The sequence below is a fragment of the Diachasmimorpha longicaudata genome, chromosome 4, assembly GCF_034640455.1.
Source record: "Diachasmimorpha longicaudata isolate KC_UGA_2023 chromosome 4, iyDiaLong2, whole genome shotgun sequence".
NCBI lineage: Eukaryota > Metazoa > Arthropoda > Insecta > Hymenoptera > Braconidae > Diachasmimorpha > Diachasmimorpha longicaudata.
In genome coordinates, this window is record NC_087228.1 from 3822846 (window position 1) to 3967024 (window position 144179).

General features: G+C 38.2%; 9 protein-coding genes, 2 long non-coding RNA genes and 1 pseudogene across 19 annotated transcripts; 6 read left to right on the top strand and 6 right to left on the bottom strand.

Annotated features, from left to right (window-relative positions):
- Positions 1-7393: 7393 nt before the first annotated feature.
- Positions 7394-36305, bottom strand: LOC135161581 (uncharacterized). 2 transcript variants are annotated; one of them, XR_010298826.1, is made up of 3 exons: positions 36291-36305; positions 7648-8207; positions 7394-7568 (listed from the first exon to the last, which is right to left on the bottom strand). It is a non-coding gene; the product is annotated as an uncharacterized LOC135161581 (long non-coding RNA). The 2 variants fall into 2 exon arrangements; XR_010298825.1 differs by lacking the exon at positions 36291-36305 and adding an exon at positions 27686-27700.
- Positions 19594-21376, bottom strand: LOC135161403 (uncharacterized; annotated as a pseudogene).
- Positions 33526-35109, top strand: LOC135161206 (uncharacterized). The gene is made up of 3 exons (XM_064118578.1): positions 33526-33756; positions 33832-34463; positions 34692-35109. The coding sequence occupies exons 2-3, from the start codon at positions 34072-34074 to the stop codon at positions 34711-34713; spliced, it is 414 nt and encodes a 137-aa protein (XP_063974648.1). The 5' UTR covers positions 33526-33756; positions 33832-34071; the 3' UTR covers positions 34714-35109.
- On the bottom strand, positions 34505-35958 carry LOC135161207 (uncharacterized). The gene is made up of 3 exons (XR_010298720.1): positions 35858-35958; positions 35165-35782; positions 34505-34850 (listed from the first exon to the last, which is right to left on the bottom strand). It is a non-coding gene; the product is annotated as an uncharacterized LOC135161207 (long non-coding RNA).
- Positions 36306-38772: 2467 nt separating the features above from the next.
- On the top strand, positions 38773-47493 carry LOC135161973 (zinc finger protein 865). 3 transcript variants are annotated; one of them, XM_064120017.1, is made up of 6 exons: positions 39121-39259; positions 39326-39504; positions 39582-39740; positions 43048-43289; positions 44605-45168; positions 45806-47493. In XM_064120017.1, exons 3-6 carry the CDS (start codon positions 39642-39644, stop codon positions 46074-46076), a joined length of 1176 nt encoding a protein of 391 aa, XP_063976087.1. In that variant the 5' UTR covers positions 39121-39259; positions 39326-39504; positions 39582-39641; the 3' UTR covers positions 46077-47493. The 3 variants fall into 3 exon arrangements, with proteins under 3 accessions (XP_063976085.1, XP_063976086.1, XP_063976087.1); XM_064120015.1 differs by lacking the exon at positions 39326-39504 and having other exon boundaries at positions 38773-39259; positions 39567-39740; XM_064120016.1 differs by lacking the exon at positions 39326-39504 and having other exon boundaries at positions 38774-39259.
- Positions 47257-50043, bottom strand: LOC135161974 (uncharacterized). Of its 2 annotated transcripts, none has more exons than XM_064120018.1 (3): positions 49616-50043; positions 49283-49540; positions 47257-48891 (listed from the first exon to the last, which is right to left on the bottom strand). In XM_064120018.1, the coding sequence occupies exons 1-3, from the start codon at positions 49691-49693 to the stop codon at positions 48343-48345; spliced, it is 885 nt and encodes a 294-aa protein (XP_063976088.1). In that variant the 5' UTR covers positions 49694-50043; the 3' UTR covers positions 47257-48342. The 2 variants fall into 2 exon arrangements, with proteins under 2 accessions (XP_063976088.1, XP_063976089.1); XM_064120019.1 differs by having other exon boundaries at positions 49301-49540; positions 49616-50013.
- A 1820-nt stretch (positions 50044-51863) lies between these two features.
- On the top strand, positions 51864-55794 carry LOC135161203 (uncharacterized). The gene is made up of 3 exons (XM_064118568.1): positions 51864-52210; positions 52874-52979; positions 53189-55794. Exons 1-3 carry the CDS (start codon positions 52199-52201, stop codon positions 53950-53952), a joined length of 882 nt encoding a protein of 293 aa, XP_063974638.1. The 5' UTR covers positions 51864-52198; the 3' UTR covers positions 53953-55794.
- Positions 55795-56343: 549 nt separating this feature from the next.
- Positions 56344-61078, top strand: LOC135161202 (DNA translocase FtsK-like). 2 transcript variants are annotated; one of them, XM_064118567.1, is made up of 7 exons: positions 56344-56499; positions 57712-57838; positions 58027-58226; positions 58263-58654; positions 58842-59150; positions 59245-59469; positions 59744-61078. In XM_064118567.1, exons 1-7 carry the CDS (start codon positions 56485-56487, stop codon positions 60450-60452), a joined length of 1977 nt encoding a protein of 658 aa, XP_063974637.1. In that variant the 5' UTR covers positions 56344-56484; the 3' UTR covers positions 60453-61078. The 2 variants fall into 2 exon arrangements, with proteins under 2 accessions (XP_063974637.1, XP_063974636.1); XM_064118566.1 differs by having other exon boundaries at positions 58027-58654.
- Positions 61079-62135: 1057 nt separating this feature from the next.
- On the top strand, positions 62136-64487 carry LOC135161341 (activating signal cointegrator 1 complex subunit 2 homolog). Its single transcript, XM_064118822.1, has 3 exons — positions 62136-62294; positions 62518-62572; positions 62754-64487. Exons 1-3 carry the CDS (start codon positions 62283-62285, stop codon positions 63116-63118), a joined length of 432 nt encoding a protein of 143 aa, XP_063974892.1. The 5' UTR covers positions 62136-62282; the 3' UTR covers positions 63119-64487.
- An 8959-nt stretch (positions 64488-73446) lies between these two features.
- On the bottom strand, positions 73447-83377 carry LOC135161211 (nuclear receptor subfamily 2 group E member 1). The gene is made up of 4 exons (XM_064118588.1): positions 82770-83377; positions 78108-78344; positions 77778-77995; positions 73447-77477 (listed from the first exon to the last, which is right to left on the bottom strand). Exons 1-4 carry the CDS (start codon positions 82843-82845, stop codon positions 76782-76784), a joined length of 1227 nt encoding a protein of 408 aa, XP_063974658.1. The 5' UTR covers positions 82846-83377; the 3' UTR covers positions 73447-76781.
- A 19704-nt stretch (positions 83378-103081) lies between these two features.
- LOC135161164 (uncharacterized) lies at positions 103082-135415 on the bottom strand. Of its 4 annotated transcripts, none has more exons than XM_064118478.1 (2): positions 134932-135415; positions 103082-106364 (listed from the first exon to the last, which is right to left on the bottom strand). In XM_064118478.1, exons 1-2 carry the CDS (start codon positions 134986-134988, stop codon positions 104610-104612), a joined length of 1812 nt encoding a protein of 603 aa, XP_063974548.1. In that variant the 5' UTR covers positions 134989-135415; the 3' UTR covers positions 103082-104609. The 4 variants fall into 4 exon arrangements, with proteins under 4 accessions (XP_063974548.1, XP_063974551.1, XP_063974549.1 ...); XM_064118481.1 differs by lacking the exon at positions 134932-135415 and adding an exon at positions 115865-115965; XM_064118479.1 differs by lacking the exon at positions 134932-135415 and adding an exon at positions 113654-113949.
- Positions 114868-118307, top strand: LOC135161166 (odorant receptor 46a-like). The gene is made up of 5 exons (XM_064118482.1): positions 114868-115525; positions 115705-116097; positions 116651-116855; positions 117846-118001; positions 118087-118307. The coding sequence occupies exons 1-5, from the start codon at positions 115134-115136 to the stop codon at positions 118123-118125; spliced, it is 1185 nt and encodes a 394-aa protein (XP_063974552.1). The 5' UTR covers positions 114868-115133; the 3' UTR covers positions 118126-118307.
- Positions 135416-144179: the final 8764 nt, after the last annotated feature.

The following is a 144179-nucleotide window of genomic DNA, read 5'->3' on the forward strand; positions in this document are numbered from 1 at the left end:
AAATGAGACAGTATCACAATTTTATCAGAGACTCGAGGAATATTCATCACGAATTTTAGCTGCTATTCATGCCAATAATGATGAAGAGGACGACACCTTCCGAGGTCGCATTGCAATGACAAATGACATGACTAGAAATCGGTTTATTTACCACACACACACCGCGATCTCACAAATGCTACGATACCGAGAATTTCGCTCAATGAATGAAGCACTCACTGCAGCACTGGCAGAGGAGAAAGCTTTAAGACCTAAAAATCCTTATCAAAATCAACAAAACTGCACTATCTGTCGCCGAACAGATCATTCTTTTCATGACTGTCCTCACAAAAATCGACAAACGACAAATTTCCCGCGACCGCGACCGGTTAATTTCTTCAATTCTAATGGTCGAAATTCTACTCAGTTCAGAGCTCCCCCTTCCAACCCAATGAATAATCAAATGAGAAAAGTTCAATCAAACATTCACCAGATTAACATACAATGCAACTATTGCAAAAAATTCGGACACGTAATTTCAGAATGTAGGAAACGAATGTGGGTCAATAACCAAAAACAAAATTCGAGCAACTCACGACCCTCTCTCAATTCCAATCACCAAAATCCTAGAAACTACGATCCTTCGAATCATCGATCGCCTAATCAAAATAATCATAGTACTCCTATCAATTACCAAAATCAAGTGCCACAAGAGCTAAATACATTTCAAAATCACGCAATGACTCAAGGACCATCGAATAATGTAAATCACATTCCCCATCATTCAAACGATATCCATCAAATGACACGCGAGTTCAATAATTTTCTACAAATGAATATTCCCGTAAACTCGAACAATTTAACATACGTATTATTTAAATGCCCAGAGGCAAAATCCGAGAACAAAACCCTTAAACTCTTGCTAGATACGGGCGCAGCAATTTCTCTTCTCAAAACATCAGCATTGCACAAGTTCACTGTCACAGATCCTGAAGTTATCATTCTCAATGGAATTACGCCAAATGCTCCCATCGCGACTATCGGCGGAACAAATCTCCAATTACAATATGGCAAAAAGACCCTCCATTCTAAATTTCATTTACTTGATGCCTCCACTAATATTCCTTTCGATGGATTATTAGGTTTCGATTTCTTTAACGAACACAAATGTAAAATCGATTACGAAAATTCCAACCTCAAAATCGCAACAATCACAAAATCGATCCCTTTATTTAAAAATGTCCCTCAACCTAAAAATAAATGCATGATCACAATCGGGGCGAGATCTGAAATGATCGCAAGGATCAGTATTATCAATCCTGAAGGATTACAAGAAGGGATTATTCCCTCTCAAAAAATCGTAAATGATCCCCATCTTATGATCCCCAATACAATCGTTAGTATCAAGGATAATGAAGCTCTCATTACAATCATCAACACTTCCGACGAGCTAAAAACTATTAAAACCCCACAATTCTCTGTCGGAAAATTATCAGAACAAATGACCATTTTCAAACTTGCTCCAGAACAGAGTGAAAATTCCCCGCAGAATCGAATCAAAGTCTTAAAAGAAAATCTACGATTAGATCACCTAAATTCCGAAGAAAGAAAATCTATTGAGGAAATGTGTATGGAATTCAATGATGTATTTCATTTGCCAACCGATTTATTAACAAAAACTACTGCCACGACTCATTCTATTAAAACGATCAGCGAAGACCCGATTTTTGTAAAAACTTATCGCTACCCAGAGATCCACAAAGAAGAAGTTTCCAAGCAAATAAATCAAATGTTAGAACAAGGAATTATCCAGCATTCAATAAGCCCATGGTCAAGTCCTCTCTGGATAGTGCCCAAGAAATTAGACGCATCGAAAGAAAAGAAATGGCGTGTCGTGATTGATTATCGGCAATTAAATGAAAAAACGGTCGGTGACGCGTACCCTCTACCTAATATCGAAGACATACTCGACCAATTAGGACATTCTACTTATTTTACGACTCTCGATTTGGCCAGTGGCTATCACCAAATTCCCTTAAATCCACAAGATGCAGAAAAAACTGCTTTTTCTACCCCTGACGGTCATTATCAATTCACGCGCATGCCCTTTGGCCTAAAAACAGCACCTGCTACTTTTCAGCGTATGATGAACAATGTTTTAATAGGATTAAATAATATTCAGTGTTTTGTTTACCTCGACGATGTAGTCATCTATGGCTCATCACTCGCAGACCATAATTCTAAATTACAAAATGTGTTTTCAAGATTGCGTGACAATAACTTGAAGCTTCAACCAGACAAGTGCGAGTTTCTCAGGTTATCGTGCGAATATCTCGGACATATTATTTCAAACGAAGGTGTGAGAGCTAACCCAAAAAAAATCGAATCAATTAATAACATTCCACGCCCCAAGACCGTCAAACACATTAAAATCTTTCTAGGAATGATTGGATACTACAGGAAATTTATTCAAGATTTTTCTACAATTGCAAAACCTCTCACATTGCTCTTGAGAAACGACGTACCCTTCATATGGTCAGAAAATCAAGAAGAATCATTCATTACTCTCAAGAGAATGATCACGGAAAATCCCATTTTGCAATATCCCAATTTCTCGGAACCCTTCATCGTTACCTGCGATGCTTCTAACGTCGGAATCGGTGGCGTATTGTCCCAAATCAAAGACGGTAAAGATTTACCTGTCTGTTATTATTCAAGGACCCTCAAATCTACTGAAGAAAATTATTCGACAACTGAAAAAGAGTGTCTCGCGATCGTGGATTGTATTGAAAATTTTCGGCCCTATCTCTTCGGTCGTAAATTTACCGTTTATTCAGATCATCGCGCATTGCAGTGGTTATTTAATCACAAAAAACCCTCATCTAAACTAGTTCGATGGAGACTCGGTCTCAATGAGTATGATTACGAAATCAAGTATAAACCGGGCAGAGTAAATTCAAATGCCGATGGCCTTTCCCGACTTTTTCCCGAAAACGAAATCCCAGAAAAATCAAGTGCCGTTCAGATTAATCACACTTCTAAATCCGAGTTCACTTACAAGGACTTTATCAAATTTCACTACACAAATCAAGATGTCATCGAATTTCCCAAAAACAATAACGCTTTAACTCAAATCAAAGACCCAATTGTCCTCCTTTGGTCTCAAGACCTTGATGAGAGTAACCAATACGCGGACTACGTCGCGAACAATTTTGACACAAGAGAATTGAAACCGGGCATCAACGAAATCAACAAACTCAAAAGTCACGATCAAACGTTTTATTTATTGTATGCGAAAAACTTCCATCATGACAAACTCAAGTACGGGGATATTTTCGAAACTTTACAAAACCTCCGGAAGTCAATCGGTAACAAACCATTTGTTTTTATCCCTCCAGTCAAAAGCCCTCATATTCAAGCACAGCTTCTGAATGAAATGTTAAGATTCATTTTTCCAAGATCAGAAATCAAATTATTTAATGTAAACAAAATTACCCCTAAAACCAAAGAAGAAATTAAAATCATTCTCGAGGAGAATCACTCCAGTAAATTAGCCGGGCATTATGGCTTTAACAAAACTTATGCTAAGGTTAAAGAGCGCTATTATTGGACGACAATGAAGAATGACATCAGAAAATTTGTAAAGTTATGTCATTCTTGCCAGTTGAATAAAACGAATTTCAATCCCACAAAACAACCGATGACAATTACCACAACATCAGAAAGACCATTCCAACGCCTAGCTATCGACATCGTAGGTCCCTTGCCTCTCTCTCAATCGGGTAATAAATTTATCCTCACTGCACAAGATGATTTGACGAAATATTCCTTTGCCCATGCAATACCCAATCATGAGGCTAAAACAGTTTCTGAAATTCTTATCCAAATAATTACTAAATTCGGTATTCCCAAGACAATCCTTACAGACCAAGGCCCTGATTTCATGTCAAATCTCATCAAAGAGCTGACCAACTTATTCAAAACGAAACACTTAACTACCACTCCTTATCACCCTCAAACTAACGGCGCGTTAGAAAGATCTCACCTCACACTTAAAGATTATCTCAAACATTACATAAAACCCAATCAAACCGACTGGGATGAATATCTCCCATTCGCCATGTTCGCGTACAATACGTCAATCCATAAATCGACAAATTTCACCCCTTATGAGTTATTATTCGGATGTAAAGCCTATCTCCCTTCTTCAATTGCTCAAGAACCCGAATTCCATTATTCTTATGATGACTATATTAGATCACTACAATCGAGACTTAATATTTCCTTTAAAATCGCACGTGAGAATCTTATCAATGCCAAGGAGAAAAGCAAAGAGTCCTATGATCGCAACCAACACCCTCAACAATTCAAGGTTAACGACCTTGTGTGCATCCGCGATCAACAAGGCAAAATTGGATTAAGCAAAAAATTGTCGAAACAATTCAAAGGACCCTTTAAAATCATTAAAATTCATAACAATCACACAGTGGACGTAAAAGTAGGTAAAAAAATAATTAGATATCATACTAATCTCCTGAAACGATACTTTTCAGATGATTCCGAAGATCTTATCACTCCTTCTTCTCCCTCTACTCCTAGTTAATTGCACCTTACCACCAAATTCGCCCTTTAAATGGCTCAAATGCTATATTCTTCAATGAAAAAGGAACCGCACAGATCTCCAACTCTAGACTAACACTCGTAACTGAAATCGATTATACACATCTGAATCAAGCTCGACAAACATTAATACAAAACTGTGCATCTACACAAACCCTCTGCAAAACATTATTAAAAGATTTATCCCAAATAAATCATGTCAATTTTCATTGCGAACGCAGCCTAAAAATAATTAGCGAAGAAATTAATAAAATTGAAAGGAAGAACGAAATCTTACAACAATTGACCGTAACTTCATCAAAACGAAAACGTCGTGGACTCAACAATGGAGTATCCCACGTATTCAATTGGTTTTTCGGCATACCAGATGCTGATGATGCCAGTTATTACAATGATAATATTGAGCTATTGTTCCATAATGACCATGAGATGCAAAACTTGATGAAATCACAAATTCAGATTATCACGAACACCATCAAAAATTTCAATGACTCTTTTAACCTTATCCGAAATCAAGAAACTGCAATGAATGATAATTTAAGAAAAATCAATGAATTTTCGACCCAAACTAATTTTAGACTCTCTATTTTCAATTTAGAAACGGTAATAAATGACCAAATCTCTAGACTTTTTGCTCTGTGTTCAATAATTTCAAGGGAATACACTCGATTTATAGATATTATCAATCTTGCTATGCACAATATAATCCCACCAACAATTATCACCCCTAAAATTTTCCATGAACAACTAAATAAATACGAAGATCAATTTGAATTCTTTATAAAACCAGACCTTCAAAATATTGCACTTTTTTATAATATCACGGATATTCAAGTTTCAATGGCAAAAAGTAAGGTAACCTTCACCTTACACGTTCCAGTAGTTACCAAGTCTATTTTCAACATTTATCGATTAATCGTATTGCCGATTTTGAACGAATCGCTCCCCAATTTTACATATATCCTCCCAAAATCGAAGTACCTCCTTATGTCTCAATCCAATTCCCAATTCCTGAACCTCCAATCTCTTTCGGAATGTAAACAACATCTCAGTAAGAAGTACATCTGCTATGGACAACACATCATCGAGACCTCTGATCAACCCAACTGCGAAGTCCAACTGCTACTCTCTCACATCAACCGTCTTCCGAGTTCCTGTACCACTAGAACTGCCAAGGCAACCGCTGAATCCTGGAATTATTTGGAAGCTAACCAATGGATCTATATCCTCCAGAAGCCCATCACCTTAACACTGATCTGTGATCAAAAACCGCAGAGTCACATCGAGGACATTATGTTACAAAAATCCGGAATCCTTCAACTTAGTGACAAATGTAAAGGCTACACCAACGCCTATATTCTGGAGACCAGCAGTAATGACGAGAAAAACACAACTCCTATAGTCAACCTCGAAATCTTCCAAACCCTGGATTGCGAAGAAAATAAGGAAGATCATCCAGTTCCACTAAACCTGAAACCAATGAAACTCTTCAATATGGATTCCAATGACATCAAAGTAACCAACAGGAAGCTGAATGAGATCAATAAAATTTTATCAACGAAGATGAACCAATCTCCAACGAGCAGACCAACGTCATCTTGGCTCACGATCATCCTGAGTTTTACCGGCTTCGTGTTCTTCATCATCACCAGTTGCTGTTGTTATCGATGCTGCAACTGCTCTAAACTCATCAAACTATTCTACCGCAATATAAGGGATTCACGAACGGAATCTAGCGTGCCCGTCATCAAAAACTTCATCAATTGTAATATTGATTCTGACGTCCACCTAGAACCTCTACTACCATCATCAGAAGTCATCGTTCACCATGGTAGATCCCTACCATCCACCACGGAACGATCCCTGACAATTACAGACGAATCGGACAACGAACCTGCACTCCAGTTGAGACGTTCCAACCGCATCAGATCACGAAGAAGCACAACTCCCTTATAAGATAAAAAAAAAAATTTTTACCATATGTATTTTAATTTTCTTTTAAAATTGTATTGATTACTAGACTAGGAAAACTCAATCAATGAGATTTATGTCATTCAAGTATTTCAACTTCCATATATTTCTTCTATGATTGGAAATAGTATTTCCAATCTTAAGTGGGGAGGTGTTGTATACCCCAGTATTTTAATCTTTTTCCATAGAATAATTTTATTATACTTTATTCCTATATATATATTTTACTATGTTTTTTGTAGGTACACTATTCAAATATTGTCCGTAGTTTAATAACCTCCGAACCGTCCATCGTGGCTCTCACCCCAATAAACCCATTCCAGCAATTTCTAATATATTTCCCCCTATTAAGATAATCCCAGGGAAAAACCCCAAATTGAGAATCGTTCTAGCAAACCTTTTCCTACACAACCAAACACTATCTCCCCTCCACTTTTCCTAATTTCCTCAGGTAAATAAAACCGAGGAGTTCCTTAGATTTTAGTTAGTTCTAATTTTCGGATTGTAGCCGAATACTTCGGAAGCGACGTTACATTCAGAGTAACACGTACCTTTAGCTCCGTGAATAAAAATCAGTTTTTACTTTTAAAATCTGTGTACATAATTTATTCTACGGGAATCCAACAGAGCTCGAGAGGATTCATAGTTGATGAATTTTGCTGAAGATCTTTCCCAGTAGTAAACTAGATGAGAATTTTTCTTTATTTAAAAGATAAGACTTGAATAAATTTTCTAATCATTATATTTTTTTATTGGAAAACAAATAAATATTCATCATTGATAGAATAACTTTGGTAAGTGATATTTTTTTTAACATGCTTAGCAACTCATTGTACTTTTTAAAATATAATAAATAAACTAATCCAACCAGTTCAACGAATTCTACATCTGATGTCATTTGGATGTTTGGCTGCTGGTTGTCGTACAACCACCACTTTCCAGTCACTAAACAAAAGGCCACGTATCGGTCATGAAATGCACTGATGACCCCAGCAATTCTGCAACAATTTTGAATAATTGTACATTAGAAACCAAAGAAATAATATTTGAATGTAATTGATGTAAAGTAATACTCACTGATACTGATCGCCCATGTCAATCATTTTAAATACATTCCCCAGCAAACACTTAGTTGATCGCTTCAAATGAATGAATAGATGAAAATTGGGTTGTCTCTACATTGCATCTGCTGCTACAAAGAGGTCGGCGACATTGTACCTTTTTTAAAACTTTATGAAACTCCAGAGGTAAAAGTAACTTGTTTGATGTGATCAATGGTTTAGGAATATTCGGCTCCAAGATCGAAATGGGTTGGATAGAGCTCCCACAAGTAAAATCATACTTTTTCCATTGGCTCGGTTCATTAAAAAGACAATTCCTCCAAACATCGGCTGGTGTACCACATACTTCGATTTCTAATATTGGAATGTCATTCCACATTTTCTCAGTAGAATAACATACGTCAGTGTCACGAAGAGATAACAATATTTGCGCCCTGCTCCTGTAGATGAGATCGTGAGTTTGATTGGAAAGAAGTTGTTTCGGAGTAGTTTTTCGCCATGCCTCAAAATGCAAACCGTCAGCTGTTGGATACAATATGGCGACCTCCCTACTCCACCGCCGCTGAGCTCAGTAACCTCAAAATGATTTTTAAACAATAATTCATAATTAGTGTTCTGTAGGGGATTGATGATCATCTATCAATCATCTGCAAACGATTCTCAATCGTTTGAGCGGTCATTCAACATTCTAGGGCTAAATTAAAAAAAAAAAGATGATAACTTCCGTAGAAATATTTCATTTTTTTGAAAAATTCATTTTAAAAAAACGATGATCGATCAAACAATAATTCTTATCTATCATAGACCTGCAAAGGACCTTCAAACGATTGGGCATGAGCGGGATAATTGATTAGAATAATAAGTTGATAACTTCTCGGAGCTGAGTATTTGAGTTATTGTTTCAAGATGAAATTTCAATGCCGTTGGAAAGTTTTGAAATAAAATCCAAAATAAAACCATAAGGACAAACAATGAACAGGGGATGAATAAATTGACTGTCGTGAGAAAAACCGTTGGACGAAAACATAAATCTCAAGTTGTTGAGTTTTCATCTAATTTATTACCCTCAAAACTCTGGATAAAGGGCGTTTTTTGTAAAACTGAAACTTGAAGACAAAAAGTCAAGTCAACGGTCACGGTCCCAAGTCATGAAATTTGAGCACTGCTTATTTTAAAGGTTTTCTGGGTTACATCTTCAACACATGTGGGATCCATTGTTCATTGTTTGTTGTACAAGGAGAAATCTAAAACCTTCCAAGAGGAGGACTTGCGTGCGCCACTTTTGGGGACTGGTGGGGGTTACTGGACCCAACCCTTAGAAGTTTAAGTTGAGATTAGTCAGTATTAATACAAATTTCCTGCTAGCAGCTTCCCTCCAGTAGCCTGTTCAATTAGTTTTCAAGAGCTTAATTAGGATCAGTTATGAGAATAACTGTTGTATAAGGATCCAATTTACGGTTAGTTTTTACCAAATAAAAGTGTTAGTGTGCTCCTCTAAGCAGTTGTGTTATTGATTTATTATTGAATTACCCAACAATTCAATTACCCTCAACCTGGAGAAACAGACTTCGATGGAGTCCTCATTAGAGGTTTAGCGGCTAACGAACCCACATTCGAAGATTGGCACTAAAAACTACTCACCTGGTGCCACCGTTCTCCTAGTTACCTAGGGAGGACTTAACAATTGGTGACAGCGGTGGGATAGCCGCATCCATCGAATCTTGAATTTGAATTTGGAAATTCTGGAAATTTTCGTGACAACGGTGCTGAGCCAAGCAGAGTTCCGGTGATCGCAGTCAAAGGGTCCAAGGGCAGTTGCAGCCAAGCAGTTTCCACTGACAAGACAACGCAGTTTCATCCGGCCGAATTCCTTGTGGTGTGGGGTGAAAATTGAAAGAGGGCAATAAGTGAAATTAAAGTGAAATTAGAGTGGAAATGTGAAACATTGGATTATTAATAATACTTGGAAAATTGTAAGTCTAGATATAAGTGTGGGATTTCTATTACGGGTAAAAAGTATTGGTAGTAAAAAACTCACGAAACACTTTCTACCTAGATATATTTAATATTTTAACTACAAAGCTTCTAAAATCTACTACTCTCGTTTGACCGATCCTCACTCTAGAGGATCTCTCAATCAAACTATGACCCCGTTCTCTCGAAGGTCACTCTCAACTCTTAACTCTACTCTAACTACTCTATACTCTGCTCTAGGTTCTACTCTAACAACTCTCTCTACCAACTACCTACTACTCACTAACTACTGCTCTTAAGAAAAATACCCTTGGCACCCCCGATTCCGCCAACCAGGCCTCTTCCCCCACCACCGTTATGGGTCCCTGTTTGCCATTTTACGTCTATGGGAAATTCCCCAAACGTGGCGGAGTGGGCCAGCTGCTAATGGCCTAGGCGCCATTAGTGAGAGTGCGCGGGTTCTACCTTAATAAACTAATAAAACTAGGTCCAAAAATCTCCGATACTACATAAGTATTGTTATTGAGGGTGGATAAGTCAGAGTATTGCCCAGGTTTTCTGCGGTTTTACTGGGTAGTAGCGAGATACACTGATGATAGGCCGCAGCCTCGTCCATACCTTGTAAAAGAGAGCACAAACTAATTCAAATTTAAATTATCAAAGTAGTTTAGTAAGGAGAGAAGCATTTATTCCTAATTTTAACATATTTATTTTACTGAAGAAAGTTTAATATTAAAAGGTAAAATGCCGCCTGTCAGACAAACTACTAGGGCAAATACAAGAAGGGAGGAATCTGTACGAACGGGAAACGTTAGAGATCTATCACATTTAGCGAGTGATGTTTCAAGTAATGACACAAATAATGCGTTACAATCAGAATCAGTATCAGGGAATCGAGTGAGTACGAGCAGCCAAGAGTCTCTGATGTCCATGTCCATTAAAGATATTTCAAGTTTAATTCCAAATTTCAATGGAGACAATATCCCAGTAAACAATTTTATCGATTTGTGCAAACAAGCAGTTTCGCTTGCATCACCGACCTACCACTTATCTCATACAATTTATTAAATCAAAGATTTCCGGTAGAGCCAGCAAATATAATGCAAATCAAACTACTTTGACTCTTGACAGTATTTTTGCTAATCTTAAAGAAGCATTTGCACCTCGCCAGACGCTTTCTCAATGGCAGGGCAACTGGCAATTATTCATCAAAAACCGAAGGAAGAAATTATTGATTATGTGGCGAGAATAAATGTTGTTATTCAGGGAATTACCGAGTTAATTCAAGAGAAATACCCAATTGAACTTTCAGCCTGGCTTTTAGCAACAACTCAAGAGGGAGCTCGTGATAGTTTTATTCGCGGGTTAAGGGGTGAGTTGAGTTCACAAGTTTCAAATGAAAGACCGATAAATTTCGAGGCAGCAGTTAAAATCGCGATTGAAAAGCAAAACGAGATTGAACAACGTAATGATATTTTCAAGCACGAGCAAAATAAAAATTTAAACAATACAGAAAGCCAAGACAATCGTCCCTCTTTGCACTATTTACGAAATCATCAAAATGGTCATTATAAAAACCACGGACTAGACAATCCACATGATAGATTACACAGATCAGCCAGAGTAAATGTTACACAGACCCAGAGTTTCGATAATAATAAAATAAAAAATCAAACAATTTGTTATGCTAGTGGGAAAATAGGTCATATGATGAACCAATGTCACAGTCAGTATAAACCGGGTCATTGTGTTAATTGCAAAGTAACTGGGCACTCTACACGCAATTGTCGTTATAATAACCCTAACAATTTCAATAGACAAAACTCTCAGTCAAATACTCGAAACTCTCTCAAATCGGCATCGATTAATACCAATCAAGCTGAGCAGATGACTCTCCCTTGTGTCACTTTCACAAGTGATGATTTAGTAAACATGAAAAATTGACTCCTTGTCGACTCTGGGGCTGATATTAATTTATTGAAAGAACATGCATTAAAACCGGGTATCAAAATTAATCGAGATAAGCGCTTTTCATTAAGAGGTATTACCCCAGGGTCAGATGAGACAATTGGCGAAGCTCGAATCACGTTTGATTCTGTAACATGCACATTTCAAATTATTCGTGCAGATTTCCCCATTAAATACGACGGCATATTAGGTGCGCAGTTCCTACGGAACGAAAGAGCAACGCTCTGTTTTTCGGACAGCAGTTTGCAAATAAATAATAAGGGAGTTAAAATTCCGCTAATGCAAACTAGAGTAATAGTTCCTGCTCGTTGCAAAAAAAAAGGTGGGAATTAAAGTTCTAAATACAGATATAAAACAAGGATATTTACCACGATTAAATTTGGGAGAAAATCTTTATGGGGGAGAGGCTTTAGTAACCAATAATAAAGGGGTTATGTGGGTTTATGTAATTAATTGCAATGACGAAGAACGAGAACTCAATATTTCTGCTCAGTATATAGAAGAAATTGAAAATTATTCGGAAAAACCAATCAAAACCTGTTATAAAATTGAAGCAGAATCTGTCGAAGAAAAAATGAAAAGACTTGGTGATAATCTCCATTTGGAAAATCTAAATTCCAACGAAAAAGAAAGTATTCTTAGAATTTTTGCGAAATTCCCTTATCAAGTCCAGCTTCCAGGTGATCGATTACAGGGTACTAATGTAATGACTCATAAAATTTCAACTACAGGTGACATTCCTATTTCAACGAAACAATATAGGTTCCCTCAAATTCATAAAGAAGAAATCCAGAAGCAAATTAAGGATTTACTCGCGTCAGACATAATTGAACCCTCTTCTTCTCCCTACAATTCCCTGATCTGGATAGTTCCGAAAAAAGCAGACTCCGCGGCTAATAAACGGTGGCGAATGGGCATAGATTTTCGGAATCTTAATGAAAAAACCGGCTCAGATGCTTATCCTCTTCCCAATATTATCGATATTCTGGACCAGTTGGGAGGTTCAAAATATTTTTCCGTGCTCGATCTTTCCTCTGGTTTCCATCAAATCCCCATGGATGAGAAAGATAAATTCAAAACCGCTTTTTCCACTCCCAATGGACATTATCATTACACCAGGATGCCTTTTGGTCTCAAGAATGCACCAGCGACGTTCCAACGTTTGATGGACCAGGTACTCACTGGACTCCAGGGTGCGGACCTTTTCGTATATCTTGATGACATTGTCATCTATGCATCATCATTGGAGGATCATGAGAGAAAACTCATGAGGTTGTTGGGAAGACTTCGTACAAGTCGGTTGACTTTGCAGATCGACAAATGTCGATTTCTGCAGACGAGTGTCACATATTTAGGTCACATCGTGAGTGTTAAAGGGGTGATCCCCGATTCCTCCAAAGTAAAATCAGATCAAGAGTTCCCAGTTCCCAAAACGTCAAACAACATCAAGCAATTTCTTGCTCTTATCGGTTATTACCGACGTTTTATTCCCAATCTTGCCAGGATGTCTCGCCCATTGACACAACTATTAAAAATGAATCAACCTTTCATTTGAAGTACTGAATGTCAAAACGCTTTTGAACATTTGAGAGATGTCTTGTGTAAACAACCTATACTGCAATTCCCTGATTTTAGAAGAATTTTCATCGTCACAACAGACGCTTCCTTTTATGCTCTTGGAGCAGTTCTCAGCCAGGGTGAGATTGGTAAAGATCTACCCATTTCCTATGCATCAAAATTATTGAAACCACCTGAACTCGGTTATTCTGTTATTGCGAAGGAGTTGTATGCAATAGTCTTTGCTGTGAAGCATTTTCGCCCCTATTTATACGGAACAAAATTTCAACTTGCGACGGATCATCGACCTCTCGTGTGGGCGCATAAAATAAAAGATCCTCAATCACGGCTGCTTCGCTGGGTATTATCATTGAGAGAGTATCAATATGAAGTAATTTATAAGCCAGGACGACTGAACGCTAATGCTGATGCGCTGTCGCGAAATCCTGTCGAGTTATCAGAGTTACCAGCAGCAAATTTCAGGTTTACTAAAAGCCTATATGCTGAAAAAGAACCAGTAGACTTCCTGGGGATGTACTCAAAAGATAGGAACATTTTAGAACAATTCAAGGAAAATGATAAACAGTTCATTGAGACTGCTGAACGGTTGTTCGCTGAGCGTAGTGAACAATTTGAAAAAAATAGACAGTTCATTGAGCGTAATGAACGGTTGCCCACTGAGCGTAGTGGACAATTACAAAAACAAACTCAGGAGTTCATTGAGCATAATGACCCAACTCCTGATGCTGGAGTGAGCCTAAATGCAAGAAAATGCGCTAACTTACAGGAAGGTTTCACTACAGAATCAGAAAAAGAAGGGAGCGAGACTTGTACTTTGGGTCAGAGGGCCCCTATAGAACAGGAAGATGTTGGCCGAACGGACACATTACTGTCTGTGGGGGATACTGCTGACCCACTGGAGACTCTCCCTTCAATAAGAATAGGGTTTGAAATTTTTCCGGGCCCGGAGGCGTGGAGCGACATGCCAAACCAAAATTTCAGTAGAAAGACGTGCATGCACGAACCTTTAGAATTTCAAAAAATATTAGAAAAACAGAGAGAAGCACTAACACTAGGGGCATCCCAGGGAAGTCAAACCAATCAGAATCTATTAAAATTATTACCAAAACAGAACAGAGAAAATGGTGCCAGCGAAGGTAGCCGTGTTTGTGAAAAATGTTCAAGTTTCCACATGGAAAATACTAATTGGATTTTCCATTCAAATTCAGATGAATCACCTCCTAATGTTCAAGTTTTAGATGAGGAATTTCCAGATGATATCAGTGATTATGATGATCAAGTTAGTTCAGACAAAGGCGAATTGAATGTCCCCAACGCACCACTAAAATTTAAACACGGAAAACGAGCTAAACAACGCGTCTCCTTGAATGTTTCTAGTGAAACTAGGGATGGAATTTTTATGAGAAAGGATAATATCGCCACTTTTATCTCCGCAGATTTTAAAATGAGAACCCCTGTATTCCAAGAATTTCTAGTTAGAAACTATATCAGAGAAGATGATTTTCCTAAAGATAAGCCTGAAATCAGTGAAGTTGTTATCTTTAAACATGGAAATTTTCATATTTTCCTTGTAGTTATTAAAGATTCAGCTGAAGAAAAGACGATTTTGACAAATATAAATTCTTGTATTTCAAAATTGAAAGAGACCATGGATTATTTTGATGTAAAAACCGTGAGGATCGCAACAGCTGGAGGCGGACTTGATAAACTCCCTTGGGGGAACATTAAAATGTATTTAGAGAAAACATTTTCCCAAGGTTATCATGTAACCCTTTGTCTTAGTCAAACAGAAATTCCCGGACTAGATAAACGAGAAAATATTAGGAGTGTGAATAAGTCTTTCCCGTTTTTTTCAAATTTTGAGCCTTTATTGTGAAAAAATGGTTACAAATGAATTATTGAAAGTATTGGACATCGTCTTCTTGCGTTTGACACGAATCTTCATCAAGCAAAGTCACCAATTCTTGATCTTCAAAGATTTGCGGCCGCCCGGAACGCTCCTTGTCTTCCACGTCGAAATCACCACTTTTGAAGCGTCGAAACCATCCGCGAACACTTGAATCATCGACACAACCTTCTCCATAAGCTTCCTGAAGCAATCGATGCGCCTCGGCAGCAGATTTCTTCAAATTGAACCAATAAAGTGAAACTTCCCGCAAATGACGTCGACTCGGCTCAAATTTCGACAGTTTCACGATATCAAAAATTTATGATGCCCAAAAATTTCAACTAATGTGTTAGTGTGGAATTGTTGACAGATGAATAAGCTTTGATTATGACATATGTAACCATTGAATACTCGCACAATATTGGTGGCGGCATCTCTTACAAAAAACGGGAAAGACTTATTCACGCACCTAATATTATTAAAGAAATGCACGAGTCTGCAGTGGGTGGACACAAGGGTGTTGTAAAAACGTATGATAGAATTCGGCGTATGTATTTTTGGGACAACATGAAATCACAAATTCAGAACTTGATTAAACATTGTGTAATTTGCCAGAAAAATAAATTAGTTAGAGTTAAGACTAGACAACCAATGATAGTAACCGATACCCCGCAGTCAGCATTTGAAAAGGTAGCACTAGATATCGTCGGTCCATTACCTATTACCACTTCCGGCAATAGATATGTTTTCACCATTCAAGACAACTTAACAAAATATTCGTTAGCTGTCCCACTAGCTGAAACTAAAGCCATTGACATGGCCAAAGCTTTTACAGAAAATTTTATTTATATTTTTGGTTGCCCTGAAGCAATCTTAACCGATCAAGGTTTTAACTTTGTTGGGGAAGTAATGAAACATCTAGCAAAATTATTCAAAATTCAACAGTTAAAAACAACAGCTTTCCATCCCCAACAAATGGCTCTCTCGAAAGAAGTCATTTGGTTCTAGTCGAACATTTAAAGAATTTTATTAACAATGAAAGAAATTGGGACAGCTGGTTAAAGTATGCAATGTTTTCATACAATACCTCAGTTCATGAATCGACACATTTTACACCGCATGAATTAATCTTTGGTAGATTAGCCCGTATTCCTCCAAACTTTGTCAAAGAAAGTACTGTACCAGTATATACAGATTATTTAGGCGATTTAGTAGATAAGCTACGAGAAACACAAGCGTGCGCAATTGATAATGTCGATTTAGCGAAATTCAAATCCAAACAATACTATGACAGAGCTGTAAATGAGAAACATTTTCAATTGGGTGATTGGGTATTCTTAATCAATGACGCAAAAACTAATAAATTAGAGCCTCATTATCTAGGCCCTTATGAAGTACAAAAGATTACGAATAAAGAAAATGCGGTGATAAAACTCAGCGACTATCGTACAAAAACAGTACATATTAATAAGTTAAAACCCGCATTTTTATCAAAGAAACCATCAAAAACATAGAACCATAAGAATATAAATAATTGGTCACATAAATATTCAAATGTGAACTTAACTGTAAATTAGCTCAAATAGTTCATAATTATATGAATCCTTCATGGAATTTATTTGAAAAATTAGACTCTTGTTGAGTCTAATTTTTATTATATGAGGGAAGGTGTGTGTAATATCCCGACATCAACTCTGGAGATGGCGCTATAGATCGTCCGATTAAGTCCGCAAAATTTCAATCCGGTTTAAATAATTTAAATTATAAGACGTAATTTAGAGTCGAGAATTGAGGGAGAAAATACAATGAACAAGGGAAAACAATAAATTCTTAGTGAAAATAAGCTGTTGATGGGATTTTAGACTTGAGTGTTTGGGTCTGGGATTTGTTAGAATATTTTATGGGTTTCCAAATTCTTGTGGAGTAAACATTTTTTTCTAGATGTTAAATTTGAGGGGTGGATTTATTTGACAGGTTGAGTCCCTCACTCGACACGATCTCAAGTTCTGTTTATATCAGCAGTTTTACGGGGTCATGTGCGCAACACGTGTGGTGCCCTTTGTTCATTGTATTCGGGTGAGTCCCTCCAGGACGAAAGTCAGCGACGCAAAATACTCCCCTTTTCTCCTTTTCACTTCTCCGTTTTTCTTTTCCCTTTTCTCAGGGCCTAGTTTGCGTGCGCAACTTTTAGATTAGTGGGGGTTGTTAGACCCAACCCTTGGAAGCTTAAGTTTAGGATAAGTCAGTCCCTGATCAAGCCTTCTGCTTGCTGTTTCTCTCTTCAATTTGATTAGTCACAAGGATTGAGTTTATTTTAGTTCATTTGCATTTTGAATTTAATAAAAATAAAGTGTGTTCAGTGCTCCCTAAATCATCAGTGTCTACCTTATTTCATTTATCCTACCCCACATAAATAATCCTCAATTATTAAATTAAATCTGATGGAGTGCTCATCAGAGCTTTGGCGGTCAACGTTCCCACACTCAAAACTGGCGCTAAATGCCTGAATTGGCGCTAGAGTTCCCCCTAGTTACATAGCTGGAACGATTGGGACGTAACATGTGATGTCCTAGGGATGTAAGAGACAAAAATGTGGACCCAGCGCCCATGTACAGCTTACCTTTTTGTCTCGACAGTTGGATCCCTGCACACCGGTGCCCTCAACGTTTGAAAATTCTCTCTACTGTTCATCATTTGTACAATTGAACAAGTACAAACGGAGCCCCCCCGTAAAAGGAGGCAGGAACGTTTCCCAGCTGAAGCCCGGATGGGCAATCCAACAAAGTCCAATGCAAATGACAACTGAGAACTCCTCAATGCCAATGTTACTTGGGATGAGGTTTTATTTAATCTTTGATGGAGAAAACACTAAGTGCTTCGTGAGAGCACGTAAACTAGTCATTCCCTTAATAAAATTACAAAAACTCTGTAACTCTAAAACTCTATGATTTTAGCTAGATCTGATCTCTAAAAAGAGGGAGCTCCGTTCGTACTTGCACAACTGTACAAATGGTCAACTGAGGTCCGGGTAGAGTTGGCTACTCATTAATGAAAATTAATTATTTAATTTAGCCAGGTCGTTTGACAGTCGTTAGCCGGTGATTGACAGACTACTTTTATCATTTGCCGGATTAAATTAATTCTTTAATGGGTTCTTGAAATATTGGGAGCCAAAAACACGGAAGTTGGCTCCCAAAAAAAAAAATTCGACGAATTAAGTTCGACAATAGCTCAATCGATAGGAAATCGTTTACCGGTGATTGACAGGTGATTGCCAGACTCCAACAAACGAATCCTACAAAATTGAAAAAAACTATTTGGGGACATAAAAATGGCGTTGAATCGGGATTGCCCCGGAGTGGGGGAAATCGCATCATGATAACCACCATCTTATTTCTTGTGGAGTGCAGCCAGGTGGATTTTCCTTTTGGAGGACTACCGAAGCATTTTCCGGAATTAATTCATTAACGTATGTGAAATTTGCATGGATACAAACCGATTCTGTGGATTGAGCTGTTACTGACGGCGTACTCCTGCCAGTGGAATGTTCTGTGATCCAAAGTGAAAATGTTGTGCCTGGAAATGAGTATGCCACAAGGTTATTCTCTCTATTTCTCATAATTAATACATGTAGTTTCATTAATGCCAGTATTCTAATGCAGGTCAGTGGAAAAAGCGAACGAGTTACGACAAAATAACCTGCAAGTACGTGGCATCGAGAAATTTCCATGTTTCAAGCGGGGGAATTGGTAGCTGTAATCGAGATGGGGGATGACCGAATTATCCACGTTCTCCAAACGTCCAGTTTTGATTGTATTCTAAAAGCATTGTTCTGTATCGCAACGAATGAGGCTAATTACGCGGCGCTCATTAAGAATCCACATAGCGTCCCTATTCTGGAGTTTATCATTATGCTTCTTGAAGATAGAAATATAGAGGAGGCTTACAGAACAAGGGTACTGATGTTGGACCCAGCGCCACATGTACAGCCCAGCTTTTTGTCTCGACAGTTGAATCCCTGCACAGTGGTGCTCTCACCGTTTGAAAATTCTCTGTACAGTTGAACATTTGTACAGTTGAGAAAGTACAAACGGAGTCCCCCCGCCAACTGATCCAGAAAAATGCCCTCAATTAATATTTAATTTTGTTGAAAAATTCATTTCTCCCCCCTAATGAAGATTAAGGGATGAAACTCGTAGCCTTCCATTGAGAATTTTACTCTCAATAGATAGCCCAAGTTTCATTTCTTAAGTTTCATTTTAAGGGGGTCAAATGAATTTTCAAACCGCGGGGGGCAAAGTGCCCGCGCTGAGCCCGTGATTTTTCAAAAATTAATTTCTCACCCCCTAATGAAGATTAAGGGATGAACCCAGCGGCATTCGATTGAGAATGTTATTGCCATTAGACAGTTAAAGTTTCATTCCTTAATTTTCATTTGAAGGGGCTCAAATTAATTTTCAAACCGCCGGAGAAACTTTGCCGATTCAGTTTCTCTGTGGGCGAAGTGCCCGCGGTGAACCCGTGATTTAAAAAAAATAAATTTCTCACCTCCTAGTGAAGATTAAGGGATGAAACCAGCGGCATTCGATTGAGAATCTTATTCTCAATGGATACTCCAAGTTTCATTCCTTAATTTTCATTTCAAGAGGGTGAAATTCATTTTCAACGAAGATCGATTGGAACTTAAATGGCCATCGGTTTCAGCTCTTATGTTGCTGATGGCATTACGAAACCCTGAATTTTGTGGTCACTGTTCTAGTATTACCGGAATGCATATACATTTTAATCATTTTGTCGATTGTTTAGCCGAGTATGTCAATAGCGATAGAGATAACAAAGAATATTGCCATATGACTTTCGATGTCAGATTGCCATAAATACGCGAAAAGTACGCATTAATATACTCGTTTTCAGGGAGCACCACGAGAAGGCAATCAACATCACTCCCCATCTGTAGCTAACGATAAAAGATATTAGTTTTTGACTCACAACTTGGAAATGCTGAATCAATCTCTAAATGATTATAAGAAATCTCGTTGAAGATATCGATATAATCAAATTTCGATTAATTGATGACATCAGTGGTGATACATGCATAGACGAAACGGATATGTGATACGGAAAAATTCATATCGACTTACAATTTTTCATCCGCCCTGGGTGAATGCAGTAGTTACAAGATTAATATATATACCCGACTCCCAATTCCTAACGATCTATTGGCCTGTCACCTTTTGTAGCTTTTTGTTGCGACCAAAGCGTTTGATGCCACTCTTCAATGCTTCTCGATTCTTAAATCTAGTTCTGTTATAAATTTTAACTCTTATCATGAATTCCGTAACTGTTATACGATGGCTACAGCACAGATGATTCTGATCAAACCAGTCTGGGGCAGTCAGTTGAAGGGATTTAATTATATCTCCAGCAATGCTTTTAAGTACCGATGTTGATGCCCAGTGCTTCTTCCAAATGTTATCAAAGGCTCGCAGTTACATCTGGACGATCTTCGTAAAACGATCAGTAGGACGAGTGAGTTTGGTAACGGTGGAGCATCTTCGTCAACGTTTTCGTACTCGCGGAATTCGATGTACAGCTCACTTTCACAGCGAGCGTCCATAGGTGACTTAGTCATATCTACCTTGCATGACTGACACTTCCCCACAGTTTTAAAGGCTATATAGCCGGCGAAGAAGGCGACTGCATTCACTTCATAAAATGACATTGGCTCTTCAGCTGTGTCCTTTCCGTCTCGATTATGTTCCAAGGTGAAAATGATTTCGGCAGCCTCAGAGATTCCCTCCCAATTCTCATCTTTATCCTCATCGTTCATTTCACGTGAATGGTTCGTAGATACTGATGGATCAGAAAAGGCTGTTGAAATACACGTGAGCTTCGGCGCTACAAGAAACTCGTTACCTTCGCATGAAACATTTTCTTTTTCTCCAATGTTGACATCGTTCATGGCCAAAACATGCCTTGTGGAGAGTCGTATCATTCGCGCTCTTGGATTTTGGCAATTACCGTTTCGAGCACGAAGAAGTCCAAACCAATGTTGCGTCCCATCTTGATTGCCTCGTGCAGTTGCGAACTTGAAGTTTGGATATTCCTGGGACACTGAGTTGTAGACTCCTAGGAGAGCATTGCCAGTTAGTTGCAAACCGTAAAAACTAGGCAGAATTGTAAAACCTCTCTTCTGAGGCATCCTCCACGTTTTGGACCATTGAATCATGTCCCGAGTGAGTTCTTCTATTTGGGGATTATCCGGAGACAATGGTCTTCTATTGGGATTTCGATCGATCATGCCCATCGAGTTACATGCATCAATAATGTTATTCATTTTTCCCACAAATTGAGCTGTAGCCTCCCACGTGCTTGATGCGAAGTTGTGTCCCGCTGCAGTCTTCATCGAATAACCCCACAACCGAATTGCTCAAGCGTATCTAGCTCCGAAGATTTGAAACGCTCGTTTGACATTCATTGACTGAAAATTATTGGGAGCCATATGAATATCAGAAATATGATTTAGGAGATTGGATGTCCCCAAAGTTTTGTGGAACTCATATGACCGCACGAAGTCATTCCAGCCGACAATCTTGGTTTCATCCTTCCAAATTCCTCCGTGATTCCTCAATGCAGTCACAATCCTCTTGATTAGATGTGGAAAATCAAATGAAACGAAATAACTCTCTTCGTTAATGACAACCGACGCTTTGTCGATATTCACCTGCAGAATTTCAGAATAAAGCTTTTGATTCGAAGGTCTTTGATCGCACACGATCAGTTGTACTTGTACATCTGACTCTTTTAATCGGTGAAGGCATTGCAAAAGTAAGCCACTAAGCCACAAGAAGGCGTGTAAAAGTAAGCCACAGTTTGGCGCCATTTATCCTCACAGTTCAGGCTGGTCAGACTAAAGAAGAATACATTGTGTGCCCTTTGATCCCGTCGGAATTGTTTCGCTAAATCCTGTTCCTCCGGGGTATAAGGAGTATTTGGTTTATGAAATTGCAACCTCACCATTGTTTCCGCTGTTGGAGGCAGCAGCGGATCATGAGATGCCAATAAATCATCAATTCTGACGTTAGCTACAGCTTGCGAAATTTTCCTATCCGTTTGACGCGCATGATATTGCATATTTTTTATTTTTAGGGCACGTTCTTCACTTTTGGTGGTCAAAGCATGGTTTTCCTCCCTTTGCCTCCTATTAGCAATCCTCAACTGCTGTACTTCTCTCCTCAACTGCTCATTTTCTCTAACCAAATCGACAGACGCAGTATTGGAATGCATGGATTTATCCTTCTCCGGGTAGTTCGTCGATAAAACGAAGGGACATTCAGAATCCATCGTATGTACCTCGGGTTCAGTGTTATTCATTGATGTCCCGTCTATCTTCATTGGGGACTGTTCATATCTGCAGTTGGAGATTGGTACTGCATTCCACTTCAACCCCTGCTTATTTACATTGAGGAATGAGTTGTCAGCAAAATGCCGCCTGCAAATCCCATATTGTAAAATCGACTTCTTCTTCAAATCTCGCAACTTCATATTACCTGCATTACAATTGATACAACCATTAGAAAAATGCCGCGATTATTGTATGTTCGGTAAAGAATGTTAAAACGTTTAATATGCATCAAAATTCGGGATTTAGCCTCGCCTGAAAGTGAAAGCTGCCTATTCTCGGTTTTATATCGCTAGATCGTACGGATCCAGTCGTCCAGTGAAGAGTTCAGCCTCCTAGTCTAGCCTCCTATTTCTATTCTATTTTTTGTTGAAATTATTAAGGTAAATTATGGGCGTCGTAAACAATCGTGAAACGGCTAATCGCAACGGCTCTCGAGTAGATTAAGATGTTTAAAAAGCAAATAAATATAGCAAGGAATATATTTACCGAGGTTATTCCCGTTCGATTTGTTTAGCACAACTTTTCCGATCCACCAATTGCAATAAGCATCAACAATCTGACAGTCAAGAGTCTACTTCTAATTATTCCCCAGTTGTAAGCTCAATTTGTTTATTGTCATCATTGCACTGAGCTCGTTCTGAGGATTTAGGGATATCCCCTAAATCCTCAAAATAGGCCCGTCAGCGTTTTCAAATCGTTAATGTATCCTGAAATATTTGATCGCATCTTAATTTTAAAATGAAGAATTGAAAAATCTTTAAAATAAAGATTATTTTCTGGTTGACTCACAAACTTCAAAATTGATCACCTTCCACATTTTCACTAACGAAAGCATGGAATTCATATGTTATAAAAACATTTATAAATGTAGGGACTAAGAATTTCTTTCTTTTTATTTATGTTTACGTGTTTTTTATAAGAGAGTGTTTGTTCTCATTGTGTTTTAGTTCTAGGTAGAATAGCTAAAGGTTTTGAGAGAGTCTGGTTTAGTTTTTTTTGTAAGAATGTCTGTTTAGAAATTTTAAGTGTCGGATATCGACGAATGTTTGGGTCACCCAATGTGGAACGCATTAAAGCGTAAACAGGGTCAGGAGTGCAGGAGTGTGGTCCTGAGTGTGAATGCACTCATTGTTTAGGACAATGATTGCCTTAGTTTTATAAGTGAGACCTTTGTATCATTAGTTTTAAGAGAGGGACATAAAGGACAGAAACAACTGGACTTTTTGGAAGGAAGATCGGTGGAGTTTCAGTTTGTCGCGAGATATCGAAGGAGTGACACCGAGCACATCGCAAACTCATTTTTACGTTACTTTTATATTTTTGATGTGAAACATCTATAGGCGCACCCCTAAACTGAATCGTTGGCCTGGCGATACTTGCCGTGGCGAGCATTCGCCAGGCTATACTAAGGTATGCCTATCTATATTCTGTGTAGTAGAGTGTACGGTGTGGCTTCTCACTCAGTTCGACGTTGTTGTTTACTACGGTACACATAACCTGCGTTTTATTTAATTTTTCATTTTAATTTTTGACAATGAAATATGTGTGACAGTGATAACTCAGAAGATCAAAGTGATCAACCTTGTGCAAAGAAAGTGAAACTACACTATGGTATACTACCAAGTCATCAGTAAGTAGATCGTATTTTTCAAGTCTCCATAAATGTAATTATTATATTTTTATATTTAATTAATTATATTCATATTAATCATATTAATAATTTATATAAATTATATTAATATTGTCTTCAATTAAGGATTCTTTTATTATTCATGAAGGAATTAATATAGAAAAATTTATTAATAAAATTTATACTTGCAAATCTTTAGTCATATATTGCAATAATTAACTAAGATTTGAGTTCATGAGTATATTGAAGCCACACTTAAATTTTTTTTTTTTGTGTATTTCAATATCATATTGTTTTAAATATTTCAGTTCCCAACAATCATCAGAAGGATCACAAAATATTATTATTGAAACTAGACGTCACCCTGATCAGTTAAACACAAGGCATACTATCAATGTTGTGTCAGACTTTATTAATCGAATAGTACCAGACTATTTTAAACTATTGCATCTATTGGAAATGTGTGTTCTTCACATGTTAAACTACAAGACGGAAGTGAATTAATTATGATTGTAATATACATTTCACCTAATAACAAAATGGATCATCTCATTTCATTTTTACATGAAAGGTTATTTCCTTATAGTCAAACAGGTTCAATAATTCTTAAAGCGAATAAACATAAACTACCATTATTTCTAGCTGCATATTTCAGTGTAAATTTTGCAAGAGCTGAATCAATGCCATTAATGACATTTCTTCAAAAAGAATTTCAATGGCAAATCAATAACGATCCAAAAGAATCTACTACCAAATATGGAACAACAATAGATGCTGTATTTGTGAGATATCTTGATGGTGTTTCATCCAATACTTTTGTAACGTACTTTAGTTATCATCGACCAATCGTCACAGTAATACCGGCAGAGGAAAAATCGAATATAACTATTATTGAAGCCACAGATGAAAATATTTAAATTGTGGCAACTTGATACTAATATCGAATTTTTATATCATGTAAATAAATGTTTATTAAATAAAGTTACCATTTACTGTAAGAATCTCGTAATACTTCATTTTTTCATTAGGCTATATTTAATTCCTGTAATAATATTATCTTTTATGCATATTACTTGTACACACACGATGTTTCACATCTGCCAGGCGTCCCATGACGGCTCATTTTTTTTTTCTGTATACGTTCTTAATAAAGATAATTGTTATTTTATAATCATTAAAATACTCTACCCTTTGATCCTACATAAATACAAATACGATCAGGATCCGTAATAATTATTAAAAATCCGCAATAAAATATAACAACCTGAGTTTTGAATCCACTCAGAGCGTCGTTTATCGTGGGAAGGAAATCTGAACAATTTTCCGGCTTCACGGTCCCTCGATGTAATATCACAACCCTTGTACACACACACTTTACGAGCTAAAATTTTATTTGCCATTTCGCAAACGAAAAAAAAGGAACTCACAATCAGAAACGCTTTGTAATATTTAAGAGGCTCTGAAATAGAGGGAAGGTGTAGCCCTGCCGAAAGACAGTTCTCAACTGATTTAAAAATTGTTAAAAACATTCAAACCTCGATGGGTTTTGTTTATAGTTCAATCTCGTCACTTCTCTCTATATTACCTCTCTTTTTGAGGCCCACTGATGTCGAGTCGCCAATGTTTTCAAAAACAAGACAAAACACGAGCCCTTCTAGGAATCGACTGGTCATTCCAGGTTTTATTCCCGTAAGAATAATTTAAATAAAAAATTTATATGGTCATTATTGAAACGGCAAAATAGAAAATTGAGTTTTCAAATTTTTCCGTTGAATTATTATCAACAAAAAAATTTTCACGTAGATATAGTCCGGCGGCGAGAGGGCTAGCGGTAGGCACTCAAAAAGAAAACATTCCTCTCCTCGAAAGAAAATTAAGGGATGAAACCGATGTCATTCGATTGGCCATTTAATTTCCAATCGATCGTCGTTGGTTTCGTCCCTTCACCTCCATTAGGGGTTGGATATGGATTTTTTTTTAATTTGCTGCTCCTAGCGGAGAGAAACCTAATGGAGTTAGTTTCTTCGGGGCTTAAAAAAAATCATTTTATCCTTTCGAAATGATAAAGATTAAGGGATGAAATTGGAGTCATTCAATCAGAATGGAATTCTCAATCGAATGCCGCTGGTTTCATCCCTTAATCTTTATTAGGGGGTGAGAAATTTTTTTTTTTTAATCACGGGTTCACCGCGGGCACTTCTCCCACAGAGAAACTGAATCGGCTGAGTTTCCCCGGCGGTTTGAAAATTCATTTGAGCCCCTTCAAATGAAAATTAAGCAATTAAACTTGGAGTCTCCATTGAGAATAAGATTCTCAATCGAATACCGCTGATTTCATCCCTTAATCTTCATTAGGGGGTGAGAAATTAATTTTTTTTTAATCACGGGCTCAGCGCGGGCACTTTGCTCCCCGCGGTTTGAAACTTCATTTGACCCCCTTAAAATGAAAATTAAGAAATGAAACTTGGGCTGTCTATTGAGAGTAAAATTCTCAATGGAAGGCTACGAGTTTCATCCCTTAATCTTCATTAGGGGGGGAGAAATGAATTTTTGAACAAAATTAAATATTAAGTGAGGGCATTTTTCTGGATCAGTTGGCGTGCACCTATGAAACTGAAAATCCCTCAGTTTCGTTGGGATCACAGCGCGTTGGCCCTGCCCACTCATTCCCCCACTCACGGGCTTTCTCCCACTCTAGTCATTATTGACGCTCTCGTACGCTCCCTGTTTTACTTACAGGGACGTTAACGGAATTAGTTCCTGCGCCACCGCTACGCAATATTGCGGTTGAAGGGGGGGGCTCCGTTTGTACTTGTTCAATTGTACGAATGATGAACAGTAGAGAGAATTTTCAAATGTTGGGAGCACCGGTGTGCAGGGATCCAACTGTCGAGACAAAAAGGTAAGCTGTACATGTGCGCTGGGTCCACATGTCAGCCACATTTTTGTCTCGACAGTTGGATCCCTGCACACCGGGGCTCTCAACATTTGAAAAATCCCCCTACTGTTCATCATTCGTACAATTGAACAAGTACAAACGGAGCTCCCCCGGTTGAAGCCTTTCCATAAGCGCTGGCGATCTTCCCTATAATCTCTGGTACAGTTGATCATTTGTACAGTTGAACAAGTACAAACGGAGCCCCCCCGCCAATTGTGAAAAAATTCCCTCCATCCGGGACTTAATATTATTTATTACGTTGATTTCTATGGACCAGCAATAGCCAGCAAACAATTTCCCGACTATTGGTGGTGAGAAAATTTCAAAAGTGTATAGCGGGGGGGTCAACAGATTTTTTTTTGGTACAAATTTTTATAATTAAATTTAAAAAAAAGTAATCACCAGCAAACATTTTTTATCAACCATCAATCACCAGCATACGACTATGAATCGGAGAAAAATCGGAAAAGTGGGAAAATTCATACATGGGCGGCTAGCTGGACGGAGCTCATTTGTACAGGGGGGGGGGGCGCCGTTCGTACTTGTTCAACTGTACAGAGCATTTTCAAACGGTGAGAGCACCACTGTGCAGGGATTCCACTATCGAGAGAAAAAACTAGGCATAGCCACAAAGAGGATAGACCAAAGTAGAGGCCAGCCCACTGAAACTCACCTAAAACCCATAAGGATTTGCTGCCCCGTTATTGTCACCGATCCAGATGGCGCAGGATGTTATATGCTTTATCCCCTCCCTGCGATTTTCATCCCCACTCCTCGATTTCTATGGCAAATCCTGATATTGAATGTGCGTTCAAATTGTGTTTTTCTTTCTGTGGTTTTTGCGAAAAAAAAAATGTCATCTTGCGCGGTTCAAGGATGCAAATCGGGTTATAAAACGAATCCCGAAAGAGTACATTTTTTTATGATTACGAAAAAAAGATTAGCAGAGTGGAAAATTGCATTAAATCGTGATGATTTGAGTGTTGGGAGTGCTGTGTGTGAAAAACATTTTCAAACTCAGGAAATAGATTGGACAGAGAGAGATGCTATAATTAGAAATGGACAAGTTTTCGGCAAGGTATGTTTACACATTTTTTGTTCATGAAAAATAATGTCATATTCGGGTAAAAAAGATTTGTATATATGTCTTAGACAATTTTAAAAGTTCCACGGCTGAAAAAAGGAGTAGTTCCGTCCATTTTTTCCTGGACCGAGGACTGGAATTCTCTTGATTTGAAATGCCAGGTAAAAAACCCAGATCAAGAGAATCTAGTTGCGAGCCATCACAGGGGTGTAAATCACAAAGGGGAGCTCATTAACGAAGGACTGGGTTCTCATAATTTATTTGCACGCCCCGACAATTTTTATAATATTTTAAATGTCAACAAATTATCGTTTTTACTTTATTTTTTCTGCCAACGTGCACAAAAATCCTGGCGCGTATTCAAATCTTCAAACTCCCAAGCGAGATCGAGCATATAGCCATCAGCGCCACCTAGGACGTGACAATATCTGGGCAGCTATCGAGCAGGAGTTGCAGTGGGCTGGTAGAGCAGAGACCATGGGGGAGATCAGCAGGGCCAGTCCGGGGAGATCAACCACGAAATGTCCTAGCGGTAGCGCCGGAACTAATTTTGCAGGCACGTTTGTTGGTAAGGTACCGAACGTTACGCCTGCAAAACCGGAGCAGAGGGAAAAGTCGGTAACCCGGATAGTGTGGGGTGGGGGAATACAAGGAAATAGGGGAAATTAAACGGCTGGGCAAGCGTTCTGAATATCCGAACGGCGTTGAGCGAAGCTTTTTCCTCATTAGGGGGGGAGGAGGGATTAATTTTCAGAAATGCAGCTTAACGCGCATCAGTTCTCGGCGACGGCAAGCGAGGATTCCCAATAGACCCCCACGTTTCAAAAATTCATTTCTCCCCTTCTACTTGAGATGAAGAAATGAAACCAACGTCATTCAATTGGTCATTAAATTGTGCATTAATGACGGTAGTTTTGCTTCTTAATCCGAGTTAAGAAGGAGGGAATATTTTTGAAAAAGGTAGCTTGACGCACATCAGTTTTCGGCGGCGTCAAGCGAGAATATCAAATAACTCCCCACGATACAAAAATTGATTTCTCCCCCCCTAATTGTGTGCGGGGTAGTAACCGTAATGATCAACTCAAAGGAAAAATAGAGTCTTTCAGTTTGATCCTTCCCTACGGTTGTAAGTCGCAGGTATACACCTTGGTGCGGCAACACTGTCTCCTGCACTACTACTCACCAAAAGTAATTCCCAAGCAGCGATGTTGTTGGTTATGTAAAGGGAAGAAATAATCTCAATCACATAATTTGATGTTCACAAATAATTAGAAAATCTTTAATTATTAGATTAGATTATTTATTCCCTTCACATAAACAAGAACATCGCTGCTGGCGAATTACTTTTGGTGAGTAGTAGTGCAGGAGACAGTGTTGCCGCACCAAGGTGTATACCTGCGACTTATAACCGTAGGGAAGGATCAAACTGGAAGACTCTATTTTTCCTTTGAATTGATCATTACGGTTGCTACTCCGCACACAACTAGAGGGGGAGAAATTAATTTTTGAATCGTGGGGGGTTATTGCGTATTCTCGCTTGCCGCCGCCGAGAACTAACTAATGCGCGTCAAGCTGCCTTTTTCAAAATTAATCCCTCCCCTCCTCATTCGGATTAAGAAACGAAACCATCGTCATTCATCCGAGATTTCATGAGCAATCAAATGCCATTGGTTTCATCGCTTGATCTCACTTAGAGCGGGCAATATTCATTTTTAAAAATTAAAAAATTAGAGCGGGCAATCCATTTTAAAAAATTTACAAATTGATATTGTCCGCTCTAATTGACATCAACGGATGAAACCAACGTCATTCGATTGCTCATTAAATTGTTCATTAATGATGAGCGGTTCGATTCTTAATCCGAATGAGGAGGGGAGGGATTAATTTTGAAAAAGGCAGCTTGACGCGCATTAGTTAGTTCTCGGCGGCGGCAAGCGAGAATACGCAATAACCCCCCACGATTCAAAAATTAATTTCTCCCCCTCTAGTTGTGTGCGGAGTAGCAACCGTAATGATCAATTCAAAGGAAAAATAGAGTCTTCCAGTTTGATCCTTCCCTACGGTTATAAGTCGCAGGTATACACCTTGGTGCGGCAACACTGTCTCCTGCACTACTACTCACCAAAAGTAATTCGCCAGCAGCGATGTTCTTGTTTATGTGAAGGGAATAAATAATCTAATCTAATAATTAAAGATTTTCTAATTATTTGTGAACATCAAATTATGTGATTGAGACTATTTCTTCCCTTTACATAACCAACAACATCGCTGCTTGGGAATTACTTTTGGTGAGTAGTAGTGCAGGAGACAGTGTTGCCGCACCAAGGTGTATACCTGCGACTTACAACCATAGGGAAGGATCAAAGTGGAAGACTCTATTTTTCCTTTGAGTTGATCATTACGGTTACTACCCCGCACACAACTAGGGGGGGTGAAATTAATTTTTGTATCGTGGGAAGTTATTTGATATTCTCGCTTGACGCCGCCTAGAACTGATGCGCGTCAAGCTGCATTTTTGAAAATTAATCCCCTCCCCATAATTCGGATTAAGAAACGAAACCACCATCATTAATGAAGAATTTAATGAGCAATTGAATGACGTTGGTTTCATTTCTTCATCTCAAGTAGAAGGGGAGAAATGAATTTTTGAATCGTGGGAGTCTATTGGGAATTCTCGCTTGCCGTCGCCGGGAACTGATGCGCGTTAAGTTGCATTTCTAAAAATTAATAATAATTAATCCCTGATAATTAATCCCCCCACCCCCCTAATGAGGGAAAAGCTTCGCTCAACGCCGTTCGGATATTCAGATATTCAGCCGTCATAGTTCAGTTCGGATATTCAGCCGTTTAATTTCCCCTATTTCCTTGTATTCCCCCACCCCACACTATCCGGGTTACCGACTTTTCCCTCTGCTCCGGTTTTGCAGGCGTAACGTTCGGTACCTTACCAACAAACGTGCCTGCAAAATTAGTTCCGGCGCTACCGCTAGGACATTTCGTGGTTGATCTCCTAGGACTGGCCCTGCTGATCTCCCCTATGGTCTCTGGGTAGAGGCTCAGTTCTGGGGGTTTGAGTGACGCCAGTTTCTCGACGTTACCGACGTGATTTCACCCCCGAGGAGACGGGGCGCCACGAGTCCTACTGGGGTATCTGCATATCGGCCAAGCGGGGGGCTCCGTTTGTACTTATTCAACTGTACAAATGATCAACTGTAGACAGAAATTTCAGACGGTGAGAGCACCGGTGTGCAGGAATCCAACTGTCGAGACAAAAATGTGGCTGTACATGTGGACCCAGCGCCACATGTACAGCTTACCTTTTTGTCTCGACAGTTGGATCCCTGCACACCGGTGCTCTCAACGTCTGAAAATTCTCTCTACTGTTCATCATTTGTACATTTGTAAAAGTACAAACGGAGCCCCCCCCTCTTTGCATAGCCATGTGATGTCCTGGGGGTAAATAAAATAGATGGCGCTATTGATCGGCCATTTTAATCCGCGAGTATTTGAGTTATTGTTTCAAGATAAAATTTCAATGCCGTTGGAAAATTAAGGACAAACAATGAACAGGGGATGAATAAATTGACTGTCGTGAGAAAAACCGTTGGACGAAAACATAAATCTCAAGTTGTTGAGTTTTAATCTAATTTATTACCCTCAAAACTCTGGATAAAGGGCGTTCTTTGTAAAACTGAAACTTGAAGACAAAAAGTCAAGTCAACGGTTACGGTCCCAAGTCATGAAATTTGAGCACTGCTTATTTTAAAGGTTTTCTGTGTTAGATCTTCGACACATGTGGGATCTATTGTTCATTGTTTGTTGTACAAGGAGAAATCTAAAACCTTCCAAGAGGAGGACTTGCGTGCGCCACTTTTGGGGACTGGTGGGGGTTACTGGACCCAACCCTTAGAAGGTTAAGTTGAGATAAGTTCGTATTAATACAATTTTCCTGCTAGCAGCTTCTCTCCATTAGCCTGTTCAATTAGTTTTCAAGAGCTTAATTAGGATCAGTTATTAGAATAACTTTTGTATAAGGATCCAATTTACGGTTAGTTTTTACCAAATAAAAGTGTTAGTGTGCTCTTCTAAGCAGTTGTGTTATTGATTTATTATTGAATTACCCAACAATTCAATTACCCTCAACCTGGAGAAACAGACTTCGATGGAGTCCTCATTAGAGGTTTAGCGGCTAACGAACCCACATTCGAAGATTGGCGCTAAAAACTACTCACCTGGCGCCACCATTCTCCTAGCTACCTAGGAAGGACATAACAGCCACATCGGATGGGTCTAAAATAGGTACAGCCGCAAAGAATGGTACAGGAAGTGGCGGCCATTTTCCCCAGAAGTTTCGGGGGTAGGGCCATCTAGAATCACTGTAGGGAACTAAAAAAGAGAATTTCTTTACCTGTTGTGAAAATTACCGATCGGAGACAGGAATGCGAATGTCCTCTATCATAATTTTGTTGTAACACAAAATTTTTATGTTTTATAGATGGCGATAGTAATCCAATAATCATCTTTCAACGTTCTGTCAAGGGATGCTCAACCTAAAATACTAACGAGAATGTGCATGGAAACTACATGCCCCGTTTTTTTCAAATAATTAATTAATTGTTAATGAATTAATTTATTGTATCGATGATGGTTATTCACTCTTTGAACTTAATCAGATGTTTTTTTCGCAGTGCTCTATAATATTTCTTATTGTTACGGTTAGTTATATATAATTGGACCAACCTAAATTACCGGTGATGGAATTTAAAATTTAACAAAATAATAAATAAATAGTTGTTCATTCGATTATATATAATTAACCGTAACAATAAGAAATATTATAGAGCCCTGCGAAAAAAATATCTGATTAAGTTCGAAGAGTGAATAACCATCATCGATACAATAAATTAATTCATTAACAATTAATTAATTATTTGAAAAAAACGGGGCATGTAGTTTCCATGCACATTCTCGTTAGTATTTTAGGTTGAGCATCCCTTGACAGAACGTTGAAAGATGATTATTGGATTACTATCGCCATCTATAAAACATAAAAATTTTGTGTTACAACAAAATTATGATAGAGGACATTCGCATTCCTTTCTCCGATCGGTAATTTTCACAACAGGTAAAGAAATTCTCTTTTTTAGTTCCCTACAGTGATTCTAGATGGCCCTACCCCCGAAACTTCTGGGGAAAATGGCCGCCACTTCCTGTACCATTCTTTGCGGCTGTACCACCCCCAGGTAGTTAATTCCACATATGTGAAAATTGATCAGTTTCTCCATTCGGGCCCTTTGAAGGTCCATTGGAAGTCATTGATATTCGGTCAATTTGCTTTGATAGTGAATATTTATTTTTTTATCAATTAAAAACTTTTTCAAGCAAAAGTTAGCATCCCATTTTTTATTTTTCCATTGAAGGTCAAAATTAACCTCGCCATTGGATTGAAAATCCTTTGTAGGTCATAGATAGTCCATTGTTATTAGTCTATCAATGATCATTTATGGGATATTAATTAATTAAAGAATATTATTTTGACGGACGAGTGCGCATGCGCATCAGCACTGCACCGCGTCATATTTTGGCAATAGTAAACAGCTGTGAGCTTCTGCTCCATTTTTTGGACCATTGGCTATGCTTTTAATGTTCGATCGAGTGTTGTGAGCAAATAATCTGCAATAACTACACGTACTCGCTGTCTATGTAGATCCACTTTCTAATGATTTTTATTTTAGTTTGTAGGAAAAAAAGACTGAATAACATATCCCCAGTTGGGGCATTAACGGATTTGGAATGTGCGGTTGATTTTTCCGCCCATCTTTTGTCCTATGACATTCAATAAAATCGAGGGGAATTAAAGGAATTGATACACGATTAGTCTCAGTTAACAATTTACTTACCATGGAGGAGACAATGAAGAAGTATAGACGAGATTTCCTGCAGCAAAGACAAGCATACATCGTTTACAACCCTGGATGAATACTAAAAGTAATTTTCGAATTCCTATTTCAGACGACTGGAACATCATTAAGTCTCCTGTCTTTGGGAAGAAGGTCATATTATCACTTCCTCAGAGGATCCTAAGTGTTGACCTCTCAAGTTATTCTGAATTATTTAAGGGTAACTTTGGAAGTCCAATTTCTAAAAAATTGTCTCTGAAAATCACACTGAAATCACTCAAAATCGCCCAAAACGTAAATACGTGCAAGAGCCTCAGAAAAGTTTCCTGTCGAAGGAGATCGTGTTCAGGTTCATGTGTGGTGACAACAACCCCCAATTTTCATCTCTTCATTGATCTTCCCCAAGGATCTCCACAATCTTCTATTGGTGCCATTCCCAAATCTATCCAACGAGAATTCGATTATCGGTAGGTTGCAATACTCCTATTGTGGATGAAGTGAGAAATAATCGATTTTTAAAAAATTGTCCAACAATATTAGTTGCTGATCGAAATGATTAATATAGACAAACTTTAAAATCATTTATTTCAGCGCATGTTGATCACCCTCAATATACAATAATACTAATAATAATTCGTGGTGTTTATTGAATGATTAACTAACTTTTTTTTATAAATAAAATGTCAACATATTAGCGGGAATAATTGCTTACACTGAAGACAGATACGTTGGATATTGTTGGACATTAGCAAATTGGCTATTATATGATGGCCACTCTACTGCGGTTCAGACTGTATCCGGGTCTGCGAAGATTCAACCAAAAGGTTTTATCTACGTTGTCAGGGAATTGCAGCCTACAAAATAACTTTGATGTAGTTACTTTTGACCTTCAATGGAAAAATAAAAAATGGGGCGCTAACTTTTGCTTGAAAAAATTTTTAATTGATAAAAAAATAAATATTGCCTATCAAAGCAAATTGATCGAATATCAATGGTCTTCAAGGGACCTTCAAAGGGCCCGAATGTAGAAACGCCCGTGCTTTCCTTTCCCCAAATTTTGAGGCACATAATTCAAGAATGTGGTGAAGAAAGTTTCCTGTTATCAATAATTATCTATCCAAATATTCCTAAAATAATTATAAAATAGTTCATGATTAATAGGAATTACCTAGCCTCTTGCGTGAAACAAAAAATCGTTTGGCCGCTTCCTGCGGATAATTAATCTCCACGCTTCAGGCGATTTTAAATCTCTTCAGGTTCACTTCCAAAGTTTATTTTTTTTTGTTTTTGTAAAAAAAATAACTCTAAGAGGACATTACGTATTTACGTTTTGTGCGATTTTGAGTGATTTCAGTATGATTTTCAGAGACAATTTTTTAGAAATTTTACTTCCAAAGTTACCCTCAAATAATTCAGAATAACTTGAGAGGTCAACATTTAGGATCCTCTGAGGAAGTGATAATATGACCTTCTTCCCAAAGACAGGAGGCTTAATGATGTTCCAGTCGTCTGAAATAGGAATTCGAAAATTACTTTTAGTATTCATCCAGGGTTGTAAACGATGTATGCTTGTCTTTGCCGCAGGAAATCTCGTCTATCCTTCTTCATTGTCTCCTCCATGGTAAGTAAATTGTTAACTGAGACTAATCGTGTATCAATTCCTTTAATTCCCCTCGATTTTATTGAATGTCATAGGACAAAAGATGGGCGGAAAAATCAACCGCACATTCCTAATCCGTTAATGCCCCAACTGGGGATATGTTATTCAGTCTTTTTTTCCTACAAACTAAAATAAAAATCATTAGAAAGTGGATCTACATAGACAGCGAGTACGTGTAGTTATTGCAGATTATTTGCTCACAACACTCGATCGAACATTAAAAGCATAGCCAATGGTCCAAAAAATGGAGCAGAAGCTCACAGCGGTTTACTATTGCCAAAATATGACGCGGTGCAGTGCTGATGCGCATGCGCACTCGTCCGTCAAAATAATATTCTTTAATTAATTAATATCCCATAAATGATCATTGATAGACTAATAACAATGGACTATCTATGACCTACAAAGGATTTTCAATCCAATGGCGAGGTTAATTTTGACCTTCAATGGAAAAATAAAAAATGGGGTGCTAACTTTTGCTTGAAAAAGTTTTTAATTGATAAAAAAATAAATATTCACTATCAAAGCAAATTGACCGAATATCAATGGCCTTCAATGGACCTTCAAAGGGCCCGAATGGAGAAACTGATCAATTTTCACATATGTAGAATTAGCTACCTGGGGGTGGCTGTACCTATTTTAGACCCATCCGCCACATCTGTACAGGCGGCGCAGGGTGGGTTAAACAGCGTCGACAAGGAAGAGATTGGTAGTTTTTTCTCTCGACAGTTGAATCCAAAGAGGATAGACCAAAGTAGAGGCTCAGTTCTGGGGGTTTGAGTGACGCCAGTTTCTCCACGTTACCGACGTGATTTCACCCCCGAAGAGACGGGGCGCCACGAGTCCTACTGTGGTATCAGCATATCGGCCAAGCGGGGGGGCTCCGTTCGTACTTGTTCAACTGTACAAATGATCAACTGTACACAGAATTTTCAAACGGTGAGAGCACCGTTTGAAAATTCTAAAATTCTAAAAAGCTAGGCTGTACATGTGGCGCTGGGTCCACATGTACAGCCTAGCTTTTTTTCTCGACAGTTGAATCCCTTCACAGTGGTGCTCTCACCGTCTGAAAATTTTGTGTACAGTTGATCATTTGTATAGTTGAACAAGTACGAACTGAGCCCCCCCGCTTGGCCGATATGCAGATACCCCAGTAGGACTCGTGGCGCCCCGTCTCCTCGGGGGTGAAATCGTGTCGGTAACGTGGAGAAACTGGCGTCAGTCAAACCCCCAGAACTGAGCCTCTACTTTGGTCTATCCTCTTTGGTTGAATCTCTGCACAGTGGTGCTCTCACCGTTTGAATATTCTCTGTACAGTTGATCATTTGTACAGTTGAACAAGTACAAACGGAGCCTCCCCTTGTACAGTTATGCAAGTAAGAACGGAGCCCCCTCTTTTTAGAGATCAGATCTAGCTAAAATCATAGAGTTTCAGAGTTACAGAGTTTTTGTAATTTTGTTAAGGGAATCACTAGTTTACGTGCTCTCTCGTAGCACTTAGTGTTTTCTTCATCAAAGATTAAATAAACCCTCATCCCAATTAACATTGACATTGAGGATTTCTCAGTTGTCATTTGGATTGGACTTTGTTGGATTGCCCATCCGGGCTTCAGCTAGAAAACGTTCCTGCCTCCTTTTACCAATTTGAATAAAGGCGCTGTTTCCTAGTGACATCTGGGAAGACATAAGGGCCGGGTATCTGTAATTAGCGTCCTCTACACGCCACAGTTGGTATTTTCATGCCTACAGGATATTTTGTAAGTAGTGCCCTCCCGGTGCCACATTTTTCACTACACCATAATTAGAAAAATAAACCATTGAACTATAGACGATTGTCTATTGTTATCAGGTGAAACTATTAAAAACGATCAGGTTTTACTATCTGTTTGCTAAACTCATATTGAATTTTTAACTATTCGTTCAATAATAAATGGGAATATTGCGACAAAAAATCACCTGTCGACTATCTACATACGGATGTGCAACACACACAGACACAACCTTCACAACAAACCATACTCGTTGCGTTGGGCAAATGGGGGTTGGCCCGAAGCAGGGTTGGGTAAATCGGTGGGATCTAGGGTTTTTACGTTACACGTATAATACACGTAAATTATGTAAAAAATGTATAAAACGTATAACACGTATTTTACGGTTTATTACATTCGACCGGATTTTGAATGTACGTATTTTACGTAAAAAACGTAAAAAACGTAAAAAACGTATAAAACGTATAAAATGTAAAAAATATGTAAATGGCTGTGGAGGTCGAATGTCATGAGGGTGATAAGACTGATAAGTAAATGGCTAAATTTCATGAGATTCACTAGGGAGTTATTAAATGTTACTAGAGGCGAGCATTAAAAGGATCACAACAATGTTACTTTACGATAGTACTTCTTACCCTTGTGACCTTCATGAAATTTGAATTCTCCTTGTTACCCTCGTTAATTGCCGGATGGTTAACCAATTTTTCATGAAATTTGTGTTAAAAACGAAAGCACTGCTGGGGAAAATGGCCACCAGCAGTGCTGGGGAAAATGGCCGCCACTTCCTGTACCATTATTGGCGGATGTACCTATTCTAGACCCAATACGCTACATTCATAATTTTGTGTATATCAAAGACCCCTCATATATATAATTATATTTCATTTACGAACTATTAATAAAGTGCGTTCCATTAAAATCATGAGTTCTTCCACAATTAACAACGTAAGTAACGAATCACTCTTTTTTGAAATGGTATAATTATTGTTATCGAGCTATTAATGTATATATTTTTCTATATAAGAAGCAGTCATCCGCCGGGTTACTAGGTTCAGGGTTGGCGCTTGACAGTGTGCGGAACGGGGAAATTAAATACCTAGGATGTCGCGAAAAATATGAAATTGACTTTTCATTGAATATTTTAACTCTCATCAGTGCAAAAACATGTAAATTCCATGCGACACGGCGTGACGTATAATACGTATTTTACGTTGTTGTATAAAATGTATTTTACGTTTTATACGTTGTTGTATAAAATGTATTTTACGTTTTATACGTTTGAAAAAGGTGACGTAAAATACATGGTATAATACGTGTAAAATACTATGTATTTTACGTGACGTATTTTACGTGCCCAACCCTGGCCCGAAGTGAGGCTCTAAAAATGGCGACGCTCAACTCTTCCGGTTCAAAACTGTAGCGTTTTTTTACCTCCCCACGAGTTTTCCATTGTTGTCATAATGAGTGTAAATATTTAACCCCCAAAATATAATTGTAGATCGTCCAGTGTAACCATCAAATGCCTCAGTGACACAAATAATATTGTGCTGTGCCTAAATCGAGGAATATATGCTGTGCTACACAGGCCCGGGGGGTATCGGTTCATAACCTCTCAACGCCTGGAGCGTTATTCTGTTTTGTGATTAATCGTCGAAGTGGACGTTATCATTATTTAATCCAAGTACTTTGGACAATGGCAATGAACGAAGATTTCAATTTTTCTGAATTGTGCAGACTGTGTTCATTGAAGAGTAATCATCAATTGCAAATATTCGATAAAGAAGGCGAACAGAGACAACTACTTTTTAAAATACGCTCCTGCCTACCTTCTGTGGTAAGTTTATATAATTAAAATTACACCGTTGTCCTGAACAAATGAACAAAAAAAAAACAATTACAGCACTTAGCTCCCATTGAAATAGCAACAAATAGAAGTTTTACTGATTGTTGTGACACTCAAGACACAAAGACGCCAAAAACAGATGAATAAATCAGTTAAATTTTCTATGGCATCAAAGAACGCCCACAGCTTGTCATCAATAAGTTCGATATAAATAAATGAGTTCATGAACCAATTACGTAAATAATGTGAATAATTCAATGAGAAAAGTTTGCATCCAATTAATAATTTAATTCCAAAGTTTCCTGATTCCCAGATAACTAAAGAAGACGCACTGCCAAAAAACATATGCCAGAAATGTGTTTACAAATTGGACATGTTCTACGAGTTTCGTGTCAGCTGCATGACAACTGAATCCGTATTAAAAAATTACGCCGAGAGTATCAAGCATCTAGCACAAACAGTCAATAACCAGGTGAGATTTTTCTATCCTCTCTTTTAAAAAAAATCATACGTATGATAATATTTTTGTACGTCCATCTGGAAAACATTCGTTTCCCTAAAATTTTCAAAAAAAATATCTCCTTTTCTCTTTTTCACTCCTGAAACCATCAATCCACCCCCTCCCTCTGCTCTCCTCTTTCATTCTGACCTTGCAATCCCTTTAAACCAAAGAAACATGAAAAAGTCTCCACGTGTTTTCCAACTCCCTCAACAAAAAAAGTCATGAACTAATACTAATTAAAACCAGAATATGCTTTCAAATTAAATTAAACGAACATTTACTGTAAATTATAAAAAAATTAAATCTTCACCCCCTGTGCCCCCCGTAATTCCACCCTCACACAGCGCAAAAGCACGAGGGGTGAGAGAATGTGGTGAAGGGGGAAGGGGGGCGGGCATCGTAATCGGTGCGTCAGGACGTTTATTGATCGGCGCGTCGTTTCCCCTGCGTCGTCGCATGCAGAAAGCGAAAGTCAGTGGAGTTCTCCTTTCTTTTTCCAACGTCTAGCCAGCCGGCATCCTCATGCAGTTCACTCGCCCAGACGATTCTCCCTCTCTCTCTCTTTTTCGACGTGAACGTGCTCGTAAGTCTCACAGATACTAATAAGGGTACATGGATGCATCCGAAATCTATCTTGCGTCCTTATTTTGCTGCAATAGACAACCATTGACGCGATCCCTTTTTCGCCCACAGGTGCGCCAGTGACGTTGGAAACAACGACGTTTTTTTTTTCATCTGTTGCTATCTCTCTTGGTTTCGCTCGCCCCAGAGAAAACCAGTTTGAGATTTTTCTTTTTTTTAATAAGACAGATAGGGACGGTTGGTAATAGGGGGTTGAAGGTGAGGAGGAGGAGGGAGTCACTATTTTTGGCGCAACTGAGGGATCTTTCGGGTTGTTTTAGTTGGTGAGGGGATTTCGCATGTTGGGGGTATGGGGAGACGTGTCCAGCGGGGTTGATGGAAATGGCTTCGGCTGATTACATACTCTCCGGGGGGGGGGGGGTGACCAAATTATTTGGGAAATATGTTGCCGTAAGCGTCTCTGTACATTTCTCAGGTGCGTAAAGGCATAAAATATGTATGCGACATATAAAGTGGGACAATTCAAAATTTTCCAGAGAATCAGATGGTCGTGATAATTTCTCAAGTAATTTATATTTCAATTTTCTTTACATTCTAAGAATTTTTCCCAGCAATCTACTGTTATAATATTATCTTTCACTGGTTAAATTTTGCCGTAAGCAATCAAATTTCATAATTAAACTATTTAATCAATCTCCATCAAATAGAATAGATTCCCTCATCGAACGTTTCTTCAGCCCTCAAGAACACTCGGGGTAAAGTGGAACATTCATCACCTCCTGATAACCCCAATATATTTTTATAAACAGAGACAAAATATAAATATCCCCCCCTCCCCGTAACACTGAACAAATCGCAAAATTCATGTGAACGTCATTTGAAAACGATTCAATCCGCACCAAATTCCTTCCCCAATTTTTCCCTCCCTCGTCGAACTTCAAAGGGTCGAAGGGCGCATCTCAATGTCAGTGTCAAGGTCATGGGGCCATCGCTCCATGATGTTTCGACATCTCCAACGACCACAGTCGCTAAAAAATTCGTCACAGTGTCCTCGCATCTCTCAAAATTTCAAATTTCCTGATCATATACCTCCACCTCCTCCCTCCCACTATCCTCCGATCCACGCACCACAATTCCACGGAGCCCACGGCGACATTACCCCAGACGTCGGTGGTTTGTAGTATCGAGGTGAGGTCCATAGTGGCAGGACCTTCACGCGGCCCTCAAGAGTGAGACAACCAGATCTGCCCCCAAATACACCATCACCCTGTCCTCCACTCTCTCACCGTCCATTCCCATATTCCCTCATCTCTCCCTCTCTCTCTCTCTCTGCTTCTCTCCCTCATCACCTTCTCCATCTATTCGTTTTAGTCGTATCTCTTCCTTCTCCCTCTACAGAGAGACCCTCACGTTCGTGTTCCACCGTTTCGGCCAGTCGAAACGCGCCTCTCCGGACTCCGCCACGCTGCATTCCGCGTGTCCTCCTTGTGTATACTGTGTATTTTCGAGTGCACATCCGTGTCACCCGAAAAAGAAAAACTAACACTCGCTCCACTTGAACATCGGTTCGACCACTGGAGTGGATTATCAGTCCCATCCACTGATAATTTCCTAAACTCCAAAACGTTTAGAGTGCCCTCGAGACATTTTGTTTTTCTTTTCCATAAAACACTTGAGTTTCTCTTTTTTTACGCTCGTTTTGTGCTCCCCTTTGTCCCACGTTTCGCTGTATCACCCATTCCGCGCACCACCGGGGAACATCGACTCTCTTTATTACTCATTTCAACATTTTTTTGTCATTCACTCCTGAACCACAAAAATTTTCTCAAATTCACCAATTCTTCTGAAGTATCACCAATTTTCATCCTCACAAAATTAGACATTATCATTCCAGAAATATCCTTTCACTCAGCTCCGTTTACATTTTCAACTTGTGAATTTGTGCAAAATGTAAGGATAATATTGAATGTGTGAGAATAATCGTGCGACCCATACACACTGGAATCCAGACAGCATTGATCGAAGGCCAAGTATGTTGTTTTATTTGTATCCCAGGGACACTTGTACCCCATGAAATTGTACATAATAGTAAGTGGCTCGAATGTTTAAAAAATCGTTTGCCTCTTGTTGGAGACGCCGATAGTTTTTTTATGATCCCCTTTTTTTTGTTGTCCCTCTGCCACCACCTTCTGCCTACCCGTTCTCTTCCACCTACCTCCCCCTCCTCCCACCTACCTCCCCCTTCCACCCATCACCCCCTCCTCCCCTTGAGACGACCATTTCCGGCCGGCTTGATTCGAGACATCGATCGCCCGTAGTCACTTTCGCAGACTCTCAACACTGCGGGGCTTTTGTGCAAAACAGGGCGAGAGGGAAATTGAGGGGGGACAAAGGGGGTGGGATGAAAAGGGGAGAAGGTACTGCTGCAAGTGATCCCCTTAATGGGACATAAAATACCTTTTGGTGTCACGCGTGATACAATTCTATTGTCTAAAATATTTATATGTAATTTTAATGATAAATTATCAATTATTGTTTTGCAATAGTCTTATCGATATTTATGATTAATTAACGGGGATGTAAACATGATTTGTGATATCGTCATTGGTGACGCAGGCAGTGATGATTAGTTGTGAATAGGCATTAGTGATTTTGATGAATGTGAATTTTACTGGATTGCTTTGTTGTTTGGTAGAGTGAGAAGGACAAGATGTCGAGCAGTGGACAACAGCAGCAGCAGCAGCGGTCTGCGTACGTGGAGGCACATGCAGTGGCGCATGCGGCAGTTCAGCAGCACATGGCACAGCAAGCTGCCCAGGCGAGACTTGCCGGCCCTGGACCACCTTCAGCACCGCCGCCTAATCCAACGTTTACTCTGCCTGATGATGGCCTGGGGTATGATGACGGGGTCAGGGTACTGCGGTCTATTGGAACATGGTAATGATTTGAGGGGGTTACGGGCTGGCTGTGTGTGGGGGTGGGGGAAGAAGGAGGTGGTTCTTTGGGGTTGATTGAGAACAGTTTTGACTGCAGTTAATCGGAGCGCTTGAATGTTCAGTTACTAAAAGGAATTTAAATGGATATTTTAAAAATATGAGGAAATTGTGATTTTTCATTTAACTTGTAGTCTGATTTTTTCCTTACACAATTCAGTTGATAAAGTTGATGAGATAGATAGCTAAACGCTCAAATCCTACGAGGATTCTTCTATTCATCTTGAAAGTTTAATAAAACTAATATTCAGTGAACATTGACATTTCCATAAGAACTCAAGTTTTCCGTAGACTCGCGAACTCAGTTAAATATTTTCTCGAATTTCCAACGTTTTCAAGAACTTAATGAATGCCCTTACGAAAAAATATTTATTAATTCCAATTTATAATGACGTTAATATCAATTTCTACATTTTTTATTGATATCGATTTCTTTTATTGGAGTTATTTATCTGGAAGAAAAATAATAGATAGTGTATATATGGAGGCAAAGAACAGATATGTGTTTTGCATTATCGTGTGATTATTTCAATGACGAATTAAATGAGAATTCTTGAAGGAAACAAAGATATTGTATTTTCTCTCAGGGCACGAAGTTCAAGGGAAAATGGCGAGAGACCTTTAACGTGCCGTTTTGACAGCTATATCTTGTATTTCGAATTACTAATATTAGAAACAGTTACGTAATAAGAATCTCATCTCGATTTTTTTTCACTTTCCTTCTCGAACAAGAAGAGTTTGAAATAGAAATGTCTTCGATTTTCTCTCTGAACTTTTAACATATACTCCCAATGTCCGCATTCCAAATATAATCAAAATATGACCGAGGATTCAGTCCGAATCCAATTTCATTATTCATTGTCAAATTATTCTGAGTGAACGTCGTTTTCCAGTGAGGACGTAGTTGCCTCCTGTCTCTCGAGACAGAGGTTTTTTTAATTACTACTTCCATTTTTATGTGGCTATTTCTACTACAAGGCCACACTTTTTAAAGCAGTGGAATGAATAAAGACTAAGTAATAGTTAAACCTAATGGTAATGGTTTTACTCTTTCTAATTGAGCACTTGTACCAAATACCGACCTAAAATATCGCTTCAATACTTTTGGTATTATTTACTTTTTATCCTCGTAAAATACTCACAACAGTGCTGATTCAACAATTCACAAAAGTTATAGCTTACTTAATTTATTCCACCTTTAAAGCTATTTTTTTTAATTCGATTGATGTAGACCTGATCTCATTAGATATATTTTCCAGGTCTCCTGATTATTCAGCAGCTATGGCACGACCCGGTGGTGTGATGCCAGTATTTCCTGGTACAACTGAACAACAATTTCCAAACAATCGTCCCCCAACGATAAATCAGCCTTTACGAACAACAAATAACACAAACTCTCGGCCAGGATCTGTATCAAAAGCAACAAATACTGGTGAACCAACGACAAAGGCCTTTGCTTGTACAGTTTGTGGTAAGGGTCTGGCACGCAAAGATAAACTTGTCATACACATGCGTATACACACTGGAGAAAAGCCGTACTCGTGTGAAGTATGTGGAAAGGCATTTGCACGGAGGGACAAATTAGTCATTCACATGAACAAACTGCGGCATAGACCTGGGGTAACACCACTATCAACACCCTCAGCCACTAGTAATGATCAGGTTAATCAACAACAACAGCAACAACAGTCTCAACCACCCCAACCACCTCAACAGCCGAGACAAGAGGTTCATCTTAAGTTGAAGGAGGAACCTGTTAGTTGGACCTGCGAACTCTGTGGACGGGTACTACTCACTAGAGAGGAATGGGCTCTTCACGCAAAGTAAATATTCCACTATTTGCTTTAATTTTTTGAAATGATAATTCAATTGATTGATTTGATAAATTCAGAAATTTTTTAAACGTTTTTTTTTAAGAACTCTTTTCGATTAATAATTAAGGAAATGGTGAAAGATTTGAAATTCCGTCTTGTACTCTCGAGTTGTTACATTGTACCGCCTTCCCGATCTCCATAACACCAGACCCAGCATCCTGAAGGCTGTAATGGAGAGGGGGAAAAGCGCATTATCTTACCTGTAGATGCAGACCCCATTTAATAACCCTGGTGCTTTGTTCCCAAGAGAAATAATAAAGGGAACTTTCTGATCATGTACAATAGCAGTTTAAAGACTTTACAGTAACAACAAAAACTTAATTTACCTAATACATTGGAAACTTGTCTTGATTGCCAATTTTTTCGTCTTTGTAGTTTTTCGTTAAAAATATTAAAAACCTGACAACATTCATTCGAGAAGTTATACATCAAAAACATCAATTAGATATGTAAATTGTTGATCGAAAACTGCAACATTGATTTATTTATTTGCTTATTTGTCATCCGTTAGCAAATATAAAATTTTGGATTTTCCAAACACAATAATTCAGAATAAAAATTAATGTCTTAATATTAATGTTTCCAGATCTCACTTGGTGGAATCACCAGGACCCCCTCAGCATGCAGCAGCCTATTTTCCTGGTTCTGTACCACCTCCCCAGCCATATGCATCAGAAAGACACTTTTGCCTAATGTGTCGCACTGATTTCACCGACAAAGCTGAATTCATGTTCCACGTACGTTCACACTTCGATGTACCTCAGAGTCAGCAGGGACCTCAGCACTCAAAGCAGGATCCAGCAACAGCTGAATTAATTGCCCGAGGGCTCGTAGATCCCTCGGGTCTGTGTAGCTAGAATTTTCCTTACTATCATCATCTGCCATCGATTCGTGTCTTACCATAATACAAGTAGAATATACTTTCTACTCAGGATGATGAATATTAAACACGACAATTCAATTTTGCATTGCAATATGCTGCACTTTGTGATCGATCTTAAGACAATGACTTACGGGTAAATGGATACACAGTGCTGGCACAATGTTCACGGGAGAACAAGTATAAGTTGTAACTGATAAAACCAGTGAATAAGGTGCACAAGGTGGTTGTACTGTGCATCTCTTGTCTCAAATCGAAAGTTATTGAATGAACAAATTTTAGATACTCTCTTGACAATAAATAATGACATTCCTGCAGTGTCAAATCAGTATCTAATGATTGTATTAAATAGAATAGATAGACTAACGTTCCTAACGATAAATAAGCTTCTCTCACTCAATTGATTTGTGCGATGGTCGTTCAGTCTTGGAGAATGTGAGAGCGAATGCAATTGGCTTGACATCGCTTACTTCCTCCTGTCTTCGTAAGTTAAGAAAAAAAAATCAAGAGATTAAGAGTAAGAAAAAAAAACATTTTAAAAATTGACAAAAAAATATTTAGCTGTAAGGTTTAACGCTAATTGATAATGTAAGAGCTACTGGTGCCTCCTGAGTTCCGTAAATTTTAGTTGGGTTGGCCAAATTGAAAGGACTGAATAAGATTAGAATTTTAAGTTTCTTACATTCGTTTTTAATCATCGAAAACATTTGATTCTGGCGTGAGTTTCATTTGAACTTAAAATCTGATATTGAGGGGATCATCTCGTGTATATAAAATTTCACATAATAGTAATCTCTGTTAGGATCTAAAAATAATATTTTTGATAAGAATTGAGAGTTTTTTTCGCTTTATTTTGGTTAGCAAGAGGATAAAAATGAGATTTTTCGGATGATTTACGGGAAATTTATGGACATGAGAAAGGAAAATTTGACGTTTGGATGTGCAATCAAATAAATTTTTCGCTGCATTCTCAACTCCTTGGAAACAAGAAAGGAAAAGGGCGAAATTATTTAGACGCATAGTGCCTTCTCTTCTACAAATATTTATAAATCATGATTTGTATTTTTTTTGTGTCCCCGATAGATTTTACGTTACTCAGCGAACTCGGGAGGCACAGACGGCACAAATTACCAGTAAGATAGCTTCTAAGTTCAACATTTGTTTTTTTATAGTTCTTTTATATTGATTTTTTTTATTTGTTGAGCTTGTGATCCACAGCTGTAACAAAATACCACTGTTTATTTCAAATTAGTGATGATACTTTTTATACTGTTAATATCAAGTATTCCGAGTCAGTATGTTACTGCCGTAATCATGAACAAAAATTATGAACATTAAACAAAATCTGTATACTCAACCTATACCTTTATAAATAAAGATAATAGTAAAATGTACGGATAGTCCAGTAATTTGATTTGCAATTTCATGAGCAATATTAGTAATAGGTTAAAAAATATATCCACAGAATAGTTCGTACAGTCAAGTAAAAATTTATAAATATTTTTCAATACAACTGGCAAAAAAACATTCCAACAGATTTCCTTGAAGGGAGTTTCACAAACGATTCCCTTTCAAGTTTAGAAAGTGCTAGATTTTTTTTATTAAATATTTTCGCTCGGTCAAAACGATATTTTACGGAAGAAAGTATAAATCCTTTTGTTTTTACGTTCAAGACAAAAATATTTTCAACGTTATTGTTGTATCTAGATAATCCCAACACAACAATTTTATTCAAGTGCCAACTCTCCTCAATTTCAAATGTAACCATAGAGGATATGCAATAGTTTTAAATCCAACTGTTGCATCACTGAGGTGAGATTCAAAGGTTGCGAGATGAAAGTAAAGGTGCACTACGATTCAACCAGAAAATATTCAACATAACAGGAAGTATTTATTGTATTCCAGGGTGGAGTTAATCAATCATTCAATCTCCACATGCTTGAAATAATTATGATAATAATTTCATTGTTAACTATCCTGAATTATTTATGCAAGAGTGAAAATTTTATGAATCAATTACTAGTAAAATTTATTTAAGGCCAAGGTGGACGAGAAATTGCTTGGATTTTATTGAAAGAAAATGTGCGATACACTCGCACGAAGGCCAATAATCTAATCTTTCGATCGTGACTTTAATTAGAATTTTATTTAGCTTATGCTCACAGAAGGATTCTCGACTCAATAAATCGCTCAACTTAATTACTGTATTTATCGTAAAGATATTTAACACGATGATGAGACGATTAATTCTTGGTGAATGAGTAAGCGAAACCATCGGGAGTTCTCGTGAAGTCCAATTTACCTGGTGGGTAGAATCTCCGAGGAGATGGTGTGGTGATTTCGTTGTATTGGTGTCGAGGGCTTTGATTCAGAGGTGAACTGTAGGAATATTCGAAAGAGTCTGGTTTGACTCGCGGTTCAGGTCTGTACTGAGACTCAGGTCTGTACTGAGGTTCAGGCCTGTACTGAGACTCAGGTCTGTACTGAGGTTCAGGCCTGTACTGAGGTATCGGTCTGTACTGGGGCTCAGGTTGATGCTCAGGAAATTGAATTCTAGGACGAAACACTGGCTCTGGCTGGTGTGGCCGATCGTATCTTTGTTCGTAGTCTTGACGGAAGAAGGATGGAGGTGGTGGCGTTGGCCGCGGTTGATAGACCTGCGGCGGAGGTTGATATTGAGGATGTGCTCGCGTTGGCGGGTGGTAGTCCGGGGGATTGTACTCCGGCAGCGGCTCGTATTCCGGTTGGGGAGGAATTTGCGGGGGTGTTTTCGGAATCCCATCACCTGTTGCCTGTTTTACAAAAGTACTTTATCAATTATAAGTGCATTCAGCCTATTCATTCCGATTGAATGACTAATATGAGTTGAAATTCCAGTTCGCTAGCCGCACCTTTATTTTCTCGATTTTTTCACTTCATTAATAATCATTGTCATAATATTTAATTGAATAGGAAATGTAAAAATCAATTGGAAAGAAGACCTGTGCTATATCTCTTCGCCCCAAAGACGATTTCCCCGATTCGATCCCTTAAAATAATATTGAAAATCATTTCAGTTCCTCTTGCATCTACTGTAATAACTGATTCAAAAAAATCCTGTCACGTCACACAATATATTAAAATTATTGCACGTAAAATTATCTAGATAATTCCTAACACCCTAATGTGAAAAATGGCAATGACCTTTAGTTCATCACGAACCTGGAATCCATTTTTCCCAGCAGTATACGTGACAGTCCTTCGCACCCCGTTAGGATCGACGTATGAATACGACCCTCTTCGATCTCCATTAGCATCGCTCTCCTCCTTGAACTCTACCCCATCCTCCTGCTTGTAAGAAGCCCCGAAGGTGCCATCCCCCGAGAGATATCTGGTGTCCGATAGAATTGCAGCCTCGTGAGAGCGTTGAGCACTTGATAAAGCCGCCAGAGACAATGAAATCTGAAAGACAAGATCATCACTCTCACTTGTCACACAAATCAGGGCATCATCGAGGATTTATACTACTCAACTTACAATTACAAATAGCATTTTGACGATCCCGAGCTCGGGATAGTGTACGACTAAGTGGAATCGAATGGATGAGTGGAGCATTTTATAGTCGCGGAACAGAGTTCTCGATTTTCTCAGGATCTTTAATGCTGGGGGCCAAGGGGCCTTGGATATATTGCACAGCCCCCGCGCTCACGATTCACTCACGGAATCTCGAAGGATTGCTTGTACGCCTTCCTGTTCTTCACGATGGTGACTATGACCACGCCTTGGAGCTGATAATAGGTGTTTGGGACAGGGTGATTTTGAAATTTATGGGCAGGAGAGTGACGGTTGGAATGGAGGAATTACAATGATGTTGGACTCCTACGTTCAGGACTTGTAGGTCAAAGCCTCAGGCAAAAATTAGGTCTTGGATCGAGTCAGTGAGTTGATGGGTTTTTCGATTGGGTGCGTACCTTTTAGATGGAGAACTGTTTAGATCTGCATGATTTTTCCAGTGCTCCGTCATGATAAAATAATTTTTTTCGTGGCAAGAATATTTATTAATCACAAGAATATTTATTTCCCATTAGTATGTGTTATGGAACTATTTAGATGAAATTTTGTTTTGTGAATTTCTCAGGACAATGACAAAACCTTAAATGGTGGTAGAAAGTGTTTACAATATCCTCAAACCTAATAATCAAAATAGAGATTAAAAAATTTTTTGAGCCCACAGAATTGACTTTGCCTTTTTGAGGACGATTTGGCCAAGAGAGGGAGAAGAAAAAATTTTCCCTTCTTCCCCTTTTGTCCTCGTATGGAAATGCTTTCTATTTCTCTAGGGAGATACAGGAAGGATTTCAATTGCCAGATCTCTCATTTCAGAAATCTAGAATACCATCGAATGGTATTTCTCCTTGGACAATGGTTTACCTTCCGTTGATTGTGAAGGAGTTTCTCTCACCAATTCGATCCAAATAATTATTCAGGACGTTCAGGACATTCAATCCTCCCTCTCTGATTCATCAAATTGATCACTATTTCCCTTCAAGAATATTGAACTATCGTATAAACCCTATGGTACAATGAAAACTTTAACGGGTCCTCTCATGCAAATTACTTCATGACATAATAACCATGAAATTATAAATTAACGTTTTTTCCAGGAAGCGGCTATAATTTTCCTACCGGATTTGGAGGGATAAGTGATCAATTACCCACTTTAACTGATTCTTGTAACAAATAACCAAGAACCAGAGAAATTGGATGGATTTACCCGATACTCTGTAAGTAAATTGCAGGAATAAAGAAAACATTGTTCTATAATGATCATATTTTCATTATTCGAATGTAAATTCCCAATACAAATTACATGCGGTGATTACTCTAAGCGCTGTTATTGCTTCGTTCAGTTTTATTTGTACCGATTTTCCGCTGGTAGTGCACTTCCGAAATGGATTCTAAATTACTCGTGACTGACACACGTCCTGGACATATCACAGCGAGGCGTGGGAAAAACAAAGAGTAAAACCTTTGTGAACAGCCGAAGAAAAAAAATTTCCATGGAAAATATTCCAATAGATCAATTTACGGAGAAATCAAATACATGAAATTCTATTGATTTTTTCTGAATAATAGAATTGTGGAAACGTCTAGCTTATCTGGACGCGTTCGATGATTAGAAGCGCGGAATACTTCTCCGGATTTTATTAAATTTAATCAAAATTTTTTAATCTCTGAAAATTATTCTCTAAATAGGTGGAAGTTCATTGCATTTTTTCAAGTTTTTATTTCTGTTCCTAACGAACTTGAAGATGTTTTCTCAGAGTAATATAATTTGATAATTGTTGGCGAAAGTTCATTCAAGGTCACACACAGTCCAATCATCCCGCTGTTAAACGTGAAGTTAGTCCCTGACGCCGGACTCGAATCATCCGGGAATGACTAGCCTGAAGAAATAATTTCTTCTCTCGCGGAAATGATTCTTCGGCAAACAGATTTTTTTTTGTCAGGGCTTATTTTCTAAAATCGTAATGTTTCTCCATTTCACAGAATTTCGCGTAATTGCAGTACGAGAAAATGTGATGATTTCATACATACAATGCTTCCGTTCAAACGTTAAAAAAATTATTCTATTGTTACGGACGAGTGTGCTACACTCACTAAAATCAAAATATGAGTGTTACGAGATTGCACCAGTGAAGCGAATGCATTTCTGAGAAGAAAAAAAAAATTGCCGAGAACGAGGCACTAAATATCCAGGCGAGGCATCGACTCTGTTTCACTTGTTACCTCTTGAAATTGCAACAAAAATGGGTTGTGCCAACCCCTTTCGCATGTTGTCTCGACTTACCATTTCTCGTTCTCCTGGACATTGCTAAGAGCGATGGAGAGTTACGAAAACCTATGCATTCTTGGACGGTGTAGCTGATAATACCTCGGAGGCATAAACTCGGGGTCTGACTTGTTACCTCAGGGCACTTTAAAAACCGCCGACGAGACGCCAACGGTAGTCAATTACGAAGAGGCCTGCACAGGGGGTTCACGCAGAACTCATTGGTCTATCTACAACGTCGTGTTTTACCTAAAAATCAATCAGTCGTGGAGATTACTACCATTAAAATGATCATCATCGTGAGTTGATTCGATTTATCAAATTGCCCTTTAACGGTTTATTAATTTAGTGAAGTTTTAATCATGATTATCGTTGAAAGTTTCAGTGAATCTGCAATTGAGTGAAATTTTACATTTGTGAAAGTGATTTCTAGTTCATTCAGATGACTAACAATTTGAAAATATTCCTAGGTCATCGAAAAATGGACAAAGTGGGATAGAATGGGTTTCTTAAAAATGGAAGGACATCCTTTAGATTTTAAAAAGCCGAAGAATATTCTCAATTTGTTTGTGTGTGAAATAATAATCACAATTGTGGATAGAATTGAAAAATGCAATTTCTGCAGAATTAAATTTTATGAAAAAATTTATTTAAAAATTGAAAATAAACGTAGGAATAAAGAATAATCACATATTAATTTAAAATCCAAAAATCTTGATTAGTTCTGGAAACATTGCGAGACCCCATTTCACCCGCTCGTTTATAAATTAGATAAGTGTTGAGATAACAAAGAAGAATATTTGATTATTCATTACGGTGTAATTATGCATTCACGGATTATAATCCGAGGACATCCTGAATGGAAGGATTCACCTATCGATGCATACTTTCTAATATTAGCGACTCGTCTTACGTCACCATTCTTTAAACAACCTTTTGAGATAAATCTTTTTTGTTACAAGGCAATCCTTCTGGCAACGATGTCGAGCGGCTTCGTGGAAGGCGCAGAGGTACATCGAAATATCCGGGCCCCGCTGTCCCACAGACATCCATATCGAGGGTTGGATGGTTAGTGTTTTCATTTAACATCCTCATTCTCATTAAAAAAATATCCTGCCACAACAGAACGAAGAATACTGTATGTTTAATGCAGAGAGGTAAAATGCGAGGAGTGTGGAGGTGTTGTCGAATTGAAGCAATTTGAATAATTATTTAAATCCCGATAATATTTTAATTAAACAATCATCAATGCATTCCGTCTGTTCCATATATTCCAGTCCCTCATCAAGTGCCCCAGGGTCAGACCGTTAATCAGCACGAATCATCAACTCCCCAAGACTACAATCAGCTGGAGCAGAACTTGGCATACAAACCCTTCGACTCCGCTCCGATCCACATAAGACGCTTGATCTACGACGCCTACGGTCCTCAGCAGCCCTACGTCAACCCTCACGCCTTCTTCTACAAGAATTACGTCGGCCTTCCCAGTGATTTTCTCACATCTGGTGCCGATCACAGAAGAGCGGACACCGAACACTCAGACTCAGCTGTCTCGTCAACAGCATCACCCATCTCATACAAGACAGCTTATCCCGTCCATTCCGAAACAATTGCCAAAATTCCCACCAAGGTCCTTCAGAAAGGAGGAATCAAGTACAAAGAGGACATCCATCAGAAGCAACAGTACTACTCACCACAGCCAAGTTACGGATTGTCGCATTCTCTTCAGAGAAACACAGAGCAGACGAAGAGATCGCCGGTCTCAGCGTCCACCGAAGGTCATGAAGATGAGACGTATGACATGCCAGCTGCACTTCAGACTCTTCTGAGCTACCAGGCGCAGATCCCCTACAATGTCCTCGCCAATCATATCATCTTCGAGACGAAGAAACCTTTCGTTCCGAAGCCCCTCCCCGAAGACGCCAAATACTCGTCTCAGTATCCGAATAAAATATTCTACATCAGAACTGATGGACAAGTTCTGGATGGTGTTCCGGCAATGGGCATCGGCGCTGCGGAGATCAAGTACAAGGATGCATGATCTCAAGGACACATGCAGAGTTGAGCATTAGAAAATAGTTGATAGAAAAGTTGACGGATTAGCTGTGGGCAGAGTGATTGAAGGAGATTATTGAAATTCCCTTTCGCGTGGAGATGTTCTTGTTTCTAAGGCATTTTCTTATCACCTGGCATCGGTTTATAAGGGAAAGTTATGACTATCACGTGGAGGAAAAAAATTAAAATTAGTGCAGGGAGGGAAATTTTTTACAAAAATTCCAGTGCGAAGACGGGAAAATATTAGAATAATTACGGTTTATAGTAATTGAATGCTGTTAATGTACAATTTCTGGTAACAAATCTGCGATTTCTAGGCAAGTTTCACTGAAATTCGAGAAAAATTCCCATTACATAAATTAAATTCCTAGAATTTTTCTTTAAAAATTATCTCCGTGATTTGACCGTTCGTGAAAAATTACCATGACCACTCAGAAAAATTTGTCGGCCACTTGGTAAAGTTACCGACAATTAGGTAATAGTTTCTAGATAATTATTGATGTCACCGCATTAGAAACGGACATTTATAAAGATCAATAGTCAATTAATGATTAAAATCTAGCAGAAAAAAATTATGGAAAAATGGCCAGTATTTTTGCATAATTTTTCTTGAATTCGTAAAATTATAGAAAATTGATAAGTATATATTATGACGCTATGGCCTTTAGGACAAACATCTACAAATGCCAACGTATAATTATTTACCCAAATAGAGCGATGAAAAAAAATGTAAAAATTTTCTGTCAATATTGCTTAATGGTTGGGGGGGTATTTTTTGTTGCCAGCACTTTTAGAATGATTCAATGGATAGAAGAATTTATAATTATAACTAAGAACTTTAACTAATCACTTCAAAAGTGTTGACGACACTGATTATTTCGTCAACACCATTAATTCGTTGTATAGAAAGTATTTGCAATTTCATGCGTGAAGGAATTTTGATTTATCTCGTTTCATCACTCCAGGGTAGAATGAATTCATAGAGAATTGATCTTTGCAATTCAAAGATGACACAGATGTATTTTTTGTGAAAATAGTTTGTTGATAGAGTGAGAATGAGTTTTTTTTCTCAATAAAAATGTAGATATCGATAATTATGCCTTTTACCGAACAATCACTATCATTTACCTTTCGATGACAGTTTTTTTTTTGTAGTATTGAATAGCTGAATCGGGAGGGGTTACTCTTATTTGATTTCACTTTGCACGACAGGACAGGCGCTTTTCTCCGGATCAGGAAGATAGTTAAGGTATTGCCGTAGTGCTCCACTTTCGTGGCCTTCAACGCAGGCGTATGTAAAACACAGACTCCGGGCTTTCGTTTTTACATCTAGTCTCATCATCTCTAGAAGTTTTAATACAATAATCGTAAATTAAATCAGTAAATCAACTTTCAAACACTAGTGCTCATTTCGTCCTATTCATTTTTTCATCCTGACTTCTGGTAGATCGTAAAATCCCGACGTATGTTCCTGGATCAAACTTGCACAAACATAAATTTTCCGCGTCGTGTTTGCCTTTGTTAATAATTAATAAGTTTACAAGTCTATTAAAATTCAATTATCTGCACTATTTCGAAGACATTTGAATTTTACGAAGTGGTTGGGTAATAATGTTTCCAGAGGTGATAACTAATAATCGATTAGATTGGAATCACTAAGATTTGTGAAAAGAATTATTTATTTGAACTTTCAATTAATAATTTGGACGTCGATGTCATACCTAAGAAAATGTGTTTAAAAATTTAACTAATGCCATTTAATTATTTGCAAATATTGAACATAAAAAAGTTCGTCCAAAAAAAATGTAAGCGCTTAAAAGTTTATAATTTGTTCCCAAGTTTCCTCACGCAATTAAATCCGGTGACTAAAAATAGTTGAATCTAAGGTGCGGTCAGTACCGAGCGGTGAGAGACACTTGAATATCCTCAATAAAAAAATCCTTAAAGTAATCAGACGAGAGTATTGATGATTCACCGCCTAATACCATTAATGGAATTTCACAATGGTTCACTGAACCTCACAATTTCCGCTGTTCAATTACCCATTTACGATTGACTCAGCGCAAGACCGGCAATTCCACCTGAATAGGAAGCCCACACCTTCATTAAAAAAAATAGAATATTTCTCCTCGCATAATTCTTCCTCATTCGTTCATTAGTTGTCCGGACTGATAATAAAAAAATGTTATAAAAAATTTACGTAATAATATGAAAGAGTCAAGCTACTGAATGTACGGTCATGCCGTACACTTATTTCCCTTGTATATCGGACATCGTATGTACGAGTGGAAAATTCCGTGTGTTGTTGGCCGTACGCAGTTTGAGTGTCAGGAGACGGGGATATTTGAAAAGTCAAGAAACTGCTGGAGCATGGAGTAAGCCCCCCTCGCCAGAAGGTGGAGTACCATCCCCCGTTCACTATTAAATTCTCCGCCTATAAAGTTGTAGCGTGAGGCGCGCGCCCGCCTCAGAAACACTCCACCCTTCGTTCCATGATCCTGCATTGAGGATTCTCACGATGAGAGCATTACAAGTAAGTCATTATTCAATTTTATTTAATTATCAATTAGTCAAACTTCGATGCTTAATTTTCATTGATTGTTGCCTCAATTAGTTCGGTGATTTTGATTTTTTTTTTCAATTTAACATCAAAATTTTCCAATTTACAACCACTGGTGAATTTTAATGAACCTCGTAAAGGCGGCTTCACGTACTTTCTCAAAAGAATCGTGAGTGCAATTACTGAGTTTTTGCAATGAATATGGCATGATTACGTGATTGGTAAAAAAAATTTCGCAATTTTTTTCATTTTCCCATCGCAGGCCAAAGTACCTTTTAACTATTTTTTAAATTTAATGATCTAGGGTCAATTGGTTAATTAGAAACCAAGTGACGAAAATTGTTCCCTAATGACGGGTAAATATAGATCTAGCAACGATTAGTTTCCACCGGTGACGTGAATTATTCCAAACACTGTTAACACGAGAGGAATGCAACTTGCTTAATTATTTAGAACTTTGGAGAATCAGGAAATGAAACGAGTTTGACACTTGTATTGATTATTTTATCGGTAAATTATGTCTGTCCCAGAAATACGAAAATGTTTACCAAATTTATGAGTCGAGGGAGCAAATGGTTTTAACCAGTTTTCAGATAGAATGTTGATTGAACTGGGACAACGTGACATTTTTCAAATAGCTGGATAGGAACAGGGAAAGGCAGAACTTAATCTATATATTTCACTTTCTATTTCACCGCGTAATATTGCAGACGTGAACTGCAAACATCTTTGCAAACATCGATGCTTGTTAGGACATTTTATTCCGTTGTTTTTTTTATTCCATTTTCTTCTTCTGTTGTCGTTGAATTGCAGTTCAAATGAGATACTGTACACTCTTGGAGATGGTTTGACGCGTTAAAAGGTCAAGATCCCATGGCTTATTTCCAATAGCATCGTAAATACCCGGAGATCTAGTGTACATGGACAACTTTCCCTTCCACTTGTCGTAATGCAAATTCAGTTGCACGTATGCTCCTGCAGTTCAATGGCTCTTTCACAAATGCATATTCAATAGTTCGTTAGATGAGGATTGACATTGATTTGCCAGAGGATTTATTGTTGATAATTTTTAGTTCTCAATGGAGAGTTTCTAATAATCTAATAATTTATGTTTTTGAGAAATTGATGATTCATTAGGAAAAATAATTTTTCGATATTTAAATAAAATTTTCCATTTTTTTATAGATATTATTACTTGTGCTGCCTTTATGCACCGCGCAGTTTCGCATTCAAGGGCCCAGCGACGGCAATCGTAGGGCGCAGGGTCTAAAATACGACAATGATAAGGGAATTCAGTACGATGATCAAAGAGGTAAGCAGAAGCTCAAGAGAATCGTAATTTTCTTTCACGATTCTTGCCTGCGATACTATTGCGAAATCATTTGGACAATTCCCTCACTACAGTACCTTTCACATGAGTGTCCCTAGCATTCACCTGTACATTAGCTCATTCAACCCCGGCAGTCCTTACGCAATTACAGGATTGTCTTTCCCTATCAGATTCCTTAGGCACCGGTGATTTTTCCATAACGGGTGCGTCAGACGGAAGTTCACAAATTCAAGGAGCCAGCGACGGCAACTCAAATTTCCAGATTCATGGAGCCACTGATGGTCTCGCTAATTTTCACATTCGAGGGCCGACTGACTCCAACGCTCAGTTCCAAATTCAAGGGGCTACCGATGGAAATGCCGATTTCCAGATTCAGGGAGCTACCGATGGAAACGCTAATTTTCACATTCAAGGAGCTACCGATGGAAATGCTAATTTTCACATTCAAGGAGCTACCGATGGAAACAGTCAGAGTTCGATTCAAGGGCCACAAGATCACAATCAGAGAGCTTTGTCGTACAAGGATTCATCAGGCTCGACACTGAACTGGAAATCTTATCAGCATTCGGCAAGGCCACAGCCTCAGGTCCAATACGAAGAGCCTGTTCAGTACGCCCCAGCTCCTGCCCCTCGTCGGAAATCTGGGAGACGACCACAAGGTCAATCCCAACCAATTCAGGCCCCAGTAGCACCAGAGAACAACTACAAGGTATTTAACTCTGCACCACCTGCGATTCAGCAGCTGCTACAGTTCCAGCAGCAAGCTCCTTATCAGAACATCATCCCTCCACAATTCAGGTTCGTGGTATTTATGAAGCCAATGAAAAGACTGTATTTGAATTCATCGAAAAATATGATAAAGGATAAAGTCAGATTAATCAATTTAGGATTATTGATATATTCGCTGATAATTTATTCTAACGCCTCGCTTCTTGAATCGTTCAAAAATCAGTATTACAAGACTTAATCAGTGTTTGACATTCAGATATGACTTCCATGGTCCTCCACCTGCTGCTGTGGGTGGTCAGCAAGAAGAGGCATCACCTGTAGCATCTCTTCCTCAAGAACAACCCACGCGCTCGCAATATCGAGCGAAAGCTCGAGGACGCCCAAGGGAGCGACGCGCTGCTCAAGGTCAGTCTCGTCACAGACAACAAAAGGCACCTCAGAGAATTGCTGGACCACCTGCAGAACCCCAGCCTCATCTATCCAGTAATATACCAGCTACCATTCAAGGAATCCTGGACTTCCAAGCGAAAGCACCTTACGTCAATCACATTCCTGAGCAATGGAGGTGATTTTTCTGTGGTTTTTCTCATAATATAGTTTAAATAAGTAGAGTTAAGAAATTGAGTAACGAAGAGCTCATTGAGTTCTGCCATTTTTAGATACGAAAGACTGCTAGAACAGGAGAAGAACCTTCCGCCACCTCAGTATCAACGTCAGCCAGCACCGCAGCCGGTTCGCCACAGCCAACGGGTTAGGGAGAGGAGAGAAGCTCAACACCAACAAGGGCAACCCAAGTACAATGCTAATCTTCCAGGTCATCTCCAAAAACTATTGCAGTTCCAGGCTTCCACCCCCTATACTAGTGTGATCCCTGAACAATACAGGTGAAGCAAACTTTAAAGCTTGGTTGTCTAATTGATGGATCACAACTTTGTTAGATCCAAAGGCATTCGTCAAAAAGTAAATTACTTCAAACCCAAAATAGACATCACGAAATTCATTATGAAACAAATATTTATCCTAATCATTTATGAGATATAAAGAATCCTGATGACTTCTACTAATAAAAATCCCCGACTCTTACCCTTTTCGGAATTTCAATTTATAATAATAATAATGATCCTGAAAATTTTCAACTGACCTTCATGATGTCCACAGTTACGAGAAACTCCTGGCAGCGCAGAAGGGCCAACACAGACAGAAACGTCAATCTCCGGCATATCAGCATAGTCAGCAATCCCAGGTGGATCTTTCCCAATACAGGAGAATATCCCAGCCCCAACAGTCTCAGCAGTCGCTTCCCCAGTACTCCTCGAACATTCCGGGATCGTTGAAGCAGCTCCTGAACTTCCAGTCCCAAGTGCCTTACGATATCATCGCCAACAACATTCAATACCGTCTCGACAAGCCCTACGTTCCCCAGCCAGTGCAAGCACCTCAGCCAGCACCGATCTCTCAGGTCCCTCAGCATACTCAGAGACCTCAGCCGTTAGCTCCTCAGTATCAACAGGCTCAGAAACCCGTCTATCAACTCCCCCAGAATGAATTCCCTTCCTCTCAACCCCAGTATCAGCAGCCACAAGGATCTCTTTATCAGCCGAGCCCCCTTGCTCAACCACAATTCCAGCAGGCACCTCAAGCTCATCAAGGTCTCCTTCAGCCTTCCCCTCTTCAACAGCCCCAACAAGCTCAAAGACCTGTATATCAGAATCCACAACAATTGGGACAGTATCAACCGAATCTTCAGTCTCAGTTGATTCGTCCTCAGTCGCATCCTAATCAGCTTCCGCAATTTAATCGGCCATATCAGTCTTCCTATGCACAACAGAACAATCCTATTCGTCCTGTTACGGAGAATCAGTATTGACGGGGGAAATTCTAGAAAGGAGCGAGACAAAGTGAATTCCAAATCGTCAACGAGGTCGTTTGGCTCGTTAATGCTGGGATCACTGAGAAATTGATCGAGCATTCATCTTTTCTTGTCCTTCTTCAGTTGAGAAGTGCGATGATTCGTAAATATTTCTTACTTTAGTTCTGTATTGAAGGGCCAATGATGATTATTTAGAATCAGAAGAGATCATCTGCGACTCTGGGCTTTTCGAAGGAAATTGGAATTTTGAGGGATACGAACCGGACTACCTGCTCACATCGATCACACCCTCATTTTGGCTTATCCATAATTGAATCATAATCATACCGATTTTGAGTAAAAGGAATGATAAAAAATGGTAATTCGTCCATTAAACATTTTCCTGATGATGAAGTGTCTGTTCTAATAAGATGATCGTTCATATCAACGATAAAATTAAAAGCTCAATAAATTATTACGTTTCCCTCCAAGACAGAATTAATCATAAGTTCTTTTTGTAATATGCCTTGTTCATTCAATGTGATACAACCGGAAGAAATCATAACACCTGATAATTATTGTATTTAAGATACTTTTTGTACGATTTAAATATGGAATAAACACAACTATTTTAGATTAAACAACATCGCGGCTGTTTTCATTAGTCTGGAAATTGAAAGTCATTTGAATAATATCCCACAGCGGTTAGAAGTTAACTGGTAACAGGAAATAAATCGGGAGGCGAGATAAGTGGGCGCGGTGTTACGTTAATAGGTAAGTAAAAGCTTGTACGATGCGGGTCCAATGACCCTGGAGATTGAATACATTGACTTCTAGATTGCATCCAACATTCGCAGAATTGTAATTGAAAAATAGGACAAACATGGTAAATAACTTACCATAAATCATTTATTCTAGTATTTTCGCATTCTCCGAATAGAAAAGGGGAAAATTGATTCTGTCATAACAGTCACGATTTGTCAAATAAAAGAGTAATTTATTTTTAAATTGAATTTCCTATGACAAGGCACATTGAATTCGATGATTCATGGAATTCAACACTGTCCCAATATCGAAATTGCTTATCTTTCTCTGAGTGGTAAAAGAATTTAACGCAATGAATTGTCTTTCATTGTTGGTCGTTGCTTGATTTAAAAATGTTTTAAATATATTTTGGGAAAATATAGTCATATGGAGAAATATATTTGCAAAAAATATATACAAAAGATCAACAAGATATCATCACCTAATGACAATGAACTCCCATGTCTATTGCCCAACGACGTCATTGTTTACATCTCTATCATTTGATCGTACGATATCGTTAAAACAATTCTGTGCACGGAGAGAAAAAAATCAATAAAAATTACCACAAAAAAAGAAAAGTCAATTTCAATAACTCATTGACAAAATTAATCAAAAGATCATTTCCTCGTTGTTGATAGACATAAATATCGAAGTAGATAATCCAGTTTTCAACGTTTCAACAAAGAAATTGCTCTCTCGTTTGCTTTATCAAGATGAATGCTCTCGATAAGATTTTTTTTTCGTGGAAAGAGAGACTTTGAACCAGACTCCAATCACTTCCTGCAGTTACCTTGTCCCGGCTAATGTTACAGCATTACGTGATTTCATGTTTCAACGATAGAAAAAAAATATATATGTGAAAAAAAACTGAAGCAGTATTTACGACCAACGACCTATGAGCCTGGTGGTGGTTAGCTACCCTGCTCCTTATAGAAGTGCGTTCGCCTCGATTCGGCCAGTTTGTGCTCGATTTCCCCCGTGGAAATCACATTACTCGAGGTACAGGATTTTAGTACAAACTTCCATTTAACTGAATTCACCATGAAGTACCTCGTAAGTGCCTGAATGATTGTTAAATATGGGGGGAAAGTTTTACCATTGCTATTTTATATACAACCATAAAATCATGGGAATGACGATGAAACAATTGTTACCACTTATTTCAATAAATACAAATCTCTATTCTACTTAAACAGCCCAGTTAAATATTTTTGTAACTAAATTTTGATTGGTGAGTCCTGACGAAGTCACATACTCACTTCGGGTTGCGTTGCAGATTCTCTTGTGCATTTTGGTGGGATCAGCCTTCGGAGATGGGGATCACAGTGAACGTAAGTGCCAAATCGATAAATTACTCATAAATGTTCCAAAGCCAATGATTCATAAAGAAATTCCTTTCGATTAAAATACTTTAATTACAACTGAAAATTTTTGTTGACATTGCGCTTCCAAAATTGTCTCTTCCCAATGTTTTTGGCCTTCTTTTCCAGTGTTTAATTTTCATTTCTTCAGTTCGATTTCGCAGACAAGCACAGAGACAAGCATATCATCCACCAGCTCAGCCTTCGGCAAATTATCGGCCCTTGAATCAAGCACCGGGTAAGATTCAGCAGCTGCTCCAGTTTCAGCAGTACAGAGAGCCGATCGTTAACATCCCACCCCAGCAGCCTCCCAACCTGGGCAAGGGACCGGGTCAGCCCCAATTAACCAATCAGGCTCAGGTTTCCCAGTACAAGCCTAATGTTCAATATGGAGCGGCGCCGCAGCAGCCGTCTTACCAAAATCAAGCTGCTGCCATTGCAGCACAGTACAGACCACAGGGACAGCAGCAGTACAATCCACAGCCACAACACGGCCAACCTCAGTACCAGGGTTGATTTCATTTTCTGAACTTCATTTTCATCATTCAATAGCTTTCGCAATATGTTTTTTATCATTATCATATGATTTTCCTCACCTCTTTCTGCATCTTCTTCTTCATCTTCTTAATGTTGTTCTTCTTCTAGATCTTCTCATTCTCCATTTTTATCTCCTGTAATATTGATGAAACCGCATCGCTCTGTTCAAATCATCATCCTCTCGTCACACACCTGATTTTTTAACAGAAATCATCCTTCACTTCTGGTTTTAATGCTTCTTCTCTTCTCCCACTACTCTCTCGAACCATTGCAAAAACCTTCAGATAATTTTTCTAATGTCAATTATTTTTGGAGGAAAAAATCCACACTAAACATCATTTTTTATCTCAATTTCAATGATTTACGAAACTGTTTTTTTGCTTTTCTTCTTTTTTTTATGTTTACCGGCTTCGAGAATAAGTTTGAGAATTTTTCCTGTTTTTAAACTATTTGGTTCAGTGAAAATCACTTTTCTATGATCCCTCCCCCCTATCTCCCCCTTTCAACACCATTTTCCACTTTATTAAGAAACAATCATTTCTTTTACTTTTTTCCATCCGTTACGTCTAATTATTCCGCTCTCATTGCTATTTTTAACTGACAACAAATTTCAGATATTTTATAATTTGTTGGATTTCTTACTACAAACAATTTTTCCAAGATCCTATCAAATATCTACATCACTCTTTTCCTAATTCTCGGAAATTCTCAGTCCACATTTTCTGTTTTTCACCCTCCCCTCTTTTGTTCTGTCTTCTCCTCATTTTCATAATTGCAAAATCCATTGTTTAATTTATTGAACAACTCTTTCAATCAATTTTTCATCGAATTTGGAAAATTATTCCGTTAAACAATTAAATTTCAAAATTAGTTCTGAATTTCGACCATTGCAATTAATTCAATTTTCAACAGATTGAAAATTCAGAACAATTCTTGTCTCATTATAGTAAATTATCAAATATTCAAAAGAGTCATTAACTGATTCGTGAATGACGAAAAAACAATCATAATCATAATCGAGTCGAGAGCTCGAAGCCCGCGGCCCAGTAATTTTCGTGGTCATTTTCACTCTTGCACTTTTAAAAACGAAAACCGCTATCAATTTCCAAACAAAAAAAAAAGTAAGCTTCTCTACAGAAATCATTTTCATTGTCATTTTCTATCACTCAAAAAATTTCGAAAAATCGTCAACCCTCAAATACTTTTTTTTGAAAACCCAAAATGTCTTTTTTCCTATCTCTATCTCTTCTCATCGTCGACCAAATATTCTTCGCCTCTGTCAACATTCTTCTTGTTAGCAAAATGTAGATGACATTTGTTAAATAAAACTGTAAATGCCGAATCGTAATTCCCCTCGATTATTGCACCAGCCACTTAAATTTCTAGTTGACTGTGAACAGGGAAAAAAAGTCCAGTGTAATCTACCTCATGCAGACTGAATGTGAAAGACAACGCCGTACCAATTATCGTCTCGTTTCACTGACCCAATGCATCACGTGGATCTACTTGGTTATCCGGCGTTTCCTGGATCGTTTCACTCGTGTCGATTTTACTTTCACTCACTGACGAAGAAAGGCGGGAGGGGGGTAAGCATGTGTTGCAGTTTGTATCGATGCACTTTTAACATGATCATTCAATACCATACAAATGTGTACATCGATGTCGTTATAGACACCAAGTCTCATATGTAATTCGTGCAGTTGGACGGAAGAGTATAGCAAATACATATATTCCGTTTATGGACTGGATAATTCCAGGGATTTAAATCCATTCGAAATCATTGGTTCTTTAGTAGTATCTGTTCTCGCTGATTAACTGATATATTCCTTTACCTTCAGTGAATTTATGGAGAGATAAATTAACCGATTATTCTTTTTTTATAATCAACTTTTTGATCAAAATGTAAATACGGTGAGTTTTTTAGTTTTATGCATTTTTTTCAGAGTAAGAGGAGAATTGATCAAAAATTAATGACATTATAATTGGGGATTGGATTACAAAATACTTCCAAATTAAATTAATTACTTCCATTTTAATATGAAATCACTTAAACTTTTGAATAAGTAATTGTTTATTAGAATTGGCGGATAAAATTATACGAAAAAAAAAACAAAAAAACCATTCATCACTGTACGTTAAGAGAGTGTATTAATAAATAAATTCTCCGATAAATATTTTGAACATCAAATAAACCTCTGTACCATTACAAGGGTGCCTGACTCGTCACTTGAGAAATCAAGGTATCATCGCACCAGTGGTTGCACACAAGGGGCGTATCTACGTGTGACGATGCGTCCTGACATCTCTCTTATTTTCCCCCTTCATCCCCACCCCTCCCCTTCCCGAACTCTCCCTTTTTTATTCCCGAACGATTACGCGTCGACGGTCTGGGTGCGTGCGGAGAGGCTCATCCATCCATCCCTGGGTTTGTGCGGCACGCAGTCACCATCCCTACCCTCGTCAGTCCAACCCCCTCGTAACGTATTGCCTCGCTGTATCCGTACCACTGAAAATAGGTGTATATACACTGGGGGATGCCCTCACCAGCAAACAGGGGAAGAGGATTAGCGAGTCCATTAAAGTCGCGGACTCTATTATCCAGAGGGCACGACCACGGTGACATCAATCGCTTCACATTGGCGCAGCTAGGTTTTTCGGATTTTTTGTTCCCTTTCATTTGAATTTTTCACCGGGATTTTACATTTATGCGCTTTGTGGATGAAAGCAGTGAATGAAAATAAAAGATAATCCTCAGCGGCTAATGATAAATTATCGTCTGGAAAAAATGTGGATAATGAGGACTTTGAAAGTGAAACGTGGTTTTTCAGGAATTTATTCGCCTCGTTACTCAGGAGTGTGGATTACTGTATGAGGAGTCCGTTAAAAAAATTCTGGAAAAGAAACAAAATCTTTTTCTGTGGAAAAAAATCAGCTAAAAAATTAAATTATTGTTTGGAAATGTTTTTTTTTAAGAGCAAAAGTTGAACTCTTTATGCTGAAGTTACTTTCTCCCTCTCGTGCCCTCCAATGATCGACATACTTAGTGTCGCTCGACGCCACTGGGATAGAGGGGGTCATAGAAGTAAATTACAAAGGGAGGATTACCGGCAGCTGGGCAACCAGGGCAACCATCACTTCTGCTTTGCTTCTGCTCGCTGATCGCCGTCAATCCCAGTCTACCGGTGTGGCTCGTACTAACTCTACGATGACATTATCCAGAAAAAAAATCGAAAAGATGAGAAGAAAAGGACCAACAACCACACACGCCTCTCTCACTCACTGTATGCACTGAAGAGCTCTTTGTCCTGCCACGCATTGGTAACATAATTATCGGAGTTATAACAAGCCAGGGCTGAAAGGGGTACCGATGGCGGGGAGGAAAACGATGTCCAAGCGGATTCGTAATTTCTTTCGGGTTCAACGATTTGTAATAAACCGCAATTGAGTCTTGGATATTGTTGGTATCGGATTGCTGAGGATTAAATTACGAACTTTTGCCTATTCACATTTCATATTTCATAATTTATTGCATTAATTGCCCCTTCTAACCTTCTAATAATCAAAATCAAGAGCCAATTTTCATTGACAAAATGTATGAGTTTGAAAGCTATATGGGACAATTTTTTATTTTATTGAAATATTTAATAATCGTAGGAAATTAGTTTTATTTTTAAATCATGATTATTCTGTTTTTTATCAAGTAATCAAATTAAATTTTGACCAGAGTAATAAATGAACTGAATTTGTTAGTTTTATAAAATCCTTTAAGACTTTACAAATAAAAGAACAGTTGATAAAAAATTACTAATATCGGTGGATCAATATTAAATAAAAAAATATTTCACACTCGAACTGGAAATTTGAAAGCACAAAGATAATTAAAGCATATTAATTATGGAATAAGTAATTTTTCATGACAATTTTCAGGGAAAAGTTTTAGCAAATCTTTTCAAAATCTTCCTACCATTCAGACGCCCCCCCCCCTCACCACCGAAAAAAACCCCGTGTGAATCTTGTTGTGGTCTACAACACGTATGATTCCAATAATTGCTCCTAATCCTTGAGGGTGGTAGCACGCGCCCTGCCAGCAGTTGATGACAACCCTCTCATCGGTTATTTCCTTCAGCACATATCACCCTTCGACACCCCTTCCCACATCCTCCAACAGTCGTCGTTCAGACTCTCGCAGTGCCAACGTCACAGAGCTCTCGGGCTCTGCATTAACGCCGACCCGATGTTGGGGATTTGTTTCAATAACAGGAAAGGACGTCTTCTAGAGTCCTGTTTACCGAATGGTATCCACCCTCGCACTTATCGGGGGATCAGTAAGGTGAAATCCTGGAGTGGATCAAGCGATTACTCTGATTGAAATAACATTCGAGATCCTCAAATTGCGACCGAATTTCCCATGAATGAATAATTTTTGAATCAATTAAAATAAAAGTATTGTAGGTAACGAAGAGGTAAATGGGTTAGCTCGCGGAGCGGGCACTGATAAGCCGGAGCATTACCGCCGAGTTCCATATATGGACCTGAAGGACTACTTCAAAAGCGAGGAACTCATCAGTATCAAAAGAAGAAACGCAGATCAGGCGTCAAAGGTAACGAGAAAAAAATGGTTCCCAATGTTTTAGCTCATACCTCAGGACGTTTGCAAAATTATGGTAACTGTGAATCAGGTCAGAGATCGGGGTCCAACAATTTCCAACTTGCGACCTCTCCGGAAAGAGCTGAGATAATTAATGATTCGAATTGCCCATGTGAAGTTGGAGTTCAAGAGGTTGACCACATTCTACGGAACTGCCCAAAACACAGTCAACTACGGTCAGACTTTTTCAAAAAACGGGAAAACGAACTGCACGAGACCTTACACGACACCAAAATTCGCCAACGTATATGACCATAGGTTCACAGAAGAAGCTTGTCGATTAAAAAAAAAAATACGATTTACAAATCTAACAAATTATGTATTACAAGGAAAATAAATGTATCCAGAAAAGCAATGCAATAGAATGATAGTGTACATAATTCACATTATAGGTTCCATCACGATGAATAAATGAATAAATAAATCAAAATAAAATCTACACTCAGATTTTATGAAAAAAATTGTACCTAATTTCCAGACGATGTAGAGTGGAAAAATTCATCATGGCCGCTGAATCGAGACGTCCAATCACAGTTGTGGTATGACAGCTGCTCATCCTACCTCTTGTTCCCTCCCCCCGTGTTGGGGCCCAAAGACGCACGCACGAGGGCCCTAACTTACTGATTTTTGCCTTCCCAAAGTCAGCCATCATGAAAGAGCTCCGGAAGCACACATGGCCTCTGGAAAAACAAGTTTCTCACCGTTTTACTTGAGCTTCTGTCCACGCGTACAACATTTACCCAAAATCCGTCGGCTCAACCCTTTATTTTTGTTAGATTTTATCCATCTTCGGGGGCCTCCTGCGAGAAGGGGATTTCCATTCGGGATAACGCCAATGACCGCACAGGTACGATCTCAAGCACTTGAAGTGGCTCTGAGGATTCCCAGGGTTACAATCATTAGAACAATTGAAGTCATCGTTATCGAAAAACAGTTTACCTCGAGAAGACTTAAGTTGCATCTGTCATTTGGGCACTTGGGATATGTTTTACGGTGGATACTAGGAACATTGAGTTGTAACTACTTCAGGATCGTCTTGTCCTACTTATGGAATAATCCGGGAGGAGGTAAATCCAACAGTTGCTGGGTTGATTGACACCCCCGTCAATCGATAAGGTTTACCCCGATTAGGAGCGCTGAAGGGGTCAAGCGGTTTTGGAAAAGTTCTGGTGTCATTTACCACCCGGAGACTTCATGAATAACGTTTCGTTGTACCTAATGTTATTCAGAAATATTTTTATTAGAGTGGAGGGATGATTTAGTCTTCAAGTAATCTCGGGAGTGACGAACCTTTTGCCGAAAATATCCGACCACCGTTGAATGCAATGTCGGCGGGATTTTCTACAGCTGGCGACACAGCGCTAAGTGCCGGTAATGGAGATTTCAGCTTTCTTGGAATATGTCATAATTTTTGCAAATCCAGGGGAAGGAGCCTCAAACTATGAATTTCGCATTATGAAAAAATTTTCGATTTCTTATCCTGAGCTACAATGCTGAGTTGCAATGGGAAAAATCATGTCTACTGAATATCATTAATGGCCTTTGAGGAATAGCTTTCGTAAGGATTAGGTTTGACAAACGCACAAAATTAGCCACTTGTTCGTCTTAAATCAGCTAAATACCATCCCTACTGGAAGACAGTTGTTCGTCTAAATTGATGCTGAGCATACTAGATTTTTTAAAACCAATAATACTTTCACCAAACGGTAATTTTTATCAAAACTTTCTCTCAGTGCATTCGAACCTAAAAATACTTCCATGAACCCACCGGCCTAACAATGTCTTTGAGAGTTTGTCGTCTCGTCGTTGAAATTAATTACTTTTCAAATTTCTCGCAGTGTAAATCAATAACTTTGGTAATATATCCTTCCCCTACATCACGAGTGAATTTTCTTGATTCAGAAATTCATTTCTTTTACAAATGATATGTTGTCTATTGAATAGGGACACATAAAAGGGTCCATCAGTGTCATGGCGTCGAGATGAGCCCCTCAATGACAGAGCGACCAACATAATCTGTTCCCATCAACGTTGGACATAATGGATGCATCAACTACTGCGCAACAATAGGGGGCATTTTACGGGAGCGGCTGTGGAACTCGAAAAAGCCTTCTGCGTTTAGAATGGAGTTTTGACGATGAGGGGTGGATGGGGGGAGGGGGGGTTGATGGGGGAGAAGAGAGAGAGAGATCACCGAGGCACGAGAGTGGCGCAAAAGTGTATCGCAGCCCCTTTTCGGGGAGGCTAGAAAAAGGTGAAAAAAAAACATAATCGAGGGCAGATACCAACCAGCGAGTATCAAACCTTCCGAGTTTTGCTTTATTAAATTCCTGACACGAGCGGTGGCGTCCCACGTGCAAATATTTTGCAATGAGGGGGAGTGGAAACGAGGCGAAATGACTTAAGGAAACTTTTAAACGGAGTATAAAGAACATTTTTTGCCGGCTGAAAACGACAAATATCTTTCATTACTTCAGTTTGGGGGGGGTAATCAAATTTTTGCAGGGGAAAATAACTGAGATTTTTAAGGCGTTTATTTCAGATTTGAGGGAGGGAATGGGGAGGATTGTTGAGAATCCTCTTCTACGTGGGGTATTTAATTGAGTCATGAAGAGTATCATGGATAAATATGATAAGGCTTGTCACGAACCTTGAAGCTCGTCAGAATAGAAAAGAAAATGAATTATCAGAAGCCATTTATTTTGATCGCTGTTGTAAAAACCTGCCAATTGAGTAATCCTATCACAAAAAAATCTGTATACAAAATTGGACGTATCATACGATTTAAATAGCTGCTCAATCGATTGGAAAAATCATTGAATCCCCCGGTATAAATTCGTACACAAACCAACCCCTCATTCGACCACCCGACGCGTTTACTAATTGACCCTATACATTAAAAAATTCTCTTTCTGTTTTGTTACCTCAAAACAAAAGCCGAAAATCGCCAGTGTATGAGGCCTTCAAGTGGCCCGGAGAAGGCGCGGGTTACATCGTGCGACGAATCGATGTAACATATCGTCGAGGACCCATTGTTGGGGCCTCAGATGCAATTACATCGAGGCGGGGACACCATTGTTCCCCATCATCGATAGCGTTTTTGTTACTGTTACTCCCGGCCATGAATTTCTTTCAATAATTTTCTTTTCACTTTTCGAAGAGGCGGCGGGGTCCCGCGCTTTGCTCGTTTGCCACTATGACTCCCTCCCACTCCTCGATTTTTGACGCAATGAGGGGAGGGGGCAAGTGGAGCGGAGAGGGGGGATGTGGCAAGGTGTAACATTGCCCGGTGGGAACCACTTGTCCCCGATACCCAGTAGGAATATTTCTTTTATTTTAACCTGAGGAATTCAGCAATTTTATTTTCAAGTGCGTGTCACAATAATACGCGATGGGTGAGTTACGATGGGGAACTTTATTATTCACTCGATTGGAAATGCTACAGTATTTTTTTTTTGTAAAGTCTCGAGTGCCGTCACTGGGGTGTATAGTCGGCCACTTCTACGACGACACACGCATACAAATCGGTAACATACGGCATGAGATTCGATGATTCAAGGGGTTTATTAAATCGAGATGCTAATTGTAGGGGAAGGTGGTGAGCCGGTAGTGATTACCCATTTTTTTTCAATATAACTGTGATTTTTTTTTTGTTTCCTTCTTCTCCAAATTGACTCATTTTTCCCATCGGAGATTCCATTATTTAAACAAATAGCTCTATTCAATTTAACATCTATCTATTTAATATCTATCTATTTAATTGAATATTTCCATTCGAAAATATGAATAATACTAATATTAATAATAATAATAATAATAATAATAATAATGATTACTCGCAATAATTGATATTAATGGTAATTCATATTCATTCATTTCAATTGCCAACGACCGAGGAGATTATCGTTTTCTAATAAATTTAATACTTATTTTTGAACTTTTTTATTACATAAAAAATATACATTTTTTGCACTTTTATAATTACATGCTGTTAATTTTTTCTATTTTGTTATGATTTTTCCTTTGAAGTAATATGCGGAATTATTGTCATGGAGTAGTCGCTTTATAGCAAATTTAAAAATGCGGACAATATAAGGGGCAGGATTTTCAAATACTGATACTTCTGGGCGGACTGTTTACCTGAGTAATTTGTCAGTTCATAATGCCATTCCTAATCTAGGGGGCGTTATGGCCCGCATAGAATCCGCAGGCGGTCGGCTGACTTAATCTTGAGAATTTTCTATGCGGTGCATTGATTTCTGAAAGACGAAAAGAAGCGGAAGAGTGAGAGCAAAGGGAAGGTGAATTTAAAAGAGCGGCCGACATTCGTGTTTCAACAAATGCCTCACTGAAGTTTACGGTTGACTCTACAATTATCGTCAAAACGATAGGCCAACGCTTGCTTGTGGTAATGGATCCAGCAATTTGCCGGTGAAGTTGAAAAAAAAAATATTTGCTTCATAATTACCCAATACGAATCGACCGAGGAAAATCCAACTGGAAATGATTGTCAAATGAAAAACAAATGTATGAAAATTAATGTAAAAATTCTGATGAGAATATTGAATATTACGACGAATATTATTTATTCGTTTAACTAGGAAAACAAAAATCGAAAGACCAAATTGAGAAATGAGTTTCAAAGTTTTTTCTAACATGGAAAAAACTTTAAAAAAATTGTTTGTTCTTTGAATTGTTTTGATAATAATTTTCTCGCAATCTAAAGCCAATATTTTGCTCAATATTTATAATTTAAATAAAAATTTATAAGTAGATGCAGTAAAAAGTGGGGGCCATGCGGAAAAAAAGAAAAAATCGGTTTCTAATTTTCTTATATTTAAAAAATTCTTAATTGTATTTTTTGAATTACTTTAACGACTATTTTCAAACACATCACCCCAGAGCCCCTGAGAGACAGCGGGGAGCTGTTGAAAATGTCCACACATACAAACTGAAGTGGCATAAAACATTTCAGGAATCATTCGTGCGTGGAACAAGAGTCACTCAAACCATTAGAACGAGATCGAGTACAATTTATTTATCCCAATCCCGCATCACTTCTCGGCCGAAATAAAAAAAAGGAGAACTTCTCCAAGGAAATTCGTGAGAATCCCACCCCTCTACCCGTCCCCCGACAACCGTTAAATATCCGAATCTCCCCAGGATATCCCACAAATAAAAAGAAAAACACAAAAAATGATGAACTCGTAATGATGAAGGACTCCATAAAGAACTTTTCCAGTCTGTCTACACATGAGGCTGTCCATTTATCGGTTTTATACAGCAATATTGACTGGGGGATCATCGTTAAAAATAACAGAGCCGATTTAACAATAGGAGCGTGACACAAATGTTGACAAAGGCTCTTCACTGGCGTTTTTAAAAACCTCATTTGAAGAAAAACTGTTATTGAAGAGTGGAGAAGGAAAAAAAGAAGTGAAAAGAGCCTTTTTCGTCCTGGACGATTATTTACCTGTACCCAGTGAATGATTACAACTTTTCCAAGCCGACAACAGAGTTCCCCTCCCCCCTCCCTCGCCCCTTTGTCCAGCGATTACCACTCAAACAACCGTGAAATGTCCGTAAAATTTGTGGTATTGTGCCCAAACAACAAAATTGTCAGGGTCCATAATTTTAAAATGAAATTAAACTAAAAATGTTAATAAAAAATTGTTTTTATTTTGCAATAATTTTTTAGCGCTCCATTTGCAGTCTTTCATGCTGTACACACATCTACAGATAATCCTTCGGATAAGTATTTTCAATAACTACTTTGAGAATTTAATTGCAGTATTTTCATTCCTAAATCATAACATTAATTTGTTACAATAGGTAAATCTCTAAGTGAAAACTTTTGATAAATTATGTTACATTACATTTATACATATTGAGGCGTTTAAAGCTGCACACTGAGAACAAGAAATTTCTTTAACATTCATTGACTTCGAAGGAGTATTTATTTTTTAAATATTTTTCAGGCCATTACTAGACAATTCTAATTAAGTTTCAATGATAAATAACATTATTTTAAAACAAGATAATTTTGTTTCTCATTTTAAATAAATTTCTTCAATAATTTTCAGCATTAAAAAAACCCAAATCATCGAGATTTTGTCATTGAAATCCAATTAGACGCCTCTGGAAATGACTCGATTCATAAAATGTGACAAAAAAAAATACTTCTCTCACGTCAATGAATGTTTGGCAAAAATATTTTGTTTTTTAGTGGAGTATGCTATATAGATATCTTTTTCTGAGCTAGTTTTTAAGCAAATGTGATCGAGAATGACCAATGCTCGGGTGCGCGTGGTTATTGCATTGCTACACATCTCGTGTGCAGCTTTCTTATTCCTAGCCGATACAAAAATATTAATTATTCCGCACATTTTTCGATAACTCTGGTGGATTTATCCGATGTTACGGACTATTCATATTTGTTCAACTAAAACTATTCTTACAAAATTTTTTTTACAATTCTTTAAGCTATATTAATTCGTCAATTTCATGACACTGCAAACCCAAATTTGTAAATTCAATACGTTTACGAATAGGTAATCGTAAATACAATATTCTGGGCCATCTTGTCACGTCAAAATAATTTAAACGCATACACACGGAGAGAAATTTTTGGTAAAAATTCTCATGATAGTACTGAAGATCAGGAGGCGCGCAAACTGGTCACAACAAAAAAATTCCAGTGGAACTGATAATTTTATTGGATTAAAGGCGAAATTTTCCCCCGACCTTATATAATTTTTTTTGTAATATTTTTTTTTACAATAAAGTCGTTCAGATTTTCTCCAGTACTCGTACTAGAATTATCACAAAAAATTCTCTCTGTGGAAACAGACAGTGCAATACCTAAACTAAGGATTAGAAATATCACAGTGAGAGAGTGAGAGCACATAATTATATTTACAATGTTCAAGGCAAATTGAACGCTTAAATAAATAAAAACTTTTTCTTAACAATTACGGTAAATATAAGACATGTATGTGCTTTTAGATCGTTCAAATAAGAAAATTATGACCCGGTCATGAGAATCTTGAAAGAATACGATTACGATTTAGCCGCTGCAGATGATCAATTTTCATAAAATTATGGTCTAAACTATGCAGTTCTTTGATAATATAATAAAATTAATCACATATAATACCACAAGAGCTACTCGATAATTTTGAAGCTCGAGTGGTATTCAGGAGATTATTTTTCCTATCCAAATTTCGGCAAAGAGAATTTTGCCATGAAATGAAAAGGGTTTTATTTGGTTAAGTTATCGTTTGATTTTATATATAGCCTACCCGCAGAATTATCAAAAAATAATCGCTGAAATTCGGGGTAGGCTATACAAAATATCAACAAATGGTCCAATTCTATTGACTGAAATTTGCATAGGAAAAATAATCGCATATAATACCACAAGAGCTCCGAAATTATCGGATATTTCCCGATAGGTTCGTTGCAAACAAATGAACGTGTCAAGTTTTCCAGTTTAAAAATGATTTTTCTGGAAAACTTGACAAGCTTATTTGTTTGTAGGGTACCTTGAGGGAAATATCAAATAATTTCGAAGTTCGAGTGGCATTCGGGGAATTATTTTTTCCATCCAAATGTTGGCCGATAGAATTGCACCATGAGACATAATTTTCAACAAATTGCCACCCGATCTGTCAGATACAATTGAGGGTTACATCATCGTTTGTTTTTTTTTAAATAGGCAACATGAAAAATTTCCAGTGAAATTTCCAAGAATTTCCGCTGAAATACCGTGTTGGCTATACAAAATAACATCGAATGGTGCAATCCTATTAGTCAAGATTTAGATGGGAAAAATAATCATTATTATTCGTAGAATCTTCAAAACTCCATACCCTTTTATTTTCGTTCACTTCCGGTTCGTCTCGCACGAATAATGAAAAACGTGAAATACTTAGAGCTGGATTTTTGGATATATCTAGTCAGTCATAATATATTTCGACATCCGTGCGACGGGATGGTAACAAGGGTGCATGGAGAGGAGAATTCTTTAAAAGTTACGTGCCTGCAAATTGTCAGGAAAAAGTTCAAAACGGTCCAGAAAAAGTATGAAACGTTCGGTGAAAAAATGTGAAACTATTTCGTAATTTTTACTGCAAACTGTTTTGACTGGCAGATTATGGAATAGGCACGTCATTTGTAAAGAATTTTTCTCTCCGAGTGAAGGCGGTGGGCCGAGGTGAAGCCCAGGGTTGTCAATAACGAGTTAAAACACCTCGTCGCCCGCATATCCGAACTATAGTTTTTGACAGTGATGTTATGTTCAGCGAATGGCGACCAGCGTCCTGTTATCAGTGAAAAAATAAAGAACTTTTCTGGACCGCTCGTCGAGAACAATTTTGCTCAACACCTCCTGCAAAATATCACCCTCCCTCGTCCCGTGCCAGCGCATTCTGTACGTTTAGAGGGATGATCGGTTTTTCACGTTTAGGCATGAAATATTTCGACAAGCGCTGAACGTAGCGACAGTAAAAAAAATTGCAGATTCTACCCAATGAATCATTTATTTTCCGATTATTCACTGGCGCAAGTATTATTTAAAATTATTTTAAATATCCAAGGAGAGAATTGTTCACGCACTGTTTTTTAAAAGATTCCTATAAATTTGAGTTTGCAGTGTCCGCTGTTCGGAAAAAAAATTAATTAAGAGGACTGAATTTTTCTGAAAATAAGAAAAATGTAAATTTTGGCAAAAAGGACGTGGAATATCCTTAATTTCAAATATTGAAATTTTGCATTTCACTTTAGTCGATTTTCCTGATTTTCTGCTTCTTTTTACAGAACACTCGAACACAACTTTGCAATGCTGTCCAATCTATCCCAGAAATGTTGAATTTCTAATGCATAAATACTTCGAAATTTCAGTTGAATACTGACACGATCAAAATTTTCGCAATTTTCTACGAAAAAGTCCGAAATTTTTTTTTAACAATGTAGCTCCCTAACATTTGTTTCAACTCAAAGTTTCTCAGGTGTTTTGTACATGTCACAGATAATCCTCTCAATGGGAATAATTCCAATGGTTCTCCTGAAGAACAGCTCCTCAATGGCATGAGCAGAGACAGATCTAAGTGTTGGTAAAAGTAGAAGTAGTTTACCGAATCTCAATGCTCCTAGTGATGGTCCGGTGTGGAATGAGGCCGCTAATTTTTCACCAAGTGCTATTTGGGCGCCATCCCTGAGTCTGGCTACTGTTGCAGGATCTCTCAGCCGTCGTTCAACGCTTGGAGAGACTGATCCATTGCTACTCCGACTGCTGGGGACCAGCTCGCAGTCCAAACCAGCTTTAAAGAGGACGATTGCCCGTAGACATGCAAACTCATGAGGATCCAAATTCATCGAGTGGAATCCAGCCAGGGTTTCCCTGAATCTGGTTACCTCGATGACAAGAGACAGACTCTCTGGTCCTGGAGTGAGCAGGAACGAGGGATCCAGGTCGGGCAAAATCTGTGCCGCTGCGAGGAGGAACAACTCTCTCCAGGAGGCCTCGAGGAGATTCAGTTGGTCCTCCATCGCGAGACCTGTATCAGAGGCCAGATCTCGGGCCCAGCGGACGTTCAGGAAGAGAAGACGCGCCGCTTGCTCGCAAACAGATTCCGCATTTAACGCGGGAAGCATTGACATTGTTGAGGTTCCTCCAACGGTTAATGGCATCTGAAAGTATAAATAAATGTTCATCAGCTTTTGTGATTTATTCAACAAGTTATTGAGCGAATCTAGTCCCCAGGCGCCAGAGTTTATGAGGAGACAATTAACAACTTCAGGTTAAAAATCTTTCTCATCATATCTGAATATGCAACAATTACAAATGCAGTGTTAAAAATTATTTTCAGCGAGGATTGATAGACTCCAGAAGGAATAACAAACAAATCACACATTCTTCATAAAACTTATTTTCCCTCACTATAATCCTCAAAACATATTGGAAAATGTTATTTTAAACGTAATTCTCACCTTGCTCGAGATCGACATACTGCTGCAGTAAATTGGATGTGGTATGTGATGATGTGATGATGAGAGCGATACCCTTGCTTCACTCGATGTCTTTGGTAAGGCAAGATCGAGAGCAGCAGCGGGTGGTGGAATGGTGCCCATAATTTCGGGCTCTTTGAAGTAGAGTGCCATTTGCCGGCGCAGTGTTGAGTTTCGTGGGCCTCGTTCATGCTGGACAGCTGAAAGAAACCAAAGTATATCTTAATCTCCTCGCCTTCAAAGCGCAACCGACGTAAACAATTTTCATAATGATTTTCGATTTTACTTTTCTTTCTTTCAGAATCAACTTACCATCCTTGTTCATTCCAGCTTGCATGCATTTTGCTAGCCTACAAGCTCTGCACTGATTTCTGTGTGTCTTGTCAACCATACAACCTCCCTCGGACTTGGCTTTACAAACGTACTGTCGATTTCGTCGTATCGATCGTTTGAAAAATCCAGCACAACCATCACAAGCAAAAATACCGTAGTGTTTACCCGAAGAATGATCCCGGCATACCTTGCACGGAATGTCATATAGAATACGACCTGAAACAGAACAATAGAGATACCTTTAGCACCTGGATCCTTCATCACCTCGTTGCAGTATTTAACCGTATTGCCGTCTTGACGGCGAAAGTTGCCCCTGATATTTCCCATCTGAGGTTTTTTTTTTTTTTTATTTTCTAATATCTTGTTATTCGAGTCCCCAACCAGTGGGAAATGAGGGGATCAGGTAAGTCGAAGACAAAACCGGCCCTTTCAACCAGTGAATGAGAAAGCATTTAGTCCAGGACCTCACTAAATGCTTGTTTAAATGAACATAAAGAAGGGCCTTGGATTGATTGGTAGATCGTGATACGATGGAGTGTCGTGTTTCTGCGTTGCTCACTTGAAAAACATTTTTTTTGTGAATAAACGCTGGCCCAGCAGCCACATCCGGTCCATTCAGTAGTTCTACCCCATCTCATTCAGATGAACTTGGCCAGCTCAATGGTTACGAGGGCGGAGCACTAGAGTCTTCTTTTATGGTGAGAGAACAAAATATATGTATGTTTGAGGGATTGACGATGGTATGAAGAGATCCTTGGATTTTAACAGGACCTTTCGCCTTACTGACGACAGGTATTGAGATCCTAACTTGACGACAAATCGATGGCCATTCAGATGGGATGGCATGTCATTCAACTGTGATTCCGTGTTTTCTCTAAACGGGTTTTTATAACCAAAATACATGAGACAATTCAATGAAAGGTGGGAAACGGGTGACAGAATCCGAAGAGTTGGCCCCCGAAGTGTACACAGCCGTCCTGATTAACGTCTAGTTCAAGTGAGTTATTGTAATTATTGATTATTATTATTAGCAGTGAATGGAAAAAAAATCTACTGCAGAATTGACAGTTTCTGGGACATTTGACGGTCTTCAATTGGTGTAAATTAATTTTTCTTTTTCCACCTGTTGAACTCCAGACATTCCGGCGTCAAATTTTTGCAGCTGAAGGTAAAAGTTAGAGGAAAAGCTGCGACTGGGCTCTTTCCCGATAAATAAATAATCAATTTCACTCGAAGAGCGGTGAAAGCGCATTCACATGTGCACTCACCCCAATGATAGGGTAGCAAAATGTATTCACTCTTACTTCATTGAAGGTCTCGCCAGTTTTCTGCATAATGCAGAAAATAAAGAACCGGCCTTTCATGGAGCTTCGATATAACTCGACTCACGCAACTTGGATGACTACTACCACTGAGGGTATTGAATGTACAGGGGAGTAAAAAAGAGGGAAAAAGTGAGAGAAATGACAGAACGGGCGTACTCGATAACTTATCCCACCTGAATTTTTTATCAGTAAAGTTAAAGGCTGTATTTTAGCCGAACGTCGGGCTCTCCCCAGCCCGAATAAGACCTTTTTTCCCGTCGTTGTAGGGAGACAGTGGAGAACTCATCAATTATTTTCCACTATTTTTTAGCAAAAGTTTCCAAACCAGCACTGAGTCGCATGTGTTCAACGCTAAATTTCTCTATTTTTTCGTAGAGGGTGGAAGATGAAATTAAATACTGAAATTACCGGTCGCGTGATTTCGGGAATAACTTTTAACTTGAATTTTGCCTTTACATAGTCACAATAAACTTGGGAATTATTTTAAATAAAGAAAAGTTACGGTGATGAGATTATTTTTAATTTCTCAATTTTCACGGAAGATGATATTATTAGCAATCGATAATTATCGGAGATATTCCGAAAAAACTCTAAAAGGGTAAAGATAACTTAAAAAATACCTGAAAATCCACGATCGTCAGCCGGAATCCTAATTACCACCGAGAATTTTTCCCTGCGTTGTCTCCATTGCTATTGACACTCATTTGTTCGAGCGCGAGAGCTCATCACAGTCTGATTCCCCCCTGTTTCGCTAAAATTTCCTCTCCCTCGAATTCATCCATTAATTTAAGAAAAATACAAGTTAAAAAAATTGTTTTATTTCTGTGTTTCCTCAATTGAAAGCCAATGATTACTCGATGATTTACGATAGTATAACGAGTTGAGGTAGTTTCACAGTCCATTACAATCGACGGTAAGGTGTCGAACAGTTACATAGTGCATGGGAATTCAGCGTCATGTGTTTGCGACACACGTGATGATGGGCATTGGCGAGGGCATTTCGATTATCACAAAGATGGGGCGGTGGAGGAGAAAGGGGAAATGGTATACACCGTCATCTGCTCAACTACGTCATTAGTATCCCTGTACAACCACATCATTCGTTGTATTACGAAGAGGGGTCACGAAGCCGGCGCCTCATTCACCCCAATGCAATGAATCAACTCAATAATTTTAAGTTTCGTGCATTTTTTCTTGTTTTCATTCTGCTGTGTTCATTTTCCGTGTAAATGCACTGATTGACGAACAAATGACACCACTAAAGAGTCCCCTCCTCCCCTCCCCCTTCACCCACGAGCCAACCTGCTAATAATGATGTGATTCGTTCAGCAACATCTGCCGTTATTTTCACATGAATTCGGAAGTTTAAATGCCAACTGCCATATATTTCACACGTTTGCATTTTTACTCCTGGGAATTGTCTATTTCAGAACATTCAAAATTGAATTTTGTGCAGAATGCAGAATATATGATTCAATTATCAAATTTAATCTTGGAAGAAAATTGAAAAAAATTCTGATCTAATTAAGTTTAACGCTGAAAAGTTGGAATTTTTATTCCTTCGAATTTTAGTCCTGGGAATTTCTAATGATTTTAAATCGTTTGTCGGAATTTTTGCGATAGTGGGATCAACTGTACTCAAGGATTGTATGTATATAATCTGTATTGACGTCTACATGAAAACAGATATAAATAAGTATTATTTATCCCCATCAATTGAAGTTGAGTAATGGATAACCTTAACGAAATACTAATGACTAATATTTTAAATCAATTTTTCCATTCTTTAGATTCCAATGAAAACTTACAAAATTGGTCTAATTCAATTATTGAATAACTTATGGAAATTTTGTGGTAGATCTACAAATTTGAAAATCCAAATTCATTTTACTGCAGAAGAAATCCAAAGTATGCGGATATTAACGGCACATTTACGGACAGTTATCCAATAATTATTGAATAATTGTCTTAATAGCCAATTAGTACACTGTATTATCTGAAAATCTTATTTGATTCGATTCGATTATTTCATTCTTATTTATTTTTTCATAGATACCAAACTAATTAAGGTAGTTGAAAAAGATCTTTGAGGGAAGAAAAATCCACAGCACATTGAATAATGGTGATATTAATAACATAAACAAAAAAATTTAAACCATAGTCTTGACGTGTCCACTTGAAAGTCATTTACACCACAAATGTTCCAAAAATAGGAATAATATCTCCATAAATATTTCATGTCTTAAAGAAAGTATTTAAGTTAATCAGGCCATATACATATAGGAACCGACGTAGAGGGGGATTTTCCCTGTTGCTTTTATCATTTGGCTCCGATAGCTTCGACTTTAGCCACAAAGATGTGCATTAATTATCAACACAGAGCCATGAAAGCAAACTGATTGGGAATATAGTCAGGCCCAGGTAGTTTTGTGGTTTGGAGAAGGGAGAGGGACAACTGGGGGTGGGATCTGAGCGTCGGGTATTCATGACATTGCGGTTACCGCACTAACGAGTATCGTAAACGATGTATTTTATTGTTTACTTGATACACAGGTTTCGTCGCTACCGTTGCTTTCAGAAACGTGTGAGAAATTTCGATGATAACTTTTGTGTTAAGAGTCATATGTAATCCTGAGAAACGGCTGTTCTCAGTGTTTGCCATCGTCTTGGGATAATTATTTGTGATTCGAGTGCTTAAACGGATATTTATCTTTGACAGGCTGAGGAAAAACTTTAGAAAATTAATATTTGATAATTTTGTGGATTTTGCGACAAGAATAACGATTTGTTTACATTCGAAGTGGAAAATTAATAAATTATGTGATAAGATTTCTCGCGGAAGTTGGAATAGATTTCAAGGAATCTCAAGGTTATCTATTAGACCGTAACTTTTTTTCCATGGGATTTGAATTTTTTTTAATAACCGGATGCACAATTTTTACCGGTCACTAAAATAATTCGGATACCAAATAAGAACAATTCGAAACAGAACGACTTTACGAGTCCATGATGCGGTCTCGCAAAGTACTTTTTCCGAGAATTTTCTATTTGGAGGTCCCTAAGAGGGGTCAGAAGGTACGGGTCTTGATCATTATCCACAGATTAAAATTTACCGAAGAAAAACACACTGAAACCAGAATTGGATCGATCACATTCTATATTCCGTTAATCCCCAGGTCAGTAAATGGTCACCATATCTTGGTATAGATTTTCACCAATACGTGATCGAAATACGTATCAAGTCATTATTTACGCTCTCACAAAATGTTAGATTCTTCCGTGAAAAAAAAATATCAGAAAAATTGATAAAACTTACTTGAGGAAGGCTGCATTTTATTTTGTGTGCTAGACAAGTGGCTCAAATTTTCTGGACTCTGCATTTTTTTTTTCATCCAATAAGACGTAAATATTTTCCTCACGTCAACGTCCACGATTTCACTACTTAAATTTTATTAAAATAAATGAACGAAACAAATCACAAAACAATCTCCCACGCTGTTCCCCCCCTTTCGTATTAATCCAAACAACAATCTGCAACATGTAAAAACAATATTCAACACCAGGAAGAATATTTTCACGTTCTTGTTTCCTCTGGACGTCGACAATGAATTGTGACTGACTGTCATCCGTGGTAGGGATATTTGATGGCTCGGCGTGTGCTGCGTTTTGAGGGTGCAGAACCCCAGCGATTGGTTGAGAATTTCCCTACCTCACGATGGGCGTTACCAAAAAGGACAGTGGGTACCTCCCCCTCTATCAAACAGGTCCATTTCGAGGGGTTGATGAACAGTGTGCAAAGCCCTAGATAAGATTTTACCAGCCCTTGTCATGTTCATCTTCTTTGTTGATTTAGTGGCGCTGGGTATGGGCTGTCGCACAGCCCCATTCATCTGCAGGTAAGGAGGAGCGACAAGGACGACATTTTTCATCCCCATCTCGCCCCCGTCCGTGACATCACCGCCAGAGACCTCATGTGCTGCACAGTGTCATGTTGACGGTGTAGAGGGAGGAGGTCAGTCGACTGCAACCCTTTGGAATTTTTTGGAGGCACTTTACGAGGATTAACGAGGCAAATGGAGTTCCGAGGAATTCATTATTGAGGTCATTTTTATTGGGCTTCTCTGCTCCTGAGGCAATCAGAACGTTTTCATCTATAATGAAGAAATATTTTTTTGTATATAGTATATGTATATGGAGTGTTTGCTTAATGTACTTGGTCAAAGGTACATTTCATAGGTATCCGTATTTATAGATACTATCTTAAGCCAGAGCTTTAAGTTTGCTAAATTGTATTTAGTTATAGGAACGGAAAGATTTAGAATTTTTATTTTGAAGGGTTGTAAAATGGAAGACCATTCGGAAGAGCAAATTTTGAAAATGGTAAATGCTCGAACGTTCACGATAACATCGTAGGAGGGACTGAGAGTATTTTGCGAATGCTGTACCAATGTAAGTCATAAAACGGGATAACTATCAAATAGTCATTCCGTGAATAAACAGCAATTATAGGTGGATGTTTAAATAAATTGTTGAGTTGGAGCAACACGGGAGATATGAATCAAAAATTATCCCCCAAATTTCAGGTACACGAACACAATCACCGAATCCCCTGAGGTGAATTGAATAGAAAGGGCATGTATGCGTCGAGTGAAGAACACAATGAGAGTACATATTCGTGACGAGGGCAGATGCGCCTTTGGTCTATTACACGTACTCTCTTTTTTTAGGTCTCACTGACTCTCTGACTCCATCTTGAATTATCTGATGCTTAATCCCCCTTCTCATAAATGTAAAGGCTTGATGAAAGGGTGAGACAGTGAGAAGGAGTGATACCAGATGATAATCGTTGAATGAGAACAGTTAATTTACCACTATATGATATTACAATTGGCCAGATATTATATTATATCATTATACCAGTGTTATATATTATTGTAAATCGTATTTTTGAAAAATCATTTTGTTGTGTTTTTGAATAATGAAGAATACTAAATATTGCTTTCAAATGGATGTGAGAGATGAAAAAAATCGTTCGACAGAACAAATTCCAAAGTTTTATCGTCACTCAGGATTGAATTTTCACGTATCGACCGTGGAATCTCAATATGTCAGATATTGAATATAAAGAGAAGGTAGGTAGGCTGGAGAATAATAGAAATCTGTCCGCGTCTCAATAATAGACATATTCCCATCCACAACTCCGTACTTTTGGTGGCGATCGAGTCTAAACCGACAGGAAAAAACTTCTTCAAAAAAAGAAAATAAGAATGAATGCATCCATTGAGCAGGAGAATTCGATCCCTGGGTTTGGCGTATGCTCGTCCAACCATGGGTAGTTTTTGGCTTTGGTGCAATATGTCGGTGAGATTATCCACGTAACTATCCAACGTAAATCTCCCTCAACAAAGGTGAAATAGACTCACTATATTATGTACAATATAATTGGTGGAAAAAAAAATCGTGCGGGACTTGGGGCTCTTGCCTGATGCGCCTGGTGTCCGCTGAAAACTGCCAAAGAGAGTCGAGTCGCTTTGTCAAGAAGGCAAACTGACGGCTAAACACCCGGTAATGGGGGCCAAATCAAAATATGTGTTGGATTTGTACTCGAGGATTCAATGGAATCTTTTGCCTTCGGCCTGTCCCTGTGATTTTATGCAGGGAGTTTTGTTTTTTCAGGGGTCGAAGTCTCCATTCGAACATCAAAAAAATAATTCGTTATTTTACCAAAACTAGTCGAGTGAAGATAAACAATCTCCACAAATTGCTCGCCAATATTTTCGTTCTTCGCTAATTTAATTATGGAATTTATTGGAAATGGGTTATAAGAAATCATAATTCTATAAGTAATTTAAACTATTTTATTCTTTATTATTGAACTGAAATGATTATGCTCGGATGACACGTCCACTCTATACCGATTCCTTAGAGGAACTAACTAGGTCTACCAAGGGAAACAACACCCTGGACCTTCTAGTCACATGCTCTACATACTTAAAATTAAGCTTAAATATCATACCTCGCACTTCCCAGAACTCGAACCTATAAAAATGTCTTTCAACACTCAGAAGAGAATAAGATTGACTTTTGTTCTGTATTTATTTCATGAAAAATCAGACAGAAATCTTAATTTTAAATGAATAAATGTACAATTGTTGGTTGATCACATTTCATCATTGAGGATATTGTCTTTAGAAAACATTAAAACAACTCCAGCGCGTGTAAATGACTTCCATTACTTATTTACCAACAATAAAAGTTTTGAAAACAACCATTCTGAGCAGAATGTAATTGAATTTTTAAAAGTTTAATTTTATCAATTCTTCTTAATTAACTGAACGAATTAAAACTATAAACAACTGTTATTGCTCCATTCGATATAAATATGACAATAAATCGTTGCTTTACTTGATAAATCCTGTTGGATCAATGTCAAAATAACAAGGAAAGGGTAGTGAAATAATTAGCAGCTACATTGGAAAAAAAAATAATGAAACCTCAACCAACCTTTAAATACCAAAAAGCCAGCTGTTTTGCTCAAAAGATAAATCAGCAACGGCCCACCGCTGGTCACATCGTTATCGCCACCATCTCCAAAGTAGAAGAGCGTTACCGATAATAGGGTCAAGCCCTGGTAATCGTCATCAAAGCCAGTTTAGGCACCAAACCCCCATTCAGCGACACCAATATTGTCGTTAATTCGGATTTCTACTGACGTACTCACCCTGTGCTCACTCCCTGTTATGTGAAGCAGAGGTTAAGATCAACGGGTGGTCCAGAAACACTTTTCTTGCTTGTCCTCTTTCTTTTTTTCTATTATTTTTTTTCCTCCTCGTGCCTAGCTTTTCGGAAATATTTAAATCCAAAAACTGCAGTTTCCGTTTCAGGTAGACAGCATCGTCTTATGTCGCCGCTATCTCCGGCGGTGATCTGCGATACATCTGTGTATAGCTTTTTTCAAAACAGTGGAAGAACGAGAATTGAGGAAAATGAGGGATAAAAGGAGAACTGATGCTGGAATCTGGGGATATTGAGGGCTTGTTTGACTGGTATTTCCTGTAATTCAATCATCTACGGCTGCAGGTGATACGGCTGTTTGGAAATTAGGCTGTTAATTATTATTAATTAATTGGCTGTTTGTAGGGGAAATCAATTGAAGATGGTCATAGGGATTTTTGGGGGTGAATCAAAGGCGACAGCCCACATGCCATGTGACTAAAGATCCCTAGGGCAAACAAGAATTATTTAATATTCAGGTATTTAAATTTCACAGAAAACAAAAGACTTTTTGCTTTAATATATTATTTTGGCACGCTAGGACCGCGATACGATCCCGTTATGTTCTCATCGACAGGAAATACCCAATAGACTCTCCCCACGTCCAAACATTCTCCAAAATGGAGTAACATCCCCTATGAATGAAATAAATAATTTTTTTATCATCCCAAAAAAATCTAACGACGTTTCTAAATGTTTAAATACCCATTATACTTGCTAATATCCTCAAAGATCCCTGTGAAGATGCCCAATTACTCCAAACCCTACCAAAAAATATTCACCCGAGAATTAGCATTAGATCGATAGAGCTATAACGACATGCAGTGTGAATACCTGATCGATCCGAACCGGTGAAAAAAAAAAATGAAACACCAATTGATTTTCTCGAGCAGTTGAGCCGGAAAGAGGCACATCCTTCCGTGTTCCATTGTCGCCACCAATCGCCGGCGAAGATCTTGCAAAATTGGGTTGACATTTCTGTTGTGAAGCGCCTTTCCATTTTGGGATCACTGGAGCGGGTATGGGGTGCAGGGCAGGAACAAGTCGCCATAATCCTGTGGTTATCATACGCTTGGCTTGAGCTACACTATGGGGATATTCGGCGTCTGCGTCAAGGTGACCTCTAACAGAAGCTTTTTGGTGGAGATTTTTACGGAGGGGGAAGAGGGGGAAGGCTTGTAATGCAAGAGAAGAGTTCAAGCTCCACCGCGGGAGACGATACTTTCGTGAAGTTGAAGGATGGTAATGGAGGATAAGCCGAGGTGACTCTATTTTTTGGTGACTGACGTTTGCGCTGGCACCACCTGTACATTCCATTTTTTTACTCTTTTTTTTTAATGATTTTTCTGCGAATTGGTTATTATTTAATTTTTTTTTACAATAAGTTCAATTTATTTTAATGAATTCTTGAAAGTTATCAGGGCTGGATTACGTGATTGAGCTGAATTGTTGGCAAATATTGTCCCAAATTTTTATAAAAAATTCCTCAGGAACAATTTAAATTTTATCAGCAGCATAATTTAAAAATTCAACATTTTATTTAATAATGAATGGATTACCCTGCCTTCCAAGGGAGTATATATTATTTTATATAATTGAAAATGATTGATGATGGGGTAAAAGTGAGTGAATCATTTCAGGTACCTGTTGCTCACCCTCAATACAAAACCGATACTTTGAAATTGCGGGGGTGAAACTGTGGGAATTTCGAGGCATATGGCCGGGTACATCGCGGAGTGGCATCACGATACAACGATACACGACTCTGGGATCATCCGAGGGGAGGTAGGGAAACAAAGTGAGACTCAATCAATGGTCTGGCATATGTGGAAATAAAAAGTTTTATGAGAACTCCACTCATCCCTCATTTGGAAGTAATTTGACATGGGAAGTGCTGGGAATGCGTATGCATTTCTCCATTCATTCGACATATTTTTTCATTGGGAAATAATTTCTCGGTTCAGTTATTCTTCAAATCCAATTGATAATTCATTAATTTTTATATATTCATTTGGACTCGAGATTGTTTTATTCTATGACTAAAAAATTAAATACTTAAAATGAAAACTATAAGGCTCATTAATATTTCAACGAGCGTTATGTTAATCCATTATTATAGTAATTCGAACTGATGGTAATGATAATAATTTACATGGGGTAGTTTATATAAAAATAATAACTTATTGACCTTAAGAATTTAACGCACCCGCCAGTTGCTGAATAAATCAACAAAAGACTAGACTCTTTTCTTACCCCAAAAAAAATTCTCCGCCAAAATTGTAACGACGACCGGTTAATGTCCGTTAGTCGGCCGGAAGTTCAATGTTATGAAAATCAGCGAAACGAAAATCGAGTCCTCAAGTCGTTTAACGTCTTAAGAAATATGTCTTAACTACCAGCCAACGTAACGAACATTTCTACCTTCCAATCCTCCATTCTTCGTAGAAAATGGGCGTGTGCACCTTTTGCAGAGTGACAAGTAGCTGCACCGGCTGCCAACAGATCAGAAATCAGAGACGCTCATGTCAAGAAATAAAAGTTGGGATTGAGAAGAGAGTGGTGAGAGTAGTGTCGTGTAGAAGACATCCATCCTGGGCGGTAACATCCGGCCTCTAGTTACGCATTCATCATTGAGGAGAAGAAAAAAAACGAATCTTTCGGGTGCGTCAGGGAAGAAAGAAAGAAAAACACTGCCGGTGGGAATTTCTTCCGAGAGATTTTTTCAGGAGACAAAATACTGAATTTGTAAAATATAAGGTCAATCTCACTTTCGCCGAGAGTTTAATTAGTACCATTGCATTCGTCCAATTTTTTTACTGTAATTTTTAAAAATGTTTGTCGGGAATAGAAGATTAGCAGATCACTGCCTTCTTAAAAAATACTTTTACGAATTTTTGTATATTTCATGTATATTTGTTTGATACGGACGTTATCGGCGCTGAGGAAAACTGGAAACATCGGTTTAAAAAACTTATTTTTGCCGTTCAGTGAATTTTTATTATTGGAGTATACATTTCGAATGTTTGTCGAAAATTAAATTTCGAATGGAATGAATGGATCTTTGTATGATTGGTATTTCCTTTATTCTAGTGTTTCTACTTAAGAGTAGAAAATATTTTTATGCGAGAAAATTTCAGAAAGTTTGGGGGTGATGTGTGTGCTCTGTTTTGTGAATGAATACAGAGGTGCATGAGCGGGACCATTCTTGATGAGGGAGTTATCAGGTCCAGAGTGTTATATCCCTTTAGTCTATTAGTTGGTTCGTCTAAGGAAACGAAGCAGAGCAGTCGTGCCTTTCCAGCGTATAGAATAAAAGAGATAAGACGGAATTCACACGTTTGATTATTGAACCATTATCCCATTTCCAATATTTATCACTAAGTTTGTATTAAAATATCACTTTTAACTTATGAGATTTTTATATATTTACTTATAACACTGCCGCGGACGGAATTGTGTTTAATTGGAGTGGCTTGACTTGCCGAGGACATCGCCGTCTACACCTTCCGAACTGACACCGTCTGCCTAAAGTCAGTCTTTACATACCTTCTTTCTGATGGGAGGCGGTTAAGATCGGCCAATCAGAGGCTTCAATTCACCAATTGGTCAATTTCTAAATTTCCTTTTTAATTGGTTCCCGCATCTTATTCTAGAAACATTAACACTCATACCACTGAAATTGCGGCTCCGAAAATTATCTTGACGGTTTCTCAATCCAATCCAACGATAATGAAACAAGATGACTATTTTTTAAATTTCATGGGAGCACGTCTAAATATCCGGTCGAAAATATCCAGTCCAAAATATCCAGTTAAAAATATCCAATTCGAAAATATCCGATTGTAAAAAACCCAATAGCAAATATATCCGCGAACATTGGATCTGTTCGTGGATCCAAGAAGGTGGATTGGAGTTCAAAATAAAATTGTCTAACTTTTGTATTGGATTTGATAGCATTTGGATATTTGTGTTTTGGATATTATTGTTTTGGACATTTTTCATTGGAGATTTTTGTTTGGGTATTTTTGACTGGATATTTAGACGTGGAACCAAATTTCATAATAATAATACTATAAAGCCTCAGATCGCTTAGATTGTGGCCTCCTACAGCTGAAAAAAATATAACACTCAAAAACAAAATTTCAAAAAGACATATTTGTTCCCAATGACATTGATAATTTATTAACAAAATCAACTACAAACCCGCGCGCAAAAAACAATGCGATTATCCACTTGTTTGATTTTAGTCGACAAAAAATGGCGTCAACTTGTCTCCAAAGACGGCCCCCACCATCGCCCGCACGCAAGTGATTTCTGAATGGTCCACGTCTCCCCTCCTGTGAAAAGCACAACAACAGTAGAACCAGTGACGTAACTCGAGCTCCGAGCCGCCGTCATCGCTGACAGTGCTGTCAGTTGGCCCATTGTGCCTCATCCTCGGGCCTCACCCACTCGCCGTGAGGGACCCATTTGCCTCCACCATCTCAAATTACCCACCCTCCTCTCTCGCTTCTCCCTTTCCCCTTATTTATTCATTCGCTCGTATCTTCGAAGCGATTCGCCTTTTGACGAAGTGCTTCTTTAGTTTGAAACGCGTACGGTTATTCAATACGCATACCCACCCCTAACCCTCGCCGTTTTTTTGGGATTAAACAATGTAGTTTCCGGAAGCCCGAGGAGACACAAAAAAGCAGGTAGACGAAGCGACTCTTCGGGGGGTTCCAAATTTGAGGGGAAAAATTGTGAGTTTTTTTTTTCAGTGGAAAGTCTCGAGGGGTTTGCGAATGAAATTTATGGGGCTAATTTCAGATTATTAAAGCAAAATTTATGAAATTTTATGAAAAAAAATGTGGCAAATTAAGCTCTGCCAAAGGTTATTATGGATGGAACGTCACATAATATGATATAATATCGAATTTTCAATTCTTATCTGAATTGTTTATCACAATTTACGGTACATAGAGAGAAAATCGATAGAAAAATCTTGTGATAAGATGAAAAGAAGCGCACAGGTAATTTTCCAGATAGCACTAGAAAACCCTAGTAGGAGATGACGAACGGCCAACAGTGGGCCGAGGCTCGGCCCGTATTGACCGACACTGGGCCGAGGTTCGACCCGTATTGACCGACACTGGGCCGAGGTTCGACCCGTATTGGCCGACACTGGGCCGAGGCTCGGCCCGTATTGACCGACACTGGACCGAGGTTCGACCCGTATTGGCCGACACTGGGCCGAGGTTCGGCCCGTATTGGCCAGTTCTCATCTCCTACGTGGGAAGCTCGATATTTTTATAAATTCATCGAAAAAGTTGTACTCCATTCGGCAATGAGCTTCTAACTCCCCCCAAACGGCATAAAAATTTTCCCAAATCAATGATTGAAATAATCCATGAAAATTGCATATACTAAACCTTCGAAAAAATAATTGACAACATGTCTGAATTTTTTCCCGCTCACCTGACGTCAAAATCCATCGATCTTCCTTTACCACAAATAGCACGTGCCTCCCAGCAATTACCTCGTCAAGTACCTGATCCGCTTTCGAAAGGCCTCATCCTCGACTCAGAATTGACTTTTGCAATTCTCGACGTTTTCCTCCACGAAAACAGGAAACATTCTTGTATATTTAAAAGGAGCCTGAAAGGATCCCATCACCCCAATGAATCCTCATTTTTTACGTCGTATTGACCGACCTTCTAAGCCCTTGTTTATATTGTCCTACTTAAAAAATCATTCATTAGGAGCAATAAACACCTGATGTGAAGTGACCGGGGATTCCCCCATCTGCGGCTGATGAACAATCATAAAATTGGCTCGGTGTGGCAAACTCACATAATTTGGCAACCTGCAGGGATTAAGAGTAAGCCCTGACCCCAACAGGTGAATAGATCTTCCTCATTCCCAGTACAAGTACCGATGGAATTACAGTAATGGTACCCCAAGATGGATTGAAATCCGACCGAACGGAATCAATCGGTGTATTACTGTAGAAGATCGGATATCTCAAAAGGTTAGAAGTATCTTCATGTGCCAGAGACGTTCTGGAGCCAGTCTCACGTTAATTGTTATGAGCCTCTAACCTCTATTACTTTCGCTTTCCGTGCTTTTATAGGCCTTCCTATCCACTTAATCCGCTTAAACACTACATTTTATTAAGGTGAGGGAAGACAAGTGAAGACAGGGAAGAATGGAAATGCTCATCTGAGAGGATTGAGGATGCACAAACTTATGGCTTTGTTCAAGGCCAAATGACCGTAGGGTTCGACTTGGCGTCAGTCAGGATATCCGTCTGTTACCTCGTCCAGCGTTGAAGGGTGGAAGAATGCTCCCCCCTTGAGGGAATTCTGATCAGTCTCGAAAAGGGGAAAGGCCTTCCCTTGATTTATAGGCCGAAGTCAGACCCAATTTGCCCAATTTTATGAGTGACTTTTGAATGATTACCTCTGTTGTTGTGGTTGACCGGGAAATGGGGCCAATGAAATTGAGAACTGAGTCGCCTGTTTGACCCGGGTAAGAAGGTATGAAAGGAGAAAAGGCAAGCAGTTTGCGCGAGGAACTTATGCATAGGAACAAAATGGGGCACCTGTTCAGTGGAAATTACTGATTTCAGTTGAATGGCGCTTAATAAGGTTCGGTTTATTGGGACCTAATGAAGTAGTTATGGATTTAAAGCAGTTTTTATGGTCGGCACATACGAGGCTATAAATTCATCAACTTTCCGAAGTCAATTTTCCTATTTATAAAAGCAGAAGCACATAAATTAAGTTCGCCCGAGTCGAAATCGCGTAAGGTCTTTCCCATTGGCCGATTAAATGAATGAAGTTGCGCATTAGTCGAAAAGGCGAAAACGTTCGTGTTCCTAAAAGCATCCATTGTGAATCGAGTCACCTCTCTCATCATATTTATAACCAACGACTTTCACATTCGTTCTTTTACGGTGTGATCGCCCTTCATCAGTCTATGAAAGCACAAGCACATAAATTAAATTAAATTAACCACAGAAGTCATCGACTAACTTCATGTGTAAGACTTTCTCCTAATTGGTCAATGTGTTTGAGGCGGGAAATCAGAATAGGGCGCGCGAAGCGTGCATTCAATCTCGTATCAATTAAAATAGAACAATATTTAAAAAACGTCGTGAACTTTGACCCGTATTGGAATGAATTTACACGGGTTCTTCAGTAGTTGAGAGTTTGTTTAAGTGAAAAAGGTTTTCTGACTCAGCCTTCTCGGTGTAAGAGGAATAATCAGGGATTTTCTACTGGTTACGCAAACTTTTAACTTCATAAGAATATAATTTACGGAAAATTTGGAAAAAATTCTGTATTTTCATGTAAAAATTTCCGAACCAATTACTGAATATTTTAGAACTTTGTAGGAATGAAAAAGTATAATAATTTTACAACAAAAGAAAACAAAAATTACTTCCCATTCTCGCACGATAACTTTTGCCAGACAATTTATAATAGTCTGTATATATTGCACATCACATTCTTATTCTACAAGTATGCAAAGGACCTTATTATCTCCTACGCACTAGTCTCCAACATTCTTCACAAAAAAAAAATCCGGAAATAAAGTCCTTCACTCAAATCCATTGAAAACCTCGAACGTTACTTCGAGCGACCTAAACTCCGATGTTTGTGAGAATTATCTTAACCAGAGGAAAGGTGAGACCCAAAGTGAATGACAACATAGCATTCCCGAAGACGTTACGCACTTTTATTGCGTCTAGGGTTTAACCAATTTTTTTTACGTGCCGAAATCTTCTCTGACGACTGGAAAATTGCGTCACAGGGACTCCATGCATTAAGGACTTATCGGTCCTCGGTAAACAAACAAAAAGCTATGCCGGCAAGGGCAACAAGAACCATCCAAAGTCCCTGCATTTGCGTACATACGCCTAATTATGTACAAAGGCGGATTACGTAGTTGCCGGGTTCATTTGCGCAAAGGTGAAAGAAAAATGTGAGGAAAAAAAAATTGTTACCCTGAGATGGAACTAAAAGCCTGCGGGTATCAACGGTTTAGTTCGTAGCACATGGTCACAGACAATGGGACAGACAATTTTACCTGCGAAATATTGTAAAATATGGCGCCATTGAGTATATAACGTCTTTTCCCCACTTTTATGATTCGATTAACATCAATTGATTTTTAAAACAATAAAAATTGTGCAACGAATGTAATTTCACCTCGAAATTGAGGTTTTTCTTGCTACCAGGGGGTGGCTTTGCTGACTTGGATCGTCACGTACCTCTTCCAGCTCGACCGTGGTTGCATGGTGTGTGGTAATCTTCCATTTCATCATCGTTAAATTTATTTATTGATTTCTTGTTGTCTTGTTAAATGTCTCGACAAGTTTGTCAATTCAGGTTATATTTATGTTCAGGTAAGTTTAAGTTTTTATGCTCACATGGACATGAACATTGACCTCATTATCCCGTATCTCTCGTAATGAATCATTTTTACGAATTGTTATTAATGAATACATCATAATTTAATTTTATTATAATTTTATCATCATAATTATAGGTGAGGATCCTATACTTTATATCCCTAGGTTCGAAGAATACTATTCCGTTCTGGCGGACGCAGAAAGGTATTTCTACTTGAAGAAAAAAATCGTAAATTTGGCTTTGCGTACGAAAAAATATGCATTATAATACAAGTGCGTAAAAGTGTTTCTAAAAATATTATTGGATTGTTGCATTTAATTCTCCGTCTGATAAAACCATCGATGTCAACCCTTTCTGTTAATAAAATTGATATGTTTTCACCCCCGAACAGATAAGGCAGGTAATGTAGCTATTCCTATATCGGTAGAATCTTCCCCTCGTTGACTAATGATGGCCATCTGACGATGCTAGCATCATTCAGTCGGTTTCCCATGGGTTATTCACTGGTCACGTGTATCGTATCATCTATCCTTCTCTTGCACCCCTTTGCACATGAGCCAGAGATGTTCTCGCCTCTCCCCCTCAACCCCTGACATCACTAGCTGTGCACGCACGCGGGGGTGTTTCACAGTGGGCGTGGACGATTATGCGTACAAGACCCTTTCGCTCGGCACCCCAAAATTTGTTTATCGCTGCAATCGTCGACTGTGTGATTGTCCCACTCGACTCTGACGAACAAAACACTTGTCATATTACAACGAACGAGTGAATGCCCAACAGAACGAATTTGTGATTGTCGAGATGGAGAGGGGATGAGGAGTGGAGTGGTGAGGATTTGAGGTGTGAATAAATCGAGGAGGTGATAATAAATCGCACCTTCGATGATGGAATTCACACTGGGGGGTTTCAGCTGCGAGTAGCAAGTGCCCATTGGAAATTGATCGACATTCGGCGAGAGGGTGATTACATTGACCGGCATTCGGGAGATGGTCTCCGTGTGAATTCTTCTATTCAGGGAACATGTGGTGCCGATACCGTGAATCACGCGGACCAGATTACAGTCTCTCCTCCCTTTTTAGATCGTCAATTGTTGAAATTTTCTGAGAATTATTTTGTTTTTTTGGAAAATTTCGATTTTTTTTTAAAAATCGGTGGCTTTCACCAATTCAATATTTTTGCATGAATCCACTGAAATATTTTTTCCCATTAATATGTTTAAGTGCTGCTAAAGAAATTTGTCTGAATTGTTTCTGGAAAATTCTGCACACTTTCCGGAAATTTCTAGAATTTTCAGAACTTGGTATTGAAAATGCAGAATTTGCTGGAAAAATCGAACGCAACAATTTTCATATTTCAGTATGCAGTAATAATAAAAAAATATTAGATTGTAAATTTAAAAAAATTAATAAATTCTCGTCTTCATGTCTCTCAAAATTGTTATAGTTTAGAGCTTTTTAATCCTTAGATCACATTCAGTGTCACTGTCTTGAAAATTAATAACCAATTGTCAATAGAATTTCACTTTTTTTCACAGCATAAATTTTGTTAGTCAGAAATCGAACTTGAGCTCATCAAAAATATGTGAATGGCAGCCCCAGAGGCTCGTATGTAAATATTTGTTTCTGTTGAGCACGCTCAAGAGGGTGATAGACGTTCTCTCAAAATCTCTGGGGTGCAAACGCAAAGGCGAGGGGTTGAAAAATAATTCGCGTGAAAGAGGTGCACTTCATCCCGGCTCTCCCCTTGATTTTCAAGTCTCTTAGACTCGAGGGAGGGCCCCTTAGATTCTTCTTCAGGAACAAAACACCTTCGTGTACCAAACTGGCCCGCATGTCACCTCCAGGACCCCCACCGTTGTGGGAAAATATGCCAAAGTAACAAGTAGCTTATCCCGCATATTTTCACTTGTGAAAAAATGAACACATTTTGAAATAATTTTTTTTACCGCGTTTAATGGTTCTGCTGGCAGGGACAAATCACTCGACACCTGAAGGTGTCACTATGAATTATGAATGTGTGCCACTTAGGATTCACTTAGGTACAGGGGAGCTGACAAAGTAGCTGTCGTGTTATTTGAAATATTGCCGACATGTTTGTGATTAAGTATGTATGAAAACTTCTGCTGAAAATATTGACTCAATTTTTGGTACTAAATTATCCGATACTTTCACTGATTTTTAATGAAAATTCATTTTATTTCACTCAGGAATATTTGGCGCCGTTTGATTTACATTTTTAACGAAATAATTCATTTTAAAATTAGTTTATTACAAATAAATAATAACGATATTTTGTTCAATTAGTTGTGACTTTTGGGAAAATTGTGAATATAAATAGATTAATTAAGGTTCCAAAAAAATCAATTATTTAATTTAATTTTCTCTACTAGTAAACTGTCTATTTTTTTCAGTGTCTAAAACTGGTTGTTCTAACCAATCAATATCGAAATTTAAATTCAAACTCGCCAAATTTGAATTTAAAATCTACGTGAATTATTTCCGAGAAATATATTTTCTTGCTGTACCTTAGCAAAATAACCTGCACACCAATGAATTCTCCAACACTCTCTAATTCATTCCCCACAATAAAATGGATCTTATCTCATCATCTCCATGAATTCTTCCCCAGAAATCAAACGCTTAATCTCCTCATCAGCAAAGCATTGAGGGCCCCCTGAGATGAAGAAAACCGATGACATTTCCAGTTGGTTTTGTACTCGAATAGAAATACAAATGAATGAGTCCCAGTCTGTGAATGGGGCAGTTTTTTTCAGCATTCAATGTTTTATCAAAAAAGTAGATCTGTTGGCTGAATGCCTCTGGAGTGCTTTGTACGCCCTCTGCGTAGAACCGGGCGCGCTGGCCCTCAGTTGAACAATATTGGAAGATCCCAAAGGCAAAAGGGTATGAGCGACTGAGAGAGTCTGGTAGAGTGAGGGATCTGGAGCCTTGAGAGGGAGTAAAATGTTAAGGCGGTTAATACAGGTAGAGGTTCGTACTCTCCTTCATACCTTCACGCACCACTAATTTCTTCCTCATTATCCTCGCCGGGTCATTCAAGGACAAAGCGTCGGTGTTCAGTGTTCACCGCGAGAGAGCTATTGTACCCTATCCCCCTATTCCCGGCTCTACCTGTTCTTGCACCCCCACTTTCACTCCATCAATCCCTTGTTTTCTTGTGTACCGGAAAAAAAAACCACGGAATCTCGATGAACCACTCAACTGACGGGAGCTTGTTTGTATACATACGATTGTTTGTTGTGCTTTGAGAATTTCAAGTTTGGAATTTTATGTTTAATGAAAATTATTGGGAATTTGCAGAGAAAACATATTTTTGCCAAATAATCATTCGATTGAGGGAAAAATCTATTTCTTAAATATTATTTTTTTTTATTGTTATACTTACAAGAGCTTTGATCAAGATTTAATTAATGATTATTAATTCCTTGATAAATTCATGCTTTGATAGAACCGCTTTGCAACTCAGTTAAATTTTCCTTCCGAATGATTTGTTTTTTCTCACCAACGTTTTTTAACAATGAATTAATTATTCTATTAGCCCGGATTTTCATATTTTGATGCTGATCAGTTCATATTCTGAATTTTCGTTCCATTTCTCTCAATATCAATTGAAATGTCATTAAAAAAAAATCTTTTCAAAGGCTTTCAACCTATTTTCTCAGCCCTTGAAAACGATTAACCCGAGATTTAGTTGTCCAAGTGGCTCTTGTCATCTCCCAGAAACCTCATGCAAAGTCACGTGTGGCCCTATGGGCTTTTTTACTTGAACGTACGCGTGCTATCCCAGAGTTTACTCTCCTTCTCAATGTTACACAAAAAAATAGTAGGCGATCAATTCCGGGGTTACGCGCCCTCCAGTACACACTGCCACTTCTTCAGGGCGATTCACCATTGTCTGATTCGATTAACGTGACTGTCATTCCATTGAGTATTTGCGGGAGCCGACGGGGATTAGAATTTCAATTATTTGCACAATGAGATGGCTGGGGGTGAAAAAAACGTATTTCGAGCGGAGAGAGTTGAGGTTGATTGGACAGTCATCACGTGGCGGTGTTTACTTGAGACTTTGTGATTTGAAGTTCTGTTTTATCCAGATACATTAGCAGCGGTCGATAGGCCAGTGGTCGAACGGTAAAACCAAGCACATTTACCGGTGTTCAATAAATAGATTATAAAATTAATTGTTGAAACGTGCATTCGAATGAAAGAACATTTTTATTTACATTATCAATCATCAAATTTGTCAATGAAATAGGCCCAGAAAAATTCTAAAAAACCCATAAATGTTTATGAATAATAAATAGCAATGACTAATGAGAAATTATGGATAAATAACAATGTACGTCAGTACCAACCTTTGACAAATATGTTTTCTATTGATCAGTTGACATCAGTCGATAAATAATTCTGAGGGAATTGACAGAGTGAATCATGAAAAATTCAAATGCTAATACAGCGGATGAATATTTTAATGAAGATAAAAAATGACATTTAATTTATGAGACAGAATTAAAATTGATGACGCGAAAGAGGAGAGATATTATTTCTGAGACGACTATAATCACGTGTTGTTCTCGATAACCATTTCTCAGGAGCATAAATTCTGCCCACAACCAATTGATCCATTTCTCATGGCAACTTGTCGCGTTATTCGCATGAATTGTGCGTAGAAACGGGTTTATCGAGGGTACGTGCATGAAGAACAGACCTTGCTTCCAAACGGATGATCAATTATTGAATTTTTCAGGGTACACCGGAACCTCCTGTCGATGCCCCTTCGGGTTATCTCGGCTGGCTCCTCTTAACCCACTGTCATTTTCCATTCAAAGTACACTATAAATCGGGTGGGTATTGATGATCGGTTTTACGGGGTGGAGTCGATGGAACTAGGGGGCTCATTAATTATGGAATAATTGATTGAATTCTGTGACTTATCGATTCGCCCGTGGACTTTCGTTGGCTGACAATATTTTGCAGATCATCGAATACAACAAAATGCCCATTTTTTTGCAACATGAAAAGAAAATTTACAAGGTACTCGAAATTATGTTGAAAAGGAAAACGTGAAAATTTTTTGTTGAAAGGTCAATATTATGACAATTGAGAAGTTGTAATTTATAAAAATAGGTTCAGAATAACGTTCTGAGAAAAGATCAGGTGAAAAAGTGCCAACCAAGGACGTTCAGTGCCCTTTTGTACAACAGAATCGCCCAAAAAACTTGCGTATACCTAACGGGGATGAATAATTAATGACTTATTTGTATCTCGAGATGGATTCCGAATGTCTCGGATTGATGCTCCATTTGCCCTGACACTTCCTGGCCTTCATTCCAGATATTCTAAAAAAGCCATCAGTTTCGAGCGCTCTCTGCCATGACCTCGAGCTTTTGTCATGAAATTCTATTTTTATTCGTGAGAAGGCGCAAATAATTATAAGCCCGTCACGGATATTGAATTTTGGAGATGTTTTGAAAATTATATAACAACATCACAGCATTTTCAAATATTGAATTCAATCCAATTTAATTTCATCCCATTTAAAGTTGTAAATCTTTAACTGAAATTTTCATAAAAGTACAATTTCTTGATGATTTTTTTTCTCTTCTCTTTTTTGGTGCATTCGGTAATTTTTTCCTCTCACAAAATTATTAAATTCAAGCAAAAATTTTAAATTCAAAAATTTTTTTTAAAAAACATGGAAATTTCATAGAAATTAATTCTCACTGATAATTCAATTTTTTCCATAGAAAATATGAAAAATTCTTTCTTTATACCATACACGGTAGCTCCGGTGATCTTGAGAATTATCTCCAGACATGATCAGCATTCGGGCTCTCAGGCGTCTCCGTTGAAAGAAAACACTTTTTGCTCAAAAACCCTTTTTTTGTTCAATAATTTGATGTTTCAAGACACCTCATTTTGTTTAGCTGCATGCGATATCGCTAAGGAGCATTAAAAAGAGGTGCAAAAGTGGCAAAAAATTTGTTCACTCAAGGACTTGAGCGACGCCGTCGATTTACATGGCGCCGAGGCGTCGAGGAGGAACTGTGGGTGACTGTCAGATGTCCCTTTATTCACACTGCCAGGTTAAGCTATTTTTCATATTTTTTTCAGATCCTTCAACATTTTGAATGATGAGTTAATTACATGTGATGTACATATAAATAAAGAATTGACGGATCTTTAAGTATTTGTGTTTTTTATACAACCTCGTGTGATAAATGTCGACACATTGATCACAAATTTGTCAAACGATGTTTCCTTATTTTTTTTTATTCATCAATTGCCACTGAATATTTATCGATGATCTATTACAGGACAAATTCCGTTTGCGAGGCCTGGATTATCAGTCAATCAAACGTCTTCTCACGTCGAATTGGAATGTATCAACACATGAGAATATTAAATTCACTCGGGTGATTTTTTTTTCTAATTAAGCTCCCTGTAAGCAAGAGATTTTCACGAGGAGGTGTATTAGAACGGATTATAAGGCAAGGTTTCAAGAGCAACAATTTGACGGTTACTCAATGTCATGTACATGTTAACGCATGTAGAGTGACTAGTCGCGAGACTGCTATGACGAAAGTACCAAATACTATCATAGTTATGTTGACATTTTTCAGAGGTTTACATACCTGTGTCAATTATTCAAATTGATCGTAGCTATGCTTTGGCTGGCCTTGAAATTCTCGGTAACCCCAGGAAAATAAATTAATTATTATTTTCATCTTTTTATAGTGAGTCTTTTGTCGGGCACTCAACACTGAGAAAAAGTTTTACTAAATTTTGTTTTTAATTAAAAGATATAAGTGTCACAATTTCACATGCCTAAAATGTCACTTTACACGTAGTGCGTCGAGAATGTTTCTTTTTCTTTCGGAGAATTCATTAACAAAAATGCTGAATAAGGAGAAATATTCATTAGAAACTATGGAGCTCAGGTTTTTCTCAAATTTTAGATATGATATGACGCTAAGCAATTGCTATAAAAAATTGATAATTTTTACTGAATATTTCTCTGTCTGCGAATGAGTTTTGTGTCTCATTTCAAATTAGCATTTAAAATACTCACCCAAATCCAATTGCACAAACGTTGTTTACGATTTTGGCTGGACAAAAATCGTTCGCCAGAAAAAAAAATCACATTATGCATATGGCTAACGAGTTTCTTTGTCACAGGATTGCGCAAGCGATGGAACACTCGTTCACCCTCGAAAACTCGTACAATACCTGATCCACCCGCTTTAGTCTGCCCACCTCGTGCGTTTTTCACTTTATTAACCAACTTGTGCAACACGGTTAGAGTTCGCTGGATGAAAAAAATTCGAGGAGACAAACAAATCGAATCCGAGGAGTCCGGGACAATGGAAATATTGAGGAGGACGATGAAATAAAAAATTATGCAAAAATTCAATCATTTTGACTGACAGTTCACGGATTACCGGACAGAACTAACAAGCGGATTATGAGCGGGAGTCAGATTGTAAGAGCAAAATAGAATTTTAACGCTTGCATTCGATAACACTGGGAGGAGTGGATTGGGACGCCTGAAGGTGAATATTGAGTGGAAAAATTCAAGATTAATAGCTTGGAGAATGCACTTGCAATGGCGTGTTGGTATTTTTCAATGGATAATGGATAGTCCTTGTTGGGAGGCTGGAATGATAGATCACTCCGGTACAATTGATGCCTCTGGGATTCCAATACGAGTATTCGAAATATGAACTGTTGTCATTATACTCTTTCCTTGATTATTCAACAGAAAAATTATTTAAAAATATTTTCCAATAGAAAAATATGCATAACAAACCCTCTGGGATTACTGAATTTTTTTTTGGAATTCCATAAGACAAATAATAACAATAACCCAAAAAACTAATAAATCATAATGACGTATAGGTCTTTATGTGGGATAACTATACATTAGAACGTCTTGCAGACCATCTTTACATGATTTTTTCATGTAGGTTCATTAAATTCGTTCTATTTTTTCCCGACGTCCAGGAAAATTGAGATATTTCCCCATAAATTAAGAAAGCAAAGTCTTGAAAAAGGAGCAAAAACCATGATTGCACTATAACGATCCGAATACTTTACATTTTTTTTATGTAAAAGGGTCAACGAACATCTCAAAAAAAAATCAGCCGCGATGCCCACCGGCTCTGTGTACATTCAGTCATCCAACCAAGGCCCCGAATACCAGATTAATGACCGTTTTATTTATGGAAATTCTCAATCTGCGTTCGCCACTGATCTCTTTCCCTCAAATTGCCCCTCATTAATCCCCAACGATTCGATGATCGTGCAATCCCTGTCACGTTTGTCAGCTTTATGATCATTTAGTTACTCCCGACTACCTCATTTCCCCATCATATTTCAGGTGATATAATAAAAATGTAGGTGAAAGAAAAAAAATATATTAAAAACAATTTATATCGATGAATTTATTCATAATTCGTTTCACCCCAGGAATGGCGGTAGCACAGCTCTATACATTCTACAACAGTAAATATTACTTACACTTCACTGTCTCATCAATTTATTAATTAAACAATAAACTATCTCGAGTATGAGCATTCGTTATTCTCAACTACGAAAAAAAAAAATTAATTCACATAATTGAGATTATTGAATGAATCAATGCAATTTACAATGAATAATGAGTGAAATTTTATTCCGTCTATTCGAAAACATGTCATCCATGCATAAATTAATTTTCCCTTCATTCATAAAATCGTCAACGTTGAGCATATATTCATAACAATTGGCAATTTATTATTTCCATTCTCATTTGAAATTTCGATCGAGTCATTTTCATCACATCATCAACTTTGTTTATTTAAAATTACCCATAAATATATAAAAAAATTGCACACAAGTTCTCCTATTGTCTCCGTGAAAAATGGCTGTTTGCCAATGCCAAAATGACTGCACCTCATATGATTAGATTAGAAAATAATCGAGCACCTCGTATTATTCGCAAACACACATATCGAGACACTCTTGATAAACAAACGGCTAAACAATCCAAGAGGAAATATCCCAATGATTGAGGTAATATGAAGACAATGGACTAAAATGTATCGTAAAATACCGCTATTATTCATAAGATTATTACTAGAGATTAATCAAATGTCTCTCGTTTATTGAGATACCTCCTGGAACGTTGAACCCATGCAATGAGTCGGCGTCTTCAATGTCCTTAAAGAACTAACCAGTGATCCATCATAAAATCAAATTACTACATATTATTATTTGACGTTTAACACACGTGGGATGTTACCGGAAACGCTGCCGTGACGAGTTTGCCATTTATGGTCGTAGAAGCGGAGCCATTGGAAACTCAAGCAACTTTGATCCTCATTTTCGGGTGAATTAAAATCGTCACAGAAGCGTTTCTAAGACCTGGAAAAATGTTCAATCGGAGAAAAATTCCAGAAAAATAGATATAATCGAACATTGCTCTAGGTGCATTATCTCAGGGTAATAATTTTATTTAAAATTACAAGATGAGGCAGTTGGGTTGGCAAGAGGGAAGAAATTAATAAAATCAGTCGTTCGCCGACGTGTCGAAGGCAATTCTGTAGCAAAGTGATTAAGAAAGGTGATTCCAATAGTGGAAACTCCCAAATTTTTTGAGAGATGTGTTGAGAACGCTTGCGTTCACATCAGACAATTCAATGAAGAAAGGATTCACCAGAATTCTTTCCGGATTTCACAATGAGAGTCCTTATACGGATTTCCAAATTATTATGCGCTTCTCCCCACTCTACTACTCCACTATAAATTTTTACTCAAGTATCGATAGTTGATATAAATCACGACGTCAAAGAATCTTCAGATTTTTAATCGCAACTCTTCAGAAAATTCACGACAAAGCTCTCATGCTTAACTCCAATCACATCTTCCTTCACCAATTCGCTACTAAGTTCTTTCTAATCTTCTCTAGTTTCCAAAGCCCCTTCACAATGCGAGGAACTTCATCAGTGCATCGTAGATGAGTCTAGGATTGATGGTTCCGTCAGCAGTGTACCTGACACCCCTCAGAGATCCATCATCATGACTGACAACCCCATACTCCCCAACGATGAAGCCATCCGGTGTTCGTTCCTCAACTCTGTATTTCCTGTAGTTTCTCCCCTCGACAACGTAACCGACTTTATGACCATCTACATCAGTCGGTGTATTCGATGCCTCTGTAACTACACCATGAACATTACCATTGCTACCAACACTGACAGCTTCATCAACTTCATAGTTCTGCTCTACCGGCTCCACAGGTCGTCCATCAGAACCGTAGATTTTCGCTGGTTCGCTGTAAACTTTAGCGGGTTCTCCATAAACCTTGGCAGGTTCTCCATAAATCCTAGCTGGTTCCGAGTAAACCTTGGCTGGTTCAGAATAAATTTTCTCCGGTTCCCCATAAATTTTTGCTGGTTCTGAATAAACCTTCGCTGGTTCAGAATAAATCTTCGATGGTTCACTGTAAACCTTCGAGGGCTCCGAGTAGACTTTTGCAGGTTCTCCGTAAGTCTTCTCCGGTTCGCCATAAACCTTGGAGGGTTCCGAGTAGACCCTCGAAGGTTTTCCATAGATCTTCGAGGGTTGAGGATAGACTTTGGGGGGTTGATTGTACAGAGACGTATCGTAGTGTCTGCCAGCTTTTCGTCCCTGCGGCGGATGCTCACCCCCTTCATTAGGTTCCTCATGATTCTCCAGAGGTTCAGAGTTGTCTTCGGGAAGCTCGTAGCTCTGTTCCACAGGCTCTGAAGAACTCCCAACGGGCACTGAATCCAGTTCGACTTTTAGAGATTTTGATGGGGGCGTTGAATGAGGAATTGTCGGTCCAACACCGGGAGTAACTGACGATCTCGCCTGCCAACTTGTTCTTGGCAATCCTTCGTCCGCCGAGAAACCACTGCGATTCGACTCTGAAACAATATTACTCAGTTCTTCAGTGACCAATCTTGCCAGTGGAGTTGTGGCCGTTGAACTGGTCGTTGTTGTGCTGATGGTAGTTGTGGGCATTGTAAAAGGCCTCGACGATATTCCCAGAGTTGAGGTAGGTTTCGTTGTTCTAACGGTTGAAAAAGTTCCCTGGGATACTGGCACCTCCGCAGGGGGTCTCGTCACCATGCTGAGCTGATCGTTGTCGTAGTGCTCGACCCTCACCTTGTACGGTGTTGCCTCAACCGTTGATGTCACACTCACCCCAATGACCTTTCTATTAACAGTCTTACCGTTACCCAAACCCCTGGTACCATTGACCCTCACAATCTGATGATGATGATGATGATGATGACTGTGATGATGATTACCTCCTGTTGCTGGTGTTGGTGCTTTCAACTTCAATCCAATCTCCTCAGTCGTACCAATATCGTCGACAATCGGTGTAAAACTCTGTCTATTGTGCTCCAATGATTTGTGACTTATTGGATACAGTCTGGCGCCAATCTCTCGGTGACTGGGTCGTGTTATCGTTGGCCTTGGACTCGATGGTGCCCGGGATATCCGGTATATTGAGGCCTCACTCTGTCGTGACTCGGCAGCAATACTGTCCTGTACCTGGTAACCACGTCGGAAGCCACGTCTACGGGGTGTTGGTGCCATTGCACCGTTTATGAAGACTGATAGGAATTCAGTGCCAGCTACGATGTCATTACGCTTGACTGGAGCTGCGGTTGTATGCTCCCACACTAGTGCTGCGTCCAACAGTACCTGGAAATCAATGGTGATGGTTAGATTGTGCTCGATAAATGTGGAGAGGAGATCGAATCAAATATATTGAGATATTTTTTTGAATGAGAGAGTAATCAATACGTTGGGAATGGAAATTAGAAAAGTGAAATTCTAATATTGATTGTTTCATTTGTTGTCTGTTTATTATGGAACACCATGAAGTGAGATGCTGGATGGAAAGTGTCAGGGCCAATAAGAATGGAATATTTCTCGTATGTTTTTTGTTAATTAGATCTACTAGATCTACATCAGTTAATTAACATAATTTCTAAATTATTTTCTAGCGAGATGTCCTTTCCTTTTAGGACACTTCGAATAAAAAGCTATTCCGGAACAATTTCAAAAGCATTAAATTGTGTGTCAACAAATTAAATTATTGCGTTTATCTCGTTCTGGTGTGGGCAGCTCCTAATTCCAACAGTTTATACTCATATCTCTCTCAAAATCATGCCCAGTCATAAATTGTTATGTGGTCGGTGAATATCGCAGCCTAGTCTTCAATAAAATTAAACTTTATTACCGATGTAAAAAAGAAAAATGTAAAGACCGAGTTATGAGTGAATTATGATATTCACAATATTTCTTCAATATTTTTTTTTCCACTTGTCCTTGGAGTGAGGCAAGTTCAACAGCAATGTTCCTTGTTATTACAGATGAATAAAAAAAATCACAATCTACCCGTGTGTTCACAAGCCGTTGGGCCGTCGACAGCATACCGCGTAAATCATTTGAGTTACTTGGGTGGGGAAATGAGGATAAAAAAATATCTCAAGCAGAGAGACTCCGAGTACTGTTTCCACGGTTCCAAATGCAACATGAAGATTGGTTTTTCGAAGATGTAACGAGTCTCGGTATGAATTTAATTGAAGCTGTCAGTGACCGCTGCCATCGTGATATACGATTGTACTGAACGAGAATGAGGGGATCTTTGTGGGAAGGATAAGCATGGATAATTCAGAATGGAAATAGACACATAAACTTGTGTGACATTGTGTAAAATATGTTGATGTCTTTTATTGGATGAGAATGAAGTCGTTGAGTGCATTTTAGTACTTGAGTCGTTAAATTCGAGGAATGGAATTCCTCGCCGATCTTAAACTCATACGAATGCCATTTGACCCAGATTAGATAGATAAATTTATCTGCGCAGTAGTTTAAATTTCCCTGAGATAAATTACCAGTAAATATCTGGGAAATTTTTGTTTGGTCATATTACCGATGACTTCGTAAAAAGGCGAAGATGAGTGTTGTTTCGTGTCAAAAAAAAAAAAGCTTCCATCCCGTGTAATCGGTGACAGGGTGAAGCCATTTTCAATCTCTCGATACGTCAATAAACACGGGAATATCATTAGGCTGGAAGTTAAGCCAGAATTTACGTGAAATATCGTGACAAAAGTCGTGACACCTTCGGGCATAATGGCTGATCAGTGAAAATAAATGAGGTGGATAGAAATTACAGTGTAAAAAGTGGTGAATTTTGCGTAGGCGTTTTCTCGGTGAATTCACGCCTCCCAGTGTTTGTTTCCACTGGATTTTGCGACCGGTTGAACTAGAATGGTTTCCTGTTGAAAGGGGAACAACGCGTTACGCCGGCCACTGTGGGGTCACGCTCTGTCGGCTTCACTTCATACCGCCAATATTCGATACGGGATATTGCTGGATAAATCTTTATCAGTTTAATATGGAATTCACCTGTGAAATGAATCATGAATGTTGGTGTCAACGCCGATTTTTTTTCAAAGCCCTACTTATTCAGATTTTCTTGTCATCACTCACATTTTTTAGTCACCAGTGAATATTTTTAATCGGTTGAGTAATAATGTTCGAGGCAGCGTCTTTGATTTCATAAAAATGCGATTTCTGAAAGTCGCTTTTAAGAAAATCGGAATGCAAGACATGAAATTTTGGAGAGAGCTCACTGGTAGAATGATTCATTTATTCCAAACGAGATTCGTTAACTATTAACGCGGGGGAGAGTTGAATATTAACAAATGGATATTCGTTGATGATTGCCGAATGGCGAAAGTCAAGTCAAACAAGGCTTATTAAATAGACACTCATTAATTATTGACAAATGAACGTTTGGAGGAACCAAATACACCCTGACCTATAACCAAAATCGATAATAACTAATCTGTTCTAAGCGTCGGATGGGTCGAACTTCACATTACCTGAGTAAATACTTTAATTTCCCTTGAAATTATGTCCACCTGGAAAATATGCACTTTTGACTATTGACGAGTTTTTGATGAATATCTCGGAATTTAGGGAATATAGGAAACTTTTTATTATAACCTTTTATAATAAATGTTATAAAAAAAAATGTGGGATCTATCTTAGATTGGGAGATATCGGCCAAAAACTTGACTCAGAAATAAGTCAACTTATCTCGTTTTATCACTTCGTTACTGGATTATTTAAAAAAAAAAAATTCATACGCATTTTGTCGAGAAAATGTGGACGTTGTCATCACATTTTTCGCCTCATAAGGTCCTCATAAATTTTATCAGATGAAAATTCAGATAAAAAAACCTAAGAAATTGCATTTCGTGCTTGATTTTCTCAGTCGAAGGTTAATCTTTATCGTTTCAGGAACACATAGTTGAGAGATGTATATAAAAATGTGCATATGTGAGTAACACACCATTGGATTCCGAGGAATTCAAAGAAAGAGACCAATCAAGGTCACCTGTCTGCTGGGGCGTTGTCGGGCACTCTGAGAAAACCACATACTTGACTTTTACATTGTGTACAGACATGGCTTACTCATACGTGCCTGCTCCCCGTGTTCTGCTTGGTATCGGACTAATTACATTGACTTGATCTCAACACGGTATGCGATACACCGTATGAAGAACCAATATGGCTGACCCTGGCTGACGAGTTAAGATTACCAAGAAGTCTCTCAATTATAGAAAGGATTCCTTTGATATCGTTCTGTTGATTGAAATAATACCGATTTGGTAATCGACTGGATGATTTTGGAGAATTTAAAATGGGAGAACGAGGGGGTAAATTGAGTCGGTTATTAGTTGACTGCCTGGGGAAGAATAAAGGCGGATAAAAATGTCCTCAACATCGATCTGCACTTGAAGTTCCTCAAAGATTGGTAAAAAATTATCATCGAACTTTAGTATTTTTCAACTTATGGAACGGAGGTAGAAACTCCTTAATTATAGTTCAGGTCACTGAGTTCACCGGAGATCAAATTCTTCATCTCGGTAGTACTTGAAAATTGCGAGGCCCTGACACAATGGAATGTGATACCGGGGGGTAAAAGGGGCCTTTTTCGTCATAAATAATGAAGAGAATCGAGCACAATTGCGTCATAAAACATAAAACGATGTGCAAATCGTGTCCGGTATATTACATATGTGACTTTGAAGTATTGTGTCCTTGCCACCGGTTCCACGTTCTGTCTACGGTGTGAAATCAGTGAGTAAACGTTGTAGAATATTCAAGAAATCATCCCTTGAGAGAATTATTAATTCAATTAATTAACCAACCCATCGCTAGTAGCATAGGGATATTGCGACTTGTTTTTATGCATTCATTTATTTATTTGTTTATTTATTCATGGCAAAACACCCGCAGCCAATTACGAGAGGTACATGCTATACCTGGCATGGAAATAAATGCATTACAGTTCCTACATTTGCAATAAATGCAAAACATATGGTAATTTTTACTGCATTTGTTTTTCCTGAGCGCATCTCCAGACAATTTTCCCATCCTGATCTGTCATCATTATAAAATTATTGATATTTTTCTCGCGCAGTAATTGTATCATTTAAACATTGAAGGTCAACTTTGACACTTCATCATGCGCCATAAAATTATATTTCAATTATAGTAAAATAATATCTGGCTTTCATAAATTTCTGATGATTCATCCAGAGGCAATTGACATCGACTAAGCTAATCTATAAAAAAGAACAAAGTAATTATTTCCAACAGAAATGTTACGAAATACGCATTATGAGATTTTTTTTTCTAATAGATTTTTATGCACGGAACTTGAGATCCGGCCCCTGTCCGGGTAATTAGCTGGCATGTTAATTAAATAGCCGGTGTTAAGGTCTCGGTCAAGGAAATCAGGCTCACGAGAGAGTAGCAGGAGAGCGCTATCGCCATTGGCATCGACCCGACCTTGCCCAATTCCAACCGGCTTATTAGCTCGCCTGCTTTCCACCGGTGTTTTCATTGCCCCTGACCGATCATCGCTCATATTGTCATGTGTGGCTCTGCCTCTTGTTCTATCCACTTCTTATCGTGTTTTTGTTGAGGATTAAAAGATAAATGGGAACAAGAGGTGGAGCTCCTGAAGAATCTCTGGCTTCAGATACCAGGAAAATATCTGTAGGCCGAAATAAAATTATTGCCGATTTTTAAAGTGTGAAAAACAAATTTTAGCCATCAGTGAATAGGTTTTCTTGCGAGAAAAACGATTTTATAGAATTTAATTTCGATTTTCTTCAAATCCGTCGGATTTGAGGCAAAAAATAAACAAGTTTGTTGCGTCAAATCCGAAGCTTTTGATTGGAAGAAATACGAATCGAAGCCCAAAGGTAGAACTTCTCAGGAATCTCTGGTTCTGAGTGTAAGAACGCAAATTTTATAGATAAAAAAAACTGTTGATAATGTTCAGAAACCCATCACTAATGTAATAATAATAATTTATTTTTCAAATACATAATTGGATTTCAACATTAGGGCCACATTTTTTTTCAAATTTGAATTTATAATCCATCCCGGAGGTGAGAATTATAATCGCATTTGTCAAGAAATACTCGGTAGGCCATGTGATGTAAATGATTTTGCCCTTTTCTGATCATGTTTTAATTAGGGAGAAAAAATGTTGAACGGGTATGAGGAGGATTTACAGACAAAAAAAGAAATTCCTCAAATTTGTTATGTTATTTTTCCTTCTCTTGTTGGGACGAGTTGATGTAATTTAAATTTAAAATTGAAATCGAATCGATGGCAAATATCGCAAGAGGAAACGGCTATCACCAATGGCGGCAAATGAAAGCAGCTCTTGACGTAATTATTGCAACTTGCCGCAATTAAGGAAATTCGAAAAAACGTAATGGCTGTGCTAGATAAGACAAACACCGAACTTCATAATTTGTGAGCACTCTATAGGCCCGGCCGACAGCCGAAAGTGCTCGTGTTGAGACACATAAATTCTCGGTCTTTCCGCAAGCAAACGACTCAACATAGAGATTATTTCAATAAATAAATATTGACAATTAGCAACATCATGAGACGTTTAAAAAAATTGATTTTATCTGAAATTTCATTTAAAATTTCCGACTATAACATTTTCTAGGATACAATTTTATTTCTCTATCACCTGTGGGTTGTAATTTCAGTTACATATCACACACTATCGAAGACAATAATCATGTCGCAGACAAACAAACAACAAAGTCGTCTTCAGCCCACTGAGAACGATAAATCACTTGGGAAAAAGCCCCGATACTCCCAGTAGAGACAGGACAATTTCTAATGAGCTACAATTTCCTATCACTTAATCTCAAGTGAGAAATGACACTAGAGATAGTCACGTATAAAAGCCATAAAAGCTGAGCGACGACATCAACGTTCACCAAACAGACGATGACAATACCGCTATCAGGCCCCCGCCCACTTACACTGGTCATACCAAAACAGTATGTAACACGTTGTAGAACGCGTCCAGGACACGCACTCGGTGCATTTTTCCGTGCGACGCGTGTCCTCCACGAGAGGATTGGGTAATCCTCCGCTGGTTACGGCACAATTTGAGGATAAAAATAAACGCCAGTACAACCACTCCGGGCCTTTACAATGTGAGCAGAGAGGTAACTCCCCGCTATTGAAAAATTCCGGGTAACATTACCGATTAAAGCGGCAGGGATTAATGTACCGATTTTTTTAGACAAATTAATCGTTAAAAATGTTACACATTTTTTTGCTTAAAAATTTGAATATTTCACACGCGTTGCTTTCATCCAACGGAAAAAATATATTCGAGTTACTACACGCAGTCCATGATCGACTATCAATCATAAGGGACTTCCTCGCTGCGTGGGTGTCTCGTCGTTCCCTTAGTAATTATTTCCCAGCGGTTTTTACCCCGATGCATCGAAAACGAATCGCCCGTTATTTCCATATAAACATTTGTCAGGTTTCACTTTCAATCGTGTCGTGCCCTCTGGCCGTCTCCTGCATTCCAATGTGCGCCTTCTTTTAAATAAAAAAAAGTAACCAAAAGAAGGAGAAATACGAAATTAACGCGGAAAGGGAGTCTCCCCAGTGCCCCGTGGACCCACGCGATTTCATCACGAGATTACGTGTTCATATTTTTTTTCCTGGCGCCAACTGTGATGCTGAATTTTTATGTTAATTGACTTTTTCCACCGGCTTATTTCGATTTAGTTAAAAAAATTAATTAACATTTTCCAACCATTGTTTCCATAGTTTAAAAAGCAAAGGGAAGATAAACTTGATATTTTCCCATCATGAAATTTTCTATGAAAAACGTCTTGTAAAAATCACAGAATTCTCATTCTCATTTTCCCACACGTGTTGATTTGATCGAGTAAAAATTAAATTGATTAGCTTTCTAACGATTGCCATCATTCAAAAAGTTGTTAAAGGTTACATCTAAAAATGGAATAAGTACGTTTATTTCGTTCTGCACTTTGAGCCAATGATAATTAGCGCAGTTGCCAGTGAAGTGGAATGAAATAAATGAATGTATAAAAATTGCAAAAGGGAGGGAGGAGGCAATTAACACAAAGTTCATCACGCGTTGTTGAATACGAGAGTTGAGCTGCACTCGCATGCGATAATGCCGAATAAATAATTGAGCCATTGGGGGAGATTAATTGGTACAAGTGCACGAGTTATATTTACAATTAGCTGCATAATTACTTTCGTGGGTGATATAAGAATATTTCCTTATCTTAATACCGCACTTGGATATAATTTCCGCGCCTTTTCTACGAAAAAAAAATCCTCGAAATCAAAGGATGAAATTATTGTTATTGATGTTATTTATTGATCTCGAGAATGGATTTTTAATTTCACTTTCAATCTTGAAAATCTGATTTTATCTCGTAATCGCACCTCCTGGTCTTAAAATCGTCGGTTGTGACGGAGGTAAATGTTTTTTTTGTTCACAATACCCCAAGAAGTACCTCCACTTGCACCTGACTCCTTCCTTCCCCCTCCACATCTCTCCCAGTGGCACTAAAAAATTATGTAAAAATGATACATACGGAGGAAATTATTTATAGAGGAAGCCAAGTTTCAGTAGAAAATGGAAATTCAAACAATTTCACATTAAAATCCACATTGAAAATATGAAAACGACGTCTTTGACGGTAACTTTATTGTGACGATTTAATCAGAGTATTAAGACCAGTGGCCGCTGAGTATTGGATTCAAACTGCCTCTTAACATGGGCTTTCATACGTCAAGGACAATCGGCACTTCAAATCACGGTGAGAGGTAGCTAATTGCGGAGGGCGTAATTGATCAATGTATTTGTCGAGGTAATTATCTAATCCATTGGACAAGCGCTTCGTCAGCGGTTTTGATGATATGGGCACTGTCCTGATATGTTTGTTGAGTTATGTTTTTGGTTTAAAAAACTGTGTAAAAAAATCTTTTTTTAATAATACGGAAATTATTCCAATCGTACGAAATAAATTTTTTTCTACTCATAAAAAAATAATAATGTGATGTTTCGTCTCTATTAAATAATTTTTTTTTATTATTAATGAAACGTTTGGAATTTTGTTCTCATCAAATGCATTTCCCGGAACAAAATGTCCGTTTTTCCACCTCCAATGAAATTGATTCTCCATAGAAATCGGTGCCGATCTCTGTGAGTGCGCACGCGTGGCTGATACCGATCGAAATACGCCCAGGAATTACATATTCTAAGCGTGCGCACTGTGGGGCCGTTACGTCGTCGGCCTTGTGCAATTACGCCGAGGAAATAAAATAAAAGAGATCGGTTGTTGGTGTGAGTAATCGGGTATTTGTTACCCCCGCGCTCGGCGCTTTCGACGATGTCGATGCATAATGAGGGTGAAATAATGACTAGGTTGGGGGTATATCTGACGCGTCGTCTGATCTTATTATCAGGCTGGTAATTGTCCTGCGAGATATCGATACGCAGCTGTCTCAATCGTGTTCTCAGGTGTCTGGTTTTCAGACTGACAAGATTGAAATTCCCCCCTCGACATTGGCAATGACATTTCTATGGCAATTCAAGATACACGGAGAGGAATATTCAGTAAAAATGACATATCTTTTCTTGACGTATCTTGTCTGACAGTTTAGGAAGAATTATCTAATCACTAGGGACAATTGAACATAAAAAAATAGATATTATTTATGATTTGTATTAAATAGTAATAAAATGGGTATCTTTCATGATCCCCTATCGTTATTGACCTTTTTCAAAGATTGGTCAATACGTGGGAAGGTTGCGTGTCCCAATATACTATTTCCGGTGGAATATCCGTGCATTAAGGAAGGCATTACTGATCCATGAATATTTGCCAATTGATGAATTTTTGAAGTTTGAATAAACCTTTTTTCACCGATGGGATTTGGTTTGTGCTACTACCGGTGTCAGTCCAGGTTCGAGGGTGGAAGGATAAAGGATAACGAACTGATTGAGTTACCGTGTCTAAAGGGCGGCTTAAATCGTGACCAAAGAGTGATAAAACTATCCCAAATTTGGCAATGGCGGGTCATCGCAGTGATAATTCCTCAGAATTTTTCCATAAGGAAACGTTCTTAGTCTTGAAATATCTGGGCTTCTGGAAGCCGGAAGAGATGTCTAAGTGGAAATCCATTCTCTACAACATCTACTCAACTCTAATATTAACTCTCTTCATGACATTTGGTCTGTTTCAATTCTTGGGCATTCTCCTTTTGAATCGTCCGAATCAGAAAGTTTTTATCCAAAATATATTCATAACTCTCACGACAATATGTGTATGTTTCAAAAGTATCAACTGGATTCACTATCGTCCGAAGGTTGTCACAATTTTGGAAATGCTGAAGCAACATCCGTTTAAATGCCAGACATCGAAGGAGTGCATGATCTACCAGCACTTCAGCAGTAAAATTCGGTAGTACATCATTTTTTAAAAGATCACAATTCACAAGACCAAAACGAATGTCTGATTCAAACGAAAAAATGTCCCAGTGAGGAACATTTATTGGCAGCTGAAAAAAAAATGAAAATATTTGCGACAATCAGACATTTGTTTATGCTGTGCATGTATCTAATCATGTTGATTCACTTCAGACGCATTTTGATTTTACCTCGTATATACGTCATGATAGTCCCATTGCATTATGTGGTTGATCAATTATTCACAACTCTACCGCAAAGAACATTGCCTCTCAGCGCTTGGTTACCGTATGATTATTCTACTCTATCAGGACAGTGGTTATCATCCATCTACCTTGGACTAGGTCTGTATGTAGGAGCTCAATTCGAGATTACATACGACATTCTCTTCTTCGAATTGATGATGCAAATAGTGGGTCAGGTGAAGATATTGAAGAACCGATTTCAGCTCATGATGGCGACACTAGTAAAAGCCAATGGCACCAGGGACTACTTTACAAAAAATCACTTCCTTCCGGAACACGTATTATTTCATAGTTGCGTTCAATATCACATCGCTATTGTCAGGTTAGACTTTACCTCTACTTCTTGTTATCGAATGGCATTACCGAATTTATGTGAGCGATTCTGTTCCAAATGGGAAGACGAAAACAGTCCAAATATACAAGCCTTGTTGACCTTTTCAAAGTTTTCTTTCATTTAGTTCCTGATGTTCAATCAAATATTTTCCGCCGAAGATTACGTTTAAAATATCTCCCAGAAGACTCGCTCTAGATTGCGCGATGTCAAAATATAAACAATTAAATGTTTTTTAAATTCAAAAAATGAGTTTCAATTGTTCCGATGAGGAACGGAAACACAAAAAGAAACATTTTTATCGCACTTTATTTTTCATTGGTACCCAGAAAACGTTCAACATCTTATTTCCGGTAAAGTCCGACGCAATCCAGCGGACAAACCAATTCGAAAACTCGGGATTTTCTTGCCCGTGAAATCATTCGGACGTAACACTTTAGACTTTTCTGTCTTCAGCTTTCGGATGCAACTCCTCATATATTTCTACGATATTAATACACGTCTGTTATGTTAGTCAGCATTCATGTCAGTTATACAATTTCAGATTGGCTAGAGATATAAATTCCATCTTTGCTCCCATTATGATGATACAGTACTTGGTAACTTCGCTGGCTCTGTCTTCGACGGTTTATCTCATGTCCGAGACGCTGATATTGTCGAGGGAGTTCCTCAAATTGGGAGGGTACTGGGTATTTATATTTCAGGAGATGTTACTACTCTGCTATGCTGCCCATCGTACGTATTTGGAGGTAATCGACCACTGCTATGTTACTACTGTAGGATCAATGTCGTGGGCAAGAAATAAATGCGAAAAAGTCTACTTAAAAAAAAACTATAATAATAAGAAAACATCAACTTGGTACAATAATGTTGATTAAAAGGTAAAAATATGCCGCGATTAAAATAAGTCTGTTCTCTCCAGAAACTCAAAACGAACTAACTTGTCCACTCTTCGAAATCTCACTTATTCTCATCTATAGTTCTCCCTCTTCACTACACTAGAACAAACCATCCATTGTTTATCTGTCCGCACACTGTCTCCACTGGACCTCACACAAAAGCCCCAAAAAGGCATGCATGCCATAAAACTATCACTCAATTATAATAAACACTTCACGCTAAATTATTACCACTAGGAAAAACTATAAAAGATACAAAATAAACATATAGGCTAAACTCTACATTCCACAATGAACTTTAACTGACAGAAAATCCTTGTCTTAATTTCTAAGAGTCTTTTGTTAATATTAAAAGTTATTGTCCCATTTATCAAAAAATCTTAAAACTCACACTATTGAGAGGTAACTGGTCAATTCATCGAGAATATTCATTGCCCAGACAATTCAGCATATAAACCCGCCAACATTCAAATATTTTGACACCAGGAAATTTCGTTATTGACTCAGTTTCTCAATCATTCAGTATTAGGGAACATTTTGGGAACTTTGTCACTTGGTAGGGGTTTGGTGGAATCAGTCTATTGTTTTGAGTACCGAGAACATTTGGGTATGTAGAATATTGGTAGAGAATTTCCAGTGGAGTGAATTGTTGATACGTTGAGTTGTTCATGTAGTGAATTATGAATATGTTGAGTTGTCTATGTGATGAGTTGTTACTTAAGAAAATGATATGATGAATTATTCTCTGTTTGTTTGTGATGGAACCGTCAGAATGAATTAATGATTCTGTTTGGGGACAAAGGAGCTATCGATGATTATTAATGCGTTCGACTTTTATAGTTTGATGGCATTGGGGATGTTTTATACAACTCTGATTGGATCGCACTTAGTGAAACAACCAAGCAATCAGTGATGCTCATGATGGTTAATACTAAGAAACCGTTTGTTTTCAACTGCGTTGGAATGTTAAAATTGGATATCGAGGCGTTCAAAAAAGTGAGTAATAAAAACACGAGAAAAAATCACTGAAACAATTTGATAGAATCGCCGACGAGTTTTAGTGAACGATAATGTTTTTTAGGCACTTATGCTGGCGTATTCTATCTACAATATTTTTTAAATAATGAAAACCAAAGCTCGTGTCACAGAACCTAATGTCGCGGTTTTTTATATGAAAAGCGCTGTAGTCTAAAATTCCGACGTTTTGTTGTCTAATTGTTGTTCGATATATTTTGTTCATGTCCTAGTGAATTTACCCGCATCGTCGGTGAGATGATTCTGTTGTAATCAACGAAATAATAGTTAAATTTATGATTGATTTTAGATAAATAAAGCCTTACATCAATGAAAAGATGATTTTTTTCAATTCCTCTCCAAAGCTGATAGTAGTAGATAAGACAATCGAATTTGACGTCATTGAGAGTTTTTATTTATCACTTGATATTGTCCAGTCCTTCGACAGCGGCGGGAAAAGTTTCTAGAACTTTAATTACCTTCAGGAATTGTCACTGTCATAGCGAATGTAAATTTCATTTCTCATTTCACGTCCAAAGGATTGATCAATTCTCCCACAACGAAATCGATCAAAATTTCACCGATGGAATATTAAAAAATTCGAAATCATATTTCATTGTTACGAAAGTGTGAGTATTCCCCAACAATGTGGTCACTCTTCGACATCCATAAAATTATTGAAACTGGGCCAGGAGAAGGTGTCCAACCTCCTTTACACAAATTTTTTGTTTCGAAAAATATCGAAATTATGGCGAGACATTCCCGCATGCTGATACAGTTAAGCAACTTGAATTTATATCTCAACGATTGTCTCATTGATCGGCGAAAAAATATCGTTCGAGTCATGCAAAAGTTCATTTTTAGCCGTCTGTCCATCAATCATTGTCAAATTTTTTCCCCCAAGTTTATCAATTTATCATTTTGATGCCGTTAAAATATCTCATGAATACAGAGATGGGAAATATTGACGAATGACCTCACCAATTCTTTGACGGCAATCTGACTTTATCATCCTCATGAAAGAGAGTAATCCGGAAACTGAGATGACTCGTAAATATATTGCATTAAATTGAGGAAAGAATATAAAAACAACAATGAAAGAAAATGCATAATAACGATTTTATTATCCTCATGGAATATAACCCTTTTTTGTTTGAAATTGCCGCCTGAATTGACACGACGAATGGAATTGCGAGAGAATTTTTCAATTGATTTGATTGAAAGAAAAAATATTTCTTCTCACTGAGCATAACGTTCACTTCTTTCACACACAAATTGTATTCACTATTTTGACCTCAGCATCGAGCAAACTCGACTGGGTATTAGGAATTGGATCAATGGCATTGCTGCGGAATTCTGAGTGCATGGTCAAGGCCATCGGACACACTCGGCACCATAAATCCTGTTCACACTATTTCAAATGAAATAAATTAATTGAGCAACTTGATTAAATTTCCCTCGTTACACTCAGTGATTTCGTAGACACTTTTCTCGCTCGAAATTAAAATCACTGTGAATCGAGGGAGATTCTGACCTTGGCAGGGAAATCAGTTCACCGTGACGGAAAAACATTTGACAAATTGTCTATCAGTACGGGGGGTCTCGAGGTGGACGTGTATACCGTACACGTTAACATCACGTGCGAGTCAGAAGGACGAGTTCTATGGGTCGATTAGATCGAAAGATCGCGACATTCTTAGGGAAATGCAAGAATGTCAATTCTATCAGCTAATTTTATCTCTCAAGACCTTTATTTTTCACGAAAGACCCTCTAATATTTTTTTTCAATTTTTTCTACAGATGTCTCAATAATATAGAGAAATTCCTTGAAATTCTCTACTCTCACTATTGATGTTTTAATCATTCACGTATAACCTGATTAATTTTGTAAATTGAATTCTCGTCAAATCCTTGTTCACCGTTTTTGAAAGTTGACAATGTTAAAAATTATCTCATGAATTTTTAAATAAATAATCTACCACCAAATTTTTTCGATAGAAGTCACTAATCAGCATCACTTCAATCAATATCCAATATCACTAATAATTGAGAAGGTTTCCAGGAAATTTTCTGGTGGATACGAAACATCCTCAACGATTTCACAAAGCTGTACCCTTTAATAAACCACCAAGATGCGTCTGCAGTACCAAGAAAACAAAAGTATCATGATTTCTCAACTCGTCTCCAGTCCCGATGATTTTCGTCGACCGGAGAGGAACAATAATAATCCATCTGGCCTGTTGAAATGTTTTTTTTTCCTCTGAACTTGGTCTACGGTACAGCCATAGACAGGCCAAGATAGGTCTTCTCATCTGGGTAGGTGGAGCAAAAAACCGTGGAGTGCCTGGCATTTACACTCGCAGCTATGTGAAAGGTGGTACATTCGATATACCGTCACAGAAGAACTATCAAGGTACTCCTACGTACAAACTTGTACGAAAGCCAAACGCATACACACACGACGTGACTCATCGAATTGAAAAGAGTTGCACTGCTTTTACAATGCCAAAGACTTTTTTCCTTTCTTTTCCGTGACAATTATTTGAACAAGAAATTCAGTTTGGAATGTCGTGGACGACCGGCATATCAAAATTCTAGTTTTGTTAATTTTCATGAAATTACCGCACGTCACACATTAACCCTGTGCAATAGTCTATTTGAAGGACAAAGTCACTGGCACAGTCCCAGAGAAAAAAATCAAATACCGAAGTAATTTGTATTTCCCTCCTAAAAGTCCTGTTACCATTGTTCAATAGAGACAACGAGTGAAAAACCTTGAAGCAAGTTCTTTCCATCACTAATTTCCAGTAATATGATCCTTCAAATAGCTCAAAGTAGCCTCATTAATATTTTACGGCTCTCGGATTGATTGAGTCATCTCATTCGCGGGCTTCGCTACTGAATCTCCTAAGTACTTTCAAGCGCTCCGAGCGATAAAAAAAAAATTCAACAATTGCCCCATCTGAAGTTCTTTTAAACAGCTAGAATCGCCTATCATCCTCAAAGTGGTGAATGTTATTAACTTAATCACCATGTAATAGTGAGAACGAATAAGGCAACAGGTGGCCATTACCCGGCGGGAATGTCGAGAGGGTGAGAGAGGTTTATCCATGGCTCAAATGCAACCATGGAATAATGGTAAAGTAATGGTGATTTAGTGCCCACGTAGAATGGGTCAAGATCCCTAGACAATGTTTCCTCCACCACCTCCACCTTCCCCGTATTTATTCACTATTAACTATATTTAATGCGTTAATTCACCACTGGTATCGATAAATAATACCAATAAAATGTGAGAAAAGTGGAATGGCGGAATGAGGAATCAAATAAACACTGGATTTTGAATAAAAATATTTCTCCTGAGGATGTGCAAATGCTTACTCATCCGATATCCCTCCACCCCCTCCCCCTCCCCTCCTGGACACGCTTATTCCAACGATTTTACGGCTAATTAAAACTCTTAATCGTACAATAAAATTTATCACGGTGAGATTTTACTTTTTTTTTAAACTGGACGATTAAAACCGGACTTTCGCTAAATCATCTGCAGGACAGTTTGAACCAGGACAATTTTTACGGTTTATGTTTTTTCCCCTTTTTCATCTCATCGGTACTACATCCGTTTTAATCGTTTTTCTGTAATTAGAGACGAGTGCTGAGGTCATTGAGGGAGTCGTACGTGGAGAGAAATCATTGTAGAATTTTATCGGTAAAATCGGAGGAAACATTTTGATATCGAAATGCTCGGGTGACTCGCGACGATGTTTACCCTGTGGTGTCGAGAATTATGTCGAGTGGTTCCACGACACCGGACCTCCCAGGGTATTCGCAGCTTCAGTGATGGGTTAATTGGGGGAATGACTAGTTTAGAATGTTTATTTGACGTTTTTAGCATCCGGTTGGCGATTTTCATCGCTGTTTGCTGGCTGTTCTGCTGGGGGGAGATGGCTTTGAACATGAAAATTCCTGGGTGATGGTTCATTGCTTGACGCAGTAGGGTAGCCCGAAGACCAAATTTGGCCACAGGTCGACTACGGGATTTCGTCGGTTTTCGTTTTATTGGAGTTCAAAAGATTGAATCGTGAAACGATTCTGTATTGAGTTCCATTTTATTCCATTTTTAACATTTTATTTCTGACTATTTTTATTGTTTGTGCCATGACGTGTTTTAAGAAAGGCAAATCAAGACATATTTGCATTTTAAGAAGTCATTCAAAGTGAATAAAATGAAGATATTTTTTATTTATTATCGTATGCAGTATCTATATTCATTCGTTATGATTCGTCGTTCTTTTTATAATTTTTCGATAGTAAAATATTTTTTAATATTTTGGTATTACTAAGTTGCCGCAGAATTATTTTCTTTAAAAAAAGATGACAAAAATTATATGGATTTTATTATTAAAAATTCAGTTGAATTCTAAATAATTCAATGTAGTTATAATTTGCAGTTCCACATGACAATAAAAATGATAAAATAATGTAAAAAAATTACGCAATAATTTCGCCGAATTTTCCTTCCGCTAAATTCCGCAATGAACTAAAAAATATGTATCTCATGTAAATAAAAAATTTCAAGTAGATACTCGCAATAGTACTCATTTCACCTTGAAAAATGTTATGTGACTTAATGTTGAACCTGGTAAAAAGCTTCGTGTCTGTGTTGGAACAACTCTTTCAGTCGTAAATATGTACGGTAGGAGGGTATTTGAGTTCAGGGTTTTTAAAAATTATTTGTGCCATTTATTTGGGCCAATCGCGAGTTTTTCACTGGGTCATTCGTTCTGTAATCTCGTATTTTATTTGACGGACTAATCTCGGGGCCTCCGCCGGGGATGTGGTAGCACTGTAGACAGACGTCCGTCCGTAACATACCTCATTGAGAGGCGTAAGTCAAGTTGAGGTTTATGGGGTACGTTGGGACTGGATTAAAAAGAGCTCGTGTGGGGCTCGTTCAGTGGATGCTGATGTGATGTAGGGTTTTATCCAGGTGGAGGGCTGTTAATTAACGGCCTGCCAGGTTGTACACGTGTCGCACGACACGAAGAGATTCAGAGATATTCGGACCCTCATGCGATGGAGAGTATAATTGCACTGGAGTTGAAAATAAAATCGGTCGCCATTCAATGTTTATTTATTCTTGTTTTTCTAAAAAAAATCACATCAACGAATTTAACGAAATGACAATCCAGTAATTTTTCAATTGATCTCAATGCTTAAAAAATTAATTAGTTATGAGTGGTTAGTAAAAGGCAGAGGCATAGGATCAAACAGCGAAAAATAAATTATTATTAATTTTGATTAGACCCAGTTACAAAATAAAATAATCAGTATCAACAATTAATGGGGAGTGTAAGAGAGTTAGAAAGTCCAGGGGTATCGAATTATTCTGCTGAATAACATTATACCGCTTTTTAACTTAATTTACTATCGCAAATTCTAAAACGATCTAAAAGTCAGCATTAATTACACTCATTGACAGAGTAAAAAAATACCAATTAATGGAAAGTATAGAGGATTTAGTTATAATGTAAAATAAAATTCAGTAGTTTTTCAATCATTTAAGTTTTATTTTATTTTTTAGGAATTGGAAACAGAACTTAAAATGACAATTTTGTTGATAACAAAGTGATGAAAATTAATAAAGTATTTGTCAACTTTTACCACTTCGCTACTGAATATTTTTTCAGTCAATAAAAATGGAGAATGCCTCTAAAATGTTCAAAATTAAAATAATCAAGGAGTTGCACAGAGTTGGTGGTATTTTAAATAATCTTTACTGGTAAAAAATGGCCGATGTATCTTAAACAAATCCTTTAATCTCATGTACCTCCACCTTTGGTCATTTGATCTTTCACAAACTATAAAAAGATCAACAACCCGCATTGATTACGCTCATTAACAAGATAAAAAAATATCATCAATTAAGGAGAAGTATCAGAAAGTATGCAGGTCCAGTGGTATCGCATTACACTGCATGATATCTCAGTAGCCCCGAGGAAAAGGCAAAAGTCCGTGCCCGTAGAAGGGAGAGGACCAGTGTTTTGTGAAGGCCGTTCAATGCCACTCGTCGATTGGGCCTTCCCTTTATCCACCGTATACATACATACAGTGGATATTCTATCACTTTTTTGTTGTTACCCAGCCAAACAATTTCTTCGTTTTCCGCACACAACCAGCCCCTGAAATATTTATTAATAGACTCACAATGGTCAGGATATCTCTTTATTCATTTTCACTTCTATTACTTCCCAATGAGGTTCCGTTTGTTTTACGACTCGCGTTTCATTTTCACCGCAGAGAACTCCATTGTTGGAGTTTCGAAATTGATGCAGGAATATGTCTATTTCTGGTGTGTTTTTATCAGCGAGAATTTCATCACTCGACAGTGGAATTGAATCGCTATTTTTTTCTTCACCGGCTAATGGAGTCCGCGTTTGACTGTGAAATTTGGTATTGATTTCTGCAATGAAATTAATGAACCAAAAAATTGTTTTTGTGGGAACATTAGTGCGCAATCAGTCTGTCAATGTCGATGAAGAAAATTAATAGGTTACAATTAACCGTACGGTTTTAATTGATGAAGTAAAATAAAAAAAATTAAAATCTAATTTTTCATATGTTTTTACTTCAAAACGAAAATAGTAAAATTATCACGATAAATGGAGGGACGACGTATTTCGAAATTTTTTAGTGTTTTCCTCTTAATGACTAATTTACGTGGAATTTTTATACCGTATACTCACATATTTCTCACATGAGGTTTTCATTTTGTTTTCATTGCTTCAACTTATTATCACACAGAACACACCTCAATTCCACTTTTTTCGCATAAAAAAGAAATTAGAGAGGCAAAAATTCACCAGGAATTCCTGATTACCTACTGTAATAATCAATTTCGATTGAATGTCATGTATAACGAACATGTACTTCCAGTCTAACCCTGTCAACTCATTAAAGCCCCCGAGCAAGTGGTTTTGAGAGCCGGTTTATGCAGCATAAAACCCCGAAAAGTATTTTTCCCTCGATTGCACCGTTCCCCGTAAAATATCAGCTTATTCGGGAGGACAAAGTCCACAAATTGACTTGAGTGTCCATTCCTTCTTGAATTTTCCAGATTTATTGGATTTTCTCAAATAATCACACAGATAGGAAATATTTGCAAAAGTTGTCTGTCTGTTCCGTAATCTGCTAAAACCAGTCAAAACAAAATTCGGTAAAAATTATGGAACAGTTACGCCCTTCGTTAATGAACTTTTAGGAAAAAGTCCAGAACGTTCCAGAAAAAGTATGGAACGTTCAGTGAAAAAATGCGTAACTATTCAGTAATTTTTACTAAATACTTTTCTGACTGAGAGATTACGGAACAGGCATGTCTTCATGCAGAATTTTAAATTCCTCACAATCTAGTTATTGAAAGTAAATAACTGCTGATAACTAATTTTTTTAATCGCAAAATCGTGAACAGTATTTGCTGGAATAATCTTAACGGCAATTTTTTGTTGATATGCATTTTTCTTATGGAGTAAGGATTGTTTATCGTGAAGTCCCTCTAAGCTTCCAATTGTCAGCAAGAATCCATTAGACGTACGATGAACTATCTCAGCGACCACTCGTCCTTGCGACGAATAAAAACAAAGAATGGGGAAAAAAGGATAAAATAAGATTTAAACTTCAAGCCGGATGTGCCGGCGCGTGTGCCAAAAGACCCAATAAATAAGAGGTTGGGCCGTTGTGGCAAGTGCTTTGAGGGTGAATTATTATCGTGAAATCAGGGGAGGGGGAGGAGTTCAGAGTGAAAAAGAATTTGAAATGGAAAAAAACATTCGAGGTGAGTGAAAAGGCGACCGAATTCCTTCTTGTTGTTCTCCTGATCCGGCGACTCGTAAAAATAAATGAAAAGTATTTTTTTTTCATCGCTGAAAAAAAATAATAGAAGGTGCTAAGACTGGAAGAAAGGTGGAAAATAACATTCCAAAAGCCTTGATGGGGTATTTCACATTTTTTCTCATTTTAACATTTCTACCTCGTTCTTAGGGAGAGTCACACAACGTCGCTGGGATGTCGTTGATCCTGTCGTATCTCCGGTTCGCTCGCCTCACTGTTTCTCGTCTTCGTCCTTGTCGAGGTCTTCCACCCACTGCACATACGCTAGCGTCAACGGCCCAAATATATGACGCAAGCTATAGCGTGTTGTAAGATAAAGCCACCATAACGAGGGGATGCCCGCACTAAGGACATTCTTTTCGTGAAAATTGCTCGATTTTTTTACTCCCGACGAGTTTTAAAATTCACCTTGCAGGGAATTTTTTTTACCTACAGTAAAATTCAACGTATAAATTTTTCAGGGAGATAAAAATAATTTTATGACGCTCTTTAATTCGGGAATTTCACGCGCGCAATCGGTGATAAAAAATTACATGGTTTGGAGAAAATTATCCATATTCTGGAGTACTGGCTGAATGCTTGCGTTAATTCTGGAGAAGCAAAGTTTATGGACTACGAGGATTAAATTAAACGTTACTCCTTCGTATTTTTAAGATTTTCCTGAATTCTTGCTGAATATATTTTTCGTATATATATATATAATTACCGTAATTTTAATTAAAAACTCTAATACGAAAAATTTTCTCCCTGCATAGCATACTGACGTAGTATTCCTACAATTGTAAAATCTCCCCGAAATCTCGTCTGTCTCGTACACGAGAATTGTTCCCACGCCCAAAAAAACCTTCGCAAATTCTTCCCCAACAAAACCTCAATAAAAAAAATTGCGAAACGCGTCTCTTAGCTCCCCCGTCAAGGATCTGGCCCTCCCAGACGACCCACTACAACTCTTCCCTGTCCCCCTAGCACCCCGAAACCCCCAAAATGGGGAAGTTCCCTCCTAAGAATTCAACTTTCTCCGGAGCCTCCACTGAGAAAGGAAATAACGAGTTCATTGGCACTAGTGTCAACGCATCCAGGACCACGCTATCTGGAGCTGGCTCTCGAGTGCCTGGCATTCCTCAAACCGGTACAAACTATTCCCCATCCTTGCGAATCTCCCCCTAAATGTTCGACAGGACATTCAGCTAAATATAGAATCCCTGCGGAGCGCCCGTAGTCCCAACATTCTATTTATACACCAACCCTTCAGCTTTACAGCCTCTCTTTCTGTTTCTGAATTTTTCCTCATGTCCTTAATTCCCCTATCACTCGTGGGCGAAGCCAGGACAACACATGACCAAAGGACGATTTAAAAAAAAAAATTTTAAATTGAGACTCGAGATGTCGTCACTAATGACGAACGATAAAAGGTCATCATGAGGTACAGAAAATAAAGTAGCGGTAGAGGTAAGGCCCCCAGGAGTCGGGCCTGATGCCCGTCTATTCTCTCAAACGCCAGACAACCATTGGAGAACTTCATAAATCGATAGAAACGCACGTGGAGTGCAACAAGTGGCGGTAATACCTATTGAGTAGGCGACAGACATGCGGGGGTGGTTAAACAGGTCCCTCCACAATAGGGGAGAAGTATAAAAATTGTATCTGTAACGCATGGCAATTTATAAGATTGATTACCAACATTTTTCAGTGTAGGGGGAACAATAATGAGTGCTTGTTGAGAATTGTTAACATTTCAAATGACAAAAATGTCAATTGTTCGGACATAAATTGTAGTGTAGGCAGCGATGCTGTGTATGCAACTTGTGGATAACTTTTCAATATATCCGGACTATTTTTTAAAAACATGTTTTCACAACGCAATTTCATTACTGTACATTACGTGAACTTCTTGCCTTCGTTTATGGTCCATCGTCATAACATTATTTATTCTGATAGAAATTAAGGAATTGAATTGCACAAGTGACACTTAAGTTTTATTTGATTTTTTTCTTTTATTCGTTATGTCCGTTGACATTACAAATATCTTCTTTGTTTTACATCGACTCCCGCCTGCCTCTATGCCTCCCTTTCCCCTGGGATGTCCTGGGACCAACTTTTTCCCCAATTGTACTGCATTTATAAGGTCCAGGGAAACCATAGAAAACCCCTACCGTACAGTGAGCCGGTAGTGCAGGATCTCAGTGTATCCTTCTAGTTAGTGTGACAGAAAGGTACACACTGGCTCTCTACACTCGTCCCTTCCGCGCAGTCATTTTTAAGGGTTAACGGCCGCAAGACAACAACAGTCAGCGCCATAAAAATTCTATCATGATTTTTGAGCGAGCGCGTGGTGTTCCTAAGGGGTCACCCATCCAAGTACTAACCCAGCGAATCGCTGCTTAGCCTCAATGTCCAACGGGCCAACACCCCACTCGCCCAACCATTACGGTTAGAGGAGAGTACAGACAGGCCGATACTGTTTGATAAAGCTCAAAACTGATAATCCTTGATAAATTTGGATAACCGAAATTGGTCAGTCTAATTTGTTTGATTGACCACTCTAGCCCTGTTCACCTATAGCAACTGATAGATTTCACATCATGTCAGATGACTGCATGAACATCGCTCTTAAACGTAATGAATCTGTTCATCCTTTCATCAGAATCGTGATCAACGCTGGGTAGTATATCATTTGCCTCCTGTTTTGATCAGAGTGCCTTGTTATCTCTACGTGCACCAGATAACAAGGCTCCAAGGTGCATTGAAATCAAGAAGCCTTTGAAATCACTAGCTACTCGAAGACATGTAATCAATTTTTTTTACAAGTAGACTTCGATCTCCCATAAACTAGTTTTTGATTAGAGGCTCGCGATCATAATATTCCACTGATGTTGATGCTGTCGGCCGGAAACCACAAAATCCAAAGAAATGGTCATATGACCAATTGAGTGCTCCTAATTATTCTAATTTCTTATTCAGCATCTCGTGACACTTTTCAATTAACCAATCGATACGGACATGATTAAAATTTTTGGTAATCCTCTACTCTACGAACTGCAATAATCTAAAAACTATGAAACCATTATATTCCCAAGTGAGAAGAATCCTGTGGTCCACTCGATCCTTCTGAAACGATCTCCTTCTTGGTGATCGAAAAAAAAACCATAAATAAGTGCAAGAGTGAAGGGCATCTGTTGACTGAAATCCTTGACTTCAGGTAGAAAATGGAAAGAAGGAACCCAATCCCTCGGGGAATCTGGGGCACCTCGGAAGCGTCAGATGGAATCTCTACCGACCAACAGGAAGCTGTCTCACCTCTGCTGAAGAAGTTCTGATAAAAAATTTCGATTCAATATCACAGCTGCCATTTCAATGACACAAATTGTCGCCTTATCCCATTATTTCTCTGTCGGCTTGCTTAAAGTGCACGTGTGAATGTTTCTTCCCTATTTGTTAAAGAAAAAAATTATCTAAAGAGTGAGGTGGACAGACCGTGAGGGGAACAAAGCATCGGTTTGCGAGCCGCAGGCTATTCTGTAGCTGCAAAAGTATCGGAGGAGGGAGGGCACCATGGAAAAGACCTTCGATGAGTTAAAGTCTTCGCTTGACCAGCGGAACACACTGTCGTCGGTAATCCGCGGCTTGATCTCTCGACGTATGGGGAGGGAGGGGGAGGAGGAGGATTTCTTCGGATGCGCGCGAATGAATAGGGTGGATCTGACTGAAGAAGATAAATAGAGAAATTATGAGGACTTTTGGAGGATTTGGAAAATTTAGCTTATCATGAAAGTCGATTAACCTAATAATCTGTTAATCAATTGGATCAACACTGATCGACGTTGACAGTTAACTCAACAAAAATAACATCAACATTTTTCCTTAAATTTTTTCTCTAAATTATCACACGATAATTTATCATAAATTTCGCGCCCGTTAGACTGAAAGTTTCTGTACTACTGACATTAGAGTTTGAAAAAAACAATTTTTTTTATATTTAAAAAATGAATAAGAAATTAAAATTAATTGTTGACATTTTTGATCCACATCGTGACTTGAGTTGAGCTTTTTTAATGGGCATTATTTCAGTGGAATGATAAATTGAAGTTTGTGATTGATTTGAGTCATTTAGTCAATTGGCTGGAAAGTTACCGTAGGAGAGTTGAAAGGTAGCCTCTGCATCAAATTAAAAAAATAAGCAAATGTTAGTGGAGATGGGTCTGAAAGGATGGATTTAATTGAGACGTTCGATAGATGTGCGATCGCTCGTTAAACACACGAGGTCTGAACTTAATTGAAGGACTGCTTCAGCTACATGCTCCCTTCACCTTCTAATTCTCCTCAATTTTTACTGCCTCTCTGATTCAATTGACACTCAAAGGGTAAATAAATCCCGTAAACTAGAGTAGGAAATCCCTTGTTTGGACACCGGAAATCCGGGCTTGTGGATCACTTTAGAAATGAGATAAGTCCACAGGGAATTGGAGGGGTGAGGCAATTGTGATAGATGGAGGATAATGTTTGATTTTACGATTCATAGATCATTTTAATTGTTTATAATTCATGGGTTAGATCATCTTTAATCGGCAGAGATAGAATTTTCTAATCGTGTAATAGATTGAACTTTCTCTTAAAAATGGCACAGAAAAATTGAATACAAGTGTTAACATGTGTTTTCAGGAAGACATAAAAAATATATTTGCATTTGATTTAGCTAATTTTTTATGTAAATTGAAATGCGCCGGACAATAACATAAATAATGTGGGGATGTGGAGGAAGATTGTAAGTTTGTAGTGGACATGTACTATTTTATTTACATTTCTATGGTAGAGGGGAAAATTACATCAACCACGAGAAAATGTGATCGAACAATTCAGCTCATGGACTGAATTTACCATTAACAATAGAAAAAAAACATAGTTTAAAGACGAAAGTCTTCTGTCTGGAGAATAAAACAAAAGGTCTTCAATACTATGATAATTATTATAAAGATGGAAATGAGAGAAACAATTAATTAGCTTCAAAAAATTGTTTAATATCAGAGATACAATTAAAATTTAAATTTAAAACAACATCTGTTAATTTCAGGCAAAAATATTTTTTAATTTGACTGAAAGCTTAGATTTTCCTGGCAATAAATTACGCGCTAAAATTGAAATTAATTATTTTTCAAAATCTATCAAATTTCTTGAATGTTTCTAAAAATTCAGCGCAATATGGAATTGACTAGGAAATTTCTCGAAATTTTTCAGACTTCCAATTGATTTTTCAAGAATGATTAAAGTCAAATGTGTTATTTTCTTCAATTACCAAAAACCAATTAAATTTTCAATTTTCTCGTTACCACAAACCGGTCACGAGAGCAACCAACGTCAGAATGTCAATAGCAATAATTCGTAGTAGAGTGGGTGACGGTGATAGTGAATTTAAATTGAGTATGAAGAATGAAATAATCGTGAATGTTATGCCAACCATCACACTGTATAATTTGTGACTTTTGAAACGATGGAAAATAGTCGAGTGAATAATGAAGCACGTGGCATAGGTGACTGGTATGGTATAGCTCCATGAAAATCGTAAGGTGTGAGTAGGGGCGGTGTACTGTTGGAGAAGAGTTATACAGATAAAAGGAGAAGAAGAGGAGACGATGCCCACGCGCGATATACCTTGGCGCTTGTGGCACGCCAACTTCAAGACGTCTATGGGGGGGAATTTGAAAGAGAAGAGTATGCGACGATGGTACAACATGGGGACAACCGAGGTGGTACATACTCCGTTGACCATACGTGGGTATCTATAATTTATGTATGTATGTATGGGGTACCTAGGTGGGCATTTTACCTGTGAATGCTCCGGTGAATCCCAAATAGAATTTTACAAATTCTTTGGAATGCAATTCATTTTTGAGCATTCAGGGAGAACAATTGTGAATTATTCTTCATTGTAGTGGTGAAGAATATACCATCCAATTATCCTAAATTTTTTTACCACTGCGAAAGAGCCTTTTCTTCCCAAGCAGCTAAATTACACTGTTATTAGCAATAACTCCCATAAAAATTCACTTTATTCTTCTCGGCGCTTTGGAAATTCTACAGGAATTCTAATGGAAAGTTTGGTTGCAAATTTTTCATTTAATCTGTCTCCACAGATAACAAAATGTCTTGTGCCAAAAATAAATACAAACTACATTTCTACTATATGTATACTCAAGAATTTCTTCCGTAATAAATTCGAAAAGAATAATTCACATGGCGCCCTTCCACCTCCTTCATCACTCGCCAATAATTCTCCAACTTCCCATTACCTCTCCCCAGGAAGCTGCTCCTCAAATACTAAAAACCCCATAATTACCACACGAAACGAATTAAACCGGAAAATTAATTTCAACTGTTTCAAATGAATTTTCTACTGCAATTTTTGATTTACCGTTTGCGAGAGCTGTCGGCTGTACTTTCATGCTGCTCTGAATGTTTGAGGCTGAAGGTCCCCGACAAGGTCGAATTGTAGGTCTATTTTGAAATTTAACAGCCAGACATTCATTCAATGATAACAAAATCCCTTCACCGCCATCTCGCCCCCTCCCAAGTACAACGGATTTAATTGCAAGTGCAATTGAATTAATTTCATTCCTCCTCCCTTCCCTCGGGGGGTGGCATTGCGAGGAAATTGTGCAATTAATTTGACAGAGTGTAAATGTAATCGCCGTCTATTTTAAAATTCCCACCCTGTAACAGTCTCGATCGTTCGGCAAACAGTCAATTCACCCAGCGATAACGCGAAATATCCTTGACTCCTGCGACACACACGCAGCTCTCAACGGGTAATAGGGCCCTCTCGGGCCCCAGTGAGCTGGTTACGATCCATAAGAATGATCATACAAACCCCCACACATTGGTGCCAGTAATAGATAGGAACGAGACACGGTAACATACGTATTTCTATAGGTGATACCGACACGTGTGCCGTTGATTTTACGAGAAAGCGCGCGGAACGAAAGACGCCGAGGGAAGGGATAGAGACGGGAGGAGAGGGAAAAAAATATTAAAAAAGACTGAAACGAGAACGTTGTGGGGTATTACAAAACAATGCCACGGGATTATATTCCTGGGTAAATAATCAATGATTTAGTGACAATTTTATGGGATTTGGAGTTACGTTTCGATGGAATATGTAACGAAATTGGGAAATCATGAAGGTGGAAAGTTGGAGATAGAGCGGAGGCTAGGATTTTTTTTTGTTTCAATGGAGGGAAGTTGCAGGTATTAAAGTTCATGCGCTTGGGAATTATTGGGACGATGATTGAGTGGTTTGAAAATTTTTACAACCAATAAAGTGCTTCGCAATTTGCCAAGGATGACCCTTATGACCGTTCATGATGATGATGAAGTGATTCAGACGATTTAATTCGGGGGAAAGTGAAAGAAATAATTTTCTAATTTTTCTGTATATTCATAAATTAGAGCTTTCTTGCATTAATATGCCTAGATAGGCATATTAACGCAAGAAAGCTCTAATAATAATTAATAATAATTAGTTATGTGCATATCTATGCACAGAACTATTTATTCCAAACGATAATAGGCATTAAAAATTCAAAAGAATTTCTTCTCAAGATATTATTTTTAACTTTCCCCCCGTTTGAGATTTTTTGCCATCATCTAATAATTAATTGATAGGATTGATAAGCAAAAATATGTGTATAATATGTATAACTAATGGCAAAATGAATGATAATGCTCTTTTTAATGGCAATAAAGGGTAAGGAAAAGTCGTTTGAAAGCGGCGGTGATGATCCCATTAAATAACTTGAATATTTTAATTGAGAGGAGAGCTCACAGGAAACTAAATCCATTCTCAATCTTATGCTCATTCAACCTTCTGAAAATGACACAAGCAATTGCGAATGGGTAACACACATTTACGTCAAGACTGAGTCGATGGCGAAATGCTTTGAATATTTCTGTCGAGATGAAAGTTAACAAGATAATTTTTCCCAGCTCCTATGATTCAAAACCCGAGCACAATTTTGTAAAAAAATTCATTCGATTCCCATGAAGGTTATTCTCTTATCACTCGCCCCTTTCCATGATCAGGAGGTGCCCTAAATTAAATAACATATTCTTTGATTGAATTAATAATATATTTATCAGAGCCTTCAAGGAAATGAATAAATTAATATCAATTTCACGAATATTTCTCTGCTAAAGGTGTGAAGTAGAATTTATTTTAGCTGATCGCTGATGGAAAATAATTTTTTGTTTATTTGCAAAACAATGTACATGCCCCGATGAGGAAACATCGCAAATAGTATAACAATTATTTTACTTTTTCTCTCGACGCTTTCCTTTCACAATTTGCATTAAAATTGCCGTCATGACCGACGCTCCAAGAAATTGAAGTTTTTTTGAAGACCAATGTTTTTTTCAAAATGACCGAAATAATTAGCGAATCAACTGGTACATATTTTATTCCTCTTGACTCTCATCGTCATGTGCTCTTCTAAACGGCAACAAAGGCAAAGCAATGCCTACTCGAAAGCTGCATCACCCATTGCACGAATATCATGAATATTTCCGTGAAGATGAGAGTTCACAACGAACTAAACCCATTGGGAATGTTCACTCAACCTTCTGAAAACGGCATACAAACAGTTGCCAATGGGTACCACACATGTACGTGAGGACCGAGCGAATGGCGAAATGCTTTGAATATATCTGTCGAGATGAAAGTTGACAAGTTAATTTTTCCCCAGCTCCAAAAATTCAAAATCCGGACAATTTTAGAAATAATATTATGCAACAGCAAATGCATCCCCATATACCTTATCCTTCACACGACCACCCCCCCCCCCTCCCCCCGCTCGGCCGAACCCCCCAATAATAACAAATTATCCCGAACAATTGCTGTACGATTGAATTGAAAATTTCACCAATACAATTTGCGATTAAATCATCGGTGAATTACACAACACTCCGGCGTCTCGTTCTCCCGTCAAGAGGTGAACGGAAAACCGATAACCTGGGCTAAAGGTAAAGGATAACTCACCAGGAGGACAAGTACAGTGCTGGTTGCTGTTCGCTCGTACGACAATCTCCACGCCATCTCCCTCTTGCGCTATGAAAATTTTCACAATTTGTGGGGAAAAATATTTTCCTCACGAGGCCATCGTGCAATCGCTTCACAATTCAATTTCCAATCTCATACCCCCACACCCTCCCCGGTTCCTGCCCGGCCGGTCACTGATTATCACCACTGAATTTTCAACTAAAATTGCTCTTTAAACAGCACAATTTTTATTTTATATCTTTAAATTATCGCATTAATTATCAGTTGACTGGGAAATTGACTGATTGTTCACTGATTAATTCACGTTTGATTGACTCGTGGTGGCCTCGTCGGTGTGCTGTTGACGATTGGTGACGGTCCTAACCGTAGCACAGGGCTCGGGCAACTGACAGCAGGTCACAGCCGATGCGAACCGACGGCGCCGCGCGCCATGCCGCTCACAGCTGATCACCGGTCGCCTGTGGAGTACGTTCCTTTTTCACTTCTCAAACCATTTAACCCCCTTCACTCTAAGGTTTTTCATTGCTCTACGCGACACTGAGACGGCATACAGTCACAGCTGCTGAGGGAATAGATGAGAAATGTCACGTCCGCGGGCAAATTGAATAATTAATTCACCGGTTAACTAATTGGAGAAATAATATTCACAGAAGAGAGGGCGGGGAGTTGATGTTTCATCAGTCATATTTATTTTCTTTGTAAATGTGATGAATGTGATGAGTGATGGGACCCCCGGAGATAATTAGGTGTTATTGGATTCCGGTGGTAAGAGCAGAGATTATGGGGTGAAAGCAATTGATTTTCACGAGGGTTGGTGTATATCTTCATTACTTTCTCATTTCTCATTTTAGAAAAAATTTCCAAGTATCTCCAAATTGATTTAGAGGCTCAAATGCAGGTCTCATTCAATCTACCTGATTCAGCAGGTCTCTACTTAAACCAAGAAGGTAATTAGGCTTACCACCGAAACCCGGACGGACCTTAATATTTGGCGCCTCCCAAAAATCCCCACTCCTCGATTTTCCCCCCTTCCGTCGTTTTCCCAGCACTCCTGTCTTGCAAAGGAACTGTCCCTCAGCTCAGTTCCAAATTACCCTTCGCACCTGCAGTACCTGCTTTCGGCAGTTGTCCTTATCTGTTTTTAAATCGTTATTGCTCTGGAATACGACAGGATCTACGTGTTGAGCGATGATAATAAAAATTATAAAAAATAAAAAGTTAATTTCCTTTATTTTTCTTTACTCTCATCATTTCAAATTCTACCCTCGCATTACCCGAAAAAGCCCTTTCCTCTGAATTCTGATCCCCATTTTTTATGGTACCGTGTGGAAAGGACGATCTCCAAGTTGTTTGTATATCGTCTAGAGTAATTTTCCCGCATTGCAATCGGCGATAACGTCATGAGAACGGATTAATTTACCGAAATGCCACGTCTGTGGGAAAATTGAATCATCAATGGGTCGTAAAGAGGATGAAAAAATTGTTACTCACGCTGGTTTTAATGATTCATAAACAAAGTTGATCGGATTCCACAAGTGATGAATGAATAATCGAGAAGTGAAAAGATTATGATAAATCAAGTGATTTCTGAATGCGTGGTCTGGAGCACGAACGGCTTCGATCGTTTTAATATAGTGATTGATCTCGGGAATGAGGAAAATTTCACGAGGAAAGTGTCTTTCAACTTCTTCGCATAAATTCACTGATTGACGATATATTTCCGCTTTGAAGTAATGAAGTCATAAAAATAGATTAATCGATGAGAATGTCACGTCTGAGGGGAAATTGAATAATCAGTTGGTCATAAAAATAATGAAAAAATTGTTACTCTCGGTGATTTTAATGATTCATAAATTAGCCTGATTGTTTTCCACAAGTTATGGACAGATGCTTGAAGATGTTGAAATGATTATTGATTATTAGTTTATTAGATAATCGCTTTTTTCCGGGAATTTTCGGAGATTTGAAATGTTCTTTGCCTTCGTCGCCTTTGATAATTATTCATCTCGGAAATGGTAATAACTTGATTATTATTGATTTATGTCATGGAAATGTCATGTCTGGGGGGAAATTTAATCATCAATCGATCGTGAAACCAATTTTAAAAATTCTTCCTCTCGCTGGTCTTAGCGCGTCTGTTTAAATGAACTCTGAGATCTCTACGAGAGGCCCAAAATTTCAGAACGGCAATGAAGGAGTAACAAAAATTAATGGACTTATCTAAATGTCACTTTTCAGTGCTCAGAACAGCTGGAGAATCGATGAAGGATGTCACATCCTCAGGTATGTGAATAATTCATTAATCATAGTTGGTAATGAAAAATTGTTACGCTCGCTGCTTTCAATGATTCATAAATCAAATCCGTCCGATTGTACAATTGAAAAACAAATACCTTAGAAATATCAAGATAATTATGAATTATTGAACGATGGTTACAATTAGTTATTTGATCTTGGTGCAGTCGAGCCTGACGTCTTTGTTAATTATCCATTCGTCGCTGAAATAAATCCTTACCCAGCAGAAACAAACGTCTCAATTTTCCTCATTTTTTAGTCATATTTTATCCCTTCCAAAAATAAAATAAAAATTTATTTGACGCTTAAATTTGCAGTAATATTTCGACACTTCCGGGTAGGAAAATTTCTGTTTTTGTAATATCTTCCAGCAATTATTCCAGAGACGCCTTATTATTAAATTATTTTTAAAAACTTGGAGATGATCTTCGGAAAACCCCTTCAAAATTTTGAGCTAAATATGTCTCACTATTTTCATGAAAAAAATCTCTTCTCCGTCTGCATCCACCGAAAAAAATCTATGATCCAGGTTCTCATCGAAGTAATGATGCAACCCAAGATCATCACAAGAAATCCCCCGTTACGCCAAATTATCTGGTGTTACGGATGACGAACGTTCCTCCCGACGTGTTGGGTGTCTCGTGTCGATAACGAAAAAAAAAACTTGGTGACAATTCACGAAATCCATTGTGCAATCCGATGTCGTTTGGGTTTATAGAGGAGGGAGGCTTGATTCCCTCACCGGATGGAGAATCAAGCGTCCTTGGGAGTGAGAGTTTACGTTCGAAAGACTTTCGTTGGCGGGTGGACGAAGGTCTCGGGCTGATTCAAATAATAAGTATTTTAGGCCTTTGGGAGCAACTCAAGAATTCTCATTGCGTAGGCGGTGTGCGTTGCAGCAAAAATAAAATGGCAATTTGTCATGAAAAAATTTCGCGCATTCTCCGCAGTGTGATGGAGAAGGGCTGGCATTGGGGGTAGGAGGAGGTGCGGTGGAGGAGAAATATTGAAGCAGTAAAAGTTAATTTTTTCATCACCTACCGATCGGTAGACACTCGCTGTGTGTGTATATACCCGTGGGATAATCGTTTGAATTTTACCTTTATCTGCATTACTCGGATGCTTATCCTACCCGCTTGCATTCGACCATATAATGTCCACGAGGAATTTCCGACATGCGTATACGCGAGTTGTAGCGGACTCGTCCCCGACCTCTGGGCCATTGTCTACTCCTGAGAAGTCGGGGTATTGTTCTGTAATGTAAAAAATTTTAATCCAAAAAATCAATAACTTGGATGTGAAGAGTTAAAATAGTACGTCTCGGAATCAAAGAATTTGTAAAAAACTTTTCATGGATTTTTTTTTATATTTCGATATCGGATGCAAATACGCATGAAAAATTCTACAGAATGTCTTGTTAGGATTGTTTCATATTCTATTCAAAATCTTCCAAAAAAATCTAGAAAATGTGCAGTATCGGGGGAAAAATTATCGGAAAATCCCTCGTGCATAAATGGTAGTCTTCCAAATGTGGTAAACAAATCTCGGCGATGGCATTTGAGATCTGTAGCCGTATTTATTTGAGGTAGGATTAGGATAAGATGTAAGACTAGAATTTTTGATGTTGTTTTATGACTTTATTGAAGTGACCCATGCACCTTCACCAATGACGTCTGGACCCTTAGTTGACCCCTCCGTCGCCTTTGGGGAATTGCCCAGAAACGGAAAATGGGGAGCAGGAGCCTGTGACATCAGTGGCAGAAAAGGCTAAATGATAGGAATCGGGGGGGCCAAGGGATAAGTTTGAAATATAAAAGGGCAGTTGAATTTGAGGAGCAAAAGAAAATAGACGTGTACCAACACGACTAGGATTATTAAGACTTAGGGGTTTCGTTTTATTTGATTAGAGTTGAATGAACTTAAGTTTGTATTACGTGTTGTGTAAAACCTAGTGTAGACGTAGGGTTTAATATTAATTATACGAATTTCATAAATAATAAACTGTTTTTATCTTTTTTAAAAAACTAACCCTACAAACGTTAGACGTCGCTGGTGATTTTTTAGGGAAAATGTTTCAGGATTTTTCATCATATGGAAAAATTCATAGAAAATCATCTAAGAAATTCTATAGCACATGGTACATAAAGAACCCTTTAGAAATTGTTTGAATTCTCCATAGGATTTTCTATTGAAAAGTCCATAGAACTTTTTACAATATTCTATCATAAATTCTACACGATACCCTATAGGAATTCTCTGTGGCGAATCTATGAATTTTCTATAAAATTTCTTTCCGTAGGATTTTCTCATCTTCTATAAAAAATTCTATAGGAAATCCCATAAAATATTCTCTAGAAACAATTTAGCATGCAATTTTGGAATTCCTCATACATTTTTCTGTAAATAATTCAGTATAGTGCAGATAAATAATTGTTCAATACTCTTTCAATTAAAGAAGATCACCTCCTTTTGCTGCTCGTTCCACAATATTCTTTCTGGCATTTTAAATTCATCATTGTAAAAAAAAACTTGAGGCCGTCTATCTTATTCAAGAATCCGAGGGAAAGGCCATATCTGATCGGCTTTGGAGGAAACGCATTGAGCGAGAAAACGACGAGTTCGATGTTCTCGCAAGGCTCGGGTAAATACCCCCGAACTCACCTCGCCAATTCCATCACCTTCAATTATCGAAAATCACTCAACTCACGCTACGAGGGCTATATAATACACTCGAATGATTTTGAGCTACTTTATTCGTTCTACGTGCAATTGTTTATTGCCACAGTAAAATTCCAACGTTTCAAATATTACGACTCACTGTTTCTTCATGGAGAGAAATTAATCGGTAATTAAAGTCATGTTATTGCCCCTCTCTGGTTCCACTAATTTCTGGATTTTCAGCGCATTGAATTTCGTAAGTATCATACCCAATAATCGAGGAACAATTATTTCAATTTCAGGATATACTCTAGTTATCGTTGTGAGAAAGTTGATTGCAGTCGTACAAGTCATATTAAAAAATCGTGATTTTTTAATTTTAACAAATTTTTTTGTGGACCCCATTGTCAGAGAATAATTTTCTAATTTTTTCAATAAATCGGATACTTCGTACAACCAAATGTTCGAAATTTCGATAAAAAAAAATCGCTGTCACTTCTTATCTGAATAATTTGTTTCGCAAAATTATATTCTCTTCTCAGCGTGAAAATATCTATTGAATAATTTAATAACAGCTCTTCACGTCTTCGCGAATTAATTGAATCCCTCAATCCCAAGCGCTCAAGAGTGAATTTACGAGAATATGCGGCGATGAAGTTTATTGGTCATCAAGGGTGGTGTGCTAGCCGGATTATTATTCAAATTTGATGAGGGAACGAGTATCCTGGAACAACTATTTACTCCGCACTACTCCAGCTTATATTGTGACTTTAAATTGCCTCGTGATGTATAAACCGAATCAAGTGTAGGGTCCCTGGAGGTTTTTACAAGGGAGGACTGCAGTGATAACGACACCGACTGTCCAACAGGTTCTGTATGAGCACTGGATTTACCAGACGGTGGCATTAATTAACGTTGCTTTACCGTCACTGATCGCTACTGAAGATTTTCTGTTCTGGCTTTCATGTTACGGAGGCTGCTCTAGGTGACAAAGAGAAGTTCGAGCGGGGGGGGGGGATCACGCGATGTGATTATGGAGGCACTTTTGAAGGTCGAAAAATCGTGGTGAGGAGTTCATTAATTGACGAGCTTTACTCCTGGTTATTGGCTCACGTGAAATGTAGTGCACTTGGAAATGAGATCCCAAGACAATTTTTGAAAATTCTTAGATAATTCTCTAATCATTTTTTCGAAAAAATTCCATCGACCTATAATTTTTCTAGGCCTTCGTTAGATGAAATTGATGGAATAACATCCAGCAAAAGCAACGAAGATACACATGGAGTTCCATCTGACGATGACTCACCTAATGACTCAATCAATAACACATAATGAAGGGCGCAATCCGTTAAGTAGTTCAAACATTAATTGTGGGTACACGTGTACCGTCGGCATTATTCGAGCTGAATTAATTGATACCTGATGCGGTTTCGACACAGAATTTATGGCTTCTAGTTTTTATGTGCATATGAAATGTGAAAGATCCTTTATGTGGGCGTAATTGAAAAAAAATCGGCTTTTCTCAACCAATTATTCCCCTCAATCGAGTCCATTTCCACGGGTTTTGAATTTCTATGCTGTCCCCGGGGCCTTTAATTTTAATTGTTGAGTATGACGAATGACTGCGCGAATTCCTCGGCGAAATTACGGGTCGGTGAGTTGTCTGATGTCTTTTTTTTCTTCTGAATACGATATTGAGACTGATTTTTATTGATGGCCTCGCGATGCTCGAAGGGGTAATTAGGAGGGCTCGCGGTGGCTTCCGGTAATTTATTCATTTTGGGAAAATTATCTCGGGAGTTCATTGACACAAAAATCAACGGTATGGTATTCAAATAACCATTTTGTCTTCCTTCAATTGGTTTTTTTTACGCTGACCAAAATATTCAGCAAAAATTACGGAAAAATTGCCGATTGAACATCACATCTTTCGTCATTATTCGTGAATGTTTGAAAAAATTTGGTTCGCACATTGTGCACGCGTCATGAAAAATTCACTTTGGGTTTAAACATTTAAACCCCAGCTGCGTCTATACTACTTCAAAATACAAGTATCTCCGTGAAGAATATAAAGTCGAAAAATTACTTTTATGTGAAAAGTAATCTTACTTTATTTTCATTCTTTTATTTTTCCAGTATTTTTTTTGCTCTCCTCTGCTTTACGCCTGTTTTTTCAATTTTATTTATGTTAATCGGTGCCGTCTTCCTCAATCGAAATTTTGCGTTTTTTTTTCGTCCAGTGGCGCAACGAAGTGCGTAAGACGAGTAGCCGACAGGCTAACGAGACAGAGCTATATTAATTCAGTTAACCAAACTCGTTTTTTCGATCCAATCGCGATCATTTTATTTTTGAGGGGTGAAAAAAACTCGTTTCATAATATTTCGAGGGTACGGGATGAGGGGGAGAAAGAGGAGAGTGAAAATTTCGAATAAAATTCATCTTCTTAATGGCATTCCAGAACACAGCGGGATTATTGCCCCCTCCGGGTGTTTCTTGTATTCAAAATTGGAGAATAAAATCGGCATAAAAAGGGAATCGTGACATTCTGTCTTAAAGCTGGTTTCAAGTCCCTCGCAATGGTATTTTTCTGATTTTTTGTCAGGCACTTAAAGCCTATTTTGTGTAAGAATTCGCATAAAACGAAATTAGATCTCCGGAGAATCAAATTTTGGCCCTGAGGGGCTAGCGTTCGTGGGCAGCAAGTGAGAGTGGTGAACGGGAGGAAACACCTCGGAAATATTACAGACAATTCTTACGAATGTATCTGCAACATTTAGGGATTTCTATACCGAATTTTAAACAATTTTTTATGCTCACTGAAATAGCCCTGAGCTTTGTAGATTTAATCAATTCAATTTAGGAATAAAAATCCCGAGATTTCGCATTATCTCACTGGAAATTAATGACAACATAACCAGATTTTAGGACTTCTGGCTCGTTAAATTTTATAATCCCACAGACTTTCTAAGACCAGAATATTTTTGCTACCGAATGAAAGCATTCAACTCACTTTATTTTTAGATTCTCGAATTTTATTTATTTCTCTGACTTGAAAACTGAGCGAACATGAAAGACTCCCTCCTGAGGGTGCCTGGTCCCTCAATTGAAAAAAAAAATCCTGACCAACCCTGACGTTTAGCCTCACAGTGATTACTATTTCGTATTAAAAAGATATCCCCAGTGAAATCCCTCCTGGGGGTATAGTGGCATTCTAGAGTGCTGATCAAATCATAAAAAATGTTGAACATCCTCAACAAAGTTAGACCCATCAAAAGTCTTTTTTCCCAAGAATTTTTGGAACAGCAAAAAAACTGCCACATTTTCCCCAAAATTCCGCTTTACCAAAGACTCTTGAGCCATAAATTGTCCGATATTATGGCCTCCATCCACCGTTTTCACCCCTTCCTTGAATCATAAAAGAACTTGCTTCCTGCACTTCAATGAAAAAATTCCAATCATCATCAAAGTAATCTAAACGACAATCAAATTCAGATTCCCCTACGAATCCACAAGTTCTGCATTTTTAACAAGGCCGGTGGGTGTTCTCCCAATATCTCCGAGTGACCAATTCTCTCGTCATGAAACCTCTCGCTCCCTCACGAGCCGCGATATCACCGATCCCCCGTCCCCAGCCCTTTTAATTTGCATAAAGGAATATCGAAATCAACATACTAAAATGTTATTTGAGATTCTTCGACATAATTTTTATTCCCATAACTTTTTATCTCCCGAGCTATTTCTCGGGTTAACTGGTGGAGGAATTATATTTTTTTGGGCGTGTAAGCACTTATCTGGGGGCACTAAAGATGATTAACCGAACGGTGACAACCGGATGCACTCTAGGTGGGAGACGTATCGTAGTTAGATATGTTTATCAAGAGGTACTTGAATCATGGAGGAAAGAACCTTGCGACATCCTTGAGGGGATTCGGAAGGAATTCCGATCCCTTCGTCGATTGTTGAGGGTTGTTTTTCATATTTTAGAGATCATTTATGGTGAACTTCAGGACAGTAACTCTTTAAGGTCCATTATAATTTAATTGCCACTTGAAATTGATTCGATTTGTTATTTTCTTTTTTTAATGCTTGGCAGAAATAAATAACTCAACGTCGAGTGATAACACGGACTAATATAAAGTGGAAATATCTCTGAGATAAGTTAAAATTTAAGTTGACCCTCACGAGTACTAGAAACATAAATTAGAGCTTCAGGGGTAAGTATGGAAATGAAATACACATAATAAAATACTGATTCTGAGAATTAGTTTTTCCA

Coding starts and splice junctions, on each gene's coding strand:
- LOC135161206 (XM_064118578.1), top strand. CDS start 34,072: ATGAATACTAAAAGTAATTTTCGAATTCCTATTTCAGACGACTGGAAC. Junction 34,464..34,691: donor CAACGAGAATTCGATTATCG/GTAGGTTGCAAT, acceptor TCAACATATTAG/CGGGAATAATTGCTTACACT.
- LOC135161973 (XM_064120015.1), top strand. CDS start 39,119: ATGGCAATGAACGAAGATTTCAATTTTTCTGAATTGTGCAGACTGTGT. Junction 39,260..39,566: donor GCTCCTGCCTACCTTCTGTG/GTAAGTTTATAT, acceptor TTAATTCCAAAG/TTTCCTGATTCCCAGATAAC. Junction 39,741..43,047: donor CACAAACAGTCAATAACCAG/GTGAGATTTTTC, acceptor GTTGTTTGGTAG/AGTGAGAAGGACAAGATGTC.
- LOC135161974 (XM_064120018.1), bottom strand. CDS start 49,693: ATGCTCCACTCATCCATTCGATTCCACTTAGTCGTACACTATCCCGAG. Junction 49,541..49,615: donor TCAAAATGCTATTTGTAATT/GTAAGTTGAGTA, acceptor CTTGTCTTTCAG/ATTTCATTGTCTCTGGCGGC. Junction 48,892..49,282: donor AGGTTCGTGATGAACTAAAG/GTCATTGCCATT, acceptor TTTGTAAAACAG/GCAACAGGTGATGGGATTCC.
- LOC135161203 (XM_064118568.1), top strand. Junction 52,980..53,188: donor TCCATATCGAGGGTTGGATG/GTTAGTGTTTTC, acceptor CATATATTCCAG/TCCCTCATCAAGTGCCCCAG.
- LOC135161202 (XM_064118566.1), top strand. Junction 59,151..59,244: donor CACATTCCTGAGCAATGGAG/GTGATTTTTCTG, acceptor TGCCATTTTTAG/ATACGAAAGACTGCTAGAAC. Junction 59,470..59,743: donor GTGATCCCTGAACAATACAG/GTGAAGCAAACT, acceptor TGATGTCCACAG/TTACGAGAAACTCCTGGCAG.
- LOC135161341 (XM_064118822.1), top strand. Junction 62,573..62,753: donor AGATGGGGATCACAGTGAAC/GTAAGTGCCAAA, acceptor TCATTTCTTCAG/TTCGATTTCGCAGACAAGCA.
- LOC135161211 (XM_064118588.1), bottom strand. CDS start 82,845: ATGAAAAAAAAAATGCAGAGTCCAGAAAATTTGAGCCACTTGTCTAGC. Junction 77,996..78,107: donor AGCTGGAATGAACAAGGATG/GTAAGTTGATTC, acceptor GGTTTCTTTCAG/CTGTCCAGCATGAACGAGGC. Junction 77,478..77,777: donor GTATGTCGATCTCGAGCAAG/GTGAGAATTACG, acceptor TTATACTTTCAG/ATGCCATTAACCGTTGGAGG.
- LOC135161166 (XM_064118482.1), top strand. CDS start 115,134: ATGGCGGGTCATCGCAGTGATAATTCCTCAGAATTTTTCCATAAGGAA. Junction 116,098..116,650: donor TATCACATCGCTATTGTCAG/GTTAGACTTTAC, acceptor ATACAATTTCAG/ATTGGCTAGAGATATAAATT. Junction 118,002..118,086: donor ATATCGAGGCGTTCAAAAAA/GTGAGTAATAAA, acceptor AATGTTTTTTAG/GCACTTATGCTGGCGTATTC.
- LOC135161164 (XM_064118478.1), bottom strand. CDS start 134,988: ATGGCGTGGAGATTGTCGTACGAGCGAACAGCAACCAGCACTGTACTT. Junction 106,365..134,931: donor GCACTGTACTTGTCCTCCTG/GTGAGTTATCCT, acceptor ATTGATTTCCAG/GTACTGTTGGACGCAGCACT.